We start from the raw sequence: 121,896 nt of genomic DNA, 5'->3' as shown, positions 1-121,896 counted from the left end.
CCGCGGTGCGATCGCCGCCCGCGGCAGCTCCTCATCCCCGCCGGGCGGGACTGGGCCGGGCCGGGCTGGGCTGGGCTGGGCCGGGCCGGGCTGTACCTGGGCCGGCCCCTCCCCGCCTCCGCCGCCGCTACAAAAGCGGCCGCCGGAGCTCCCGGCGCATCCCCCGCTCCTCCGCCGTGCCCGCCGCGGAGCCTCCGCGGGGAGCGGCAGCCGGAGCCTCGCCCGCCCCCGCGCATGGGGGCCGCCCCCGGACATGCCCTCCTCGCCGCTCGGCTTGGCGGTGCTGCTGCTGGCGGCCGCGGGAAGGTCGCTGCCGGTGAGGCGGGTGAGTGCCTGCGCTGCGCCGGGGCCCCGCGGTGCCCTGAGAGGAGCCCGTGGGGGCCGCGCTCGCTGCGGCGCTGGCGGAGCCGCGGCTCCGGGCGCGCCTCGAAGAGAAGTCAGAAGTTCCAAAGCCGCCACTTTTTGGGCTTCCCCGCCAGCACTTGCAGCAGGAGCGGCGGCGGCCGGGCACGGCGGGGCCGGAGCGCGGGGAGCTCTCCGTGCGGGGGTCCGGGGGCTTAGGGCGAACGGAGCGGGGAAAGAAGCGCAGACGCTGCTGCTGCGAGGGCATTGCCCTCGAGGTGATGCTCCCCGGCACCCACAGGAAATAACACGCGTGTCTGTAATGGCAAACGAGCGTAGTGCCGTGGGAAAGCCAGCGCAGGGTCCCGGCGGGGGATTGAGGCTGTGACACGGCGTGAGGATGGGAAAGCAAAATATAATCCGTGTGAAGAGCAGGAGGAGGCGATGGGGGAGAGAGGAGGGATGATGGATGGCGAAGGTTTGGTGAACTAGGGACAGAGAGGCAGGACAGTCCGATCGGGAAGGACGGGGGTTACAGCGCTGGGGTGGCAGCAGGAGGCTGCTGCTGTAGGGAGAGTAAGGACGGGCTCAGAGCTGGTGTGGTGGGCTGCAGAGGTCAAGGAAGGGACAGTGTATCTGATGATGGACCACATACACTGTCCGCTTTCTTTCCAGTTGCTGAAAGCTTTTGGGACTAGAGATTTCTACAATACAGCACTAAGAGGATCTGTTTAATACCAAACTGAGTCTAAGCCTGTAGGGTTGCCTAACACGTTGGGTTTTCTTGGTGGGTTCGCTTTACTTGCTATCTACCTCTGGCCCTTAAAGGTGCAACAGGCACAATTTGCCCTAAGGAAAGTTCCAATTAGGAAAATCACTTTGTTGTTAAGATTATCAAACACTGAAACAGGTGCCCACAGAGGCTGGGGAGCTTCCATCTGTGGAGGTATTTGGTATTTGACAGGCTAAATCCCTGAGCTGCTTGAGCTTCAACCACAGAGCAGTGGAGCTGCCAGTAGTAGAGAATCAAAGTGAAGTACTTTCTGAGCCAAGATGCTTCTTTACCTGGATGAAGAGCTGGGAGCTGGTGAGAAGAAAGAGGCTTCCATGCCCTCAACACTCTAACTTAAGTCATGCAGTAAAACAAGTACTTTTATAGCCTTTTCTGACACTAGAGGGTCTTATCTGACAACTTCTCTAGAGCAGTGATAGTGCTTATTGTACACCAAGAAACTGAATGAAGTACTCTGCTCAGTCCTAAGTGTACAAAGTATGAGACTTTGGCTGTCTGAATTCTTTTCTCAGGTTCCGTTTAGAATAGTGGTAAAGGTGATATTTAAAGGAAACTGACAACAGCACTGCACAGGCAATAGTGGAGAATAAAATCTGTGAAAGACAGGTGTGAGAGGAAGGCAGAATGATGTGATACAGGGTTGAGGGAAGATGAATTGTACTGGTGCTCTGACTAATGTTTTACTTTGACTTTCTCTCTCTCCTGTCACCTCCTCAAACAAGTGAGGAAGGGAAGAGGAAGAAGAGAAAGCTGGGAATGTACGTAGAAGGAGGAAAAACTTTAGTCCAGAGTTTTTATCTGAGGTGGTGCTGCTTACGTGCTGTCATCTTAAATGCAGATTGATAGGTAATTCCTAGGTCTAGATGTTCCTTACAGCACTGAGGGTAGTAAAGTGACCAAGAGTTAGTAGCACACGGCTGCATTGCAGAATCTCATTACTAATGACAAGCTTGTGTCCTTTCCCTGTTTGGCCTTGAGCAGTGATGCCCTGCTGCTGAGAGAGCTGACAGGCAGCTGGCCACTGGTTCACTGCCATCCCGCCCTCTCTTGGATGTGGATTTCAGATCCTGCTTTTCTGTGTAGTACCTTTGCTCAAAGGTTTGCTAAGATAATCTCAAGAAGTAGTTTAAATGTCAGTGAAGAGCAGAAAAGAGCTGTGCCACGGCTCTGATTTGGGGGGTCCTGTTTTTCACATTACCCCGCTTTTGTTTCTGAGGCTAAAGGGGAATAATTGAGGTGGTCTGGGTAGAAGTAGAAACAGATTAATTCAGTGGAAAGGCTATAGATATTTTGCTGTCCTCATCTCTTATTTCTGAAGTGCTCTGGTATGGGAATAGCAAAGCACAAAAGTAAATATCAACACTGAGTGTGGGTGTGTGTATGTTACTGGTGCTCTCAGTTACTGAGCCTTATTTAGATACAACAGCCAGCTATTCTCCCAAAAAAACAGCATGACTTTGTTAGGTTGCAGGTGTTGGGAGCACATGCAGTTAGTTACTGCTACTTGCTCACTCTTCTGAAGCCTGCCGTGGTTGCCTTCTAGCTCTGCATGCAGCATCTGCTTCTTTAACCATGGGTGTAAAGGACTGGGTGTTTTTCTCCAGGAGAGCTACATTTGCATCCTAGCTTTGTGGAAAAGATGCAGTGTGAGGGGGTGGTTTTAAATGCCTTCTTAGTCTGCTGTACTCTGCCCTTGAGGGCACGGAGGTGTTTGCATGCCCCAGCCCAAGCTTGCAGGACCATGCCTATTTTGACTTCTTGTCTTCTGTTACGTGGCCTCAGAAAACTGAGCTATGGTTCCTGGCTACCACTGTCCTGTAGATCTGTGTTCTTTAGAAGTCATTAGGGTGGGGAAACGACTGTAGATAGTGCTTGTCTGAAAAACAAAGAAAAGTGAACCTGTAAAGTAGTGACTCCTTGCAGAAGTGAAGATGGTGAGTTGGACTGCATCTTGGTTAGCTGGATCTTCACCTGGGTAAAAATCCCTCTGTTAGCAGGTTGGCTGGAGGTTCTGAGTTACTAATTTTCTCCATTTTCTGCTCCCAAAAGCTGTTGTTTGATCTCTTTTTGTTACCCACACTCTGAAAATCAAAATATGCTAGCCCAGTGTCAGCAGCCCATACTGGCAGAGGTGTAGAAAGCAGAGGAGGAAAGGGTGGACAAGGTCTGACACTGGGCCATCTTGCTGTAGTTATTATTCAAAGATACTTGGCTGGCTGCTACGTAATGGGCTGCTTTCCCAGGAATATGGCCAGGTTCTTAAAATCTTAGTATTTGTAGGCTATTTAAGTTCATTACTATATCATTATGGTGTAAGACTTGAATTAGATAATTGTATTATATAATTCAATGTGGATTAAATTGCTATGCCAAGTGACTAAAACCCTTTATATATTCATAAAATAATGTGGGGATTTTTTTGTTTGTTTTGTTTAGAAAAAACTCAATTTTTTTGGAAACTTTATAAAGCTATTGTGTGTGCTATAAAGCTAGATCGACGAACACAGCAAATCTGATTGTACAAATTAAAAAGATACTTGTTACAATATCCCAAATATAACTATATTGAGGAAGGGCATGGGGATAACACGGGCATTCTGTGTCTAAGGAGCCTAGGACAAGAACATGTAGTGACAGGACAAGGATGAATGACTTCAAGCTGAAAGACTTAGATTAGATAATGGGAAGAAATTCTTTACTGTGAGGGTACTGAGGCACTGGAACAGTCCCAGAGAAGTTGTGGATGCCCTATCCCTGTCAGTGCTCAAGGCCAAGCTGGATGGAGCAGCCTGGTCTGGTAGAAGGTGTCCCTGCCCATGGCAGAGGGGTTAGAACTAGGTGGTCCTTAAAATCTCTTCCAAACCAGGACCCAGGCCATTCCATGATTCAGAGCCAAATGAAAGGACTGTATTTCACACAACAGAACAATGACTTGGCCCTTGGCATTGTTTAAAAGCTCTGATGTCTGTTCCAGGAAAGTTTTAGTGAAACAGCTCTTAATTCTGTAGCTATGACTGTACCACCACCACTTCCACACCTCCCAAGGAGACAATCTCAGAGTTCTGACAGAAGTATTTGAGGAAAATTGTAGACAGATACAGCTGGGCATGTAAGGACAGATATTATGGCTGTACGAGCACATCCAGCTCTTGGTGAGAAGAGCTTGTATTCTCAAAGTGAGATGGAAGTGATGGAGCTTTGCAAAACTAAACCTCCTGCACTCTGAGAGTTGTTACTTTATAGCTGAGATAAAGTTCAGTGAAACTGGGCCTGATATACAGAACATAAACAGTTGTCTGTCTTCTGTCAGATTTTTAAAGGTATTGTATCATATCCTGTTTCTGTGAGCCTGTATAAATAGGGTTTTAATTTGCCACATTGATTGATTGCCAGTTACTTGAGAGGACACACCAGGAGGAGCTGTTATTTCGGAAATCACAGGGCCTTTGCTGGTTTTTAACTTAGAAATAGTCCTTTTCAAAACTGATTGTATCCTTCTGCAGGGAAATGAGAGCTGTTACCATCTTCTTCATGAACAGCTTTTGCGTTTCAGTGATAAACCAGTGTACGTGCTGCCACCAAGGCTGTCTGCTCAAGTTTCCTTGAGCAGTACATCAGTTCTATTAGTTTGTGTCTTAACAAAAGTAAGTGCACACAATAGCAGGTATGGCTCTGTTTTGAAAACAAACAAACAAACATTGTCAGCCAAGTAGATAAGAGACCTTTTGTTTAAGCTGTACAATGTTGTTTCCTTGTGAGCCTGAATTAAAACATCAGGCAGGAACTAATTTCATGAAGTAAAACTTCCTAACCTTGCTACTGAAAAAAGATTGAGTTTATTGCTTGCACCCAATGCTTCCCATTAGAAGAGGGATTGGGTAAGCAGTATCTAGGGATCTCTAGCTTGCCAAATAGAAGGTGACCCCTTCAAATGTCATCGTTTCATATGCAGGAAATTTGAACTTATGAAGGGTGAAGAAAGCTCGGTGCTGGTAGCTGAATACTGTTCTTTGATGCCTTGTTTCATTCAGTGTTGGAAACTGGTATTTATGAATTTCAACCACACTGGGCTATGATTGCTGCATTCCAGTGATCCCTTGCCTGGGTGTTGATGTGGAGGAGCTTAGGAAATACGTGTTGATCTCCACAGGCAGGAGGACAATGTCCAGAAAAAGTTGCAGCAGCATCATGACCTGTGGTTTGTAAGTATAAACGTGAAAAGCCCACCAGTTCCACTGCTGAAGGAATGTAGATAGTCTACTCTTACTGCCAGGGATACGGACCCATGCAAAGGGAAACTCTCTGCAGTTTTATTGGGACTTCAGTAAGCTTTAAAGACAGTGTTCCAGGGATACAGTGTGGCACATCTTTGTGGAGAAGAACCTGATTAGATTTCCAGTTGTCCTCCCCTTAACCTTGATGGTCTTGTCTTCCCAAAGAAACAGATCACTGCCACAGCCTCTGATGTATGTGAATGAATTGCTACAGGTTGGTTAAGTGTGGCCATGATTAACACAAACAGCTCTTTCTCAAAGGTTTACATGAAACCTTGTGAACAGCCCCTGCCCCAAGGTCAAATATGGCTTCTTAATAGTCTTGTAAATACTGCAGTTATTGTATAGAGAAGACAGAGGCTTAATTTACTTGAATGAACAATCAAAAACATAATAACTGTGTAGAGGAAATCATAGTTTAGACATGTGAAAAAGACTATTTCCTTCAGCTGGTCATTTTACTGACTACGTTTTATTGCTGTTTCACCATAATTGATTGTTAATAGATTGCTGTCTTAGTGTAGTCTGGTATTGACTGCTATTTTTCTTGCAATTGATTGCATTTCATTGTTAGTTCGCCTTCTCGCCATCTTTTTCCTCAATTGTTTTATGCTGACTTTTAGAATTACCATATTTTTGTCTTGTGCTCACCTGTTCATTGAGCTCATCTGCATTCCCTCATTCTGTTCTTGCCTTGTCTGTCCCACTTGTGCGCATGTCCTGCCATGTTCCCAGTGCCTTCTCTGAGAATTTCAGGACAATTTTTAGAACTTTCATTGTGTTACTGATTCTGTTTTGCCTGTGTGCTCTCTGCTGCACTGTAGGACAAGTTGTGGAAAAGGAACCTGCTCTCTCGTTGTGCCTTGGAAGCAGCTAAAGAGTTGGGACCTTTGTATAAGAACCTTTCTGCGTGTGTGAAATTATGAATCCTTTGAGCACAGCCTAGAAGCTTGTGATTCTTTTGGTGTCCTGCCTCTTTGCACTGCAGAAAGGGTTGGGTGTACAGAAACATTGAGAAGTATCAGGTGGCTTACTTTGTCTAATTGGAGGGGGAAAACCAGGAGACTCAGAAGGCTTGGTTTGTAGGTTAAAGAATGTTCTATTCAATATGTACTTTATGAAATTATTAATTTACTCATCCCAGTGTGATCTTTGTGTTGTTTCATCTCAGAGTAGCACCTTGAGAGCTGGGATAGCGTGGCAGAGCAAAGTACCTGTCATGTTTGCAAAGTTCAGAAACATTTTGCTTTTATAGCTGGCTGTGACTTCTCTGCAGAATGGTCATTCTGCTGAAGAGGTCTGTACACAGAAATCCACATTTTGAGCCTTTCAGAGAGAATGAGAAGATAAACATCAGTGCTTGAATTTGTCACCCTGCTTCAGTATGTGAAATTGAATGGAAAGCATGAAGTGTGAGGGGAACACCAATATCTAGGAGGGTGACAGCTTGTCTCTTATGCCCCAGGATCGTCAGAGGTGCTACTCCTGTTGTGGAAGCAGCCAGACCCTGCAAAGCACTTACACTTTTCCTAAGTCACCTCTGAAAGGATATTGGTAGAGCTGTGGATGGGTTACAAATAAGATCTACAGCTGTGTATCACTAGATCAGTGATAATCACTTAGGTCAATTTCCATCTTCCTCCTTCAGTCTTACTCTTCCCAAATAAAATTATTCTGCAGTACAAAACTTGTTATAAAGAATGAATTAAGTTTTTAGGTTTTATCCCTTGGGATGGAAAAATTAAGTGTAGTATTTGGTCTAAACTATTTGAAATATCAATTGGTCTTTGCTTTTGTCAGATGCTGTGATGCTCTCTAATGTACTGCCCTTTTCATTGCCATTTTTTAATGAAGACAAATTCATCAAGTGCCATTGAAATGCATCACTCTAAGAATAACAAAAAGATCCCCTTCCTTTTAAACTCAGTGACACTGGAGGCAGAGTACACTCTGGAGAAAAAAAGAGAAGACAGGATGCTATTATGTGCTGTTTACAGTGACACTGTTATAAATTGCACAGCATATAAATGAAGATGTGTTTGTAGTGGACTTCTTTCGAAAAGCCCTAAATCCTTAATATGTATGACCTCTCTAAATGAAATATAGAGCATCACAGATGGCATGGATGGCTTTCAGATATAAAGGTAGTCAGAGACATCCTGTTCAAACAGTATTTCAGAAAATGAAATTCCAACACATTTGTTGTTTTGATAGATGTGCTTTGAGCCTAGATCTTGGCACTCCTGTTTATTAGTTGAATTGAGTAAAAGTTGGCACCTGAAACTCGAAAAACCTGCATTCAGTTGTATGCAGCTTTGCTCCCTATGGGCTTCCAAGGGCCAATAATTTTGTCTTTTACTTAACTATAGTTAAGTAGAGGAGAAACTTGTACTAGAAAAAACTTGTTCTAGAAATAGAATAATGATTCTATAACTATTCAGTATGCTCTGTATTTGTTCATTGCTCTTTGGGGATTAAGACACCTGGTGGTAATGAATGAGGCTATTAAAGCTTGGTAAAATAAAACTGATTTTATTACTAATAAGATGTAATGGTAGAGGAATGTTAGCTTAATAGTTTGAACTCTTAACTTAATGGCCTTGCAATAGTAGAGATGGTTTTAAATTGCAAGAAACAAAGCTGGAGTTGGAAACTGCATTTCTTGATTTCTTACTTGTTTTGATACTTAGATGACATTGAAACCACAGAATGGCTGAGGTTGGAAGAAACCTCTGGAGTTAATCTGGTTCAACCTTCTTGCTCAAGCAGGGCCACTTATTTATTTGTGTAAGGTAGAATCAATGCCAATGGGTCATTGAGCTGTCAGAGATCTGTATTTCCTGATTTGTTTTCCTACTTGTTGCTTATACTAAATGAATGCTGGGACATCTTGTAATGTTTGAATGAAGCTTTTGCCTTGTTCCTTGTTCCTGCCTTCTCTTGCGCTCTGCCACCATTCATCCATCTTAATTTGCCATAAACTGAATTTACTGTGGTATTTCAACAATCTGAGGGTTTTTTTGAGGTGGAAAGGTCTAACAAAACTCTGTCCAGTAGACTTAAAATCACCTTGGATTGGACTCAAATAGACCTTTACAAAATCACACCAGCAATTAAACACTGAGTAAAGAAATAGGCAAATGAGTACATGGATTAATTGCTCCCCCTACATATGAATTCTAGGGGAAGCTCTTGTATTAGTAGACTGTTAAATTTCTGTAAAAGAAGCCTTGTGTTAGTGCAGCTTTGACTTCTGCTTGGTTTTTGTGAAAGGGTGTCACAGATTTTCCAAATGTGAACAGCAGTCTCATCTCTGGACCTTTTGTGATCTTCCAGGATACTCTTCCTCTTCCTAGAAGGATGATAGAGAGAAGTTTTGGGGTGGGGGGTTGTTTGTTTTGTCTGGAGGAGTGGTATAATGTATTGTAGGGAAACTTTGAAAACCCATTCAGAATAAAATGTTTTTCAACAGAAAATTAATTCCTGTGTCAGGATGGGTGGGAAGTTAGTGCTTTCGGCTGCAGAAAGTAGTTGGGATCCTCTCTGGGGATAGGACTCAAACTTCTTTACATGGGAAGAGGAGAATGGTGGGGATCAAGCTGTCCATCTTGTTGCTGCAGTAGTCATGGTTAGTCTGAGCAACCAAGGAAGAGGTGCCATCCAAGACAGTGGTTGTTGGTGCCAAGGAATCTGCCTAACTGCAACTTGTGGCTTTTTTTCTTTTTAGTTCATATGGTGTTTGTACTTTCAAATAAAGGCTTTTTTCCAGAACTAGAAAATTGAACAGTTCGGTAAGAAAAGAAGCAGAGGTGTCTCAAGATTTGTGTTAAATGTCTTTGCAGCCCTTCATCAGGTCTGTTGGACCATCTTGTAGCTGATGATAAGAAGTGTCCAGATTTAGGCCTAAACACTTAGGGAAAGTGTTTCCTTTTTTCTTTTACTATCTTGTGTGGAAAGATTTACAGTTGCTGATTTTTATTATCTAGCTCTCTTCATTTTAGTGAGATTGAGTCAGGTGGTTTGGTTAAAACTATTCCTGTGGTTTTACATATTAATTATTGAATAGGTAAATGGATTACAGTGTTGCCTTACATTTTGCATAGGAAGTAGGAGCTGTTGTCACTCTCGCTATTAGAAAAGTACGTGTGGAGATAATCCATTTGGTAAGATGACCCTTTCCAAATACCTGTTATGGGGAAGAAGTGGTAGTGCTTTCTTCTGTGTTCACTTAATTCACTAAGTCTGTGTTTGAATACTAATAGGATGAGTGCCTTGGAAGTATCTGTAATAGCTACAGAAAACAGTAGAGGACGAATTGCTTTTTATTTTGAGTCAAGGTTGAAGGACTGTGTTTGTCTGAAAGTGTTCTCAGTTCCTGTATAATTGATTACTAATGGAGAAGGGGTTACAGCTGCACAGAAGCTGCACATCTTCATCAATGAGACTATTTGTACTATTAAACACTGTATTCTTCAGAGCCAGGCACCTAGTAACAAACCAAGCTGTCAGTTGGTGCTACACATATTGCTGAGGGAACTTGGAGGCTGTAATGTTGGGAGAGCAAAGCTAATGTAAACATCATTTATAGTTCATGAGGTTAACTTTCTACTTGCTCAAGCTTTCAGTGATTAGTTTCTTTCATGTCTGTTTTGTATTGCCTGTTACATGTGGAGCTCTGATGCTGAGCAATTTAGTTCACAGCTTGGCTTTAAGCTTTGCTGTGTTGTCTTTCCTCTGTCTTTGAAAACTATAGTCCATAGTTTTTCTTCAACAGAAAGACTTACAGTTCTCGTTAATTGTGGCTTTGCCATTATGGCTGAGCTGCTTGGCATAATGCTTAAGTAAAGCCTTAAAGAAAATTCACATTTTTGAGTAATTAATTAATATGCCTGTGCTGTATGAGGAAGGAGAGAGAGCCATTGTACTGACAGATCAAGGAGAAACTAAATTTCCAGTTAGTGTGCTGGAAAGAACTTGGATTAAAAATCCTGAATTCTGAATATTTACTCTTCTCCCCAAATTACATCTGAGATGGTGTTCTTTATATTGATGCTACTTTATGGCCTCTGAAGTGTTTTGGTTGGTTTTAATTTATAGCTCTTCATATTCTTCCCTCTTTCTCCTATTTTTGTCATGCTGGAAATATTTGGAGCAAAACCAAATTGTGGAAAAAGCAGATTTATTATATTGTCCAAAGTATCTGTATCCTGCTCAATGGACAGCTGGGATCAGCACAGAGAAAAGTATTACGTGAAAGACAGCATGGGCAACAGACAATATCACTGGGAAATGAGAAGATAATTTCATAGCAAGTTTCCAGCAAGCTTGGAACACTGTCAAGTATGGGATGACAGGCAGCCGACATGGAAATATTCAGCTTCCACTACCATTGAAATCTAACTGCTTCGTGCTTATTTTGCAATGCTTATCTTTTATTTAGTTTTATGATCCAAACTGGAAAATAAACTATTTGAACAGTTGGGAAATGGAGAGTGTCAGCCTACTTTGGTCTTGACTAAATAATTTTCTCTTTAGCTGCCTTTTCCCTCTCATCTGTCTTTTCCTCCACCCCGGCGCCTTCTTAAGTTTTTGACCATTTCTGGTCCAAGTAATCTGACAAGAGAAATGTTCTGTGGGTTAGTGTCCTTTCCATTAAAAGTTCTGGTAGAAAGAAAGCAGACAAGCTGTCCTGTCTGCTGTGTATTTGTCTGCTTGCCCAAGCTGCTCATCTAGTAGGCCCCTCTAGGGAGCATGTCCCAGCTCTGGCCAGTGTTGTCTTCCTGTCCTCCATGTAGTGAGTTACTGCCTTTTTTGGCTGTGTTGTTTCCTCCCTTGAATTCCATGAAATGGATACTTCTGAACAACTCCAGTTAAGATGGAGATTTGTAGGAAGTTCCTGCCCCCACCCACTTTTTTATAGAGTGATTAGCCTACAGAGATTCTGGGCTCACCTGGAGCCTCACTATACTTTTGTGATGAGCATTTGTTCCTTTTGGTTTTGAAAAGCTGGTAAAAATGTCCTTTTTTTCTATTTTTCTCCCTTCTTTTTAGACACTCTATATAGCTGAATGATCTATCATTTTAGAGACAGGACTTGTAAAGGATTTAACTTCATTATTTTCTGACTTGCTAATTTCAATGATTGGGGACTGTTGTATAAAGGATGTTGCAGGAGGCTTGCATGCACAAGGACTTGGTGCATCTGAAGAAATCATGGTTGCCATAAAGGAGGAGGATGCATCTTAGTGACCTGAACAGAAGCTGTTCCTGCAGGTTGTTAGAACACAAGGGTTTTTATTTTTCTGCCATTTCCAGCCTGGTTTTGGAGCTGACCTTTCCTTTCCACTTGTACTTTTAATTCTACCTGGGTAATAAGTGTTTTTACTGATGTAGTGATGTTTGAGCAGAAATTTCACATACAGTGGCTTATTTACATATTTTAAATGTAAGTGTTTCAGTGAACTTTTGCCCTCGTAATCTACAATGCTAAAGCAAAAAAAAAAAAGATGCCTGAGGTGAAAAAGGGACTGTTGTCTGCAGTACAGCAGTGTGCTACTTTGGTAGCTGCAAGGAACAGATGTATTTTTTTGGGCAAGGTGTTCAGGCATGAAAGCTTTTACCAATCTCTAAAACCAGATGTGATCTACAGCCCTGATACTGCAGCACTTCCATCCAAAGATTTTGACTTGTTCGCCCAATTAATTCCTTCTAACTGGAAAAGTAGAAAAAAAGAATGTAAGCTACCATCTGCAGCTGCAAAGCTAAAAGAGTAAAAATTGCATGGAAGGAAAACATCAAAAAGCACAAGTATTTTTAAATTTGAGGAGATAGTGGTGCTGATATTGTCCCCAGTACCTCCAGCTCTGCAGATGTCTTCTCAGAACTTAAACCCTTCTGGTAAGAAATGGAAGTGGTGGCTAAAATAACTCCAGCAGTTATGAATAATGAAAAGGTAAGGAAGCTGATGGCAACAAGTAAAAAAGTTTCAAAAATGTTAGTGGAGATAAAACTGTCTAACAAGTCTACATAATCTGAGGCTGAAGGACAGCTGGCTCCTTTATCAGAAACCAACTTAGTGGCAGTGGGGTGGAGGAGCCTGGACTCTCCTTTGCAGGGCTCCAAAATGATGTGGTAATGGTAGCAATCTTTGAAAAATTCAATTTCTATTTGCTTTCACTAATAACTCTTAATTATTTAATCTGATATGCATCTACCACTTTTGTGAAAAGACTGAAAAGTTATATGACCTCATAAACATTAACCAATCTGTTATCTTGTGAAAATTGAGGCAGATACAAGTTTAATTAGGTCAGATCCATCTTATTATTAAAACTATTGTGACATACTTCATGTTTTGCCAGGTAGTTACTTTTAAGCAAAGTAATTTGTATGGTTAATTTAACTCAGACCAGAAATGAATAAAGAATTCAATACTGAGGTGATAAACCACAGTAGCAGCTAGCCTAAGCGTGCAGTGGGTTCTTGGTCACTTGGAGTCTTCCAAGTCAAGATTAGGTCTGTTTCTGAAGGGTATTTTCTGGTCAAGGTGGCATGTGTGAGTTGGATGCAGCAGTTGGTGTGAGGTTCTAGAAGGTGCTGTGTGGGAAATTGATGAGTTTATTACATGAGTCCTTTGGCCTCAAGGTCACCGTGGTCACGGTGAGCTTTGCTGCATTTGTCTCTGCTTCACAGCAACATTAAGCCTGTCAAATATTTTTCTTGTTTAATTTTACCTCTGAGAGTAAGGCTGTTTGGCTTGCAGTGCTGATGGTGTGAGTGCATCATAAGGCATAAGGAGACAAGGGGAGTGAGGCATGAGGGAGGAAATCACCACCTTTCTCTGGCCACAGAGAAACCACTGCTTTCAACAGTGGTGCTGGTCTGTACTGCTTTAAATACTAATAGTTATGCTAGAAGATGACCTAGTGCTTCTAAAGTACATTTTAAGGGTGAACTGAGGTAAAAACATAAGTCTTTTGCACAGCAGGTTCACTCAGAGAGAACTTTTCCTCTAAAAATACATATCAAGCCAGGCCTCTGCCATTTAAATTTTTAAGTTTTTTTCTCTAGCATCTTCTCTGTGAATGTATTCTGTTCCTACAAGTGCTCCTTGATTTAAGGTTAGTGTCAGATGGGGAAACATATAGCTGTGAAACTACTAACATGGAATGAGTTTAGTTCCTTTAAGTGACCTATCCATTTTCAGCTTTATTACTGCATGGTCACTGCTTCCCTCAGTGCTTTTAAAATTGGAGCTGAGTGGAGGGGAAGCTTTGTGCACAACTTCACCTTCCTCAAAATGAATTATCTGGACACCTGACTGGAAGAGTGGCTCTCTCTTTTGTTTCCATTTGTCTAACCTGGACAGTTTACTTGAAGCTCACTGCATGTTTTTCTTTGCTTGCCTTACCAAGCTGCTTTTCCCTTGGGCTTTATCCTGTTGGTTGCTTTCTGAAAACCATTGTGCTTACTGCTTCAACAGCAATCCTCCTCTGTTGCTCACTTTCCTCTTTATTTTGAAGGTGTCCCCAAGGAAAAGCGGCAAGTAAGTCCCGTCAGCTTTAACATCAACACAATTGCGTGTAGTTTAAACCACAATCCTCTTCAGCTGCATATACCTTGGGGAAAGTAAGGGAAGGAAAGAAGGAATGAGGTGGAGGAAGGCTGCCTTCTGTGGACAGTTATGACTGTCTTTCAAACTGGCTGTTGCCCACAGCAGACCTGCTGGACTGAAGGCTGGCTGCCTGACTGAAGTACAGAAGAAAGATCCAGCCCCGGGGCTGGTGAGCATTCTGAACGAAGAGAATACACTGATTTCCCATGTATTGAGAAAATGATGTCATGAGATCCCAACTGATGACAAGCAAAGCATGCTACATGTGGCCTGAAGGTGGGGTAGGGATAAACTTTAGAAAAAACAGAAGTTAGGTCTTGCCTCCAAGTTCCTCTCTTCTGCTACTGTTTGGGGATGGAAGCATTGTAGCTTGGGGGACAGCCTTGCAGAACTAATGCATAGATCCTTTGCTACTGATTCAGCTGTAGCCAGGGATTCTGGCACTGACGGCACAAGAGGGACTGCATATTAGTATTTGAGTATTTGGTATGCAGGGTTAATGCAGCAGATTGGAGGAATAACCTGAGCTGGTTGTTGTAGCAATAGGATGGTTCATAATTTGCTTTGCAGTCCTAGGGTAGGGAAAGTCTGTGATTCAACTTGACCTGTCTGTACTTCTGTAGTCAGCTTCCCTGGCTCAGACGGATTACAGGAAAACTGAGAAGTAAATCTTTTCTGGATGAATTTGTCAAGTGCTTTTACTTTTTAGGATTTGGAAGGCAAACAGATGATGTCTGGAGAATGAGCTTTGCTGGCGGAACTTCGGTATGCTCTGCTCTCAGATGTGTCCTAACTGTGGACGAAAACACTGGCAATTTGTAAAGGTGCTACATATAACTACCTTGGCAGGGACAAGCCATGCAGCCATACAGATAATGGGCAGTGAACCTTGAGCCACTGTGACAATGAGCTGCTGAGGGAGTTAATTTGCATTTGTTAAAACCAAAATAAACTGCTGCCCTCAACTAGGACCGGTAAAGGCAATACAGATTTGATTGCATTCTAGTCAGGCAATCTATAAATGATAGTAGATGCAGAACCCATGAAATTGTGAGCTGAAGTTTTTGTGTTTGTGTGTGGTGGTGTTTTTTGAATAGCTTTGTGGTGATTGTTTTTCTGTTGAGTAATTTTTTTTTAACTGGAGAACTCAGTTTGTTCACAAATGAAGTGTGGATGGGAATGCTTTCAGTGAGAAAAATGTTTGTGAAGGTTAAGGTGTCTGATTTATTTGGTTGTTCGTTTTTTTTTCGTGTTGTTAAGCTTATTGCAGGGATTGCAGTGATGGGATGACAAACTGGTGACCAGACTTAGAATGCTGTAGGATTTGTGATCTTGGAAAAACTAGCTACGCTTTGCACCGTGGCTCTTCAAGAAGGGTGACTGCTAAATAGTCGTTTGAAAAGCTGGGGGAGCTTAACTCTTTTGGGATGTTTTGGTATGGAAAGTGGAAAGATTTAGAGGTTTTCCTACCTAGTGAAAATACAGATTATTTGCAATGAAGTGATATTTATATGGGGTTTTTTGTGGTAATTTTTTTTTAACTTGGAAACTCAAATGTTGCAATTCCATGGCTCCGTGGAAGTGCCAGCTCATTCTGTCCCTCTGCTCAGCCAGCACTTGGCCTCTCCAGTTGCTGGCTGGTACAGAGAAACCAATCAGTTATAAGCACAAGATAAAGACCCTTTTAAATGTACTTGGTTCAGTATGTCCAAAAGAACCAGCTTAACTAATTGCATTTTAACCCTCAGCAAGAGAAGCCAGAAGTCCAGCTTTGACAGATATTCTTTATTTTGTTTTGCTTGAGCGGCTTAGAGATGAGTCAGTTGCCCAAATGAAGGCATCTAGAGCTGCTCAAAATTTTCACAGTATTCAAGATCCTGTATGGGACTAATGGATATGATGTAGCATATAGGGGAATCCTGTACCTCTCTGTGGGTGTGGCAGGAGACAAAATGAGGGACACATCTATGTTGAAGGGAACTATAAGTACCTATGATCAGGTGTCTGAATTCCATCCTAAACCTCCTCAGCTTTTTCAGCCGTATATATCCCTCCTTCACCTGAGGAAGAAAATCACCAGTGTCCATACAGTCTTGGTGAAAATGGATTGAGAGCAGCCTTACAGATAAGGACTTGAGGATGCTGGTGGATGAGAGGCTGGACATGAGCTGGCAGTATGCACTCAGAGCCCAGAAACCAAATTGTATCCTGGGCTACATCCAAAGCAGGGTGAGGGAAGGGGTGCTTTCCTTGCTGTTCTTGTGACGTCCCACCAGAGTGCTGCATCCAGCTGTGGGGTCCCTAACAAAGGAAAGAAGTAGACCTGTTAGACTGGGTCTGGAAGAGGGCTGTAGAAGTGATTTGAGACTGCTATAAAGACAGGTTGTGAGCACTCAGATAGTTCAGCCCAGAGGAGAGAAGGCTCTGAGGAGACATTGTGGTGGCCTTTCAGTATATAAATGGGACTTACAAGAAAAGTAGAGAGAGATTTTTTTTACCAGGGCTTGCAGGGTCATAGGACAAGGTTTTAAAGTAAAAGAGGGTAGAATGATTTTGGATAGAAAGAACAAATTACTTTGTATAAGAATTAGTATGGTGAACCATTGGAACAGGTTGCTCAAAGAAGCTGTGCCTGTCCCATCCCTGGAAGTGTTCAAGGCTAGGTTAGATTGAGTTCTGAGCAACCTGATCTATGCGAAAGATGTTCCTGACAACAGCAGGGATATTAGAACTAGATGACCTTTAAAGGTCTTTCAACCCAAATCATTCTATGATTCTGTGTTATTACACAGTTTTTAATGAAATGCTGAGTTGCTCTTCCAGTAGCCTAGGCTGAATTTTGTTTCTAAATCTGAGTGTAGATATAAAGTTCTGCTCTTATTTTCAGCTTTGTAGCTTGTCTTGCAGTGTTCTTCAACTCTGCCTTTGTTCATTCCTTGATGTTTCTAGAGCTATACCTTGTGTATCTGTCTAAAAATACATGTTAAACTATTATGCTTTGCTTGCTCTGTTGTACAACTGCATCAATAAAAGTCCTCTGCTAAAGAGCACTTCAGAAAGCATATGTCTAGATTTGCAATGCACAGTAAAATCTCATTGTATGATAATGTAATTCTCATGAGTGCTATATGCTGTCTCCCACTAAAATTGTTGGATTGCTTTCTTCTCTCCAAGAGTTTGTGAGCTATGGTTGCATTTGAATTTTGCATTTTTCTTCTGTCTCTCTGCATAGTTGCTCAGTAGTTTCCTTCTGGCATTTCTGAGTGGCTCATGTAATACATCCTTGATAGGAACACTTAACAGAACGGATGAAAGGCATTGTAATGAAAATAACATTTTCTGGTAGCAGCAGCTGACAATCTAAGTGTGTACCTGCCTCAACAGTGAGCATTTGGATTCATGGGTCCCACAGTCACCAAAGACAAACGTCTTTCCAGTCTTGTGAAGTTCTGCATGGGAGGAAAACTCTCTGCGGGTAACTGTTCTTGTGCCATGTCTGTCCATCACTGGAGACAGACACATTAGAAACTTAAACCCTATAAACACAGGTTTGCACCATCTTTTCAGACTATATTACTTGGCCTACAGGAGTTTGATTTTATTTATTTATTTAATTCTCTAGAAGGTGATGCTAAATTTTGTTGCTGAAATATTAGGCATTGCTTTATTCCCTTTATTTTGAAACTGTATAATATGCAAGTTGATTTAGGTGTTTAAAAGTTTGCTTTGACATCTATGTCTCTGAATGCCAAATACTTTGTCTTGATCCAGAAAATTATAGGGCCAAGAGATATTTTTCTCATTGAAATGCACCTTGTCAAAACAATATTTTAAGGGTTGGGAAAACTGGTTATTTTCAAAGCACAGATGAAAGATCTCAGGACAAACCTGGAGTATTTGGTTCTGGAATAGAAACCCTTGTGGTTAGGGCTGAACTCTCCTGCCTGCTCAGACTGTTCATGTATTTGGAATTATTTGTGGAACAATCAATCAGCTGAACTGGGAGCTCCCTGTGCAGAAGTACCAAGAAATAGCAGTATGCCTCAAATCAGTTTGGGTTTTGGTCTTTAAAATGCTTTATCTGAGGCTCTGTGCAGGAGCATTCTGCATTTCTAGACCTTTATGAGATGCCTGTGCTTATTCTTTTTTTCTTAACTTGGTAAGAACAGGTCTTAATAATGGAGGGAGTGGGAGGGGTGAATGGGGTGTTGGTGATAAGTGCCTTTATAGGTGCTATTATAGCACCTATATCCTGCTGTGGGATTGAGCCCAGCCAAACCTTCATTCTGAAGCTGTGGAGGTGTTTAAAAGCAAAAAACAAAAGGCATGAAGGCCAGGATGAGGTACAGTGTGGTGCAGTGGTCATTTTCATCTGAGAGAGAGAGGAGTGCTGAGATTCACCACTGGTTTAAAACAAAGAGAATGGCCGCAAAAAACACCAAAAGAAAAAGAAATCTGGGCTGAGCAGCTCTGAAGAGGCAGGCAGAGAAATGTCTTTTCTGTGTGTTGATCATATGTAACTGTCTGATGAGAGCTTCCTCTTGCAGCTTTGGGTTCAAAAGCTTGATGTCATGAAACTTGAAGTCAGTGACAGAAGACTTTCCACGCTTGGACAGATAGTGAAACACTGTTCTCAAGATTTGCGTTTATCGAAGTCCTAAGATGTTTTGTTTTTCTTGAAGGACTTAATAAGTACTCAGCTGTTGCAGCCTAAGGACAAGACCATCTGGCAGGTGTCACCAGGGAGTTTCTCCCTGAATTCAGTAGCTCCTTTTGAGGGAAATAATTTTTTGCTTTTCACTAGCAGGGAGGATGCTGAAAGGTTTCTTTTTCTGGCACTCCTGAGCTTCTGAAATAATTGGTTCATTAGTAACTAAGGAACAGAAGCATTTACAGGAAAAGCTCCTAGAAGCTGGCTTCTCTCTGAGAGATAAGTTGTTTTGATCCTGTTTGTTTTTTCTGAAGGGTGAGGAATTTGTACAGAGTGATCCATCCACTGACGAAGTAGCTTGTAAAATATGAGTTGGGAAGCATAATTAATATTATATCATCTGATCAGTCAAGCAGCCCTACAGAAGGGACTGAGAGTAATGACTTTATCTCAGAGGGTCACTTAGTGTTGCATAATGTCAAATGACTACATTAAACTTGATACTGGGAAACGTGATGTGGGAAGAGAATGTGATAAATACAGAAATCTAGGCAATGTCAGTCCTGAAGTATGATCTAATTTATGAGCTCTGTAAAAGGGTACTTTTAATGATACTTCCTTTGAACTATCTATAGTAGATACATCATTTTTTGATCTATCTTCTCCTCCTTTGGCATAACTTCAGTTCTTAAAGAAGGGGAGCTGGACTGTGAGAAGTTGTACATAATGGATTTAGATGAACTTATTACACAGAAGTTGAACCAAGTAGTTATAAAATTGGGTTGAATATCATCTCTTTGAGAGAGTGAGGGTTGAGCAATAAAGCCTTCTCCCACACTAACACACTTGCAGAATGTCTTTGGGTCTTCAAGAAGTATTGTACTTAAAGGACTGATCCTCAACAGGATTGTTTTATCATGGGGTGAACAGTGAGTCAAAGGACTCTGTTAATACCAAGTTCAGAACAGTACATTTCAGTAAAGCTTTGGATATTGTCTCTCATGGGATCCTTCTGGACAGAGTGTCCAGCACGCAACTGGATAAACACATCATGCAATGGGTGAGCAACTGGTTCACGAGTGGGGCACAAAGGGTAACAGGGAATGGGCTGACATCTGACTGGGAACCTGGCACTAGTGGGGTTCTGCAGGGCTCTATCTCAGGCCCCATGCTCTTCAACATCTGCAAAAACAACTTGGACACAGGACTGGAAGGGATACTAAGGAAGTTTGCAGACAGTACAAAACTGGGAGGAGCTGTTGACTCTCTTGAAGTTGGAGAGGCCTGCAGAGACACCTCGACACATCAGAGGGCTGGGCAATCACCAGCCATATGTAGTTCAGCAGGGGAAAGTGCTGGATTCTGCACCCGGAATGGGGCAACCCTGGATGTAGGGACAGACTGGGGAATGAGATGCTGGAAAGCAGTGCCATAGAAAAGCACTTGGGGTTCTGCTTGACAGAAAGTTGAACACAAGTCAGCAGTGCCCTGGCAGCCAGGAGGACCAAGCATGTCCTGGGAGCATCAGGCACAGCATTGGTGGCCAGGCAAGGGTGGGGATTGTCCAGCTCTGCTCTGCACTGGTGTATTGATGTATAAATCTAGCTTAAGTGATTATTTAATAAGATCTGTACCATATCAGAATGAGTGTTACAAATCAGAATGAGCATAAGGCTTGTAATGTGTAATATTCACCTATCTTGGACTTAGTTGCTGTGCTGATCCTGAGCAGAATAGCCTTGACATAATGTATTCCTTTGAGCTTTTCAAAAAGTAACTCAGTGTCCTTCTGAGTAAAAGGCAGTAAATATAATCTGAATCCTCCCCTCACAAAGCAGATATGCCGGCATTACTATCCAAGGAAAGAATACCTAGGCTGTTCCAAATTTGTTGTTCAATGCCAGGTTCCTTATTGTTTGCTTTTGAAGATTAAGATTAGCAGTTTGGCGGTCCCAGTGGTTGTAATGTTACGTGTGACCCTTTAGCGGCAAGGCAAAGTCTTGCTTCTTATCCTGAAATGTTGAAAACATGGAAAACTTGTAGCATAAGTGGTCTCATTTAAAAACAGACAAGAAAAGACAAAATAAATACAAATGTAAGGAGGAATTTCTCATTCTGACTTTATATATGGTGGTAGGAGGAGAGAGAAGATAATCCCGGGGATCACCAGTTGCCTCTGAAGCTCTGAGAACTCTCCTTTCCACTTTAATTCCATTTCATGATATGTTTTTTCTGGAGGCTTTATACCCTGTGTGCTCAGATTTCACTGTATTAGAATATTGCTTTTGTGGTATTGATCACCTTGGATCTGTATGGATGCTGGTTTTTGTTTCAGCAGGAATAGTTTCAAAGATGTTGAAAAGTGATTAAAATGCTTAATTTTACAGTAGAGCCCATGAAGACAAATGCTGAAAGGGGCTTTCCTGTGAAGGTGTTAAGGGATTTGTAAGGAATTCTGACTTCATACTGTTAAATGTGCTAATTTAGAGTGTTCTCACTAGAGATTATTTGCACTTAACTGTATGCATACACTGATAGGCTCCCGGTCTCTGTCCTCTTGACTGTCCTAATTTTTCTTCATTTGTTTCACGCTCCTTAGGCTGCACCATCACTCACCTCCTTAATGTCTTTCATCCATTCATGCCTTTTGACTTCTCCACCTTAACCAGTCAGCTGTGTTTCCATCTTCTCCTCTGCTATCCTTCTGTGATAGATTTTTACCACAGCCAAACTGCTGCTCTTTTTCCATCCATGGTTGAATATAACAGGAAAAAAATAACCTGAGTAATCCCACAACCACATGGTTGCAGCAATGAAAACGGTTCTGAGTTTAACAAAGAGACATTCTCCATTTACTCCAAATTTTAGGTACTGACCTGGGAAGCTTGGCCTTGTATATTTCATTTAGTGCTTTGTTGCAGAAGGATTTAAACAACTTCTCAGGAAAATACAGTATTGTTTCATCTCATTTTGCAAGGTTTCTTTAACATTTTAATGTTACAAAATTTCAGTTAAATATTTCTTTTTTTTCTGGATTCTTCTCTTCCACCCCACTCTTTCTTCTGCTAATGTGGTGTTCTTCTGCTTTTGTAGACTTATTTTACCAGTCTTTTGAGGAGTTTCCTCTCAAATTAAAGTCTTAAATTGCTAAATTATAATCAAAATAATAAATGTCTTGCTGACTACTACAGAACTGGGTACTTCTTTCACTCACTAGAAGCGGTTTTCTGAGGCTTTCCCCAGCTCCCTTGGTCTGTTCCCGGCCTCCTCAGACACGCACGATTCCACCTGCAGTTCTGGCTCTGCCAAACTCAGGGTCCTCTCTTCGTAGAGGACAACAGTCCTTTGGACTCTGGCATTCCAGAAGGCTGTGTCTGGCAAACACTCCCACTCACTGGCGTGGGAGCTCGGGCTGAGAAACCCCTCTTCGGTGCTCAGCCCCAGGTTTGGCACAAATTCTGGTTTTCTTTAATGATGAAAACACCCAGCACGGGCCCCAGTTAAAAAACACGAAAACCAAGGGAAAATTCTGGCCTGTGTAAGCTGAGGGCAAGCTTACAGAACCCCTAGGGCTCCTCTCAATCTGAGAGTCCCTGTTAGGGCACCATTTGATAAAATCTTTTGCACGTGGCCAGAATGGAATAAGCTATGTGAAGATTTATCAAGTCTCTGAGGGCATCCAGCACTTCTCAGAATGGCTTAAAACACTTGCGAAATGGTTCTTTAGGGGTGTTTTCTAAAGGCAAAGGTTTAATAAAGGCAAAATAAAAAACAACACAGAAACAAAAGAAAAAGCTGAGCACAGATGTTGGAGACACCTGACTCCTTGCTACAACACCCCTAAAAGCATTTGAGTTCCTTCATGCACCTTCATAAGTGCTCAATGGCTCAGGAGGGACAACTTGGCTTGCTGCCAATAGAAGCAGGTACAGATGTTGAGAGGCATTTCTAAAGCCCAGCCAGTGCCCCGGTGCTGGCACTGGACCAACTGCAGTGAGAGCATCACAGAAGATTCTAGTCCATTTTCCTTTTAAGTTCAAAGGTAAACCGAAACTCTTTTCCTTATGTAGAATAATTTGCTTGGGTGTGGAAATGCATTGCAACACAGTATCTTGTATTTTAATAGCTGGTCACATAGTAAATCTGCGGCAGTGTGTAACTTGTGATTCTTGTTTGTATGGGCCATAATCTCTGAGAAACAGAAAGTGACATATATTCAGATAACATTGAAGTCAATTTGTCTGATAACAAACCCCAGTATTTAGCTGAATCACAGTGAACTATTGCATAGAGAGAACAAATTATATAGTCTTAGAACTTAATTTGTCATGCTGCAACAAACTACAGATAATAGAAAACTGTCTACCAAATAGGTCATCTCCTCAGAAAGGCATATCTAATTATTCCACACTTATAGTTTGCTAATCTCCTTCTTAGAGTTGTCTTTTCACATTATGAAAAACCAGTATAAGTAGAATGGTTTTACTTTTTCATTGAATCATGGGATAGAGGCTTGCTTTTAAGCTGTAGTTAGAGCTGGTTGTTCCTGCGTTTATGAAGGCAATAGATGAAAGCTTGATTTAGAAAAGTTACTGTAAGGCTTCCTGTCTCCAAAAGAGCTACTTTACTTAGTGTAAGCAGTTTTAGGATACTGTCAGTATGTTTTAAAAGGTAGAGTCTAAATGAAACTCTGTATGTATCTGTATCTTGTAATTATTTCAAAAGCTAGGTTTGGATTAACTTGACGTAGTCATCAACATGCTTGATCAATAGTTTCTTTTGGGAAGATGTGTAATGTTTAGTAACTTCTGAAATTATACTGAATTATAGTTTAAGAATTTGTTGTGAAAATGTTCCTTTTAATTCCTTTAGTAGAGTGTTAACCTGGTTATGGGAGGATAGTGAAACAGTCTTGTGTAACTTCAATTAACCACCCTTGTAAAATGAAGACCTTGAAATGATTCTCTGATTCTAAAAGATATATAACCTAAAAGTCAATTTGTAAAGATGGCTTGAGAGAAACTTAAGTTTGAAAACTGATTCTCTGCCTGTATTCAGGTCATCTGTCATTACTCAGCCTACATGGATATGTAAATGGTGTTTTAGTTACTGATTATCTGTTTCTCTACACACACCTGTCGATCTAATTTAGGTGATGTTTTCTTTCCCCTTCAGGTATGTTGAACGTAGATCACTGTGCTACAGGTTTGTTTTTCCATTCAGTAGAATCCATTTGTTTTACAATAGGCAGACTTTGCAGCATTTATTGGCATAGATAAGGTGATTTAAATCAGGCAAACAGGGTCAGAGTTTCCAAGATCCATAGGCTTGTGCTTGTTTTGACTTCAGGGGGAGCTGACTAAATTTTTCTAAAATTATGGCTGTGAGACCCTAAGTACAAGTTAAGTTCTAGATACTTACTCTTGAAACACAACACAGGTATTTACTAAATGTTGTACTTTTTATCACATGTGCAAGACCGCATTTGTAATTAAATGTAGTGGGTTAATCCAGACAGAAGCATTATGCATATGGTGCTTGGTTTATTTCTTTTCAAATGGGTTTTTAATTGGAAGGATGTAAAAGACAAGGACTTGAGAGGTTTTTTCTGTTCCTTTATACCAAGATGATTGCATTGGTGTCTAAATTTTAGTAATATTGGTTGTAGTGGACAGGATTCAGTTTCAGGACTTTCCTGAAATACGGTAGAGTTTTAAAATTAATTCTTCATTTTAAAATAATTCTTTCCATACTCTAGTTTTATTCTAACCATCTGGAAAAGGTTTAGAAGCATAAGTGGAAAATAAAAATTAACACTTGAAGCTGGGAGGGTAAAACTGCAAGGATTATTTACCCTCATGCTTTACTACATAAACTGATTAACATCTGGGATTAAATGAACTTCCTTCCACTCAACAGCATTAGTGTATTGTACCATTAGGTTCGTGCTGTTGATTGTATGTATGAGATATCCATGAGGCTTTCCCTGGAAAAAGAAAGCTGAGTTACCTGCACTGGTGATTACTTACAGCCTCCTAATCTGGATATTTAAACTTGGTTTATACAAATATGGAGGGGAGGGAGAAGGAGTAATGTCACTACTCAAATGCAGTGAGTAAAGCTGGATCTCTGTCATCCAGGTAGGACATCTGCTAGGGTTGAGTGAGCAGCCAGCCCTGAGTTAGCTGCTCACTCTAATAACAGCTAATTTCCTTTGTCCTTAGATCAAGTTTGTACATACTTTTCCCTTGCCCCCTCGCTACTTGGGGTAGCTGATGGTCGAACTTGTAGCCTGTCAAAATATGCACAAAGAAGGCTCCACATCTTTCTGCAGTTGCAGAAAAATATACAGGATGCAGGGAAAAGCTGTTCATCAAAGAAAAAAAAGGCTGGAAAAGCTTTCGTCCACATTTTGGAAGAATTTTTGGGGAATATTCACTGAATACAATGAATTAACTTGTTTTCATTTATGGGAAAGCAGAAATACTCCTGTTAGAAAGAAAACCTCTACTAATCAAGGACTTGCTGCTGTCCCTGTCTTTTTATGAGATAATAAATCACACAACTGGGGCATGTTCAAGAGAGCAAGGTTAGCTCAATGTGAGTTTCAGGGAGGACACAGTATAGTTTGTGGGATTTTTGTTTGCTTGTGGTGCAAATAGAAGGGGGATTTTTTTGTTGTTGTTGTTGAAATTAGGCAAATACATAGCATCATCTTGTACCATTTCTGATAAGCAGAGCTGTTCTGGCTTTTTGTAGTCATTTTCACACTCCCCTACTCATTCTGTGTGAAAAACCCTGCACTTTAAATCTCTGCAATGTCTGAGATTCATGATTTCTCTTTTAGAGTTCAGATGGGTCTCTCTCGGAGGTTGTGCAGAAATGGAAGGAGTATCAGCTCCAGTGCCAGAAATACTTGTATGAGACACCCCCCATTGTGGCAGGTAAGCTGATTTGGTAGGGATAGGATGTGTTAATTTTTAAAATGCATGATAACAGTAGCAAGGGAGTGATTATGAACTTGAAAATACTTCTTTCTGGTCCATTGCTTCTTTATCCCATTTGCTCCTGCCTGCTCTCTGTGGGACTCTTCCCTCTGCTGGGGGAAGTGTTTTATGGAACAATTTTGTTGTAAAGATCTTTGTCCTTAGGCTCAGAGTGTTATGCAGTGGCAAGTGGTAGCTGTACCATATCAAACAGCCACTAATGTGATAGACCTGAAACTTCTGTAGGGGTCAAGGTGTTAGGAAATCTGGGACCATGCTGTTGACATTGAACTAGGAGTTTGTGGGTTGTAAAGTTGGCATAAATTATTCTGAGCCTTGTAAAATGGTGAAATGGCTTTGGAAAAAAAGGCAAGTGACTTAAGGAGAATGTAAGTTGCCTTAGTGTTTGAGCTGCTGTAATGTGCTGCAGGCATCTGTGGTACACCAACATTGTGGTGTTTAGAGGACAAGTGGTGACTTGTCAGTAATGCCCACACTTGGACACCATGCAGCCTCTCCTCTGCTGCAGTGCTTCTGTGACACATGGGAGATGTGTCTAAAGTTGTGCCTGTGAAGAATCACTTCAAAACTGTTAATATTCAATGTCTTAACTACATTATTATGTCAGAGTGAGAGCAGTAGCTGATGACAATGCTGGAGATACATTCATCTCCCTCTGCTGCATTATTCTGTTGAGCAATTGAGTCCTGCCCTCGAAGAATGACAGTTTAATGAATCTGAAGTTGAAGTATTCTCATGTTGATTAAGCTGTAATGCAAAGTTATGGTTGTGTGCAGGTATTTCAGTGATGGACCTATATACTAGGGTAACTTTTCAACTGCATGAATTTGAGCTATTCTGAGGAATTATTATCTTTAGTATTCACTGCAAAAATGATTTTAAATTAAACTGTGGCAAGTAAGGGTGTAAAAAAGATAGATAAATTAATAGTAATCCATGACTTTCTTGTCTGTTGATTCAGTGTAAGACCCTAATCTGTTCCTTAGTTCCTCCCTGAAACAACAGTTTCTTATGTGAGGATAAACTCACTCTTTTGGATAAATAACTGTCATATAATTCCACATCAGAGCTTAAGTGTATGTGTCTGTATTTCCTTTTATATTCTGCTCTTCTGTCTTTTCCTTCTTGCTGTATTAGTACAAGGCAGTGGCATGAACCTCCCTTCTCTCTCTCTGCAGAAGGCAAGTTTTGCAACAGAACATTTGACGATTATGCCTGCTGGCCAGATGGACTGCCTGGCACCTACGTGAATGTCAGCTGCCCCTGGTATCTTCCCTGGGCTAACACAGGTAAGAGCCTTTCCTTACAGGGACAGCTTTAAACCAATCCTAGTTTCCTTGCCCAGTCTTAGCAAGGACAAGGTTGGCTTAAATGTCTGTGAGTGCAGTAAGTTCTCTTTAACATAGAAGTAGGGATGGATATTAGTATGATACATTCTTTATCTCTGTTTAGCAGGAGATGAAAATGAGAGAATAGACTTCCTAAATGGTGCGTTTGGATATTTTTTGCTCTCATCTGGTTTTGGTGCTTGGACAGCGGTGACTATTAATAACTTAGCTCTGCATCCTTGCTGGAGGCTATCTAACAATGACAATGACTTAGTTGGAAAACAGATAAAAGTAACAAAGGTAACTGGTACACCATCCTGTAGAAGATACAGACAGAAAAGTCTAAAGTGAAAATGTTTTGTGCTCCTTCCTGAGATAAACTTATTTCTCAGAATACTGTGAGATGAAGGCATTTTTGATGATTGCAAAGACTTCTTCTGTCTTGGACTGAGTGGATTCAATCTGGAAGGATTGAATGCCACCTTTAGATTTTACACCCTTATGTGCATGTACACTTGAAGACAAGGTGTGTTAGATCACTTTGTCCAGCATTCTGTCTTTCAAACCAGTGACTTGTTCTTTGTGAAGACCTTTCTATGCTTGGAAGTCTAAATGAAACAGTTTATTAGCCAGCTACAGTGGTGTGGAGAATTGTCTTTGGCCTCTGTTAAAGGACAGAGGATATTAGTTAATGAGGGGTTTATAATTCTGATTGATGGGTGCAAAGTGTATGGTGTAAGTATGGAGAACATGTTGTGTTGGTTCAGAGGGATATCAGGAATGACAAAGAGAAGCGATGGGATAGTCAGAGATTACTTAAATGTATTGCGTAGTGTGGGACCTGGCCATGATACAAATAGCATGAAATAAGGGATGGAGATGATACTGGGTCTGGCTGGGTTGGAGGTGACTTTCTTCACCACAGCCCTTGCTCAGCATCAAAATGCTCACTCCAAGCCCTGCCTGAGGCCAGCAAGCCTGGGAGTCCGCATGAGGTTGAGAGGTGACATAACTGGGACAGCTAATGTGATCTGACTAAAGGGATATGATGTGGTTGGTAGTAAAGCTCAGGAGGGAAAGGGGAAAGAAGTGGGAGAAGTGAGTAGAGGCGTTCATGATGGTGTTTGTCTTCCCATGTAATAGTTATACGTGCTGAGGCCCTGCTTTCCAAGAAGTGTCTGGATGTCTCCCTCCTAATGGGAGGCAGTGAATAAATTCCTTATTTTGCTTTATTTGCATTCACAGCTTTTGCTCTACTTATTAAATTGTTATTATTTTGAAGGGTTGGTGGTGTGTGTGTGTAAATTTCCACACTTAAATCAAAATGTCACCACAACACTGACAAAAGTTAAAAATTTACACACACACACAGAACTTTACTACACCCCTTGGCCCTTCACCACTTTACAACCACAAAGGATTCCCTGTAGTTGTTCCCCTCTGTGGCAGTCCCAGTTTTTCCCATTACTTCTCCTGGTTACTTATTTATCTTGACCAACAAGATATTACATTTTATTTTTTTTCCCCCTGTCCTGTCGAGGTGGGAAAGCAGCTGGGGCTATGTTTGACAGCCCACTCGTCAGTTTACCTCATCCACCGTGGAAGCCCAGGCGCTGTGAAGAAGTCGCTGCCCTGGTGCCTGCAGCGTCTCCTCACCACTGTATTCTCTGGCCTTAGTGCACTGCACAGGGCTGTTTCTCACACTTCTTTTCTCACCCCTCACTGCCAAGCAGTGCTTGGTTCATCCTTGCATATGTTTTGCCTGCGGTGCCATGGTCTGGTTGATGAAGTGGTGTTAGGTCATAGGTTGGACTCGATGATCTCAAAGGGTTTTTTTTGAACCTAGCTGGTTCTGTAGTCTTGGCTGAGGGGCTCAGCTGTGCCCTGCAGGGGATCTTTGGAATGAGTCTTGTCCAGCATTGGACAGCTCCACCTCTCCTTGCAGAGGACTCCCTTGGTTATCTCTTCAGCCTTGCCTGCTTTCCAAAGTGACTTCAGAAGTTAAAATGCTCTATGCTAATCCTCCTCAGGTTATTAAAGTTGTTAAGCTTTTGGACTGGATAAACAAGCTTTTTCAAATGTATGAAAATGTATTTACCTCATATTTAACATAAAATGATTGGATACTGCGGAATTTTTTCCAATAATGTTTTTCTCTCTGGATACCTAAAACTCTTCACAGACTAACTTCTTTCCTCTAAACCTGTTTACTTTCAGTCTTTAAGACCCTGGACTTCCAACTGCTCTTGAAACCACTGCTGGAAAAAGCCATGGTTTAATGCAATATTGCAGGTTAATAAATTACTTGACTGTGCAATATCTTTCATACTTTTGGAAATAAGTTTTTTATAAAATTAATTATCCTGAAAATGGTGTTTGTTTCAGTGGGAAGCGGAGCAGCGTTCTGTAAACTCCTTGCTAGGGAGAATTACAAAATACTTCAGAAAACTATTAAACCTTTGGATGTGTTCCCTTGTTGAGCAAATTGTGCATATACCTCAACCTCTGTTTTATCAGCGAGGAATAAGAATGGAACAAAGAGGCCTTTCACTGTCCAGTATAAAACAAGAAGTTTGTATCAGTGCCAGGTATGCAATTTAGGAGCCTGAATTACCATGACCTGATAGCATTCCATGACATCTTGTGGAGTCATGTTCAAAGTGAATGCTAATTAGCTGCTGTGATGAAGAGGTAATGTCTTTGCTATAGAATATCTAGAACAATAGAAAATTGAACACCCTGTGATTTAGAGTGGTCACTAAAGCATGTTCATTACTTGTTATTGCTTCGCCCCCTACTTGGAACTTGAAATAGGTTCTAGCACTGCAGGACTTCCACCTCATCACCAGCTGGAAATGGAGAGGAGGAAAAGATGAGACATTGTTTGGAAAGTATCTTCAAAACATGTTTAGGGAAGGTCGTCATCAAGTACAAAGTGCTTCAGCCTAGCGTACTCAAATATTTAAGACTACTGCTCCCTTGACTAGGAGTCAGGTTTTCAAGTTTGTAGAAAGCTTGCTGGGGTATACCCCCAGAGATCCCCTGGGAATTGAATTGAGTCACTTGAAACCAAATGTTACTTATGATGAAATGGGGTTCTGAAATGGAGGAAGCATTGAGTTTGAGTCTCTTCATGACTTGACCACTTCTGTATAAAAAATGTAGGTGAGCTGGAAGCAGGGAAAGGGGATCCAGGAAGCATATGCTGGTCATTAAAGGATGGCATTGGGAAAGCCATAGCCCACCCAGATTCTTGTCAAGTGAGATGAAGAGCTACAAAAAGGGCTTCTAAACAGATACGAGAAAAAAAATTTGGATCCACTGCTGAGTGTGGCAGGAGAATCTTTGGCAAAGGATGGGGAAATGACTGAAGTATTCACTGCCTTCATCGTGGCCTTTACTGGTAAAACACCTTCGGCAGTCTGAGGCCACTGTAATCAGTGTTAAAATTGGAAGCAATGAAGACTCATTCTGACTGGATGAGGATCAGAATATGGAATGTTTTCATGTGCTATACCCAAGTCCACAACAATTGGTAGGATGTACTGACAAGTGGTGAATGAGCTGCTTAACACCACTGTGAGGTTGCTTTTGAGTATCTCTGAATGGTCATGGCAATTGAGGGAGATTCCTGCAGTTGTCACCACTATCTTCAAGAAGTGCAAGGAGCCAGATCTGGGGAATTACAGATGATTGGCCTTCTGTCAGTCCCCAGGCAAGTAACGGAACAAATGATCCTGGGGAATGGTTTCCAAGCACCTAAAGGACAAGAAGGTGATTAGGAGTAATCAGCATGGGTTTATGAAGGTGAAATCATGCATGATAAACCTGATAAGAGGACCAGACTCTGGTGGCTAAGGGAAGAGCAACGGAGGTGATCATCTTGATTTCTAGTAAGATTTTTGACACAGGTTTCCATAACATCCTCCTTGACAAACTGATGAAGTGATTAGACAAAAGGATGAAAAAACAGACTGACAGGAATCCTGTGAAGTTCTTCTCCTGGGGAGGAATAGTTGTGTGTATCAGTGCTGACAGGCTGGAAAGCAGCTTTGCAGAAAAGGCCATGGAGGTACTGGTGGACACCAAGCTCAGCATGAGCAGCAACGTGCTTGAGGCAAAGGACACCAGTGGCTTCCTGGGTTGTATCAGGAAAGCATTAATGGCAGCTCAAAAGGATGATCCTTCCCCTCTGCTCTGGGCAGGGGGGGGATGGGACACACATCTGGAGTGCTTTGTCCAGTTCTGGGCTCCCCAGTATGAGACGTAGACTTAGTTCAGCAGGTCCAGCAAATGATTGTGAAGTTTATTGAGGAGTGGGAATGTCTCTCTCACTTATGAGATGAGACTGAGAAAGCTGATGTTCTTCAGCCTGGAGAAGGCTTCAGGGGAGATGTTATCAATGTAAATGCTTACATATTGAAATACAGAAAATTTCCTTTAAATGTCATTATTTTGTGGCGTGGTTGGTCGAATACCTAGCACAGGTGACCCAGAGAGGTTTTGGAGTCTCTGTCCTTGAAGAAGATGATCATAGCCTGACTAGACATGAACCTGAGCAACTTGCCCTAGTTCCTTGCTGTATTAGGAAATATCCAGAGTCTCAATCCAATGTTGACTGTTTTGTGATTCTCTACTTCTGTTAATTTCTTTTATAGAAGTCTTGGTAACCACTTGTTGTCAGGTGTTACGAATTTCTGTTGGTGTCAGCCAGAATACAAGATGGGGAGAATTTGCATGGTAAATGCTTGAAATGCTGGAGTGTTCCTTGGGGAATTACAAGGTTTTGCATTAGGTTTTGCAAACTGTAATAGCTTTATATAGCTATTATAAAACACTTTAATAGCTTTTGCTGTTTGTGTACCACTCTTATCCTAGTGGCTGTCAGTCTTGAGCCTGCCCTTCTGCAAATCTCAACAGCAGATGTGGCCCAGCAGGTTGCCTAGCAGAGTGGCAAGCTGAAAATGGTATAAAGAATTTTTTATGTGCTCAGCAGGTGTGTGCTGTGTCACTAGTCCAACTGCACATGATGTCAGTCAGTTCTTGTCCCTGTGTGATGCCACAGAGCTGCTCACTGAGGTGTGACATTCTTCTTGCTCATTTAAAGTGGTGGCTTCTGAATCCCTGTCTGCATTGTGAGCATGGTTCAACAGTAGTGGTTTCTTCAGTTCTTTGGATTGCTCATTTGTCTCAGGGTACAAGAGCAACTGCAGGGAGATGGGAATCTGTTCATTGAGAAACTTGAGAGTTAATCTGGTGTTCAGTGCTGTGTGCCTATTCAGGTTTGTGTGCATACAGACCAGCCTTTTGCCAGACAAAGCCATGCATGATGAGCTTACAGGTCTTTTGTGCTAAGGAATATGTGCATTTGCAAGATTTTTCCTTACAAGATCACCTCCCTTGTGATTGCAATGTTTATCTTCAACCTTTTTTGAAAATGCAGAGGCAGCCTATAAACTACAGCAGAGACAATCAATACTGTCCCACTTGTGTCAGATCTCTTCAGAAATGCTGAGGCTGAGACTTCTTTTTGCTGTGTTACCTAGCAGGTGTGTCAGCATCCCTGAAAGAGTCACTATTGGCATGCTGTCTGCAAGGATGGACTCTGAGGGCTGGGAATATGTTCATGACAATTGAATAGAAAAAAGATCACAACATTAGACCGAGATGATATGCTTGAAACCATGTATGCCTATACTGCTACCAAGTTGTGGGTTTTTTTGTGACAGACAAGTAAATTAAACCTGGATTTTTAAAGGAATTTTTATTATGGGTTGCACTGAAATAGTGGGTATTCATTTGTGGGTGCGCTTTTGAGATGTGGTCTGAAGGTTGGGTCATTTTCTCTTTCTTCAGTGGCACTGCACTGCTCTAATTTATTTGTCTGTAGTTAAGAAGCAAACTAGATTGGAAATGGGGATTTCTCCTCGTTCCTCTGAGTCTGTCTGTCTTTTTTTTTCTTTTTTCTTCTTTCGTGTAGATCAGTTTCCTGGTTGGTGTGATTGCAGCTGTATTAGCATTCATCTGCTTCAACTATATTGGTCATTTTGTTATTTTCTTGAAATAAAAATATTATGGGTACCTGGGTAATCAGTATTCCACAAAAGCCAAAGGAGCTGAGGTTTAGAGTAGCCTCTGCTTCGATGGAGGTTAAATCACTGTCACTGGAATGAGAAATAGGTGGCTGATGTGTCTCACAGAACAGGGGTTGTTATCCTAGCAGATGAGGAGCCCAGACACTGCTGGGCTTCAGCTGCATCACAGGAGTTCATAAAGTCGTCTGTGTCCTGTGAGAGCCATATAAAATAGCTTTGTGTGTGTAGTGAGGGAGCTCTTCCTTGCTTCTTGACAGCAAGAAGCAGGATCATTGGGGTAAGTGGAATGTGGAAGAGAATCTAATTTGGGTCAAACAAAGTATTCTGTTCAGGGCTCTGTAGGGAAATTCTTAAATTTTCTCTTTGGGAAGATTTCTTGCTTTTTATTTTGAAATGCTTTGAAAATATGAAGTGAAATGTATAGACTGTGAAAACTAGCACATGCTTAACTTTTGCATGCCTTGCTTCCCTATCTCCCCCCCCTCCCTGCAAAAAAACCCAAACCAAAGCAATGAAGCAATGGGTTTTTTTTTTGTTTGTGGGTTTGTTTTTTTGTTTTTTTGTTTTTTTGTTTTTTTCTGTTTATACATCTTTGAAAGAGCAAACTACAGAAGCTTCTCAAATCTGTGCAAGCTATTTCACTCTAGCTGTGTTTGGCTTTTATTTGTTCTTATGCAACTCCCACAGAGGCCAGGTCTTTGTGGGGAGATGCTGAAGTAGCAGGAGGGAGGTTATTGTTAAATGATTTTGTTCTGCAAACTTGCCAGTACAGATCTTGGCATGCAGCCAGAGCTTGTTGAAGGCAAGTTTTCTATACTTGTGGCTGACTTTTGCTCCTTCATGCAAAGCCCGCTCAGGTTATGAGAGTGCTGAAGTTGCACCAGGTTAACTTTGCACACCTTGCTATCCAATTTGTAGTTGGAGAGATAAGAACAAGTTCTAGGGCCGCAGGTGTCTCAAAGCCCAGTCAGTGCAGAAGCTCTGAGGGGAGCAGTAGGGGCTCCTTTAAGGGACGACGGGCACCTTGCCTCACTGTCACTGGCTGTGTACTTTTTTTCTTGTTACCTTCTCATAATTGAAGGCCAGCTGCCAGTAACACCATGTGGATTTGGAAACTGTGGAGCTACACAATTCATCTTGCAATTATGCCTCCTCTGGGGTTCTGATATTTTATTGTTTAATAGCACTAAATCCTTTTTAATTAAAAAACCTTCCAGAGGTACTAGTTTCCAACAAGAATTGTGAGCAGTAGCCCCATCAGTGGCTCCTATATGCACTGGACTGCACCAAGGCTGGCTGTGGACTTGCATCAACATATATGTCCCTGTTTCTCAGATCCCCACTCAAAATCTGAAATGTTTAAATGCTTTTATTTGAGCTTAGAACCTGTCTCTAGTTTTGAGAGGTCTGAAACCTGAATTAGTTTGATGGTAGTGTGTATCTGTGTTGGTATGTTGCTATGGCACAGTAGTGAATTTTGAAGCAACTCCTCATTGTGCTTCTTGCCGAGACTGATTTAGTTTAAGCCGCTTTGGTGTCTGTTTCTTCAGAGGAAACTAAACTAGAGGCTGTGCCCCAGGAGTGCATTGGATTCTTTTCAGTCCTGGAGGGAGGCACAAGGCCTAACAATTTGGCTGTACTACCATGATGTCTTCCAGAAAAACCATACAGGAGCCTTTGGAGGACTTCTGCACTACCATGATCTCATTAAATTGTAATGTTTCTTGTGCCAGGTAAATGGCCAGATGGCTTGTATGCCTTAATTGACATTGTCCATGAGGTCTCAGTGCTTTGTAGTTCCCTATGCTCTCTAAATCTACTTTTCTCCTAGTTTACAATCGTTTACTTTGTTTACCTAACAACTTCCGTTGTCATTCACCTTTGCTTGAATCACTTGTCTACTATAATTCACTTTATTCTGTATTACCCTCTGTTTACTATGTTATGTGTTGCAATAGTGACACATGCTCCTTTGTTCTCCCAGATCATCAGGTAAAGTACAGCCTGGGGACCCCTGAAAACAACATTGGTTTCCAGCCTGTGATGTGAGAGACCTGAAAGTCTCTCTAGTGGTAGACCAACCCAGCAGTAATACCTGATGACCTCTAATAGTAACCTTGTGGCTGCCTCTGACTACTAGAGATGGAGTCAGTCTGATTAAATTGTGGAGGTACCTGGCACCACAGCTGTACTTCACACAATAAGTCACACACTCTGCCCAGCCACAGGGATTGTATGAGCTGAGCTTCACATGGGGGTGTGGAAATGCAGAGATCAGACTGGGTTGCTGCTCCAGACTGCAGTCAATTGCAAGGATATATCGAGGTCTGATCTTTCTCACGTCCTACTGTAAACTATGTTTGAGACCACCTTCCAGCACTCCCCATTTTCTCTCTGGTGGCAGAACTTCTTTTCCTTATGTGTCTTTAGATAGGGGCTCTGCATGAGGCTTTGGGTGGAAATGGGGTGTTGCCTTGAAACTCCCAAGTACGAGAGGCTAGCAGTTTGACCATGAGGATTTTATGCTTGTTTAAAGAAATTTCCCTAGGGTTATGAGATACAGACAAACCTTATTGCGGTGCAGCAGAGATCATGGAAATTGTCTGCACAGTCCCCACCCAGCATTACTGTCTAAGTTAGTCCTGCTGTTGCTTAAATCATGAACTAATACCTTCCTAATTGTGTGGTGACATTCTTTTCCCAAGAGCTGTAACTGTACTTACACAATTACACAATTGTAGTGGTATCATGTACAGCAATATTGCATATTCTATTCCCTGCTACATGAGCAGGAAAACCAAAAGCGTTGAAATGAATCCATCTGATCCCAAACTAATTCCATCTGTGATTGTTGTGCCCACCAAGGAGAAGGGCTGAGAAAGGAAACAGAACCTTATGTTTGTCAAGGTGTTGTCACAAGTGCTTTGAGTCTGTGGCATGCTGTACTGTGACCCAGGTGAGAATCACATCCAGCATTCTGTCTCAGCTGGATTTTGTGTCATTGCTGCTGGAGTGCCTGGACCATTGGAAAAGCTTCTGCAGCTGATCTTTTCTTAAACGTGATTCAGTATCCCCCTCAGCCCCTTGCTATCAAACATGGTCATTCAGGGCTGGTGTTCAAGCATCTGCACTACTGAGGCAACTTCTGTGCTGCAGGATTAAATCCAATGTCCTGCTCCTCTTTCTTTTCCCTGAGTTACCTGTTTTTGCACACTGTTTGAATTCAGAGGGGGAGGGAGTTTGGGGACAGAGTTGCCATAGTGCTGGTAAGAAGCAAAAAACATAAAAAAAGATGTTTGATTTTGTGAAACATCCTGTGGATAGCAGTGCTGTGGCTGTGAAGTTCTAATGTCGCCTGCGCAAAGCAGACCAAAAAAACTGTATTGCTGTCTACAGGGCTCTGTGGAAAACCCTACAGCTGAGGAGACAGGCATATGTATGAGAGTTTTCCTTCAGACAGTTTTTGAAGTTATATGCATGGCAGGAACATTTGGTTCAAGGGACTGAGTTAAACCTTGTCTGGTTTCATCTCTCTCACTTTGTTTAATCATCCAGCTTCGCAGTTTGAGATGGTCTTTTAAAACCAAGACAGCAGATGTCTCTGTGAGTGTATAGTTAAAGTACCTGCTTGTCTTCTTGTGTGCAAGAAAATAAATTTCACTTCAAATATTGGATGCTCTGAAGATGATTAGACATTTATTAAATTTCTTCCCTTCTTTGCTTTAATAAAACCAAGCTTCCAGAAAGTTCTCCATAATGCTGAAAAGGGGGGTGACCTTTTTTCAGTGAAAAATGTTTCTCTGCATTTGCTAACCCGTAAGCAATTCAAAATTTATATTTCCTTGCATCAGAAGTTGTCTCAAGCTAATTGGCAATTTCAGTTCGCTTAAAGTAATAATGGAAAAAAGAATCTTAGTCTTTCAAGTTCACCTCTGCCTCTGTTTGTCAGTGTCCATCTGGCAGTATACCAGAGAACTCTCAAATGTATGTTGCTCATCTCAAGGGTATATATGGGGGCTGTTGGCAGAAATAATTTTTAAAATCATTAACAGATAGATGTTATTAACATGAATTTATTTTGGGCCACATGGCAATGCCATTCTCCATTTTATCAATTTTGCTTAAGCAAAAGAAATAGCCTCTTAAATAAACTACTGCTTAACTTCACATTGAGGTACATATAATAGATCAGTGGTTTGTGACCTGCCAGCTGGGCTGAGATGTGACTTTCTGTAGTGACAATGAAAAGCTTCTGCTCTGATTCCTCTCCTGCTGCAACCAAAATACATCAAATGAGTTATAAGACAGGAAGCTTTGCATACGGCCAGATGTTGAAATGCACATGTGTGGTGGAAGCATGATACTCATATGTCAGGTATAGATCTGGTCACCTGAGACCTTCCAGGAAGAATTATGATTTTTGCACTGCTGGACAACCCCGCTGTAGGATATCAGCTTGCTGTGTCTGTGGGAGTTGGAGCAGTTGGCAAGACTGTATGTTTTCCAGAATTTTTTTAGTTATAACTGTATCATGGTTTTGTGTAAAGTAATTCCTTGAAATGCACTGTCAAGAATGTCAAGGCACACCTCAGAAAAGACATAGCTGAGCTTCATTTTATGAGTGCTTGAGACGTTTTGTACAGCTGATCTGACCATGAATAATGCCTTTGAGTGAGAAATGAACACCATTAGACCCAGCTGCAAGGAAGAGCTGGAGTGCCTCTGTGCCTTGCCCATGATAGTCTAGCAGATAGCTAGATTAGGTTTGAGCTCAACAATTACCTTAGACTTCATCTGTGCTCTCATTATATACTTGCATAACTGGAGTTGTTATCTACTTGCTTTCATTTGTTTTCTGTACCAGTGCATTCTTAAACAGAGGGACCTCAAACCTTTCTTCAGGTTACTTACACCTAAGTACTTACAGTTTTTAATTGCGATGGAAAAGGTGTAAACTGAACTAATTAAGGGTCTGAATAAACAGTAGTGTTTCTGTGTGCTACATAATTAAATGCCTTGCTGAAAACAGATTAACTTTCAGCTTACTTAAATGTTGTTTATTAGGAAATATTGATTGTTTTGGGTTTTTTCCCTCCCCAATCCGAAAAGATGTGGTAAGACACCAATGCCTGATCTTAAAGGAGCATAGATGGAGAGCAACTTGCCCATATGGCTCTCTTCCTTCTCTTTTGAGGCATTCCTGGCACTTCACCTTGGTGATAGGAAAGACTCACGTCCAACCTACGTGTGTCCTCTCACATTAGCAGATATGCTTCTGATGTGATAGTGATATTAAAGGTTATTTCTTTTTGCAATATCCTCAGTTAACTTTTGGTGAAGATACAACTCAATCTACATATATATGCGTGTGTATATATATATATATCTGAGTGAATGCTTTCTCTAAAGGCATCTGAGTCTGCCTCTTGAACTTAGTTGCTCTGTGGTTGAATTTTTTGTAATATTTTCATTTGACAGAGTAGCCCTGCAAAAAAATGTGGACTGACTTAAAATGTGTCTGAATGTAAGTCTAATTATAGAACATCCTCCCTTTCATGCCATTTCACATATGCAGCTTTAATTTGAAAATATGCTAACTTTTACAAGGATTACACTTTGTAATCATGCACACAGTTTTATTTGTTTAGCAGTATTATTCTTCTCTACTTGCATGTTTTATTGCTGACTTTCCCCTTGAGAGTTTTCTGTCATACACTAGATTTTCCCTGAGAGATTCAGGTCCCTGCTATGAATTTTGAAATTGTCTAGTCCTCTTCAAACATGCTCCAAATGTTAACTGTTAGGATTCCCATACATCAGTTTAATTTTAATTCGAATAAGAATAAAGCTTTTCTGTTTATGAGAGAAGTTGGGTACGTGACTTGTTTAATGACAAAAATAATGCTGGTTGATGCCTGGTCAGACTCCTATGACTTTCTGGTTCTAATTTACTTCTTGACTATTGGAATGAGCAGAAATTAATTAGGTAAGGAAAGGATCAAGTGCTCAGCATCGTATTTCCTCTGAAGGCAAAAAAGTGACTTACACAAAACTGCCTGGTAATGGTCCTGGAGCTTAATGAAGCAGAGCACCAACAATTCCTTTAAACAGAATGAAAGCATGGGTGAAATGTGGAAAATATTGTGTTGGTGTAACAATATTGTGTTGGTTGTGATGAACGACAGTGGGCCTCTCTAAGTTTTTTTAAATGTGATGTGTCATTGGCAGTGAATATTCAAGGGAAGGGATTGCTCCTTGGCAGGAAAAGAAAAGTTTGAGTCAAAGGGATTTTACGTGCATCCAAATATCTCTCAGGCAATGAAAATTCTATGGAAATGAAAATGGAATTGAGAACTTGGGGAAAATTACCCATATAAGGGTGTAAGAGATCCTAATTTTTAGATCAGGGATAGGTCCCGTATTTGGGTTGGAGGGTAAGAATCATTGAGATTGGTGTAAAGATTGACTTTGTAAAGGAAAGGTAAATCCAGACAAACCTACAGCTTTAGTGGCCACTAGTCAATACTGACAGAAGAGATGGTGGTTTCCATAATAAAATTGCTTGGTCCTTTTTTTCCCATTATTTGTAAGAGCTTGTATTTAGTATCTTACAGATTTGTAGGACTTGGCATGATAAGATTCAACAAATTAGAACTCTGTTTTAAGGTCTGATGTTTTCCAAGAACATTTTGTCAAAATCTTATTCTACATTTCAGCATGTGAATGAGAAAGAGGAGTGTGGCTCCTGTGATACTGGTGCTATGTCTCTTGCTGAAGACTGATGTGTCTCTTGTGGGGATGAATTCCTTATGTGTGCTTGTTTGCACCTACAGTCTCCAGAGGCCATATCAATGTGGAGTAGTGTTCCTTTCTCCTGAAATGTGTGTGACTGTTGAGTCCAGATGTGCTTTTGGTGCACGGCCTGAGCAGGGCTTCTTGTTGGCTGTAGTAGGTCCAGATCCAAGAGCAGATGTTCTTCTTTGATTTTGCCACTCTTCACTGCTTGGCTGGAGCAGGAGGAGCTTGGAGTGTGATGAGGAAGGCTGAGGAACAGACTTGGCAAGAAGGGAGATGTGAGAGGCTGGAGTTAGGTTCAAGTTTTAATTACAGCGGTTCTAGAAAATGGTAACCCCGAGTAGGAGCTGAGAGAGAAATAGGAAACTGTGGGAGGAAAGGAGGCAACAGTGTGAAGGTAGAGCAGCAGCATAGAACTAAATATTGCAGCAACAGGAAGGGTTGAAGGAATGAACCTGAAGAGGAGAACCAAGGAGAGGAATGCAGTTAGGGGAGAGAAGAGTGATATGTCTTCAGTCTTCAAAATGGATGAGATGCTTTGTTTTATTTGTGCTACTTTGAAGTATCCACATTCATTATTTTGTGTAGGGGCTAATTCTTGTGGAGTTATATTTATCTCTAAATGAAGTTTGATAGTCTGAGATAAAATTTATGATGTATTTTTCAGGTGTCTGTGCTGGAAAGCTTCCTATTGTTTAGGATTTTTTGGATGATCTTTATAACCGTCTTGTGAGAAATGATAAAATTAAGATTATTTAGTCAGTGGTTCTTTATACCATTGTTTTTGCCGATAACTGAATACCACCAATTTCCATGTGGCCAAAGACTGGCAGTTTGCTTGTAGCACCTGGCGTTTGTTTTAGCTCCTCCGGAGCTTTTTGTTTTGCGCAGAAGCTGCATCAACCAACCAGTGTTTATTTGCATGTGTAAATCCCTCTCCTGACTGTGCATTTTTACCATACTAGTTATCTATTGTCTTTTGTCAATTTTTTTTTCTTGCTTTAGCTCAGCAAGCATTATGCTAATGATATGTCTAATTTTTTCCATTCCTTTTTGGTTGTTTTGAGGGTTTTTTTGCTTATTTTTATAAGGCCTTGGAATATGGGCATAGTAAAATAGATCCCATCCTCTGCCCTGGGAGCACTTTAGTTGTGTGGTTTGCAGCCTTTTAAGAGAACTTTTTACCTCAGATTTTTTTCCATAATTTTAATATCCTCTAATAGCATGGCTTCTATTAATTACATTAACTGATCCAATAACTTAAAAACACAAAACCTTCTAACAGCTTTTTTACAAGCTTATTTTACAATAAACTTCCAATCATGTTTGTTGTTGCAATAAATGTATTCCAACCCACTTTTATATATTCTGAACAAAACTTTTAATGGTGCTTTTTGATATCTTACCAAGTGTTGACAAAGCTTTACCATTATCATAAATACTTGTTTTTCATAAGCTGCCTTCTTTTACTGCATTAATTCACATATCTTTTATAGTTCATAAACACTCTTTATTAAACCTGATGCCCACATGCATGCATGCATTTTTATGATTTTTTTAAGCTTATTTCAAGAAGTTATGTTAGGTGTCAGTGTTGTCTAGCATAGTTAATTCAGCCTTTTCTTAATACAAGTTGCTCAAATTAAATGCTTGAAGGGTATAACTCCTTTTAGAGTAATGCTTTGTTAAAAACAATATTCTTTTCCAAAAAGCTATTTTAATTTTCGAGATACTAACTCATACCCAGCGATGTATAAATTTGTGACTTAAGGAATACTTTGTGATTTGGTATGGTCTTCTTTGCTTCCATAACCTTTATTGGCCACTGTTATGCAAGTAGTTTTTAATTATGAAACTGTATTCTGTGATTATTTTCATTTTCACAGATCTTACTCCTTCAGTATGAAGAATGGATTTGCATGTGAGATGTAGTAAAGGGAGCTCTTCTCTGTAGGACCATTGCCTCATTAACTGAGGAAGTTTGTGTTGAGTGAGGCAAGATACTGCAGAGCTGGCAAGGATGATCTCTGCACTAGGAAAACTGAATATGTCCATGCAGAACAAATTTTGTGGCTGCATAATTTTCTTTTTGTATAAATGTGACTTTATTGTGCTACCAAAATATGGTCTTTATTTTTTGATCATCTCTTTATGCATATGAGTTAATAGCCTTTAGTGTTCATTGGGGAGCTGAATTGTTGGTGGTCTTTGAATGGACCATATAAATAAGAAAATGCTGTGTTTGGTATATACTTGATTCAGTCTGCTTAAATATGGCTTGTATCTCACAGTAGTAAGAATGAGTAATTTCACATTAAATTACCTCCCTCTGTTCTGTGTCCTGAGTAAAACCGTGGATTCTGTTAGGGGAAAAAAAAATGTGTGATTGTGTGTGTAGAAACAATGTTACTGGATGGAACTAGAGCTCATGTAAGTAGCTTTAGCTTAACACTTCCTATTTCTTGAACTTTTAGTGCTGTTGTGTTAATGTAATGTCAAAAGGATTGCTTTTAAATAAGAATTTATATGCAGGCAATATTCCTTGGGTGATGCCAAACAGCATCATCTCCATCTGCAGTGTGACTTTGTGCTTTTGGTAGCACAGCAGAGGATTCTGGCACTGAGGATTTCCAGGACGTGCAGGGGTGTCTGTGCAGTCTTGGGCATGGCCTGTGTTTGTTTGGATCTTGCCTTGCACCATGTAAAGGTATCTGTTAGGTCTGCACAAGGTCATGTCGGGTGGTCACTTCAAGTCCCTACTGCAGGAAGAGGATAATTTCCAGTAGTGTGTATGGTTTGGGTGAGAGGTGGAGAAACAGAAACAAACATCCCTATTGTGAATGTTCCTCATCACTAGCTCCTAGCTTGAAGGTTCCAAGAATCTCTCCAGCCTTTTCAAATTAAAAGAAACCAAAACACTGCAGGGAAGAAGAGTAAGAAGAGGAAAAAGAAAAATAAATGCATTCACACTCCTACCAAGAGGCAGACGTGAGTTTGCACCCACCTAACAGCCACCTTTACATAGTTCAAGGGAAGATCCAGGTAAGCAAGCACAGGCTTGTTTTTTTCTTTTTGTTCTTACAAAAGCAAAGGAGTTGAGGTGACTAATACATTATGAGGGAAGAGGAATGGTGGGAAAGAATACCAAACAAAGTACCTGTAGTTAAACTGCCTGTTGAGGTAATATAATTTCAGATGACGTGGTGGTAAGCCCTGCACAAAGGAGCACTTTAATAAAAGTGATTCTTGGACAGTGGTGCAGGCTGGGGCTCTTCCAGCTCCCTGGAGGCTTCAGGATCAGGTTGTTCCCTTATGTCATGTTTTTAGCTGCATGCTCCATGGCATGAGTCCTGGGTTTAGGATGCCTTTGTAGAAAGCAGCATCAGGGTTGGGGCTGAGTGACACTTAGCAGCAGCTTTTACAGCCAAGAGTGATTCCTTTCAGGAGAGCATTGCCCAAGTCACAGCAAGTGATAGCTGAACAGAGCTGCTGATGGGGGCACAACCTCCTAAATTCTAATAAGTTGTTGTCCCCATCAAAGGGCAGGTTGCTCATTTCAGGGACAAGCCAGTCTGTCCTGAAGACTGTAGTGATGCTCTCATACTGCAGAGTCCCTACTTTATGGAGGGTTACCTTTTCCAAAACAATTCCCCTGCTGGAAGTACAGAATGGTTGTTAACAGAGGACAGGTCTATAATACTTGACAGAGAGCAGACAGACAAAACTGCAGTCTCTTGTTCTTCTCATTCTCTCATCTCTCTGCTTGAATAGAATTGATTGGCTAGGACATGCTGTAATTTATTTTTACAATGAATAATGTTCCAGTTTATCCTCAGGGACAGTTGGGTGAGTAATGTCACACTGACCTTGACACCCTGAGGTTGTAAAATGTAGATGAGGTTGGCTGTTTCAAACAGAGAAGATACTCAATTTGTTTTTATTTCTAGTAAAAGTGGGGCTAATAAAGAAAAGTTTGAGAGCTTTTTGGCTATGGTCTCCTTATGTAAAAATATTCAGCTACTTCTGGGATTTGATTTGGTTTGATTTATAGGTTCACTAGATAAATGTTACTAGCTTCAGTGCTGACTCTCCACCTTTTATCAGCTTACAGAGACTGAGTTTTGGGCATAAATCCATGTTTTAACATGTATTGCTAATGAGGTGTGATTGACATTGTTCAAATAAACTTGTGCCATTAAGCTGCTGTTCCAAAGGTTTTGCAACTTTTTGCACTTAACTTTAAAAGTAAATAAAATCAGATTCCTTGTGCACTGGCTGTGGATGTGTTTGTTTATTTGTGGAGGGTGATAGCCAATTCTAGAATATAGTGGAATGATTTAAAACATTGACTATATGATAACAGAAAACAGGACAGGGAAAAGGTATTGCAGGATAGCAAAGAAGCAACTTTCACCCCAAATCTTTATGAAAAAATCTTGTTCGTCATGCTGATCTGTCACAACTGGTCATTGTATGCTTGGTGTTTTGACTGCATTAAAGGTAAGAGGGCATGGACGAATGTGAATTGCCTCTGAGTAAACCACCTGCAAGCAAGAAGTTGAAATTGTTCAGCAGTTGCCAGGGAAGCTGTGTGGGTGCCTTCTTTCTGTCATGGCATACAGGGCACCTCTGAGCATGTCGCTGTTAGTTTGCCTTAGTGTCTATTAATAACTGATTTTCTTGTCAGCAATGGCATAACATGAAAGTTGCCTCATTTCCTAGTGAGCTTTGGACCAGCAAAGACAGAATACGTACATAGACTATCCCTTCATCTGTTTTAGAAGATTGAAAATCTCTGCCATCTTAAGCCATGGCCACCTGTGCAGAGAGAGATTCATAAAAAGTACCTGTGGAAAAAAATGTTTTAAAACATTTTTAGGTAGCTTTATTGCAAATAACATGCTTTCCTCTGAGAAGTAAAAATAGTAAAACACTTGTAATTCTTGAGTCAAAACATTCCTGATTAAAAGCTAGTGGATTCCATGAACTTGGTTGGAACTGCTTTCTGTAAGCAAAGATGGGAATTTTATATATGAGAAAAAGATATAAAGTCTCCAAGGTTTTATCAGTTATTTTGGAGAAACACGAGAGCAGAGTTTCTGGTGTAGAAGCTCTATTCTGTCCCTCACTTCACTGAGGAAAAACTGGGGAAGAGCATTCAGCTCAGGTGAATACTCTAAGCTATCAGTCATTAACAGCCTTCTTTGTGTTTGGGCACTAGCAAGTGGCTGCCTGTGACTGAGCCTGCTGCCCAGAGGAGGGAGTAGATGGAGACTGTTTGCCTTCTGCTTCTGGGAGATGGAGGAAATAGGCATGGCTGTGGGCTGATGCAGTTTGGGAGGGTTCTGTTTCAAAGGCACGCCTTTCTGTGGTCGTGCTGTGTGAAGCTGGGCCCTGGGCAGCTCCTCGACCGATCACGCAGCGATGGAAGGTGTCCACGCTCCTGGGCTGGGTTTGCCTAGAAGATCCTGCGTGGGGCTGGAGTTGGGTGGGCCAAGCTGCAGGGCATGAAGGGTCTCATGTGAGACCCCTCAGGGTGTTTATCCATTTCTGAGCCCTTCACAGCTCCACAGAGTGATGCTGTGTGGGTAATGGGGAGTCTGACACATTACTGAAAGCATTCCATTTCCACAACAGTGAGACTTGTTTTCACATTTCTGAGAGTAACTGGCTGCCTGCAGTGCATCAGCCCTGTGTTGTTTTCATGTCTTGCATTCTGTGCTCTCTCAGCTCTTTCATGAGCATTCTTCCATGTATCTACTAGAATCTCAATGGTGCCTCAAAGTGGAAGTTTCCTTTTTTTAACATTTCTTATCTCATAAATAAATTATTTGATAGATCAGGTGTTTAGCTCTCACATTGTGATGTGAGGTTTCATCTATTTGGAATTTGTTTGATTTATTCTTTTACATTTTATGGCTCTTCCTGGGTACAGATAGCCCAGTTGGTCTTCAGTTGCCTCTGTGTCCTGCACTGATCATCACTGTTTGGGCAATCAGTGAGTCTATGACAACCTGACACAGCTGGCATGACACCTAGAAGTCTGTAAGAGCCATCCACTTTGAGTATTTGTGACTCCTAGATGTGGCAGGAATGTTCCTGTCCAGTGTAATAGCATCACTTTATTTTTTCTTCATATCTAAATGAATTGCCTTGTCCTTCTGTCTGATAGCAAATTCCATGTTTTGTTTAGAGTAACCTTTCAATTCTCTAATATATGCTAGGCTTCAGGATACACTAGATTTTTCTCTTCATTATTTAAAAATGTTGTCAATAAAAAGAAAATTAAAATGTGTCATGATGATTGGGAGAGAAAATAATATATTGAAGCTAAGCATTCATCTGAATTAGACCTTGTCTCTAAGAAGTACTGGCAGAGGGAGGGAATTCACAGTGAGTTTCAGAAAATATTTTGGGGGTTTTTTGCTTGCTTTTTTTCAAAATTAATTCTCCTTTAGCAGGGTGCGGTTGTGGTGGGTGTTTTTAGGTTTTTTTGTTTCGATGTTTGCATTTTTCAGGAATATAGTCAAATTTCTTGTTTCCTAAGATTATTGCTCATAATAACTTTGCCTTGTTATACTTGGTTATAGCTCATCTAATGGCAGTCAGACAAAATTTCTTAGTCGTATGACCCTCTGGACTTAAATCTCCTGGATTTCACATTGATTGACTGCAAATATACAATATTTACTGATTCCTAGGGCTGCTTTTGCATAGATGGTTTGAATGGCTTACTTCAAGTTGCTGACCACTAATCCTAAGGGTGGATGGGAGGAGGAATGATATGTGAGATCCTTAATATATTCATAGAATCATAGAATTGTTGGGGTGGGAGGGACCTGAAAGATGATCTAGTTCCAACCACCATGTCCTGGACTGGGATATCTTCCACTAGGCCAGGTCAATACCATCCTGGTATTGAACTTTTTTGGGGATGTGGCATCCTCAGCCTCTCAGCATAACCTGTTGCAGCCACTCACCAAACTTTACACTAAAGTATTTCTTTCTAATATCTAATCTAAATCTACTCTCCAGCTTTCTTGTAGCCCCCTTCAGGAACTGGAAGGCTGCTGTAGGGTTTTCCTGGACCCTTTTCTTCTCCAGGCTGAAGGAAAAAAGTCCTTGAGTACCTCACGGTCTTCTCCATGCAGCCAGATCACCTCTATCCTTCCTGAGTGGATCTGTGGTTTCCCTAGTCTTTCTTTTACTGCTGATGTTCCTATGATGCCTTAAGCTTTAGTTTCCATATTTTCAGATTCTCTGCTGCCTAGGGGTGTAGTTCTGAGCCTCATATTAAGTGTTAGTAAGCTCTCTTCACAGAGTAGGTAGACAAAACAAATCCTTTTCCTGCTGGAGACCAAGGACAACCCTTACAAGTCTTGAGACCCAAAAGCATAAACAATGGTGGACTGAAGAGAAAAGACAAGAGGGGTGGGACTTCATAACGTGAAGCTGTAACTGGATAATTAAACCCCAATATCCAAATGGACCAAAACTTACAAAAGCGTAAAACCTTGTGACCGGATCGTCCATTTTGTGACCATTTTCAGTCCACCTTGGGTGTAGCCCTGGCCAGGCTCTTGTATGGCCCAAGGTGTATCCTTAAAGACCTTTTAATAAATATGTACTTTATTCTGTTAGCACTGTCCAGTCTCTGTTCCAGGTCAGCCTTCCCAAGGCATCACCTAAATAAGCATTTTTATTACCCTTGAGCAACATCATAGCAATTCCCTGACCTAAGGAAGTGGTTGTCACTGGCAGCAGGTAATGAGAGCAGGTGCAATTAGTGGCTGTGACTGCGTGTGGTGCAGATGCTGTACCTAATATTTCCTTCTGTTTTCATGTGAACAGATACCCTTAATAGTAAGAAAAAACCTCCACAAGCACAACTTAATTTTTACATCATCTTTATATTATCTCTTACTGGAATATTCAGTATAGCAATTATAAAACCAAACAGGCTGTGCCTACCAGAACCATTATCAGCTACCATTTAGCATACTCATTAAAAATTACTTATTAGACTATTAATGTCTATATTGTTTTTTAAAACATTTATTACTTGGAGTACCTACTAGTTGTCTGCTGCTGACAATTATCAAACAGATTACCAGTTGTCAGCTAACGTGCAAATAACCTACTCGGTTGTTAGAATTTCAAATAAGTGTTAAAATTTTCTGATTGAACACAAATGCCAAATTCTAATGCTTCTAGTTTGCAGTAATGAGGGGGCTGACAAAAGGATGAAGTTGCAGCAGGCAAGGCTGGGTTGAGCAAAAGCTGTAATTGGGAGGTATTTTGATGCCCTTGTAGAACTGACTCCTCCTGACTCAGCTTCTTATACCTCAGAATATTGTAACTGTATTTTTCTAAACATTGTCTGGGTGGAGGCTAACCCTGGTTGAGGGATTGATCCAGCATTGTTTTTTGAGGGGTAGCTTTGTTATACAGAATAGGTCCGTTTACTAGGTAAAAAATGTGATTAGTGAAAAACTCCTTTGCAAAGTAGCTCATGCTAGAACACTGTCAGGTTGCTTATGTGTACAGCTGTCTAAGTCGTTAGATTTCCCCAGTACTCCAGACACTAGAGAGGGAGTTTCTTTTCATCCACTATGACTGAGTGCTGCTTTTCCTTTGCACTTTTTCTTTTGGTGCTTCAATCTGATATAATTTTATTAGGAATCATTCAATGTACTTGCTTTTACAAGATCAAGCAGCTAACTGCTCCAGAAAGATGTTTAATTTATTGCTAATTTTGTTATTCAAACATGTAGACAGAGGGAACAGAAAAGTACATGGGTAGTTTAGGAAAAGATTTATGGCTTCATTTTGTAGCACAGATGTTTGTATAAGCATTTACATTTTGAGAAGGTTGTGTTAGCTTACCTGTGCTGAGGTTTCTCTGGGTCTGCATGCTTTCAGAAAAGAAAAAGCACATTTAGTCTTCGTGCACCCTTTTTTCCATGTAAAATCTGTACCTGAAGCTTAAGTTTCTGGAATTTGTGTGTTTCAAAATCTAATATTTTAGTGAGCTGGAATTTATGCATGTTGTAAAATCCACACAAAGATGGCAGCAATTACTTCAGTCTCTTGTTACTGTGGAATGGTCAGCAACTGTCCTGGAACATGTTCTGGTGCCATCTGATACCTTGGCAGCTGCTCTGGGGCCCTGAGGACAAGCAGCAGAGGGTTGGGGGCAGGCAGGGAGTGGGTGCAGCACTTCCCCTGCCGTGCTGCAGCTTCCCCCTCCAGCCAGGAGAGCGGTAGGTGAGGAAGGAGAGGTGCATGGAGATGCTCTGTGAGCCTTGGTCCAGCAGGCTCTCCTCCCGCTGACCCCGTGGCTCATTTTGCTCCTGGCAGTGCTGCATGGGCAGGTGTACCGCTTCTGCACCTTGGAGGGGACCTGGCTGCTGAAGGAGAATTCCACCCTGCCCTGGAGGAACCTGTCTGAGTGTGAGCCCTCTGACCAGGTAAGAGTTTTTCCCATTTCCCCCCCCCCCCTCTTTCTGCTGTTGTTGAAGACAAAGCAGAAGAGAAGAAAAAAAAATAGTTGTTGATGCCCACATGTTTTTGTCCTGTCAGAGTAATCTTGAGTGACTCACCTCAGTGAGCCTAATGGTAAGGGACGTCAGGTCTCTCCCCTTCAACAAAGGGAGCATGGAGGGTAGACGAGAGCACATTTAAATGTACGTGAGAGCCAAGAGAAGTGACTCAGGTCATCCCAGCTGTGGTGCAGTGCAAGGAGCTCAACTGCAGGAGTGACCTACTGTTATTCCTTTGCGTTTTTCCATTGTCACGTCATTGTAATAGGGACCATTTGCTCTGTCTTGTTAGCAGCTATTAAGGTGATTAAGATGAACTGAACTGAAGGATATTTGCTTTTTCACCTTTGGGCATGGGGCAATCCCTGCCTTTTTTATTGTTTAAGGGTTTTTTTGTCTTTATAGCTTCATTTTCTGTGGGCGATGGAATTAGGCTTGTCAGTGTTATTTTCTTGCCCTCATACTTTTTACGCTGCAGGGAGCTGAGATGTCTGGCACTAAATGAAGGAGAGCACAGGGATTTTCAGAGGATTTTTGACAGCCACTGGCGTCAGCCAGTGCACTGTGTGCGTTCCCATGACACGTGATACCACTACTACTGTGAACCTCCAAGGGCGATGCTTTTCCTCACAGAAACTGAGTGCGCTTTCTCTATTCCAGGGTACTGGAACCAGTGCATTACCCAGTCAAAACAGTTCAAGTTTATGCAAGTCCCAAGAGCTGCAGAATCTATGCCCTCTGTAGTTTCCATTGCTCAGCGCCCCATTCTTCAGAAGGAATAAAAAAACTAGGAGATGGGAAAAGAGAGTTTTTGTTCTCCAAATATGTGAATTTTAACCTTTTCCTTTGACTTGCAGGCTTATTTCTTGTCCCTTTTGTGTTCTGTGCTATACCAGCAGAGCACATTGTCTTAACGCTATGTGTAAGCCTGGTTGTTTGACTTTTCCTTGTTGGCCATGATGATTTCTTCCAGAGCTATGTTGGGACATGCCAGTGAGTGAGATACATAATAGTAACACTTGTTCATTTGGCACCTGCCTCCAATTTTTCATGAGCTTAGCTGGATTCTAAAACCCTTTGTACATGGTGTCACTGCCTGAAATGTGAACAGCCGTGTTTGGTTTTCCAGCTAATGTATATAGAGCCCCATAGCAACTTTGATTTATGCATCTGGCATGCGGGAACAAGAAGGTTTTTTTGTAAGTTTTTCATGTGTTATTTTACAAATGTAACTAAAACAAATTCCAAAGTGTTAGTGAATCTTTATAATCTTAGGTGTGGAATGCAATTTTCATCTGTATACTTGTTCTAAATTGTCAGGCTTTAGTTGTTTGCTTAAGCTTTGATACTGAAGAGATTTTCCTTTTCATGAGGCAGCTTTTGTAGCATTCCCTTTAAAGCATTAAGCTAGTAAATCTGCGGTATAGCCTGTATGTTCACCTTAAATCCTCCTGGCTATGCAAAATACATCCAAGTAACTGTTCCTAATTTTTGGAGTACAAGGAATCTATTCTTTTGTATGGCACAGGTGTCAGGAATCAATCACAGAGTTAGCAGCTCGAACAAGGGAAATAAAATCCCTGAGTCTGTTTAAACAAAGATATGTGCATAGAGATGAACTGGAATAGTGAATATGAGTGTGCCTCAGAGGCTGAGCAATAAGACTGTGTTAACATCCAGAGCTGCCTGTACCTTTTCAAGTAATTCTCTTCTCTGTAAGGATTTTGGCCAGAATTTTCAAGCAAGGGTCTCAATAATCATATTTTCAATGAATCTGAAGAGAGTCCCCACTGCTGTGGTCTGCAGCAGGTTGCTCTCTCTCAAACTGTGTGGTAACACCCAGGTCATGAGATGCTGTTGGGCTGTGGTTTGCTACCACGAGGTTGCTTAGTTGAGGCAGAAGACAGATTATTTGGGGGCAGAAAAAAGTTCAGCTATGTGAATGCAAGGCATACTTTGCCTTCAGATCATCAAATAGCACCTGGTTTGTTGCACTTCAAAGTGTAGATATAGCACTTGGAAGTGTAGATGAGGAACCCCCTTGCTATCACAGTAAGGAGACTTGCTTGAAGTGCTCAAGTCTGAAAAGATTAGGTCTTCTGTTTTTACTGCAGGTCTGAGTTGTGTCTGTGCTTCCTGCCATCAGTTTTAAGACTTGCTTGTGTGGTAATTCATATCTCTCCAAATTTATTATGAAATAATGTCACATTATCTATTTTTCTAGCCAGGCTGTAAAACCCAGCTATTTGAGCGAACATCTGGGAGCAGCTGAGGAATTAAGATTAAATTTTTATTTCTTTAGAGCATACGGAAAGTGGAAGACTGATTTGACATGTGCATTTAAACTTGAAAGTAGGAGAATGATTTCTGGTTATCATTATGGAAGTTAGAAAGTAGCTGGGAGAAAAGAACTGAAGGCCATGAGCTCTCTCTTTTCCCCCTCCACTTTTTTGTTTTTCTTTTCTTCTTTATGTGCTCTCAGGATGCCCCAGAAGAACAGCTCCTGAATTTGTCCATCATATACACCATTGGATATGCTCTTTCCTTCTCTGCCCTTGTAATAGCAACTGCCATTCTTCTTGGATTCAGGTAACTGGTGAAGCTTTGAAGGGAGTGGACTAAAGGTTTTATGTTTCTCTATATGACACTATCAGACTTTGACAGAAACATTTGTTTATTTTTTCCCTCCTTCCATCATTTCATTATTTCTCTATCTTTTGTCACTTTGTGTTCCTTCCTAAAACAATTCATTCTCAAAATCCAAGTAAAATTGTCAAATTTTTGCAGTTACCCATATGAATGTATGAAACGGGTACTTTTTATCAATTGGAATATTTTGTTAGGCAAATTTTTATTTCAATGACCTTTCCACTTGAAGAGGTGGTAAAAGAGAAAGATGCAAGCATTCTTTCATGGTCTCACCTTGCAGATGAGGCACAAGTCTGAGAAGGGCAAGGACATTTAGGAAGAAAATTTTCATGTGGCTGTTCTTAGAGTTACCCAGAGCATAAATCTCACTCTGCCCTATATCCCAGCCCTCACATGCAAGATGTGCAGAAATGGATATTTGACAAAATTTTTATTTTTGGAGAACTTTCAGAAATTCTTATTTCTTTCACAATATGGAAGAGAGTCTAATTTGAAACTTTTGAAAAGCTTGTGAAACAAATTGTTGTCAGCTGGCCATGGTGGCATACTGAGTTCATCATCCAGGTTTGTACCTACAAATTCAGCAGAGCCTACAAAAACATAGACACTCTTTGTTGCACAAGCCAAAGATACACTGTGTGTGTTTGTTTAAAAAAATAAATAAAAGGCAAAACCTCCCACCAGACCAAAATACAACTTTGGATTCTAATAGGGATCTTTTTTTTTTTTTTTCTTTCCTCTCTGTAAATGCAAGACATGTTTTGATTCCAGCCAGACTTTCTTTCAGCTTGGGGGTGCTGAGCACAGGAGACAGATACAATGCACAAAGATGAGATTCTGTTCTGTTGTGGGATGGAAGTCCCTCTGGCATGAAGCTGATCTCTACAGCCAGGTCCCATCTCTCTTGTGTCCTGATGAGGCTGCCTCCTAAAAAAGTATGATGTTCCATGTCCTGGTACTCTTATCTGAAATCAAGTCAGGAGCCTTCAGTGTTCTGATGCTTAAGAAACTTCCTTCCCTGACTGAAGAATTATCAGTGCCAGTTATTTGCTCTGGTGCCTGCAGTACACTTTTAGCAAGGCAGTCCCTTTCCTTTCTTCCCTTATGTATTTAAAAAGGCAGTCATGTCTTTTAACTTCTAATTTCCAAAGCTAAAATGATGTAAGTCTTCTCACATTGAACCATACATGTTAGCACTGTATTATCCCTTCTCCTTCCAGTGGAGAAGCATAGGTGGGCACTATCAAGGAAGTTTTAAAATGACTGTGGAAATCTAGAGACATGCTCACCCTCTGTGAATGCCATGTGATAATAATGATTTGTATGTGTTGTACCTGTGCAACTTTGGGGCCTTTCTGAAAAAGCACCAGATGGTCTTGAAGTCTCCGGATGTCTCCCAGGATAACTGTTTTCTCCTCATTTCACCTATAAATGACACTTCTTGAGTAATCTTAGGAGCCCAAATGTGAAGGTCACAGAGAACAACCATGTACTTTTTGAAGGAAGGAGGAAAGGATGTTTTCTGGCAGGGAACTAAGAGCAATTTTCTAACCAAAGACTGGTAGGAGAGAGGAAATTTTGATGCCCTGACTTGTGTGGGGTGATGCTTTAGTGTTTTTTCCTTCAACTATGAAGGCAGGGACTGGAGAAGTATACACAAATGTGTGCTTTTCATTTTGAAAGTGAGGTTCCAGGGACATCAGAGGTACCAAGAGTCTTGTTAAAACTATGCTATCAATCCATTTTGTGTTCTTCTGTCTAAGTTGGTTACCAGGAGACAGTTTGGTCCTGGATCTCATAAATATGAGACCTACCCCTATGTGAATTGCAGTTTCTGGATTCTGACTGGAAACTCTGCTTGTCACCCCAGAGCTGCTCAGCTTCAGCAAATGGGGTTCAAAATCTATTTCAATGACATGCAAATACTGATGGCCTCTTACAGTTCTTAGACTACAGAATAACCTTTATATTTGTCTGTAAAGGTGATATAGCTGAGGAAAGAGTGTCTCTCTAGAGTACTATTTTGCATCCTCTGAAAAAAATGGAAGGAAAGTCTGGAATTTCAGTGGTGGAAGCTGAATTAGGCCCATAACTTCATGACTGAAACAATTTGAATAACCTGAACTGCCTGTAGCAAAAATACTCAGTAACTACTTGCAACCTAATTTCATCAATTGCCTAATTTACATAACTTTTTCAATCAGATTGAAATGTTGTAGCAGTTCTGAAGGGTAGCAACAAATGAATTTTGAGTTTAAGGAAAATAAATATTAATAATAGGTAAGTTTTGAAATAAATTAAAAGCGATACAAAAAAATCAATCTGACCTATGAAAAACAAGTTGTTGTTCTTCAGTACAAACCTCTGCCTTTCAGACTAAGTCAATTTTTTCTAACAAAATTTATGGGGCTGTAAAAACCAGACATTTAAAGTATAAGTTCATGGAAAGTTTTTCTGGAATAATTGCTGATTACCATATGTTACATCTGTCTTTTAGCATCTTAAAAAACATACCCAGTGTAACTTCATTCGAGGTAAAGTGTGTACCCTTGCAGAGCTGGGAGAAAAATGTTTGTGAATAAAGCTGGTAAAATATTGGCAGTACTCTGCAATTGGATGCCATTTACGTGACTGTAGTTTCTTTTGCTATCTCTTAACATGCTTTTTTTTTTGACAAGTAGCAATTTTATTGTCTTTGCAGCTGGCTACTGAAATTCAAGAGGATTTTTCCTTTGTCTTTTTGTTTTCAATTCTGAATGCAGAGGTGAAAAATCTGTTCCTTTTATTCTACAGAAAGTATTTACAAGTCTCACAGAAGGCAATTTGAATACAAATTTTTCTTTTGTTGTCAAAGGGTGATTTTCAGGTGGATGTTTTTTCATTGTGGGTTTGAGCACAGCCAGAAGCTGCACTGCACACCAGTCCTGAGCTTTGCCAAGGTAAACTTGCGTAGTGACATTGGGGTCAATTCAAAGCAATTAGCTTCACCATTATGTGGAACTTGACATTTTTAGTCCTTTCAGATAAGGCTTCTGAAAATGACTTTATTTTTCCACTTTAGAAGCTTTTGAAATATTTTTTTTCTTAACGCACTTATCTTCTTCCTTTCCCCAAACATTGGCTCTAAGGGCTGAAGTTTTGAATGTGTTTTCCTTGATAGTAGTTTCTTCCCAAAGACAGTTTGAAATCCTTACAGCCATTCTCAAGTTATGGGATTTCCTCTGATGCCTCCTGTTTTGTTACAGGGCTTGTTGTTCCCTTTCTCAGTCCTGTGTCTGATGTTGCATCTTTTATGTAGGCAGTGGATTGTGACTAGATTTTTCTTTTTACAGACACCTGCATTGCACGAGGAATTACATTCACCTGAACCTCTTCACCTCTTTTATCCTCCGAGCTATTTCTGTTTTCATTAAAGACTCAGTGGTGAAGTGGATGTACAGCACAGCCACACAGGAGTACCAGTGGGAAGGACTTATAGCCTTCCAGGTAAGGGCAGACACTGTGGTCATTCTCAGGATATTGGAGTCATCACTGTGGTGTGTCTGCATGACAGCAGGTAATTAAATGCTTTAGTTGTTGGCATGGCATGTTTCCCTGTGTGTGGGAAGTTTGCCCCCTCTAGACAAAGGAACAAGAAGCTGCTCTTTTTGCATACATATATATATGCATACACCAATGCCCATGTCGTCTTTCTATGCTGCAGTTTCATTTCTTTCTAGCAGTGACAAGAGGGCATTTATGTTCCTAAGCCAGCACTTTTGGTGATAAAACTGTCCATCTGGTCATTTGGTTGTCCACCAACTGTGTTGGTTGGTTTTGGGCATCTCTATATAATATCTTGACAGGAAAAAAAGGAAACATCTGATTAAAATGCAAATTTGAAAGCATTTAGAAAAGCTTTGGAGGAATAGGCTAATTAAATACTTCTAATTGATGAGAGAGGATATACAACTCCTTTGCAAATAATGTGGAAGTGTGCCCTTCCCCCTTTGGATTTGGAATGCAAAATGTACTTGAAACCTCAAGGAAAGGTATATATCTGTATAGCTCTTGTGACTCTAAAACATGGGTATGCCCTTTGCTGCTGCAGTACAGGGTTGGAGTGGCAAAGGAAACTCTCCTGATGCATCCTTAGTGCCCATCCTTTTAGACACTGCCTAAGGCAGAAGTGCTCAAATGACTTAGTGAATCTCATATGATGGTTGATTTTTTTTCTCATCTGCAATTTATCAGTTGCCAGAAAATAACATTGTAAAAACACATCTCAAATGGTTTGGAAATGTTCATATTGGATTGTCAATCATTTCCTCTTTCCAAAAAGTGTAGACTTGATGATTTTACACATGGTTTACTCAATAGCGGTTTCATCAGGTCTGATGGGTATATTAATCAGGTAATAAGGTTTCATACTTATCTAAAGCCCTACTCATCATCTCTGTAATTTACCAGCTATGACAGAATTTGTGCTTAAATGGGGTGCACTGGGCAACATTGCTATTCTGTGAAAATATCCTTTGGTTTGGCAAATAGTCAACCTTATGACTCTATCCACTCTTTTCTTTTTAATAGAGAAATTCTCAACTGCGAAATAGAGTATCCAGGAAAGTGAAAGATTCACTGACTGTGGTTGATATAGTACTTTTCACTTGTTCTTTTCATCTTTATTCATTTATTTCAAATTAAAATCCATTGCTTATTGAGGAGAAAATACACAACATGTACCATTTTTTAAGGAGTAATGTTGTTGAAAGCATCTGTCTTATGTGCGTAGCACCTATTACTGGCTTCTGTCCATTCAGTAATAAAATATGTGATTAGTTTAACAAGCTCTTTTTTTTGAGGAGCAAGAGTAGGAAAGAGAACCAGTCTTTTGAGTTAGTATCCTTTTATTCTCAGTGCCTGTTGTGCTACTTCGGGCTGTGCTTTTTTCCGTCGCAGGAGTCGCTCAGCTGCCGTTTGGTCTTTGTCATGATGCAGTACTGTGTGGCTGCAAACTACTACTGGCTGCTGGTGGAAGGCATGTACCTGTACACGCTGCTGGTGCTTTCGGTCTTCTCTGAGCAGAGGATTTTCCGCCTCTATCTCTGCATTGGCTGGGGTGAGTTGATTTTTCCATTTGTCCGCCTGTGGCTGCACTGGCAGTTGTGTAAGAGGAAAACTTGTGTGTCTGTCCTAGTGCTTCCCAGTTCAAGTCCTGCACTCTGCACCCCCTTTTTTGTTCCCAATACCTTACCTTGTTTGGGCTGGAGGATGTGTGGTCACAGCTTCTGGACACTCATGGCACAGAGGCTGTGGGACACTCCCCAAACCAGTGACAGGCACATGGGGCTTTTCCTGCAGAACATCAGCTTCCCCAAACAAATCACGTGTGAGTGATTCTAGCTGGGCGTGGACTTTTCTGGACTGTCCTGCTTCATCTCCTGGAAGTTTCCCATTGCATTAAAAGACATGTTAACTGCTTGTGGTGCAAAATAGCAATGATGGTTTGCATCTGGGGGAAGACAACAGTAGGGAAATGGTGGCAGCATGGGAGGGGTGATGCAGAGGGGCTGATGAACAAGAGACTGCTAGCAGGGAGGTGTCAGGTTGGCTAAGTGGGCAGAGCAGATCAAAGAGGGATCGTCTGGGAAAAAAGGGGCAGGTGCATGTACCATGGGCATGTGTGTGCTTGAAATCAAGGATTGTGATGCCTTGAAATTAGCTGGTTGAGCATAAGGCACCTTCTGTAGAGAGGCTAAAACTTTGATTCTTTCACTGGGTAGCTCATCTGAAAATGCATCACAGTTTGGTATTAATCCTATTTTTGGAGTGATCTTGCATGTACTTTTATTGCATTCTCTCCCTTCCTCTTCTCTACCCTCCCCTTTTGGTGGAATCAGACTACTCTTGGAAAGATGAAAGTAAATCCAAGTAAATACTACCAGTGCTTTCACAGATGCTAGTTTGAACATTTAAATTGCTTTAACTCTCCTCCTCTTTCTATGGATTTCAGTTGTGAATATTTTAGCAAATTGTTCACCGGAAAAATGCATATAAATGGCAAATTATTGTGAATTACCCAATTCTACAAAAACATGATACACAAGGAGAAAAGGCTTTCTGGCATATTGATAGGAATAAATAAATAAATGCAAATAACAGCAGTTTCCTGCTGGAGAGTTTTATTTAAAGTTCTCTATCTTCCATATTCTTTCATGTCAGGCATGCAAAAGCAGCACCATTTTGTTTAACATTTGAACTATATGTTTTAATTCGACCTTCAATTTAATTTTTTAAATAAAGTGGAGGGGGAGCTACCCTGAATCAGTGAGTGAGGTCATGAAAGGAAATGGAAAAGAAATTAGAACAAAATTATATCTAGTCAAATCCTGAGGGGATTGTGTTGTTTTATAAGAAAGGTTTAGGGTGCTTTTGGTCTGAATCAATTCTATTTAGAGTTTGTCTCCTGCAAATGCAGAAGTCTGAAACAGATGATGTTATTTTTGTTTTGTTCTTCCTTTACAAAGGTGGTTTTGCTATTTTATATTGAATTTCTAGATGAGTTTGTGGATATGAGCAGCAATGCAAGAACTTGGCACTAGATACATGGGTTTCATCCAAGCTTCCTAGAAAAGCTCTGTCTGTGCCATTCAATCATTATCTGTACAATTTCTTGATCTTCCATATGTGTCTGTGTGTGCAAACCTTGCCAATGATTCTCCACCTTCAAATGCAGAAGCATCTGCTATTTCAGTGCTCCCAGATTAGTTATACCAGTTAGAAATGAAAGTAACCAGTGGAAAGATATGAAGATTTTTCCCTTTCTTTCTGCTTCTTCATTAGTGATTCTGGTTTTTGGCTGCTCAAGTCCCTCACCAGATGACTTTTTACTGTATGCAATGCTCAGAATATTTTTATTTAATTTGATTTTGAGCTGTGTGATAGCCTCAGTGGAATGCCAAGGCTTCAGAGAGAGACAGTGGGTTCCTGTTTGAACTGTTGTCTTGCTCTTTGGAATAGTTAATCAACTGTAAAAATAAAGCTGGAACAAAAAATAAATATTTGTTTGATTGCCAGAGCTAATTTGATACTCTGACTCTTTGTTCCATTAATGAATTGTCTTCTTACAGGATAATTTTTTAACTTGTTCACTTCTCATCATTTGATGAATATTTATGTATAAAAATTTCACGTTTGTATTGCTCCAAAACATAGTCACTTCATGTTTTTATTTCTTACAATTATAACTGAAGATTGTGATCACTTTCAGACAGAGTCTGCTCTCCTGAAGCCCAGAATACTGAGCTTGATGTGCACCCTCCTCACTGCCCTAAGGTCCTTGAATTCCACCATTTCGTGGTCACTGCAGCCAAGGTTACACATTCCCACCAGCTCTTCCTTGTTGGTGAGAACAAGGTCCAGCATGGCACCTCTTCTCACTGGCTCTTCTGTCACTTGGAGAAAGAATTTATCATCAATGTGATCCAGGAAATTCCTGGACTGCTTATGCCCTGCTCTGTTATTCCTCCAGCAGATATCTGAGTGGTTGAAGTCCCCCAGGAGGACCAGGGTTTGTGGCTGTGAGGCTGCTCCTGTCTGTCTACAGAAGGGCTTCCTGGTCAGGCAGCCTACAGCAGACTCCCCTGGAATGTCACTCGTCCCTGTTCTCCCTTTAACCTGACCCGTAAGCTCCTAGGCATTCAGTTCCAACGCTTCAGTCAGGAACCATCCCACCATGTCTCTGTGATGCCAGTGAGATCATAGCCCCACAGGTACTGGCACTAGCATCCTGCTGGTAGGAGTGGGATGGATTAAGGATCCCATTCCCCAGTAACTTTAGTTTAAGCCCTCTTCCCAGGCTTGGCAAGCCTATGACTAAAGATTCTCTTTCCCTTCTCTGTCCGATTCAGCCCACAGTAGACCAGTTGTTCCAAAATATTCCAAGTATATTTTTGTTATATGATAATATCAAGTCAGTTCTAAAGTCAGTTATTAGACAGTAATTCATTTATTATCAGTTCAAATGACTAATTACTCTTGCTGTTGAAGTGTTTATAAAGGGAAAAGTCTGTCTTGCATTACTGTACTTTACAAAACCTAGAAAAGTCATAAAATCTTGATAGACCTATGAAAACTAATGTAGTTTCATAAATTGGGAGTCATTTATACCAACATCATGTATATTGATAGGATTCTGTAAACCTTTCCTATTACTCGTGAGGTAACTGTATTCCTAGTGGCCACTTCCTTGCTGAGATTTCATGCCATACTAGGCTTTGAGGTGGCAGTGTTAAATTTTTCCTGTTTCATTTAAGGTGGAATATGTCTTGCTTATGCCTTCTATTTCTTTGTCAAAGCAAACTTTCATACATTTGTGTCAACCCTGAGTTCCACATATCTTACTGCAAAAACAATTATGTATTCCACTTTCAACGCTGACGCAGAAAAACAAGGCAGAAATATTTAGCAGCATCAACACCCCAGAATTTTTAATAGGCTAATGGAGGAGAGCAGGCAGGTGAGAGGTTTCCTCCACTCTGGGGGTCAGTACAACAGCAGCTACAACGGCTGTGGAGTCACACAGTCAGTTGCACTTGCAGAAAAGAAAATCTGTTGCCCTACTCCTTGTACCTGGTGCTTTCTTGAGAAATCCTTGCCTATGGATTTACTTTCTAGAAAGAAGAAAAAACATTTATAAGAAAGGGGTGAAAAAAACCCAACCTAACTACAGAGATCAAGATCCTTACTTTTTTGTTTTGTTTGTTTCACTGCTCTGAATTCACAATGGTCTGAATCAGTGTCCAGGACACCAACCCAGTGTTCATCATGTCTGAGTCCACAGAAGGAGTTGCTGAGCCTGACACTGGCCTTCAGTTCTCAGTACTGTACTGGGTGGTCTCTGGAGAAGAGCAGTTTATACAGTACAGCTGCTGTATCAGCAGATTTTAGTGGAGAAGGGACCTGTTCACATTTAGGAGTAGATAGGAGGGCAGAAAGGGGAAACAACAGAAACATTCCACAGTCACAATGAGCGGCGTCCAGACAGGAGACCGTTTTCAGCACTAAAAGCTAAGAAGAAAAGGTTAATAAGCAGCTAAATATTCTCTGAGCTTCTGTGGTAATTTTACACCCAGTTGCACTTGCAGCAGGAAAATCACTATAAAAAAATAATCTGCTTCCTTCCAAGCCTTGGCAATCCAAACTTGCTCTAAGGAAGAATACTTTGAGGAACGAAGCTATTAAAAGCAGGAAGCCTGGCTAGGGCATCAAAATCTACATCCTGACTGCAAGGAAGATATGACTGAAACAGAGCCAGTAAGAAACCTTCCTTCAGAAGCCCAGTATGAACTCACTGTGCAACAGGATGCATTCATTGCACTGATCACTTCTTTTCTATTTTCAAATGAAAACTCTACTTCAGACAAGGATGTAAAAATAGATTTTGTGTCCAGACTGATCTTGGTAAGAAATGCATGTCAGGAGTTCCTCTTAATCCTCTTCACTCTATGACTTCTAAACTAAATTCTTTCATGTTTTTCCTTTTTTAGGAAGGAAAAAAAAGTTTCATCTTCTCACATTATTAGTGCTTTTACTCTTTGTACATGTAGTCATATTTATTTATCATTTCTTTCAGTTCCTCATGGCATCATTCTTGCTTTCCTTCATCAATCAGTTGATCATGTCAGAGGATCTTGAATACTTTCTGAGAGAAAGAATGGACTTGTTCTGACAGCAGTGTGTTCTGGTTTATGTGCCTGATTTTCTTGGTGGTTGAATTTATCACTCGTGAAAACAAGGGATATCAGGTTATGGCTAAAACACTGAAAACAGCCCTAAGATGCTGTCTTCAGAGTATGTTCTCCTGGAGGGTTTCAGCAGCACGGCAGTGCTCTGGTCCTTCCGATATAAATCTACTTCAGGAAGAATCTCTAATCAGCACATGAGGATGAGGGGAGCTTCTCTTGTTCCCCATATGTCTTTCTTGAAATTGCCTCCACGTAAAGTGAGGTACAGTACAAAGCTACAAATGTGGTGTGTCTATAAGAATGGAAATTTGCTTGCTCATGGAGGTAAGGGGAAGATGATGGCATGGAATAGCACCACCTGGTGACACCTCTCTTGGTAATAGCGACACTGTGGGCTCCAGAACAAACCCAAGCTTTTCTGTTCTGTTACCAAAATATCTCAGACCTGTTAAATGAAGAGACTGATTTTTGCATGCTGCTATCAGGGCATGGTAACTTCCATTGGCTGCTGCAGGAATTTCTTGCCCCTCTCTTTAGGGATAGTGGAGCATTCTGGAAATGTCAACCTGTGCAGATTTTCTCAACTTTTTGTTCTCTTACCTACACCATCCTTTTGCCATTCTGAAAAATGACTGTTTTTCCAACTATTTTTTTTTTCTTACTATGGAGGCACCTAGCCAGGTATAGAATATATAACCTAGACTGAAACTAAGGAGGCTGTGCTGCTTATTTATGCAGTGGGGTGTTAAGATGTTGATTTGGCAGTTCCATTACTTTCTCATCATCCATAATATATATTATTATTGCAGCCTATAATTCAGATGCCCAGTCACTTGAAGTTGAACTTTATTAGCTGAGCTGTCAGCAGGCTTATTTTCTAGTACACTTGACAGATTTCATAATCACCATGTAGTATTCAAAGCTTTTGGGTCAGCTATCAACCTGTAAGAATTAAGATTGAGTGTTTATCACGATCAGACTGTTGCACTTTCTGGCATCTTCAGCAGTGAAAAAGTAGACATTACCATTTCCAGAGTTCAGAGGCTTTTCTCTGGTCAGGTAATCTCAGAGAAGATCCATCTCAGAGCTTTCTGTATGACAAAAAAGCAAACTCAGAAAGAGTTCAGCCAATACCTTAAATAAACGTCTCCTATAAATGAATGCAGTTTTTTTTCTTGGATAACTGATATACTTTGAATAGCAGTAGCAGGAGAAAGAAGTGTGAGACTGAAACTCAAATGCATCAAAAGTGTTATGTTGGAAGCCCAGGAGTGGAATACACCACTGATTCTGTTAATGAAACATAGTCATCTGTGGTGTGTATTCAATGTTGTACTTGATTTACTTCCACTGCCCCCTCAAACTAGACAGAATTCTCTTGATTGAGTCAAGGAACCAGAATAATACATGTTTTTTGCCAGTTAATGCAGACTAATTAGATATCAAGATTGTTAATTAGTCTTTGGACAGTCTCAATGATCCTTGCAAACTGCAGCTGTTGCAGAGATGGTTCATATTTGCTCTTTTGCTGTGATGGAATGACTTCTACAGGCTTGAAGTGAACTGGGTAGTGTTCTTGGGGCAGTGTCCTCTTTAGATCTTCACTAGGGCTTTGGAAAACTGCATGTATTCCCATCTGCTGAGGCTATATCCCAGACAGTTTCCAGAGCAATCCATTTCTCAGAACAAGGTTTTGTGAATTTGGCAGATGTCAGGTAGTATCCATGCAGTAAGGTTTGAACATCAGTGCATATTCATGCATGTATTGCACTGTTAAGTCTTGGTGTCTCAGACTAAAATGTGCATTGCCGGCATGGAAGATAGTGTGACTGATGGTGCTGCAATACCAAGACACCAGCTGCATGCACCACAAGTGGCAGTGGGCAGAGAATGTTGAACAAGTTGCTTTATACTTGCTGCCTATTAATTTGTGTAATATTTGCATAGCTGATGCAATTCTATTATATCAGCCTCCCTCTAGTTAGGCACTTTTGAAATATTAGTATTAGTAATAGGTTCTCAATTCAAATGTCAAGTGATTTGATTAAACATGGAGAGATTTCTGATGTATCCAGAAGACTGAGATATCCACAAGTCATTATTGTTATCACTTGATCTATCAAATGATATATCCACTGACATACAGCCTTTGTGCTCTCTGTGTTTGTGTCTTATCCTGTAAGTTTCATATTAAGATGTCTTAATGCTCAGCAAAGTCAAGAAAGGAATAAGTCAAACTCTAATTTGTTTCTATGAATCAAAGTCTCATTTGGTTTGGAAGTGATGTGCAGTGAGCCTGTATTTAATCTCTTTATATGGCTGTCAAGGCAGCATAAAGTTTTTGGTAGCTTTGCTCCCAAAATACAGTGTATTCTCAGTATGAAGTAAATATACACAACATGGTAGCTATTTGCCCAAGCAATCTCTCTCAATTCATTATCTTTGCTATTATTCTAATTATTGGTATTTTTTCCTTACTGCTCTTTGTTCTTTTTTTTTTTTTTTAATTAACTGATTAAGGAGAATATCATTATTCTGTGCCTGTGGTATTTAGCTGTTCTGATAGCAGAGAAATTCTACAGTACAATGAAAGTGTGAAAGTGAAGGTTTTTTAGTGATAATACCCAATAAAGATACTGCTTTGAGGTATTCAGACTGTGGGAGATCACCAATTTCCTTGTGGCTTCTGATGCCCTGAACTGTGGATTTTCGCTGTGCAGAACTTTCTGCTGCAGCCTGCTGTTCTTATGGTCCCTGACTTTACTGGCTCTTAAGAATAAAGTAACAGAGTATGCAAAGTGTTGCTGTTTTTATACAATGTACATGCAGCATCAGATCCTGTCCAAGGAGGAATTAGACCATCTTGATCTATCCTTAAGCAGAAAGTCCTCATCCCGCCTTTTGAGTCACAACCTGCTTTCCCTTCCTTGAGTGCATTTTTATCATTCTCTGTACTGAGTATCGGTTGGTAGATGCACTTGAAAATTACTTTTAATGACCTAAGCTCTTCATAAATGAAAGAAGTTAATTAGAGAGCCTCTGACACTGTAAAGTAGGTAATGAGTGCCAGCTTACTTGCTTGTCTCGCTGCCCTTTGCACCCCAGATGAGCTGAGCAGCCGCAGCCCATGTGCTGACAGGTGAGGGCAGGGCCAAGCCTCTCCTCACTGCCAGCTTCATCTGCTCTCTTTGCTGCAGCCACTCAAGCCCACGCCAGTACCACAGCCAGAACTGGGGCTTCTCTGTGGGGGAGGACACTTGCTGTGTGCCCACACTCCCTCTGCCATGGGGGATGTGTGGGGTTGGACGTGCTCCAGCCTCCACACCAAGAGATAGCCTGGACTTGGTCCTGCTTGAATATGGTGTATGTGACCCCCAAGCAGAAATCTAGACACAAAGATTTTGGTCAGAACACACTGCACCCCTCTTGAGCATGAGTACAGAGGCTAGTACAGCTTCCAAAAATTTAATTCCCTTGGCCTCTCTGTGAAAATATCCACAGAAGAAGTAGTGAATGCCTGTTACAGACCACTTTCGTTGTTTATTTTTAATGCCTGTTTATTTTCATGTTGAGAACTAGATGGGAGTCTAGTTCGTGGCAGTCAGTATTGGATAGGAGCTGCAGCCCTGACACCAATTAATTATGTTGCTCATCGTTATGGGGAGTGGGGGGCAGAGGGAGTTCTCCCCTCTCTCTGCTTTTCCCAGTCTCAGTGTAAAGTCAGCCTTGTCTCCTCTCTTTTCAGGTGTGCCAATGCTGTTTGTTATCCTCTGGGGAACTGTCAAGTACCTTTATGAAGATGAGGGGTTGGTTTAGTTCTAATTTTTATAGCTATCTCATTTGTGCTGTATGTGTGCACCAGCAGGTCACTGTTTGCTTTCTGTTCAGTGTGGTTTGCTTTGGCAATGTGCTGAAACCTCACATAATTGCTTCTGTTTTGTCTGAAGGTCTTGCATAACATTTCAGAAAGGAGCATATGTTTGTTTTTTTTCTGATCAGAATTTTCTGCATGTCTGAATGAATCTGTTCTTTTGCAGGTCAAGAAAAGGTATGTTTTGTTTTTCTGTACTTACAGTATCAACAATAGCAGTCATCCTACCCAACCAAGACCACTCCTGATACTGTGCCTTTGGCAGTAACGTTTACAGTTGTTTCAGAGGAAGACAGCAACCTCCCACAGATTCTGCCAGGATTTGCAGTGATTAACCTATGCCTAGCAGCAGAGAAATGATTGCCTTTTCTTGTTTAAGCTCCCATTATTTAGATTTTCTTAAAATAAAGGCAGTTTCTGTCTGCTTACGTTAGTCCTACTGAAGTCAACTATGTCACGCACTAGACTGCTGTAAAACACAGAATACTTTTTGTCCATTTTTACCATGGTGGCTGTTCTGAAAAAAATTACCTTTGTATATGGTATATGTACCAAATAGCATTGTAGCTTGTTGTATTTGTTTGTTTGCTTGTTTTAAAGGGAGGAAAGTGGCTTCTTCTTTTTAGAGAGATAGTGGCTGCCTAGAAATATTTGGGTAGCTTTCTTTGTGAAATGAAATAAATCTATGCTCTTTCATTTTTATTTTAAATTTATTATTTAATGGATTTTCCCCTCTTACTTAATTTCCAAACTACCCAGCCAAAACTTTTGAAGAGGATCCTTTTTTTTTCTTTTTTTTTTTTTTTTTTTCCTTTTTTTTTTTTTTTTCTTTTTTTTTTTTCCTCCCAGACACAACTATTACTGGAGAGATGCTGCAATATGAAAATTCAGTTTAATCAGACCCACTTCCAAACTGTTTTCTGGTGTTTCTGGGTATTAAGAGCTAGCTTTTTCTTTTCTTTTCTTTTTTTCTTTTCTTTTCTTTTTTTCTTTTCTTCTTTTCTTTTCTTTTCTTTTCTTTTCTTTTCTTTTCTTTTCTTTTCTTTTCTTTTCTTTTCTTTTCTTTTCTTTTCTTTTCTTTTCTTTTCTTTTCTTTTCTTTTCTTTTCTTTTCTTTTCTTTTCTTTTCTTTTCTTTTCTTTTCTTTTCTTTTCTTTTCTTTTCTTTTCTTTTCTTTTCTTTTCTTTTCTTTTCTTTTCTTTTCTTTTCTTTTCTTTTCTTTTCTTTTCTTTTCTTTTCTTTTCTTTTCTTTTCTTTTCTTTTCTTTTCTTTTCTTTTCTTTTCTTTTCTTTTCTTTTCTTTTCTTTTCTTTTCTTTTCTTTTCTTTTCTTTTCTTTTCTTTTCTTTTCTTTTCTTTTCTTTTCTTTTCTTTTCTTTTCTTTTCTTTTCTTTTCTTTTCTTTTCTTTTCTTTTCTTTTCTTTTCTTTTCTTTTCTTTTCTTTTCTTTTCTTTTCTTTTCTTTTCTTTTCTTTTCTTTTCTTTTCTTTTCTTTTCTTTTCTTTTCTTTTCTTTTCTTTTCTTTTCTTTTCTTTTCTTTTCTTTTCTTTTCTTTTCTTTTCTTTTCTTTTCTTTTCTTTTCTTTTCTTTTCTTTTCTTTTCTTTTCTTTTCTTTTCTCTGTGTGTGTTTCTCATAGTACTGAACCAATTCAGTCAAAGCTGCCTTTTCCAGCTTAAGCAATGCTAGGATTTTTTGACTTTCCTTTTCAAGGTTGGCTTGATGATATTCTGTAACAAGGTTGAGGCTATACTGAGGTACTGCAAGTTTTGTTGAAATTATCAGCATAGGTGTAGAGACCGTGCAGCCTCTGAACAGGCGACGTTCCATGGGCATATCTTCCCATTGATGTAGAAAATGTATTCAAAGTGCTCGTGCTGAGCCTCCCACATTATGCGGTGCTCAGAGCTGATTTATATTTTCTATTAAAGAAAACTGTCACTCACTGCCTTTAGCAGACCTTAAAAGGGGCAATTTTGCACATTATTGAATTTTCTAAATCTTGTCTAAATATTTGTGAAATACAGCAATAAATAACCAAGTGCAGCAGCTGCTCTGAAAGGCAAGATTTCTGTGCCTTGGGCAGGCATTTGCTGGAGCAGCCATGGATATCTTTCATGCTGTTTGCCATAGCTCTGTCACCGTGCAGCGGGCTGTAAATTTCATTTGTGATTTAACTACTTCCCTGGCTATGAAGAATAACTGGAAATAAATGTGGTCAGGGCTAGGAATCTGAGGCAGTCCTGTGAACATAGTCATTTGAGTAAAGGACTGAAGCCTGCAAAACTTGGTTGCACACTGTCTTCTTCTCTTCTTACATGTGCAAGTATAAACTCCTCTAGAATGCAATTATTGCTTTTAAAAGTGAGCTATTAAAAATGTTTTGTCTAGATTACAAATACAATCAAAGGCAAGCTGGTTTTCTTAGTTACTAGACTGTGCCTAAAAAGCTGATACACATTTTTGCTTCTGTCTGCAATTAAATGCGGGAGCAAAACAGTCAGCCTTCAATCCTTTTTTTTTCCCATTCACAATTGCTACATTCCTTGTAGCAATTCAAGGTAAAAATTCAGTGTTTTCACTTTTAGAAGGAGAATACTGGATTGATAAGCAAAGGCAGAAACATCCCACTAGCATTTTTTTCACTGGACAAATTCTCCATTGATGGCTCTGAGGCTATTAGTTGCCAAGCATCTTCTGAGAGGTGCCTAGCAAACTGTAGGGATAGATCCCAAACACAATAGATACTGGTGTATTTATCAGTGTGGCAATCACAGAAAGCACAGATGGGCAAGAAATCATGTAGAGATCTGCCAGTTTTATTTTCTGGATGCTTCAATAGCCATGCCACCTTAATTGACCTGTAATGGTTTTTTTATTGCACATATTTGTATAAATTTAAAGGTAGCTAAAATTGATGTGTGCCACAGGAAGCAAATTAACACGGAAATGTAGCAGAGTTAATGTAAAGAATTGTTTTGCGGCCTCTGTTGTTATGAAGAATTTTGTTAATTGCTTCTGCATCTACTGCAGCTAGTGAGAAAATTAGAACTACACTTCCAGCTATACCTATTATCCCATCAGTCTGGAGGTGTTCAAATAAAATAAATTTCAAAGGCTCCCAGTCACCTGTACCAATTAAGAAGTTCTGTCCCTCAGATTCTGGCTCAGGTATGCCGAGTGCACATGGTCTGCACACCCTTTTTGTCCAATACTAAAATGCAATTGAATTGGAGGCTGTAGAGCTGCTGGTGGCAATAATATGCTTTTGCACACATTCAACTGAAATTGAGGGAGAAATGATATCCCAAGCTGTTCTTGGACTTGCAATCCCTGCAGGGGAATGTGGAATTGCCACAGCTGAGCTGCTGTGTTTTCCTCTGTAGTAAGTGAGCACGTGGGTGTGTGCTCGTGGCATGGATCCTTCCCTGGTGCTGCATGATTTCCTCTTTTCTCTTAGACTGTCCCACTACAAGGCTGCAGAGGGTTTCAGCTCCACCAGTGTCACCAAGCTGGACTTTCCTAGGTCTGTTAAGAAGCCTTAGGGAAAATTGTGCATATGTATGTCGTGACAGAACAGATTTGGAGATGAAGAGAAACCTTTTTTGGGGAGGAACCTATGTTTTATGTAGTGCTGTTTCTTAGTTTGTTTCCCAGCCTGTGTAGCTCAGAAACCTGCTGGCTTTACCGATGACTGTTGCTTTTGAGTAATGCTGAGCAGGAGGCTGACAAAGTTATTTCATAGAAATGTTAAGAATGCTGTCACTGCAGCAACAAGTGAAGTGGCACATGAGCACTGCCCTGACACCTGGGCCATCCTACACAGACATGGCCCATCGGACAGTGGTGGTGGCGGGCTGTGGCCAGAGGAAAGGCACTAGATGTATAAACCCTCAGTTGAACGTTCACTTCAGACCAGTGATCCCAACTGTGGCTGCCACGGTTTTTCTTATAATTTTTCTCCCTTATTGCTCAAGGAGACAGGAATTTTAAAAGCTAAAATGAGACTTATGTAGTAAATGAAGTATTATATTGCTGCAGCATGCTACTTCCTTGGCAGAGGGCTAGGTCAGCAAAAGTTGGGAACTGTTGCTCCCATTTTTGATTTTACTTGTTTATAATTTTTAAAACTCCCAGTTGGCCTGAAACCTTGAGAATACAAACTGAGGGAGCTGGAGTTTGCAGCTGCAGTTGCTTTCCCCTGGTTGAAATTAGTAACTCCTTTTTGAAAAGAAGGACAGATAAAATAGAGGACTGATCTCAATATTGATATAAGAATAATGATGGTAAGTAAGGGGATAAAGAACTAACAAGCAATTTAATACAATGATCTGACATTGGAGACTGAAGAATAACAAGAAATAGTGCAGGACAAGGAAGCTAAGAATGAAATAGGGAAGATTAGACTCAGATTCCCCCCCATTCTCCTTTCAGCCAAATGACAAATTTGACCTTGATTTTAATGGAGTAAATCTTCACAATTAATGGATGATAATTCATAGCAAATTGTGGAGGAGAGCTAGCCATTAGTGGGCAAGAAAGGCCAGTGAGTAGTATCCAGCTGGATTATGATAGCTGCAATAGTACAAAGCATTCGATGTTTCTAAGAAGCAGCTGCATCTGCTTCCATGTCAGCATGATGTGCTTTCCTAGTATCTAGTCCTTAATATTGTTTTCCATCTGCATTGCTGGAGCAGAATGAAAAGCAAGAGATTTTAGTAATGAACTGAAACTTTTCCTTCATCTCCCTTTTGTCCTCTTACTAGTTGCTGGACCAGAAACTATAACATGAATTACTGGCTGATCATCAGACTGCCCATTCTCATCGCCATCGGGGTGAGTCTGAGACGTGTGCTGTGAGATGGCCGATTTCCCTGAGAACAGCACAACATGGTACAAAGATGCACAAGTGGCCATTGTACATGTCCAAAGGCTAATAACCCTTGAGGCTGTTGACACTTTCACTGAGAAATGTGATTTTAGGAAGCCAAATTGGTTTCTGTCACTGAAATTCCAGACTAGCATTTTGTTTCTTTAATTTGGCCACAAGCTGTCATGTTGTAGTGGCAGGACATAACAGAACAGCATGCTGCAGCAGTCCCATCAGCTCCCTTGTGAGCAGGAAGGTAGTTTAGGGAGAGCAGATACTATTTCAGACATTGGGTTACAAAAGAGCTGCAAAATGTGTGGCATTGTGTAGAAATGTTCTGCAGGCACAGTACTGTGTCAGGCTCAGACCTCCAGACAAGGCAAATGGGCCAACCCACACCTTCACTGTGCCTCACTCCCCAGAGAGTAAGTAGGGTCCCCTGTTTTGTGTAATGAAGTACCTGTGTTTTCAAGGGTGGCTTGTGCATTCACATTTAGACCACAATTCCTTGGCAAGGAGTTGAGTTCCATGGTAAATTCTGCACCTGCTGCATTTCAGGATGCACACAGACCTACACATGTGTACACAAACCAGTGTTTTTGATTACTTATGCACATGTTTTTATTGATGGTGATATAAATTCTTCTTTCATTTCTCCAGGTGAATTTCCTCATCTTCATCAGAGTTATATGCATCATCATCTCCAAACTGCAGGCTAATTTGATGTGTAAAACTGACATAAAATGCAGGTATGTTTAAGGTAGCCTGACACTTTTCATGCTCATCAGAGTAAAAGTATACAAGGACATACATGAAAGGAGTGGGTTGACAAAGGTGGTTAAAGAGCACAGCCCTTGAGTCATGCATGAGTGTGGTGTCACACGTTAGTGACTTGGACAGTCAGTCCTTAGAAAAGTCTAGTGAAGCCAGGGCAGGTACTTTACCTGTGTTATAAACAGGAGGCTTGATGTCTTTCCCTTTACAGTCTTCCATTAGACTGAATGAGTATTAATTAACCAGATATTTTTAAAATACTTGCAGCATATGTTAGTACTGAATGTTAAGAGTCCTTGAAATCACCCATAGAAGGGCAGCAAACCTGGTGTAAGGGCTGGAAGGAATGTCCTGTGAGGAGTGGCTGAGGACTTCTGACTTGTTTCGTTTGGAGCACAGGGCTCTGAGAGATGACCTGATTTTAGGACTTTAGGGAGTAGAAGTGGAGAGGGAGGTGCTGAGCTCTTCTCCCTGATATCCACGGATGGGATGTGTAGGAATGGTTCAAAGCTGCACTGGGGGAGGTTCAGATTGGACCTTAGGAAGCATTTCTTTGCTGAGAGAATGGGCAAACCCTGGAACAGGTTTCCTAGAGAGGTGGTCAGTGCCCCCAGCCTGTCGGTGTTTGAGGCATTTGGATGGTGCCATTAAAAATGTGCTTTAAGTTTTGAACAGGTTTCCTAGAGAGGTGGTCAGTGCCCCCAGCCTGTCGGTGTTTGAGGCATTTGGATGGTGCCATTAAAAATGTGCTTTAAGTTTTGAACAGGTGGTTCCTCCCAGCTGAAATATCCTGTCTTACTCTGATTTAGTCAAAATAATACGAGTTGATAGAAATAAAAGCTTGAATGCATGAGTTGTTTCAGGAGAAATGTCAGGGCAATCACAGAAATGTTCAGTTTTTGGTTTGCAGGCTTCAGTCTATCCGTGTCTGTATTCTTCGTGTTATTTAATCACCTTGCTAAGATTCATGGTTGCATCCTTCATTTCTGTGTCTTGACTTTTTATATCACAGTCTGAAAAACAATGTAAGAATAACAAGTTAGCTCTTGAAGCGTGGAGCTGCATCCTGTGGTATCTGGTCTGCTTCTGGCACTGGACTTAGCTGCTTTGACATTGGGTATTTCGATGCTGTAGCCTTCTAAACGAGACACAGTTTATTATTACATATTTTGGTGCATTCTTATCAGGGTAGAGTTGCTGTGTATGTTACCTACCTTCTTTACCTCATGAAATTTTGGAAATGCTAGTGTGTTTTGAAAGTTCAAAGCAAAGATGAGGACTTGTCTGAGCTGGAGGCTTTGATTCCAAGCCCACTTGTACAGAAAACGGAGTCTTTTCAGAGGGTCACAGTGAAAGGACAAGGGCAGAGGTCACAAGTCATAGCAAGAGAAATTCCCCTTGCATGTCAGGTGAAAAATAAATTCATAGTCACAGGGGTCTGATGCTGGAAGAGAGGCCCAGAGGGGCATTGGAGGATCTTGGATGTACTCAAAACTTGGCTGGACACAGCCTTGAGTAACCTGCTGTGAACTGGAGTTGTGCTAGAGACTTCCAGAGGTGCCTTCCAACCTGAATGGTTACATGATTTGGAATAGCAGCCAATAGCCCTCAGGCACACAAGATCTACAAGGTCTGACAGCCCTGCTAATTGAGTGATTTTGCATCTGCTGACTTGTCTCAAGACAGGTTGTTGTGAGATGTTGGTAAGTTCTGTGGCCCAGGAAGTTCCCACATGATCCCCAGGGATCTTTCACTAACCTGTTGGGTGGCTGGCGTGTATGTCTGTCAAAAGAGAATTGAGGATCATTCTTGTGAATTTTTTCCTGCAGTTCTGTACCTTGAACTCTCTCACAGGTGAAGAATAATTTATTTCAGATTGGTTTGTCTTTCATCCTTTGCTAGCTGTGTCTTTGAACTTGCCATCACTCATTTCAGGACAGTTTGATTGCTTTGACAAAGTGTTCTGCAGTTACAGATAGTTACAATGTTTAGAAGATTTAACACACCACAGAGGTGGGAAGGAATACCAAGTACTCCTCCCTTTGCCAAGATGTTTTTAAAAGATTCCAGTTATTGATAGATTATGTCTTTCAGGTCATCCAGAAGGTAGGTTTTGGTTGTCTTTTGCAATTACAGGTGGAGAAAAAAATTCACAGGAAAGACATCACAGGTACAAGAAAGCACATGGCTTCTTAAAAAGTTTGTAAGATTTTCCAGGTGAAATATAGCCAGTAGCTGGATACAGGGGTTTGCTCTCACCAATAAATGGTCTGCAGTGAAGTGGTGGGGAAGGTTAAAACTTCCAGGAACTTGCTAAGATTATTTTGAGGAGGTTTTTATCCTGCAGCCTCTGGAGGAGGACCCTATGTCACAAAGTGATACAGCGACTTACCAAAGTTGAAACTGTCAGAAACAGAATATAGAAACGGTGACTCCAAGTGATCGTTTGGATCAACAATTCAGTGGCATTGTGGTTTTTTAATTTCTTTGTGATCTTAGGTTGGCCAAGTCTACACTGACTCTGATCCCACTGCTGGGGACCCATGAGGTCATCTTTGCCTTTATTACTGACGAGCATGCCAGAGGGATGCTGCGCTTTGTGAAGCTTTTCACTGAGCTCTCCTTTGCTTCATTCCAGGTAGTACTCACAGTGTGCCCATGGGCATAAGATATTTTTAGCTGCTATTTGGGGACCTGCTTTCTCTTTCATTCATTGCATTCTCCCCATTCTGTATATTTCTCAGTTTAATACTGGATATTACAGGATTATGACAGTGGAAGGGAAAGTGTAAGGACTAATTTTTAACAGCCGACTTTACTAAAATAAGCTGATATTCTTGTTCACATATTAATATTTACTTCCTATGGTTCCCCTCAGGGCAGTAACAAAATTATCTGTGATTTCCTGTAATTGTGCAGTGGCGTTGCTGAAAGCACATTTTGTGCTTTCTGCAGTGTTTCTGATACTCCCTGGAAAACCTGTGCTGGGAGAGGTAGCTGTCTCCAGCTGAAACTGCGTGTGAGGAGGGCATAGGCTTATTGTGATTTTTATTTAACTGTTGCCTTATTAGGAGCCATTTCAAAGGAGTCTCCCTGTGTAAAGAAATCATTAATCTGTTTCCCTGGACACTCACTCGTTCCCTGTTTATCAAGCTGTATTTAAGACTGCTGTGAATTACTCACAAAGTGCTTAAGACTTGAAACCTTTGCTTGGTAAGGAAGAAGGGGAAAGAAATCACTAGACAAAAATAACAGATAGAAGAAAACAACAATTCCTTTTTCCCAAGATCATGTGCTTTGAGACATAATTTGGTCAAACCTCTGCTCTGCCATCAGAGTGACAGGGACCAAGGATTCCCCACCTTTCCATCTTATCAGAGACATGTCAGTGTGGAGGCTCTAGCCCACTGCAACTGAGTTTGGGAAAGTGAGGAAACTGCTCTGCTCACTGTTCTGGTTTTTGTTGATTTCAGGGGCTGATGGTTGCAATTCTTTACTGTTTCATCAATAATGAGGTAAGAGAGATACTATTTGTTCCAATTTGCCTTTTCAGCATACACTATAGGAAAAGGAAATTGAAAATGGTCTTGAACTGCTAAATTGTCCTTGTTCAGGACTTTTTTTTTACAGATCCTTCCCTGCACAGCTCTGTGGGATAACTCATCAGACAAATGTGTTTGGAAGGAATTCAGGCAGTATAATTTACAGTCACTATTTGTAGATGTGGAATCTCACAAATAGTCTCACTTTCAATTGTGTAGTCTGCACTGGTGGATTCTTTAATTAAGAATTACAGCTGCTCTGCTTAATCTATCTTATAGTGCTTCTTATTTGCTTGTTTTTGTGAATGTGGGGGTGCAGCCCATTTTATTCTGTGAACTCAGCTCATCTTGCTGGTGAAGTTGGAGCATCCTCGTGGCTGTTGCTGTATAGTTTGGTTTCATTTGGTTTCCCTGTGGCCCAAGCTGCTTGAAGGCATCATCACTCTCTCATTAAAACTGAACTTCACAGAGTGGTAAATGCACAGGCTCAGAAGAGATGTACCTTTGGCTTTGAGTTAATTGATTGCAAGTACTATCTTCTGTGGCTTCTGCTGAATCCCAGCCCTGTTGTGGGAAAGGGTACTGTTCTGTTTCAGTATTGCAGGAATCTCTTGTGTTACCTTCTAAGTGATCATTATTCATTTGTTTGTTCAGCAGCCAGGTTTGTGAGGGAAGCAAACAGTACTCATTTAGTCACTACATTATTAAATTAAATGTACATCAATATGTTTTACACTCACAATAAGTCTAGTTTTGACAATGATATGGTAATTCAAGATCACTTATTGAGAGACTGGCCTCATCAAGGAATTGGAATTGGAAGAAAAATGTGCTACTTGTGTCGTTATGCCAGGCTGGAGTCAACACAAAAGCAGCAGGCATCCTGAATTAAGCCTTGCAGAAGTCTGCTCATTTATGCAGGTTGTGGGTAAGATTTTATTGAAGTGAATCTATTCATTGTACTGCTTACCAAAATCAGAGGTGAGCAGCAGCAGGCTTCGCTGTTGGGAATGAATGTCATTTGCTGGTGACATGAATTAGAGAATATTTGTTTCAAATTCCTTGTGTGGCTTTACAGGTGTGCTCCAATCCTGAGATGCAGCACCGTCTGCTGGTGGATCATGTATTTCTTTTGATTACTTTGGCATGTGCTCATTCATCCCTTGTGCAGCAGCAGCCAGGCTTCTTGTGTGTAATGCTCAATAACTTCCTTCACGTGAAATAAAGGCAAAGTTCCATCATAACCCAAACTTTATTACAAGCCCTCAAACAGGCAGGCTTGTTTCATTTGAGGGAGCTTACTGTGTAATAGCCTACCTGTGTTTCTAAGAAATGCTCCAAATCTCTTGTTAGTATTATTCTCTTGCCTTTGTAATGTAGTTCATAAAATCTAAACATGATAAGCTCAGTTTCACCGACAGTCTAGGATGAATTATTTTGCTTGTTCCAACTCTTGTTCAAAGAGGGGAGTAGGATTTTGTCAAGCTCGGTCATCAGTGTCCATAAAAAAAAAGACCTTTTGTAAAGAGTTTGATTAGGTAAAGTCTGTTCTAAACCATATAAGGATTCTTTTCCTAAGCTAAATGAGAAACTGTCTTCTGACACACTGTATGTGTCCAAAGACTATCCTTGTTTGCAATGTGGTCTACATTTTATTTTTGTCTGTCAGTCATTGATTCCTTTTCTTTTTTCTTAAGAAAATACAAAATGAAAGTTCTTTGCAAGTCCTGGTGCCCAGATGAATAGTAGAAATTAAGATAGAACTGATATTAATGTCCTTTTCTAATATCTACTTCTTAAAAAAAAAAAAAAAGAATTTGTTCGTATTTCAGTCTTATTTCATATTAGTTCATATTTCTTTGCCTGAAAGATTCTGGATGTTCTCTGAACTTGCTCTGAAGCCAACAGTAGGGCCTCATGAGATTGCCTGTTACCACCAATGTTCTTTGCAAAATGAGCTAGGCTTAATATGACCAATTTTTCTGCTTTTAGTGCTGCTTTCTATAAGAAATATTTTAAACCAGAGATGCTGCCTTTTCCCACCACTTAGTTGAAGATGGTTCAGACTTCATTCTCTGTAGCCTTGGTTCTCCTTTTTGCCTTCTTGTCACAATGGAAGTACAATTCAGTCTCTTCTACTTTAAAGAATCTGTCCTGATGCCAGGACTCATGAGTTCTTGAAATACTGCCCAATTCTCCCTTTTGCTGTTAATTTCTTTTCATTCTCTATACAGACTATTAATTAAACTCTTCCATCGGCTCAATTCCATCCCATTTTGGGCCTACTTTCCTTTAACTATCACTTGCTGAGACTTTTTTGCCAAAATCTAGCACTTTTTTATAATTAGATTCCAGATTCATTGCCGCACTGTCAACTTCCTTCCTCATTAACTGCATAAAGCTCAATCAAGAGCTCTCAGTGGAAATCTTCTCCACCTTTAACCCCACAACCATTTTCTCGAGTTCTCCCACCTCTTTCCATTCTCTTTTCAAAAACTGTACATAAAATTTTTTCTCACGTGTCATGGTTTAACCTCAGACAGCAACTACGCACTGCACAGCCACTCACTCACTCCACTTTGGTGAGATGGGAAAGAGAATTGAAGGAATAAAAGTAAGAAAAGTAAGAAAACTCTTGGGTTGATATAAAGACAATTTAATAGGTAAATCAAAGCAAAACATGGAATTCATTTACTACCTCTCACTGGCAGGCAGGTGTCCTCCCAACTTGCACAGCTCCTGCCTGCCTGCTCTCAGGGTAGGATGAGAAGCTGAAAAGGCCTTGGCACTGTTCAAGCCCTGCTCAGCAATAACAAAAGCGGCTCTATATTACCAACACTGTTTCCAGCGCAAATTCAAAACACAACCCCATAATTGCTGCTGTGAGGAAAATAAACTCTACTCCAGCCAAAATTAGCACATTCATGGGAGCTTTATTTTTGGTATCCTTTTTCCTGTATAGCTTATTTCTGGGGAATCTTACGAACACAGGGAAGTTACTGGGATAATTATTTTGCTGAAAGATCTGTAGATCTACTTCTGTGCTCAGGAACTGCCTCTGCAAAATAAATCTTAACCAATTCTCTTGCTTGTACATTCAAAGCCATCTAGACAAAAGCTCAATTCAGCACAGGCAGCAGAGCTTCTCCCTCCCCTCTTCCTAACCCCTGGAGAGAAAACTGATGTTATGCCAGTCATATCCATTCCTAAGATAGCCCCATTCCTACAATCTTTTGTTCAGGCCTTCCATTCACTTTATCTCAGTTTTGCAGGCTATTTGTATCATAGCTCAAGCCTGTCATGTCCAGCTGGAGTAAAGATTGATTTCCTCTCTTTGACTGACCTAAAGGTACCTATTTCCATTGTTCATTGACTTACTCCTCAGTCACTGCACTCATGCTTTCATTCAGGATTTGCCAGTAAATGCCTACAACAGCTTTTTCCCAGTGCTGCCTTACTGTTTTCCATGCCCACAAAAGGTGCCAGGTAATGGAGCGGTAATATGGTCAATTCTTTTCCTGCAGACACTATGGTTCCTGCATTTCTGCCTTCATCTGACCATTCTCCCTCATTCTCCTATGCCAAGCTGTCCCAGACACACTGTCTTTCTCTGGTGTCTTTGTGCACCTTTTGACACAGCAACCCCCCCTCGCAATGTTAAAATACGAGCATGTGTCTCAGCATCTTCCCTTCTGACCCATTTGGTTTTGATGGTGGAGGTCAGATTCTGGATTCCAGCAGATTGTCAGAAACACAGAGATACAGTTGGTTCCACCAGGTCATTCAATACAAGGGCTGTACCCAGAGCTGACAAGCACTGATAGAGGTACCCACCAGGGGAAGACAGTTTTGTAAGGCTTTGCTTCTTTTTTAGGACTACTAAATTCAGTATTTCACAATGTACAAGCAGAGAAAGCAGACATACAGCAGCTGGTTCCCTAGGAAGTTTCCCTCAGAATATGAAGGTTTCAACAGCCTGGACATGATGACAAACCTGTGCTGAAACTGCCATCATCCTACTTAGTCTCTTGATAGTCAGTATGAGATCCTAAAATAAAAGAAAAAGCATCTTTCCAGAGAAGGCTCCCTTAAGTGACCCACCTACAATGAACTTATTTCTAGGCTCAAGTACACACCATAATGAACTTATTACTGTGGTTGTACTCCTGCCTTTATCTAGAGTGACAAGTGTGAAATTTTATGTCCTTTACCTTATGTGTTAAAAGCTAATGGAGGTTCTTACTTAGTCAAGTGGCAAGAACTTTGCCCATGGAACAGGAAGATCTAATTCTGTTCTTGTTTAGCAGTTACAAAATCCTGGATAAACTTCCAAACCAGTGCAGATGTTACACGGTTTAACCCAGAACCTGTGACTAGATGAGCATACTTTGTAGCTTAAAGAAAAACTAGTATCTGGAATGAGATACTTTAATTGCTATTTAAATGGGAAACAAGTGCAGGCTGTAGCTTGCCTGATTGTTGTTTTCAGTTTTGAATAAACATTTGGTTATGTGTGAACTAAAAAAAACCCCAAAAAACAAAAAACAAAAAAACCCAAAAATCAAACAAACAAAAACAAACAAACAACTCCATGTAAATATTTAAAGAACAAAAATAATCCAGGACATAATATTGTTTAAATCAAACCAGAAGTTAGAACTCTTAAGAATACCTGTGGTGCAATATTTAGCAGAAAACCAATCTTTTCAGCTGTTTTGTGGCTGATAAGCAAAGTCAGCTTAATTGTTTGTACTGACAGGGCACAGAGTACAATCAGTATTGCAGGTGAATACAATTTAGAGCAAAATAATGAAGGTAAGATTTTCTGGTGCATAAAAGAGCTTTTTTTCTACAAGTAAAAATGAATGTCATCATTATTTTAAATGTGGAAGGGCCTAAAATGGATTAATGAGATGATTGGATAATTGGAAGTTATAATATTGCAGGTTTAAAGCACTTCTAGCTTTTCTCAGTAGTGTGGTATCCGTGATTTTTTTCTGATGGAGTAATTTAAAGAGCTGATTAGTTCTACATTCATTCCTTTTGTTTCCTTCGTTGCTTCTGTTAGGTTCAGATGGAGTTTCGGAAAAGCTGGGAGCGCTGGAGATTGGAACACTTGTATGTCCAGAGGGACAGCAGCATGAAACCTCTGAAGTGTCCGGCCAACAGCATCAGTAGTGGGGGCACAGTAGGCAGCAGTGTGTATGCTGCCACTTGTCAGGCCACGTTCAGCTGAGATCTCTGCAGGTGAATCAGACTGAGAGCAATGAACTGTATAATATACCTGAAAACCTTTAAACACCCAAGCAAGTGGCTTAAGTTTGCCATCTCCAGCAAGCAACTTAAGCATATGCTGCTCATCGCCTGCAGGCTGTTGGACAAAGGTTTCTAAGGAAAGCAATCTGCTAATGCAATCAACACATCAGAGGAAAAATTGGTCACGTCGAAAGTAAGTTAAAAGAATTTCTTCCTATTTGCACACAAGGCCTCCAGGGGTCCAGAACTTAAGCATAGCATTGATCCAGTCTGAAACCACAAGGTCAATGGCTTATTACTGTTGAGTGGGTGAGCCGAGTGATCGACTGATTAAATTACAAGGGTATAGAATATGATTATTGCCAAAAAATACATTTAGACTTTTCTGGGGATAGGGTAAGGTGCCATCACCATTTTTAGAAAAAAATGATTTAGTGGGACACAACTGGCATTTCAGGGAAGAATCAGTTTTGTAGCAGGGGTTTCCCAAAGTTAAAGTTGAAAATACACTAATCTGTGTTCTGAGTAGGTGAAGAACAGCGTCCTGAAGGTCTATCAATATACAGCAGCTAGTGTAATGAACACTTCTGAATGCTATCTTTAAGCTTTACTTAGAAAAATATGATTAAAAATCCCAAACAAAACAAAAATGCAGTATCTGTTAGGAACCGCCTCTTTCAGGAATAGGTGCACATTATCTCTGTTGACATGGATGGAAATGTCCCCTGCATGCACAGCCCGTCCATTGTCAGTGCTAGCGTGCCCGCCTGGTGGGCACACGGGCGTTCACAGAGATGGGGAGATGGCTTATATTTCAAGAGAGCATTTGCTGTCTGAGCTTTACTCTGCTTCGTGTGGGTGCAAACACACAGGAAGAAGTCAGCCTGCGGCCACTGCTGGTCTCAGCAGACCCCTCCTCATTGCAAAGATTCGGTGGTTGGCAGTGTGTACTCACTTTTGTTTCCCCTCCGGCCTTGGTCCTTCTCTCCTGTGACACCAGGTGACACGGGCGCGGAGCGGGAGGTGGCCCTGGCGCAGGGCGCGGGTTCGGGACCAAGGACAGCTCCCGCCCCCCTTCCCGGGGTGGGCTGCCATCCTCCAGAGCCTGCCAGCTTCCCATCAGCGGCATTCCAAAAAAACAAAACAACTCCAAATAAAAAAGTCCTGAACTCCATGAGCTTTTTTCCGTCTGTTTAAAATCACAAGGGCTCGTGCAGTGACTGTGTCTGCACTGTGTAGTGTGTTCCCTCTCTGATGGTGACAAGAGTTGCTGGGGACAAGCAGAAGTACATTTAGAAGCAGGATATTAACGTTGCATCACTTAATAACAAGCTTGGGACATCTTTACTCTGCTCTTACTTGGGCACTCTTTACAACAAAGAGGCAAAGTGCCAAAGACTAGCTCTGAGAATCTCGCTGCTCCCAGATTGCTTGTAATAAGCAGTTACAGCTCCTCAGCAGAAATATCCCTCCCTTATTTTCAAGTCTCTTTGCACCTGCATTCACAGCCCCTATTGCCAAGAAAGTGGACTGGATATTCTGGGATGTAACTCAGCATCTTTCCTGCCTGAAGCTAGATTGCTTTGCATGGGATTATTTAATCATTGTATTAGAATCCTAATTGCCAACGGCGTGGATTAGTTTTGCAATCATAAGGTTAGAATTGAATTAAAGAGGATGTGTTACCTTCTTCTGCTCTAATGCTTGTAATTGAGCTCCAGGGAGAATGACATGTTTGCAGAAATCCACCACAGTTTCAGGCTGGCTTGTGTGTCTCCAGCACGCTGGCTTCTCTGCAGGCTGCTTCCAGGCCTTCCCTCCCTCACATGGGTTGCAAAGCTGACTTGGGAATGAAGCACTCCAGGTTCTTCTGTATATTTAATAACTAGTTTCTGTGTTGTGTGACCATCAATGCAATACTTGTCTGCTACATGCAGGTGTTAACTGCTGTCCTACAAGTTAATTAATTTGCTTCCTCTACGTACAGAGTATGCTTGATGTTTCTATCCAATGTCTACCCTGAAGTGCTAAGAACAGGAAAAAAGTACTAAAGATTGTCACTGGCAGGAGAAAGGGCAGATGGTGACAGATGCAGTTTACAGCTGTGGCTTAATGCACACTGGTGGGAATAATTTCACTCATTAATATTCAAGAGTGGATGCTGGTCCTGCTTAGTTGTGTGCAAAACTGGGAAAAAAAATCTCTGCTGCTTGCACAGCTGTTGGCAAGATGATGGTTTTGCTGTGACAACAGGAAGTTACAGAAGTGTTTTAACTCACTGCTGTGCTGGACAAACAAGTGTGTGTAACAAATGAAAGAGGGCAGACATGGGAATAGAGAGCATTTCCATGCGTGGTAACAAACCTGTGCCTAGTTGCTGTCACCAGCAAGATTCAACAGCTTGACATGCTTTTGAATCAGTAAGCTGTTCTTGTCCCTCCTACTCACTTGTGAACTGAGGGCTTTGGGCCCACAGGAGTAACTCCAGTTAACTTATCCTGGGGACTTCTACTTTGCCAGAATACAAGAGAGAGGAGCAAGGTAACAAAGTGAGGTCTTAGCCAAGCAGAAGGCTGCAAAGGAAATTTTCTTCTAATTAAGCTCTCACTTGTTCAAACCTTTTAAAATCCCTTCTCAAAACAACTCAGTGGAAGTAATTACCACCAAGAAGAATTACAGTATTTGTGTATTTAGAGATTTAGCAAGACCTCAATGCCAATTTCTCCATCATACTTTATCTACTTCAGTAAAACCTTTTACAAGCCTTTATTATTCGTGCCATCTCTATTTCACAATGTGTAATGTACATTTATTTGAGTAGTATGAAATAAGCAGACCACCACAAAGCACTGGAACAGATGAACTGTGTCGATTTTTATTTCTTGTGCCTTTTGGCTTCATGCTCACTTATTGTGGTAACTTGTTTCATGAAGCATTAAATACAAGAGTCTATAAATCCACCTGGACATAATGCAGCTAGAGTTTATAAAGCAAGTGAAAACTTTATTTCCAGCATTGCTGCTATGAATTTTTATAATTTCATGGATCTTACCTTATATTTAATATTTATTTGCATGTATTTCCTTGTTTTAAAAAATACCCACAGAACTGAACTGTACAAGATGTCAGATTATCAACTCCCCATAAACACTATGCTGATGTTTATTTTTATTGTTGTGAATAAAGTTTCAACTCGCAAAATTCCATTGCTTACGGGTGTTTTGAGTATCATCTGACTACTTCCTACCCTGTAATTAGAATACTTTTTAAGAATGGAAAAATGCACAGTCTGTAGTTCTTCCAAGGAAACAGAGCTTTATATGTGCAACTGTGTGTCTGCTACCCAAGAGGCTTTTGACCCTGTTGAGCCTACATTAATCAAATCCAAAATGCATCACATTATAGAGTCAAAAGGAATCAGTGATAATGAAAACTCTGGGGGGATTTTACTAGATGATGACAGAATATGTGCACACAACTATATTTTTTGCCTTTAGCAGGACTTGGAATTGATACAACAGCCCAAGATAGAAACTGTGAGAGTGCTGTGGAAATACTGCAAGATGCCCAGCAGTGTTAACATATTACATGTGCTTTAATCTAGTACTCTCTTACTAGTCCAGTTAAATTCAAAGCACCACTTCATTTTGTTTCTACAACCAATGATGAAACTTGGATCGAGTCAAGCCTTAACAATGTGTTTAACTTAGAAAAGACATAATGGAACAGGATTTGAAAGACCAATTTGTGACTTTCCTTCTCAACTCTGTCCTCAGAGACACAGGTTCTAGCAGCTGCTCTTCAAAGTGATGACTTAATGAATCATAAAATTGTTACAGTTGGAAAAGACCTTTAAGATCACAAGTCCAACTCTCTGTGTAGCACCACCACCATGTTCAACACTAGAACATGTTCTCAAATGCCACATCCATGCATTTTTTACATGCTTTGAGCAGTGGTGACTACCACCTTGCTGAGCAGGTCTGCCTCAATGCATTGACCTACATCTTAAAAACAGCGGTGGATCATACAAATACACCTGCCAGGAATAAGTATTTTTTGGCTTACAATTAGTGAAAACTGTACTATGAAGCAAAAAGGGAATTATAATCTGGTGTTTGTGTTATATGAAAGACACCACTGCAAAACAAAGCAGCAGGCTATTTTAATTATTATGGCAATTGCTTCATGTAGTTTCTTTGGAATGAGGTTTCCAGCCGGTGCAGGGGAGAGCAGCAGCGGGCCCTTCTACTGCAGGTATCCTAGAACGCCAGCCTTTCTGTCACCTGGGCAAAGCTCTCGGGAGCTGAAGCCCTCCAGGTGACACGCTGGCAGCCGCCGCTGTGACAAGGCCGTGCCTCTCGGGGCCGCCCCACAGCGGCCGGAACAGCTGCCCGGCCCCAGGAAACGAGACCAGAGCGCAGGCTTTGCTACGGCTTTATTGGGGACCGGCCGGCGCCGGGGGACGCGGGGCCAGCAGTAAGGCTCAGGCGGATTTTTGCATAGGAACAAACGCCGTTCCATTGCCCCCTCGGGCCGGGCCGGGCGCTACCTGCCCGCGGCGGGCCGGTGGAGCAGCTCCCGCTCCAGCTGCTCGGCCCGCAGCGTCCCGGCGATGGCGGCGCAGCCGGGGTTGAAGACGGAGTAGGCGCTGAGCTCGCCGGGCCGCCGCTCCGCGGGGCCGCGGGTGCCGGCGTACATCCAGTAGAGCAGGGAGAGCACGAAGTAGGGCAGCCCGAGCTCCAGCTCCGCGAACAGCGCCAGCAGTACGGCCCACAGCAGCACCTTCAGCAGCAGCGGGCGCGCCCACACCGGAGCCGCCGCCGCCGCGCCGGGACGGACCTGCGAGGCGGCGGGGACGCGCGGCGTCAGGCACCGGCCGGCCGCCGCGCCCCCGCCCCGCCCGCCGCGGTGCTCACCTCAGCGCCGCCGCCCGGGCCCGCCGCGGCTGCCCGCGGTCCCTCGGCGGCCTCCGGAGCCGCGGCCTCTCCCGGCGCCTCGGCGGGGCGCGGAGCGGCGGCAGCGCTGCCGCGGGCGGCGCGGAACTGGGCGAGGCGGCGCTCCACGGCCGCCGCCATGGCCGAGCCGCGCCTGCGCCGCTGCCGTGCCGGGCGGAGGAGGAGGCGGGCCCGGGGAACGGCGGCTGCAGGAGGGGCGGGGTGCCGGCCTGGGGAGCCGCGGGCAGCCGGGCAGCCCCTCCGCGGCCTCCGCCATGGGCTGCAGAGCCGGCTGTTCCCTCTGGAGAAAAGCTGTAATTCACCAAAAGCCTCTCGTGCTTCGTTTTCACACACTTACTGTGTTGGAGAAGGCGTCTGAATTGTAGTCCGCCCTTGACCAAACACCAAGTCAAATAGATCATGGCATTAAATGCCATGTCCAGTCACTTCTTGAACACCTCTAGAGATGGTGACTCCACCACGTCCCCGGGCAGGCCATTCCAGTGTCTAATCAGACTTTTTGTGAAGAAATTCCTCCTACCATCCAACCTAAACCTCCTCCGGCGCAGCCTGAGGCTGTGTCTTGTCCCGTTGGTTGACTGGGAGAGGAGGCTGACCCTTACCTGCCTACACCTCCCCCAAGCCACCTCCTCTCTGGGCTAAAAACAACCTCCAGCGCTGTGACTAGTGCTGGCACCAAAAAGGAGCGGGGACGGAGAGAGGAAAGCATGGAGCGCCCACAGGCTGGGGAGGGGGAATGAGGTGTGCCCAGCCAGGCCGAGCGGCGCCATTGGGCGTTGGAGCTGTTAGAAATGAGACGCTTGACACGGCCAATAGATCAAGCAGCAATTCAATTTAATAATTAATTAGTTAGCATGGTAAAGTGTGAGCAAAGACAGCGCGCTGGGTACAGTGGAAGGATTTTCCCTTCCGACTGCACGCCGATTGCTGGACTTGCTGGGATTTTATTGGCTGTGTTCATACATATTCATAAGCTTTTCTCAGCAGTTTCTATTTCCAATATTTAATGTCATTATTCAATACCTTTTGTAGCCTGTTTCAAATTTCAATATTCCAGGATGTACATCCAGGATATGTATCCCAGCTGGTGGGGTCCAGCTTTCAGATGTGGGGTCCAGCTTCTATTTTCCAGGTCTACCAGTCTTTGATAGTGATGTTCACTTTTCCTTTTACAGGAACCACAAATCAGCAAGCTGAAATCTTTTCTTCCGTATCCAGGATGGTTTTTTTACCAGTCTGTGAGAAAGCCTTTTTACATTCTAAAACTACAGTTTAAAATTCTTTAATACAACACAAGCTTCTAAAGTTATAATTCAAAGACACTTATTACAGAATAGCTTGAGATTTATAATAGGTAATTGCAAGCAACGTTTGTTCAAAAACCTTCTTCCATGCTTTCCTCGGTTGTTTATTAGAAGTCGTCTTTATAACAGTGCCATGGCCGTGTTCTACAATTACAATTACACAGATTGTTTTTGTTTCCCTGACACGAAACACAACTTTGTGTTTCACAGAGCGGAGATCGGAGCAGAGCGCTGGGCGGCCGGGGCAGGGCGGTGAGAGGAGCAGGAGAGCTCCACACTGGGCTCGGCCATTCACGACACTGTGCCAGGAGCCAGGGCTCGCCCTGTGCCATCCTCTGCTAGCCCTGCACAAAAGCCTGTGGTGGGCTCCCTCCAACACAGGCCTGCAGGCCTTGCCAGCATCCCTCCCACACTCTCTTTAAATCAACGCTGGGAAAACCAGCTCTTATCACATCATGTTTCAGCTCTCGGCACTGCCGAGAAATAAAAATTTATTTACAGAATCTGTCTCTTAGCCTCAGGAGTAAAATATCCGTCACTCTCCAGCAGTAATAGTCAGCAATGAGCCATCATTTAATCCTGCAGTGCTTCTTTCCAGTTACTTATAGCCTTTTCAGAAGTGACCTTTGGGGCTGAATGTCTCATGCATGTGTCAGCTCAGAAGCGAATATGAGAAGTCTAATAAAAATCAAATTGGGTGTTCTTAAGTTATCTTAATGTGGAAAAAACTGTGGTTTTCCCAGCTAAATAATTTTTCAAATGCCTATTTTATGCTTGGTTACAAAATGACTTTCTTTTAACCTTCCGACTTTGCAGAGAGTGCTGCAATGAATAAAATTTTTCTCTTTATTTGTGGAAATTTGATTTTGAAATAACAGTCAAAAATGTTTTAAGATAGCCTGCACAGGACATTATTTTATTTTCATTTTTTTTTCTTCCTCTTGTTCTACCTCTCCTTTTTTTTTTCTTCCTCTCTGTTCATGGAAACAGCTCCTTGTTCTGTAGACTTTATTAGTCAAACTAATAGTTTTGTGTGAATAATATATAAAATACCACCTTTGCAAGCTGCACCCAGTTGTTCCTATGATGCTGATTTTACTCAAGATTTACCTGGTTTAGTATGTATTTGCTATTATGCATCCAAATAGCTGGTTTTTGGCTATTTTATAGGGCTACCTATATTACCATGTGTTGTTAGGAAACAGAAGAGTGCCGTGAATCATGCCTTTGAAGCTTAAGAGCACTCCAGTAACTTCATCTCTAAATGAGTGTTACTCTGCGGATAAATACGTAAACAAATTTGTATCCATAAAGTCTTCAATGACTTCAATATATCCTATTTTAAACAAACAGCTTAATTGTATAGACATTTCATTTTGTTTGTTTGTTTAACAAACCATATGAACAATTTGTTCCCTACTCCAGTGCCTACAGAAGTTCTTGGCAGTTCACCAAGCTTAATCTTTGGATCCTCAGCCTGTGGTTAGGAGGGCAGAGGGGACACGGAGAGGCTGAAGAACACTTCTTTGGGACTTGAATCATTTCATGCCCTGTTCTATTTGAAATGAATAGAAAAACATTCTGAAATGTTTTTCATTGAGAAAAACAGATTGAATATAGTGGGTTTGCAGGTGTGAGAGTATGAGTCAAGTATTTCTCCCCTTGTGCCACAGTCAATGACAAATCAAAAATGTTAGGTGCTATTGACAGATCTCTAAAGCTGCATTCTTTATAAAGGAAGTTCTAGAACTGCTCATCAACTTCAAGGAGGCAGCATTAAGATCACTTTCAAAACTTTTTTCTTTTTAAACTTGTTTCAGACTAAATCATAATACAAAGCAGTTCACATGCATATTTCTCTCTGCCAAGAGGAGAACCTTTGTTCTTTATAAATTTCCACTTCAGCGATTTTGAAACCTTTTCCTCTATCCCAGTAATCAACTTTTTGTTATATTTTAATATTTATGACAGAGAAGAATCTTTGCATTCTGTTCTCAGCCAAGTATCATCAGCTTAAGGAACTAAGATTCCAAGCCATTAGGAACTTTTTCTATGGCACTCTATCAGCAAGTGAACTAAAGGAAGTGAAAGAATTGACAGAACTAGAAAGGTGGCAAAGCCATGCCTGAAGTGCAGTTGATTTTACACTTTTGGGGTGGTGACTACAGAGTTTTTCCTAATTAATTTTCAAATGTGTTCACTCTTTCATGCCCCTTAAAGAAGAAGGTGAAAACTAATTAGATTAAGTATTTTTACATGACAGATGGCATTAGAACTAATTGTGGCAAAATACCAGCACGGCTGAGTTAACCTGAGCGTTGACAGCAATGCTGAGATGCTGTGGCACCCTTTGTACGTGCCACACCAGCAGCTGTCACCACATCTTGGTGTGGTGTCAGCCACCTCCTTGCTCAATAGTACAGGCTCGGGGCCTTGCCCAGTTGTTTGGAGTGTTGCTTGCTTCCTACAGCTGCAGATACCTGCTTGTGTATGCCAGCTTCTTCAGATAACAGTAATCAAGTCACATTAATTATCTTGATGGATTAATCTAATTCATTGTCAGGAGCTCTCTTTCATGAGATAAGTGTTCACACTCACACTGGCTTGCAAAGTGCCATAAATGCAGACAGAAGGGCAACCCATTATTAATATAATGACCTAGCTTAATTAGTTCAATGGAGCTGAGGGAGCATTAGCTCTAGTTGTTGAGGTCTTGCAGAACATGTATAAAATAGATTGAAGTGCACAGATTCATATTTGTCTAATTCCATAGAGAGGTTTCTGCATATCCATTTACTAATCAGTTCTAAACTACAGAGGAGAACTGCTTCCTTTGTAAAAAATGGTCTTTAATTTTCCTTCCTAAAATAGCAGCATTGGGGTACTTTGCCATTAGACATAAAGAAATTTTTCTGTCTTTTTACTGAGCTCGTTTAGTTTCTCAATTGCAAATTTTCATGTCTGTGTGGTTTTGAAATGTGTGCATTTGTATACTCAGCACTGCATGCTAAAGAGCTTGAGACACTAGCACTTATGTTCCTGCTTTATATGCTCAAGTGCTCTATATTCAAACATATTTAAAATGGGACAAAGCAGAGTTATTGATATTTCTGTCACAACTCTGAAATGTTCCCCATCATTTGATAAGAAACTTCCATTTGAGGGAAGACAGAGAAAAAACTAGTTCAATGTCAGATATTTAGTGAAATCATTGTAACACAAAAGGGAGATAAGATATTTTACTGCTTTTGGAAGATAACACCCAGTGAGCACTCTAGGCTAGGATTGTTTTGCCATGTTCATAACTTTGATCTGATTCCACAAAGTTCTGAAAACTGTTTTAAAACATGAGAAATTCAGAATACTGTCTTTTAATTTTTAGCATATAATTTGGGTAGGAAAAAAAGTCATTTGCCACTTGATATTCCTCATAACTTAAGTAAAAAGAAGCCTGTTTTGTCTGTCCTGTCTGCCAGTGTAATGCTGGTTTTAATCAGTACTTTTGTGCAGATGGATATACAGCTCTTTGGCCTTGGTGTGAATATTTTTTATACTAGATTTGTATAGCACTTAAACACAACAGTACTTAAATGTACTTAGATGCTGTAATAGCATTTCCCCAGACAGGAAAAATGAAGTGAAAAGAATGTCAGACAAGGTCTTAAAACCAATTGTAGATCTGAGTTCTCGTTCCACATCTATTTCCTTTAATCCATTGCAGTTTAAAATACAGAAAATTCTAGATGCTAGAAGGTGAATAAAGAGTGAGAAGACAGAAGTGAGCTACATTACCCCCTTATACACAAAATCTTCAGAAGCCTTTTATTGAGAGTGCACTGTAGACTTTAATGCTCATATTGGCTGCCAGTTTTACACGTCCACATCTACAAAAAAACAAGAGCCAGAAGAATACTGATGAATTTCATTTTTAGAGAAGAAGAATGCCCAGAAAGGTGTTGCAGCAACCTTTTCTCATGCCTTCAAGCCTCTGCCCTGTATAGCACAAATCATCATGCAGAAGAGCTGCTCTATATTGCAGTTATCAGTGTGCATTCCAGCCAGCTGGTTGGAACCTCAGGCTCTTGCTGATAAATATAATTTCCCTATAAATGGTTCAAGTAGGGGTGAGGCTTCAACTGTGCCCCTGCAATAGGTACACCAGGTGTAAGGGCTTGGAGCTATTTCTGAATTACCACAAATTATTCAGCAGACTACAAGATGAAGGAGGGAGATATTATGGCATTCCTCTTCCTCCTGGGCTCTAAATGAAAGAAATGAGCTTATCTAGAATAAAATAGTTGATTATGTATATCTCCACATAATCTACAGAACAAAAGTTCCATACTATTACTTCTGGCAGGCTGTTAGATTGTATGGAAATATTATCAGTTTTTCTCCTTTTGGCAATTTTTCCTCTTCATTATCTGCTTTTCGTCCCAACACCTACACTGGATTTTGGAATATTTATGATGTTTACCACCAGGAGTGATAGATGACAAACTTTAGGGATAAGGCCTTCCCTAGTTCTTTCAACAACAGGAATTAACTGGACAGTCCACCAAGAGAATGAGCCTTTCAGCATGACTGGGGAAAATGCTTTTCCAAATTGATATTTGAACATATGGTATATACCAAGTGCTTCTTTCCAAACTGATACAAAATAGTAAAAATAACTGATTGTCATTCGTAACAGAGGTTTTGAGCTCCAAGCTCTCTTCAGTAGTACAAAGAGGTTGTGCTGGGGCTCACCCCTGAAAATTGGTGGATGGCACACACAGATAAAAAGTGGGTACACTGGTAATGAACTTAATCCCTCAATTCATCTTCCAGTAATGGAAAGAGTTTTTATGGGTTTGAGAATCCTGAGAGTAAGGCAGGAGCAGTGAACTTTTTATCCCACCCACATAATAAGTCAAGGCTGGGGCATCATCAGAATGACCTGTGGAAAAGCTGGTGTTCATGGAGAAAATGGTCCTGTGGTGATGCATCACACAGTGTGGGCATCACTGCCAAGTACCAAGTCCCCCCAGCACCCAATCATTTTCTAATGGAAGTGGTGATTATTTTTAGGTGCTCTGTGCTGAATTCAGAGCGGTCTGATATCTCAGCCATGAACCAGAGCAATTTACCACCCCTAGGTACGAATGGTTTGAGAATCCCTAATTAATTTCATAGAAAATAGGACATGAGGATGCTCTGCTCAGTTAGTATGACAGCACTACTGTAGACACACAGAAGCACCCACGGACAAAGAGTGTCTAATCCCTAAAGCAAAGATTTTGTGTGTGCCTGTCTTGGATTGCATTCATGCAATCTAAATTCTGTCCCAGTCCCTCACCCTGTTTAGGTGACTGTACCTGCTCTATTTATGTCGCATCTAATAACTCTAATTATGAGTCAGGTCAGACTCCAGACTGCAACTGATCTGTGTGTGAGGGTCTAATTAAATTTCAGCTCTCCTCCAGGTGACTACGTGCTATTTTGGATCTTATCCCCAAATGATGACTTTTAATTTATTAAGAAAATACCAACAAATTTATCTTCATGATTGTAAAGAAAACACAGGAACACAAACAGGAACAACCAGTGTAAAAAAAGCAATAGTAGTTCAGAACTCTCTTGTAGTCAGAATTCCTTGGTTTTAAAGTTAAATTTATTAGGTGTGTAATTCACAGAGAGAGTATTTTTATGCCAGTATTTGTTCTAATAGATGGAATAAAGATCTGAAAGAAAAACCTATATAATACAAAATGCAAAGAGAAGAAAGATGTAAGAAAGTCTTGAATCCACAAAGGACCTGCAGAAATACAGCCTTAATAGCTGAAAGCTATTAAAAGGTAACTTGGCCTATTGGAACAAATTGATAAATCTTTGATTTAAACACACTGCCAGCCCCAATTTGCAAAAAAGTCACAAGTTCAATACTCCACAATCCAAGACATAATGCTGTCCTCTGACATCCTCAAAAAGTGGAAAATCCTTAGTCTTCCACTAGTTACCTCTTTGTCTTGGACTTTCCTGCCTTGGGTCTGGCTGTGAGACCTGAAAAAGCACATATCAAGCACCACGTCAAGCAGAGACTCAGCAACAGCCTCCCCTCATCAGAGACAGATACAAAACAGTGAGTGCAAAACCCCGTGGGTGGGACCAGAGGAATACGGGGAGGAGATAAGAACAAGGGAACTGCTGAGAACAGCACAGATGAGGCTGGAGATGCTCCGGTGGGTCTGAAAGAAACAGAGACACCAGACCAGATCTTCAGTTTTCCTGAAATGATGTGACCCTATGGGGTTAAAACCTGATCCCACTGAAGTCAGTGAGGACTTTGTCAGGACTAGACTGGGGTTGGGATTACATTCCTATGGACCAAACTGAGCTCATACCTTGCTATCTGCTTGATGAGACCTGTGATCCTCATACAAAAGATCTTCATCTTACTTCCCTTAAAAATAAATTGACACAACAATGAAAACTTTGCAACTTTTTTTTTTCAACTATGACAAGCCTAACCAATTTATTCTATTTATTATATTGTAAGCATGCCTCATAAATCTTGTACCTTATGCATTCTAAAGCAATATAAATTAGGAGGACAATTAATACCTAAGCAATATTAGTTTCTAATATATAAAAGACAACCTAGAATGGGGCTGTCTCTGAATTTATGGCAATTAAAGCTCAGATCTGGGTCTGGCTGCTCCAGCACAGTAAGAAATGTGGAGTGCTCATCCTGCCTCTGGTAGGTTTAGAAACCATAAACTGTGTTTGGGCATTTTTTGTGCTGACCCTGAGGGACACTCAGCATTGCAGCAAGTTCAGCATGTGATCTCCTGCCTGGGTTCTCTCTGCAGTCCAACTTGACCAGAGTTTCAGTATTTCTCTTGACTGTGGCCTCATAGGCCGTGACTTGAGCAACCAAGCCATGAAAGGAAGAAAAAAACCCTGATAAAACCATGCTTTGTATGTGATGGCTAAGGAGAAATTTCAGATGGCAGAAAAGACTGAGGACCATTTCTAGATCATTTATTTATCTCAGAGGGCAGGAAAGGATGCAGTACGTTCTTTTGTCAGCTCTTCCAAAGGGTGACTAAGTGGCTTTCATAGGCAGGACATTGCAAACATTTAACAATATTATCCTATAATTTCTGTTTGAGCAGTCCAGTAATGACAGCAATATGCAGCAGATAAGGCATGAAATCTGAGAGAGAAATATTTACAGATTAAAAGGTCTAACATTTATGTTTCTAAATTAAATATAAAACAGACAGCAGCAAAAAAATTCCACAGTGTTGTACAATCAAAATACTTGCAGGAGAAAATTCATATTTTGAAGTTGAATTCTGGCCTTAAATTCCTATCAGTGTGTATTTTCTCCCTCTATTCGTGGTCTCTAATTCCCTTCTGGAAAAATTCCACTGAATTTCAAAAATTACAGGGTTGTTAGGATTTTTTAAAGATTCTTTAGAGTAGCAACTCAGGGGCAAGAGAGCTGTGGAGTCACTCGACAACGTGAACCGAAGGAGAAATGACAGCACCCTCTGCTGTCATTTTAGATGATTACCTTAAAGATTTCTGTTAATCTCACTGATTTTATCTTTCCTGGGAAAAACCTGACAGAACCTTGGGTTTGTAATTTTTATTTCATTTTTGGAGGACTGTGACTGCCTTGTGTTTTATTTCTATTTTGTTGCTTTACAAATGACTGTTATATTCTTCAATTCAGACTAATTTGTCTTTTGGGATCTAAAAGAAACTGAAATTTTAAATCTATGACTTCTCCTTATGTGAGATAAGATTCACCTTTCAAAATATATGCTGTCTTTCAATAAACATGGTTTTTATCACACGCACACTGAATTTCAACATATGTTTTCTAAAACCCACTCTCTGGCTGATGAGCCAAAGAGCCAACAGGTTTAATCTTCACTTCTTTAATTCATACAGCTGACACTGGGGAGCTGCACAATTGGGATTATATCTCCCTTTTCCCTGCTGCAGACACAGGTAATTCTGACACTGAGCTTCCAAGGATGTAGCCATGGATTAACTATAGAGACTTGAAGGGATTTATTTCCATGCTTAGGGATTGAGGTAAAATCTGAATTATATTAAATGAATATATATTCCCTCTCTCTCTAATTCCCACTTCCTTTCTGTGATAGACATATGGTTTTGGTTCTGAGTTAAATAAGTTCTAAAAGAAATGTAAAATTGTAGAAACTTTATTTATGTACTTATGGAAGTCGACTTATTTGCTGCAGACCTGATCTGATAGTTGCTTTTAATTCTTTCATATGGATGAAGAGAGTGAAATATATTTGATTTATAATATTGTGATTTGCACAAAAGCATGTGTATCTCCAGCCTGTGGGATACTGAAGATGGAGCTCTGGACCAATTCCAAGAAAATTGTTTACTTTAAAACTTCATGTGAGGTATTAAGACAAAACCTGATTCTTTATATGTAAGGTCTATTTCATTAAATGGGCTTCAGAGTTCAGTTTCAGGTTTTCCAGCTACTGCTTCTTCTCTACAGAGGAAACTTAGTTAGTATTCTGTCCTCTTTCATTAAAAGAAACTGTTCTGCTGGCCATGGTCCATGGTTTTTACCATTGGGTATTAGTACTCATTCATGTTCTTGAATAAAAGCGATTTTCAGGAGAGAAATGCGATGTAAATATGGATAATGTACATGAAATACTAAGATTTTGTTTGGTAGATCAAACGCATAATTATCCTGGCATTACTTTTGCTTCATGTAATTTCCCAGATTTTGCAGCATGCAGTAAACCAACAAAACCCAATGGGGAATCAACAGGACAGAACTGATCAGGTTCTCAGAAGGCATCAGCTGCTACATAATAATCACTAGTGCTGCCTATGCATACAGGGGCAAGTATCTGGCCACGGATTCCTCATGGAAGGCACAGACCCACTGCTGAGTGTCATGTGGTCGGCTCAGTTCAGTGTCTGTGTCTATTTCTGGGAAACATTCCCAGGAGTTGATCAGAATGGCCTCTGCACTGAAGTTGTGTGTCCTGTGCATCACTGCCTGCAGGCTCTCCAGCAAACGGACCTGTGCCCTGTCTCCAGAGCTATCACAGTCGGGGGCTGTTCTGAGTTGCCATATTCCCATCTCAGCCTCACTTCACAAGGGAGTCGATTCCTTTTCCCACTGTCCTGTGTTCTCTTATTCTCCAGTCTTGGCTGTTTGAAGAAAAATGAAATCCACGTCCCCTGGCCACAGCCTTGGTGCTCCCATCCCTTCCTCAGCATCTAGCAGGGCCATGAGGCTTGCAGGGCCACTTCGTTATGTGCTTCATTGGAAGTGTCAATGAGGGCCCTGGAAGAGCAAATGGAAACCGGGAAATTTCCGTAGGCAGCTCTGGGCGCCCTTTGCGCGTTCCTGACACCCGGCTCTGTGCGGGTCTGTGCTCTCCTCATGCCCGCTAGGTGGTAGCAAAAAGGCGCGGCTGGGAGCGGAGGGGCTGCAGGGCTCCCTGTCCTTCTCCCGGGAATGCGCAGGGCGAGGCTGCTGCCGGGCAAGGGGGGGAAACCCTGAAAACCTTCACTTGTACAGATCCCAAACTACGCGCTTGATAGAGGGTAAATCCTTCTCGAACTTGAGGAGGATGTAAGGAAGGCAAGCTGCTTTGTCAAAACCACAAAATGGGTAGTAGGGGGGTCTTGGGGATTTTCTCCTCGAGAGCACTTCCAAAAGCTGCGAAGGAATGTTCCCTGCAGTGCTGTCCCCACACACGCTGTCAAATGTGTGGAGGTTTCCATGTTCAGCTCATTCTGTCAGGACATGCTACATACAGTAAAGGCATCCCTAGGGAAAGTGCCAGAGGTCAAAGAGGGCAGCAAGGTAAAGGCACTTCATGCTGGGCTGGTGACATTATTCCTTCATTTAAAAATACCTACATTTAATAAATTAACTGAGCTGTGTGTTGGGATTAAAATTCAGGTAGAAGCTAGAAGACCCAAACATGGATCTCCTTCTGGTCCACATCTGTAACATGACTAGCACTAAAACAGTAAAAAATTACGAAACTTCTGATCTCATAGTTTTCCTTTTCTGTATGGGGACAAACTCAGTAATTTTTTAAATGGAAGATGAGATTATTTTTGGTGAAGAAAAAAAAAGAAAAAAAGAAATGCCTTAAAATAATTGGAGCATTTACATAGGAAATGAAAGAAAACAAAGAAAAATCTCTCATTTAAATCACAGCTCTGCTTGATTGAAGGCAACCCTTGATTTCAATGGGCAGCTTTACCAGAGACTGGGGTCTCTATGTGAGATCTACTGGGCCACCTCAAGGGACACAGTGATGCCGTCTGTGCCTACCCAGCCTCTGCCTCTTTGCAGGTCTCTCTCAGCATGTTAATCAAAATTGCCACACTACAGGAAACATTGTTGCAATATTTTTGGCTAACAAAAAAAGCATCTTTTATTTGGAAAATTGCTCCAGGAACTCCTGACCATCTTTGTTCAGTGGAGCAGGAGGGCCATGATTTGGGAGTAAAAACAGCAACCTCAGCAAACTGCCTGACCCCTCGTGCACATACAACTTCCCAGCTGCTGAAGCCTAATAAAAAGAGTGGCAGAATTACTGTGGAGTTGTTTGGTACCAACCAAGTGGCACTGGGAAAGAGGCAGTTTGCTTCTCTTCTCCAGCTCCTCAGTGCTGAAGCTGCAACAGTTCAGATTTCTTTGGAGAAATCCTCACCAGAGTGCAATTTAGTTGAGTTCTTATTGTTCTGCATGAGAAAAGCAGAGCAAGGAAAGAAAAACAAACAGACAAACAGAACAACCCCAGTAACTATTAAAAGTGAAATGGTTCAAGAGCAAAAATTCAGAAAATGTCCCCCATCAAACAGGATCACCTATTAGCTTTTCATTCCCACATTCCTGCAGGTTTGATTCAGAGGCAAAGTAATCAATAATTCGCACATTTTCATCATCTCAACAACATCCCAGAGGAAATAATTTCATAGGGATAAATTGTTCAGCAATTTCTATGCTATATTAACCACAAGCAAGCCTTTCTTGAATGTCAGACCTTTAATTCTGCTCTTTTTGTCACTATCTTTTTTTTAAGCAATATTGAAAACAAAACAAAACAACAAAACAAAAGCCCTGCTTTATTTGACCATTACTTAACTTCATATCCTTTTCACAAGACAAGTTTGCCCTGGAACCCAATCCCCATGGCACTTCCATTTCCTCAAACAAATTATTTGTCACAGTTCCTGCATTTAAGTAACAACCCTATCTTGTTCCATTTTTAGATTTCACTGTAAAAAGAATGATTTAAATCAAGGTGAATACATTTCTGTTACTGTGGTGAACTTCACAAAGGCTTTTCCTGATGTCAGATCTTCTCTAGGCTCTTGACAAATACCATTGCTTTTGTAGATGATTTTCCCACTAACAGGATATGTAGCCTTTCACCTCTAAGATGCTGTTTTGAATCCTGCCCTTCTCAATTGCCAAACAAGTGTCAAAGAGCAGCAATTTAGATTGCAAGACTTGAAGAATCTTGATCTAATTTCCAGGGAAAAGATGTTCAGACAGCATAGAAGTCCCTTTCTTCTGAGATTGGCCTTGCTCACTGAAGGGTTAACAATCAGAAACTAAAGTTAGACCAGCTCAGTTATGAAATAAAGTGGACATTCTCAGTAAGTCATGCAATTAAGTATCTTACAGATTTAGCAGACTCCAGGGTCAGAGGGAGGGTATCCAGAGAGCAGCAGCTTGTGCTGTACATGCCATGGAAGCTTCAATGCCTTTACTTTACCTCCACCATCAAGAAGGGTCTGGTGACTGCAGCATCCCCAGCACACCTAATGACTGTTTGGTGCCTACCAGTGCTTCCCCCAAACCAGGGCTTGTGTACAAGCAGAAAAAATACAGATTTCCTTTTTGCATGCCTGAACCATACCCGGGGTTAAACAGAGTATTCTGTTATCATGTTTTTCACGGATGATGGTCCAGGAGAGGCAGTAGTAATAAACCCTCTTGCCCCGTGCAATTTCATTAACCTTTCTCATTTTGTGCCTATGAGCTTTGCAACCTCAAATGTCACGTTATTTTCTGCCATCGGATGCATGAGTTAGTCATGCACAGTTTTATTTATAAATATAATATCACCTTGTTTATTTGAGCCCTAGAGATTTTGGGTAAACACAGAGCCTGAACAAATGGGGATGCTGGGGCCGGGCATAAAGTTCAGCGTTTTCTGAGCACTCTGTGCTACCTCAGTAAGAGCAGGTAATCATCATAAACAAAGGAGAGACCATAAAGAGAGCAAGCAGAAGCAGGACTCAAATTAAATCCTCAGGTTTTACATACACACGCACAAAATTAAATTAAATTACATTAAAAAATACAAAACCAAAACCAAACCCCCAGAACTCATACACACTATGCATAATGCATGGAGACAAGGAAGAAGGAGCTGCTCTGACCCACACTGTGCTGGGACAATAAAGATATTGCAGTTGGCTCTTGCCAGGCCTCCTGTTGTTGCTTCTCATCTTTGCCTTTTTGGGGGAGTAAAGGGGGATTCCAGCTGCCCTGGCACTGCCCTAAGGGAGCCATTATATTTTTCTGTTAGCTGCTCTGGGTAGACACAGTGTTCAGGAATTTTCCATTTTTTGGCTACAAAAGAGTCCTTTTGGTTCTGGCAGGTCTCTTCTTCCTGGTGCCTGCTGAGGTGAAGAAACTGCAGTGTTTCCCAGCACTATCTAGGGCATCCATGAACAACTTCCCCTTGGCTAAAGCAGTCTCTGACAGACCTTTTGACCCTGACATAATTATAAATGTCCTACTTTGACTTCACAATCTTCAACCCTTTTTTTCTCACACCTTTTGTTGCCCTTCTGACGTTTCTGGGTTTGTTGACTTTTTTAAATAGCATTTTTGCTATTTCTTTGGCTGTGTGATGATGTGTTGATGCTACTGATTTATATCTTTACTGTGTCTTTATTTATTCCACACCCCATCCTTGAGATAACTCATCATTTTTTGCTCATCAGGTGCTTCTTGCTTGGTAACAAATCTCTTGAAGTCCCTCACAATTACTTACCATTCCTACTCCAAGCCTGTGCAATTCTCTTGTATATTCAGTGAAGTCCATAGCCCTCCCTCAAAAGATCAACGAAAGTCATGTTTGTGCATATCAGGACAGAATTTGGCATCAAAAGTTTCCGTTTTTCCATGAAAAAAACCCCTTAAAAATAGAAATATAAAAAGAAGTGAAGGTTTTTCCCAATCTGCATTTTCTCACTAGAACAGAGTTATTTATTACCTTAGTGATTCAGGTTTTCACTTGTACCCACTATTCCAAAAGATCCACAAAGGTGTTTCTCAGGAGCTTAGGAATGTGATGTCATGTAGTGTTTTTCTGGGGCTCTCAGGATCCCTACTTTGAGTATTCACCTACCTGCAAACCTTTCCCACTTGCCTCAGATCACCAAATCTGCTGTGCCTTTTTAGTTCTACCTGCTCTGCTTTGGTGATATTCCCATCTGCTGTATTCCTTCCCTGTAGCTGGGGGATCAGCCAAAGTCTTCCCTATTCTTGGCTGTCCTTGCAGGATAAAAGGAAAGAATCAGAGCTCCTCTTGTATCCAGGATCTCAAAAGTTCAATCTGCACTTACCAGATGTCAACAAAAAAAAGTGTTGTCAAAAGAAAATACCAAGATGAGGAATAGTATGTAGGATAGCCGTGTTTATCCATAGAAGTCTCTGCAGTCCAGGTATCTGTCTCTAATTCATCATAGGAGAAGAGTGGAGAAGGGAATTTGCCTAGAGGAAAAAATAGGGCAGAAAACTTTAGCCAGGTCAGCATTCCCCTCTGCAAATCTCTGGAAATGTAGAAGGGTCAGAGCAGTACATCTCCCTCAGCTCTGCACTGCACTTCTGTTCTCCAGTGTATCTGGAAAAACACAGAACAAGCTGCCCTACGTGCATCACATTTGAGTTCTACCTCTGAACAGAAGGAAATGGGGCCCTAGAGCCCCCAGAGCCCTTGGAAACAGAATGAGGCAAGCCATTGGGGACCTCACTGAACCAAAAGGGGAAATTTCTGGTTTGGATTTTGAGAAGTTTGCAACACAGGCCATAAAAATTTCCCCAGAGGTAAGTATGAGCAACTGCACTGCAGCAGCCTAGTGCTTCTTGAAGGACATTATAATGGCAACTGGAGAATTCCTTTATGTATATTGTTGCAAAATGGTACTGAGCAATATTTATGAGTATATTCTTGAACACTTTTTCCCCCTGGAAGTGACTAATCCTGGGCAGATTTACCAAAAGTTTATCAAAATGTCAGGCAGTGCCAAGGAGCAAAGCAACCGGACCATTGCATGTACTGCAGTGAAGCTGTTAGCAAGGACACCTGGCACAGGAAAAAAAGTTAAAAACCCCCAGTTCCCTTCTGCTTGAGGAGAATTTCTTGGCAAAATAAAATTCTTTTCTTAGAGAATTAAGAGCTTTTTCATTGAAGAAGGGTCATTTCTATTGACAATAGGCTTCCAAATTCTGAATAAGAAACAAAATAGCCAAATATATTATAAATTATGTATTATATATATTTACATATATAAAAATATATTTTGTATATTTAACTGCATAAATATATTTACAATGTATTGTAAAGAGCATTAGACTATCAAACTTACAATTTTACTGCAAATGGGACATATTGGAACACTCCAGATTCTTTCTCATAGATGTCACTAGCACAGACACTACCCTCCTCATTATTGTACATGAGGTTTGTAAATTCTTCTGCTGGAACTACTGAAATATTCATATTAAAACAACAAACAATATTTCCTCACATGCCAAAGAAAAGGGGAATTTTAACATCTTAAGCCTTCCCTGGAGATGGCAGGATTCCCTTGGTTTGTGTGTTACTCCACAGAGTTGCATGTTATGCCAGTGGGAGGGAGGGAGGAAGGGAGGGGTGTCTCCTCTGGTTTTTTCCACTAACTTCACAGTGAGGAGCTCTTTTTCTCCAGACTCCTATGACAAGCCTTCTTATTTCCTGACTTTGCTCATCATTCATTTTGAATCACCAGATAGGACAGCTTTGTACAGGGTGGGGAACAAAAAGTAATTACATTTGCCCAGACTCCTGTGGCAAGCAGCAGATTTAAAAGGAAGAATCACGACAGGTTAAGGCTGGTTGGGTCTCCTTCAATTCTGGTCCTTCTTCAGAAAACCTATTGCTTCCTGCCAGTCAAAATTTCTGATCTGCTCTCCTCTCCATTTAGTGCCTGGTTTCCCTCTGCCACCAGGATCTGTGTGTGGGCTGCTTCTCATGAAGGACAAAGGTTCAGCTCAGCCACCAGCCCTCTGCACTGAGGGCACTGCTCCCCTGCCTGAGTGACTCAGAAACAGCTGGGCCCTTCTGCCCTCGGTGCCTGGCTCCTCTTGCCCCAGGTTCATCTCCTATCACACAGTGCCACGCTGGGCTGCCAACTATTCCACTTAGGTAACACTTGGCATTTCCAGCCCCAGGGCCTCAGCACTGACGCAATTTCCAAAATTATTTTTTAAAAAGCCACAAATATTTTGAATTCCTAGCAACTGAAAAACCCCAAAAGCAAGAAAGCAGCATTCTTCTGCCAGGAAGGGAAGAGGAAAGGCTGCAGTGGGGAGCAGAATGGTGGACTGAACTCTGCTTCATCTTTCTATTCCCTCCTCTTCTTTTAAAACTTGCTGGTAATTCAAGGTAATGGGAAAGGGAAGAAAGAAAGAGACAAAAACTGGGGTGGGGGAAATAAATTTTGGAATCCTTTCTCCATGAGTAGAAGTGGAAAAGGTCACATAAAGCAATGGTGGCACCTTTCTGTTTCTCTTCTCTAGCTTCCCACCTTGTTAAAAGCCATGTATCAATACAGGTGAGAGACAGATGCTATTACTTTTTCCACTTCTTCCTCCATTAAAAATAAACAGGGGCATAGTTAATGGTTAATGCTGCTGAGCTCATGGAACAAACAGTTCTCTTTTCCCATCTTGCCTGCAGTTCAATTATGAACTTAGGCTGCCTTCAGGCTACAAAGGGCAAGAAAGCAGGAAATACATATATCCAGAAATGCAGCCAGTGTTTGATGTCTCTGAGCTGAAATTAAATGAAATTGAAGAGGAGAATAAAAGCAATATGCAAACCACGGAGCTTGGAGTCAAATGGAGAAAAAGGAAAAAAACAGGTCTGAGATAGCTGAGCAACATGGAGGACTTCCAAATTCAGCAGCAATGCTAGAAACCGTTTCTGTGAAGGTTATTAGTAAATGATCTTCGAAATTGTCACAGATTAAAAAATAAATGAACAAACTTTGGCTTATATAAGTGTGCCCTCTGAGTAGCACTTTGCCAGCACTGAACAAGCAAGGTAGGGGGAGAAAAACCAAGACCCCAGGGTCTGGAGCCAGAACAGTGACTGAGAAACTCAAAAACTCTGTAGAGATACAGAGGAGCCAGAGAATGGGATTCATCTTCACACTGCTCCAGAACACATGGGAAACTTCAGAATTGCCTTGGAGTATGTGGTGCTCTGAAGAGCCAAGGTCAGAACGTATCTGTTAGGGAGGTGAAGGCAGAGGTGAGGTACCCTGTTGGATAAGGATGCTCATGCAAATCTGACACTGAGCAGTGCCATAAGCAGGCACTGGACAATGTCACAGACAAAGGCAGCAGGCTTCAACTCCTGATGCTGCAGGAAGGAGAAGGGAGCTTTCTGTCTGGGTTAGTCCATGGTGAAAGGGGACAGTGTGCACAGAAGCCTGCCAGAAGGGGAAGAAGGATTTGGAGCTCTAGCACAAACCAAAACTAGACCCCCAAATATTTCCTTTAGGCATGACCCGCATTTTTCTGCAGCTCAAAGCGAATCAGACTCCAAGTCTCAGCACTGCAGCAAAACATGTGAGATCAAGGAATCGATCCAAAGTTCACTAAGCATCAGAGAAATGAACCTGGCTTGCCTGTGGATAAACTAAAATACAGGTGTTGTATTTAAAGGATTAAGAACCATACATAAACTAGCTGACTTCACAGAACATCCAAGGTAACTGTTATCTGAAAAAACCATGAAACATGATGGCATATGTAGGCATAGGTATTCTCAAAATCATTATGAATGCAAATTAATTGTTATGAAAATTAATAAGTACCTGATAACACATGCAAATCTAGCTTTTCAAAAGTCAGGTAGGTAGGTAGGCCAATTTCAAGTAGAAACTCCAGGGAATGTCTAAAAGAACACTGCATATTGAAACAACAGTGCACCCCAACCTCACACACTTCAAGAGATGTGCAGGATGGAGATTCTGCAGACAAAGCACCTGCATACTGCAGACTCTGAAAATATCTAGCTAAGGCAGAGTAAAAAGATACTGTAATTTTAACCACTGTAGAGATCTCAGAGAGCTCTCTTCCCAACTGGTGCCTTTCCCTGGATCATCTACCGAAATCATCTTGTTAATCAGCACACTCAATTGTTTATAAAACAATGGAGGGCTAGGTGAACACTATAGGAAGGACCCAGTTTTGAAAGGGGAAAAAAAGCCCAGGTAAACAACCACCCCAAAAAGCTAAAAGAAATGAAAATTCCAAATAGCTGCTTTACATTTTTATGTCTTTAATATATAAATATGATAATTAAATTTACATATTGGCATCCAGATTACAGCCAGTAATATTTACATATGTATCCCAAAACCTAGTTATCTTGATGCAAAAGGAGTTCTTAAGAAACAACAAAAAATAAAGAGCAATTTGTGGCAAAGCACCTCATCAACATTGGTATGTTGATATACACTTAAACTTAAGACTGAAGAAGAGAAAGAGAAAAGCCTTTAGTAATGTTGGAAAATTATCCCTTGTTATTAGAATAACCATGGACTTTCAAACAGAAGCCAGAGTGGGTTATTCAAGCCCAAATGCACATTTATGTTTTAGAAAAGAACCCATATACTATTGTGAAACAGAGATAATACATATTCCTTTCTTTGGTTTTGGTGTCATTAGCACAGGTGATCAGATTATGAGTGAGATGAATTACTTTTGAAAAAAAGAAAAGTGTAACAGTGTATTAATGCATTGTCCAAGGACAGCATGTCATTAACCTACTGATACACTCGTTATGTTACTAATTGAAATGTTCTATTAAACAAAAATCAATAGTTACAGTCTTTTCCTTAGCTGAGTAGTACGATTGTCACAAAAGCTGTTGTGATTTACATACATTTTTACTACTTTTTTCTTCGCTAGAATACCAAATCTCTTCTTAATGAGCGATCTGACCACTAGTTGGCATTGTTACTTCACTCAAATACATAGCCTTTAAACGAGGTGTTGAGCTACAAAGCCCAGCTTCTACATTTTTGAGCTCTAAGTTTCATTTTGCAACATCTGGACATGGTGATGAGGGAAAAGGGAAGGAACAAGTAATATGTGATTGGAAAATTATTTCCCCTTCCCCACCCTGTGTATCTCTTTCAGCGAATTTTGAGTTCTACCTTAAATTCTGAAAGAATAAAGCATTATAAAGTGTATCTGTGGAGGGAAAAAAAAACCCCAAACCAAACCACAGCCGTAGTCATGCACACTTAACTGGTACAGCCCAGGCTGTGAGTGTAGACCCAGTAGTATTCCCGGGTCAGTAAGCTTAAATAACAGAAACACAGCTGTTGAATGCAAACATGAAATAAAAGAACTTTATACCCCATGAGCTGCTTTTTCTGCTTCACCAGAGTTTTTAGTGGTGCCTTGTGCTCTGAGCTGCTGGTAACACAGCAAGTGCCAGCTTTTCTGCATGGCAATTCTGTCAGTCGTGGAACAAAACAAGGGTGTTTTTCTCACCTTCCCAGAAAAATTGGGATGATATCTTTGTGAGTGAGAGTGCAAAGAGTCCCTTAGGGCAGAATCTGCCTGTGCTGCTCAGCCCCTGGTCCATTCACTCTCAGGCTGCTCTGTCACCCACAGGATGGGCTGTGGGGCTCCTCCTGGCTGTGGTAGCTCTGCTGGTGGGACTGGGGAGCCCTGGGGGCTCAGCAGCACAAGTTGGTTCTGGAGCACCCTGCAGACAGGGAAGGGAAAAGGGAACAGGTGTCCCATCAGGGGGAGAAGGAGAGGGGGTTTTCACCTCGTGGAGCCTAACTTCTAGGACAGATATTGAAAGAGTTAATGGTTTGCTTTAGCTGCAAATCAAACTTCCTTTCAATTAAACCTAACATTTCTGTGATACAGAAGCAAGATCTCAAAAATAGCCACTTCTCAAAGGAAAGTGAACACAACCTGAAAGAGCTGCTTTAGAACAATAAGAAAGATGTAATCTCTGTAATACTGCAAATCCTGGCTCATACACAAACCCACAGACTGACACTGCTTGCACATTAACTACAGTGAGTCACAGTAATGTTCTCAAATTAAATCCTCATCTACACTACTGACACATTTTAAGGCCTTAGGTATGTCTCATCAACACTCTTGAGCTCTAAAATACACATAACACTTACCCAGCATTACAGAGATTCATTCATTAGTGACTGCAAAGTGCTAGGTAAATGTTTACAACAGTTGACCAGCAGGATGTTTTCCAAACATCCTCGTCACCAAAACAGAAAGAAATATAAAATGCAAGCAGCACCAACGTGAATCGTGGAAAATAAAAGCAAAAACTTCCTTCCATTCTAATGAGTGTTTCAAAGCCAAAACAACAAAGAACAACCAGCCAGACAGTGGTTTCAAGTAACCTAGGTAACTTGACATCAAGTCTTTCAGAAAGTAGGCTGATATATAAGAAAATTTAAGCAGATTTTGCAACTGCTTTGCCTATAAGACTTTCTAAAATCTCATGATGGTAAGCAGCTGATTCCACAATATCCAAGATAATCCCTTGCTGATCTAGATTTAATTAAATGAAGCCACTCACAAAATTATGCTATGCCACAAGGCAATCCATGAATGATCACAGAAGCGATAGCAAGCCATCCCCAAATTCTCCACTACTGAATGTCTTAGCAACTGTTTTCTTTTGAAGGAGCTGTACATTAGAAATTCTCAATGGGTTGGAGTGAGCAGATGTAATGCTGCTTCAGACACCCATGCCTGCAGTCTAATCTCCCTCCTCTCAGGGAGAAGCAACTGAAGAATGCGTGATGGCTCCTGGTCTCTAACACAGATCCAATTGTACTCATTATCAAAATCTATATAAATGCTATCCACTTCATTTGGCATTAAAAGCTTCCATCCTTTGAAGATAAACAGGTTAACAAGCTTTAAAATCATTAATGAAGTAAGGCTTGAGGAATATCTTTCTGAGCAGCATAAACATTGGCTCAGCTAACATCTCATGCCATCAGCGAGGAGAGATCACTAGCAGACCCAGGCCAAGATGCTGTGGGAAATAAGTGGAAGGCAATAACAGCTGGAAATATTTGGCACATACAATAAAGTTTTGAAACCCTTTGGATACTGGGTTTCCAAGCTCTTTTTTCCTTTTTTTTTTTTTTTAAGAAACCACAAAATATTTCATTAACACTTGTGTGAGAAACAAAGTCAGAAACACCCAGGTGTGGTATGAATGACATGGTTACCTGCCATGAAATGATACAAACATCCCTCTCCTTCCTCCCTCTCCCCCTTCAATTATCTACTTGCAGAATGCATGTAAGAGCACATCTGCAGAGCTAATGTTCTGTGAGCTGGGTAGGAATACATATCTGGCTGTATACATTACAACTGGAAATCCAGTCTTAGGCTACTTTGCTAATTAAATGGGCTTTATACAATTGTCCAGCTTTGCATTTCCTAGTTGTTTCCGAACACAACAAGCAGTTTCAGCCACATTTGGCAGATGGATTGAGATTCAGAATTCCTACAGTGCAAGATTTGCAGGATGACAGAAGACACCAGCAAATCTCCCTGTGAAGGGAAAGGCTGAGACAGGGAATCAGCAGCTCCTTGCTGAGTCGGGTCTAGAAGGACACACTGCTCAGCACTGGGCATCCCACACAACGCCTTTTGCCCATGCACAAGTTTGCAGGAAGATGACAGTGTGTGCAGGGAGAAGAAAGGCTGGAAACAGCAAAAGGGGAAAAAACCTGCTGGTGGAGGCCTCAGAAAAGACACATGATAAAACCTGTTAAATCTGAAGAGGTTTTTTAAATTCATTTTCTGGCAGAAAGCTGGTATCTAGGATGCCAGATGTGAGTTAGCTAGATTTCTCCAGCTGAGAAGAATATTTTTTTCTATTTTTTCTAGACTATTTTTCTAAATTTTTACTAACTATTTAGATATCTCACGCAATCAGATCGAGCCTGTTTATCCACTGATCCGCTGGTCAATTAGATGTGGGATGAGAAAAGTAAGGACACAAATAGTCATGTACTGTGGCACAGGAGTCCCAGTCACTGCATGGACCTGGCTGTATTTACTCCAAAAATGTACACAGAAAGGATTATTCCTGTCCTAAAAAAATAAAACTCACCAAAACAACCCCCAACTAAAAAAACCCACCATAAATATTTTTCCCGTCTGCCCTAAAATAGTGAAGCCCAAAGTAAACATAAACCAACCGCCCTCTTTAATGGTGATTATAGCCTTGCTGGATTCTGTGCACAATAACAATGGTTTGAATTTGTTAAAGGTCACAAGGAAAAGTACAGCAACAAGACCTTGTAGCTGGCAGCATGTTTTTATTCCTCAGCTTAAAGCACACACAGTAGCTGCCTACACAGTGAGTGCTTTTAAACAGCAATCTACAGGAAAAGAAAAGAATTAACTATGCACTGTTGAGCAAGGTAAACTGATAGATAAAGATATGAATGCTACCCTCTGAAACTTCATTGCTATTTTACCTGTGCCAAAGCTGTCAGGGAAAAAAAAAGTAAATAGCAGTTCTTGTGTGTGCAGCCTAAGCAGGAGGATCTCTCCTGCTGTCATGCCTCTTGCATACAGAGCTCTGCCATTACACAGCAGCACAAGGAATAGTCAAGGAATCCAGAAAGTGCTTCTCTCCCATGATGTTTTTTTATGCACCAGAAAGGAGGAATGACAGAGACAAAACAAGCTTGGATTCAATCAGTACAGCATGACAAGTACTCAGTTGTACTCCAGGCCTTTGCTTGAGTAAACAGCAGCGTGCCTGTGAAATGTTCAAGACAAACAACAACAACAACAAAAAATAGCCTTTAAAGACACAAAGTGTCTGTATAAACAGAGGATGGGGGAACATTTCTTGATTATCAATACCTTTTGATGGAAAAAGAAATTTGGCAGGAATGGAGAACTGGGATACAGATCCTGCAGCAAGGCTTCCTGCAGTCCCAGGAAATCACACAACAGATGCCCAGGTGCCCACTTTCCACACAGTACCCAATATTGATAACCACATAAGGAGCTGAGAAACAGCTGTAGACAAAACAGCCTTAGACAGAAGGCAGCAAAACAGAGACTGAAGGCACTGCTGCTGTCCTAGATCCCTGCAATAAGGAGGAAAACTTTTAAACAAAGTTTGTTACATAGTTTACGGGGACAAATCTCTGCTGATCCCTACAAGAAAGGGGCAGAAGTCTTAGCACAGGATTACTAAAAAATAAATACAGTGCAAGCAGTGATCTGGTTTCCTTTTGAACATAGCAGTTACACATGGATTCTTATCTTAAGGAATTCTCCAAATTAGTTACACAATCCCTTCCATTGGATTTATCATGCTCAATCTCCCACAATTTAAACTCCTCCCTCCTTCCAGTCCTGTTTCGAGCTTCATTCTATGAGTGTTCAGGAATCTTCCAGTTTCTGCCCTAATTAACTAGATAAAAACCACTCAATCTGGGATTAATATTATCTTTTTATATAATTTTTTTTTTCTTCCTGATACATAACCTTCCAATACATTTACAAATAGTTGTCCTATCCCCTTATGAGCATCAGCCAACCAGGCTATAGAAATCAAGATATTTTTATCTCTTTGTAAGGAATTACAGGGAAATGTTTAATCCATCCCATTCTTCTAGCCAACCTACTAATCCTTGTGGCTACCTGCCTAAATTCAAATTAGGCTTTGTTAAAGCTGGGTGATCTCAGCTGTACAAAAAAATTTATCATGGTCACTTACAATGGCTTGGGTATCTCTACAAAACCTCCTTGCTCAGCAAGCCCAAAAAGTACATTATGCTTTTTATTTCTGCTTCACACTGGTTGCTCAGAGACACCCACAAATTTGATCAACCATCATATTCTACTGGGCTTTTTTCTTCTACATTTCTATTTGTTTCAAAGACCCAGCAGCGAGTACAAGCAAGGCAGTTCACTTCAGAGATGGCTGCTGTGCTGCTTCTGCCCTGCCACAGGGCTTGTGGAATGTTGTATTCTGGGCCACTTTCTAAAACCAGTGGCAGGATTAGCACACAAGGCAAATGGATTATTTTGCAAGATTTAGGTATTGCAGAAATACAGTTCTCCTCTGCAATAAGGAATTAACTTTCTCAATATTCCCACATCAACAGACACTTGTGGTTACACGTGGATTGAGAAGGGAAAAATCACGTAGTTTTTCATGCAAAGAACCCAACAGGGTGTAACTTTTGCATGCAGATAAGTAAGAGCCCCCACCTGGAGTACTGCGTCCAGCTCTGGCGCTCTCGGCATGGCAAAGATGTGTTGGACTGAGTCCAGAGGAGGGCCACAAAGATGCTCAGAGGGATGGAGCACCTGAAAAGCAGGAGAATCAGTAACACCAAGTGTCACAGAAGTTTACAGAAATGTGAATGCAAAACTCTAGGGACACTTTCCGAAAAGATGTTTACAAGTGCCAAACACAACACAAGTGAATGAGCAAGAAAGAGCAAAGCACTCGTACTGCAAACTGGCCTTCCAGCTGCACTGTCCATTTGTGGCTGCTGAATGCCACCAGAAAGCTCACAGCCATGATCAACACTACAGATGGAAGAACAAGACCAATTGCATCATTTTTTTTAAAGTTTTGTATACAGGAGATCAAAATGACATGTTTCCTGTAAAACATTTTAATTAGTGAAGTAGCTTCAAACATGCTCATGCTCACAGTAGTCTCAGGGAAAAGTACAGGTTTCTGGCTTTCAGCAGATCAAGGACATAAAGAATTATTAAATAATATAAACTTAAAGTTGTGAAGAGCCCGAGCTAAGATTCTAGCATCTCCTTAAATTTGAATTATGGTCTGCTTCTCTATTGCATGGCATCACAGTGAAAAGAAGTAAAATATTACCTGAAAAAATTGCTGTTGAGTGACCTCAGACACACAGGTCTTTGTGACCCACAGCCATGTGGCTGTGAGTTGTGCTCTGCTGTAGCTTTGCCACAAGATGGTTTGGTCATGGCACAGACTGTAACACTAAGAATCCAGGAACCTAGGAAAGCAGGACGTCATCCTGCACACCTGGCTCGTGAGAGGAGTGTACTGCAAAAGCACCCTACTACCTGTCCTGTTAACTACCCAAGAACAAGGCCTGGGTAATTGCTACCCTGCCACTACACAAATTTTATATGAACTACTGATTTCCTCTCTGTCTGCATTTATTTACAAAATACATAAGCAAAGTGCTACCGAGCATGCAAGGAAGCACTTCCTTTACTCATGATGCCAAGTCTCCCTTGAGCCAGTAGCTGAGCCCTGAGAGCTCCTTCTCCCTCTTGGCTTCATGCTTCAAATAAATCTGTGTGATGTTTCTGCAAACTTCCCCTGGTTGCTGCTCTCCCAGACCCACACTTCCATAGGAAGATCATCACGATCTTTGGGTTTTGTTTGGCCGCTCATAAATTCTGCCTACACAGCTCACAACATCACTGAGATTTCTGTAAGACTTGCACTTTGAGCGGGAAGATTATTGTTTTATCTGTGCCAGAAGAGAGCCAAATAACTTTCTTACACTTGTGAAAGTTTCACCAAACTCTTCTACCACTGCTTTTTCCACAGACTGAACATTTCCTTCCCCAGTCATTGAGCATTTCTGATGAAATGAGGATTTCTGAAAGAAAAGGCAGAGGACCATCCCTTTTGCGCTTTTGCTCACTGCTATGTTAATTTTTGCACAGGAGTCAAAGGGACAGTCATGGTCTTGAGCCTGAATCTAGAGCTAAGGCAAGCTGTGTGTTCCTTTTGAAAAGGGAACATCTGGCCATGCACCAGGCACCAGAAATACTGAGAGCAATGGAATTAGGCAAAGCTGAATTAATCCTCTCCCAGGCTTCCCACCCCCTCACTAAAAACCTTGGGAAAGCTCAAATCAAAGCTTGATCTTTAGGTACAATATGTGTCAAGGCCACAAAGTGCAAGATTGCAACTAAAGGTGCTTTGAATACACAACAGATTTCCCAGATGGGAATTTCCTCCATTATTATTTTTAATTTTCCATTTCCTAACATTCAAATACCAAAGAATACATCCAAGCATACTCAGCTTTGAAGAAAGCAGTTAAGCAAGGACTAAACTAGGAAAGAACACTTGGCCTTCTACAACACAGCCATTACATTAACTCCTCTGAGAGCTGGTCTTTTGAATCCAAACATAGTTTGTTTTTATAAAGTCACTAGTGATTACCAGGGGAAGAAAATAATTGTTGGGAAAAGCTTGGTTAATTCAGTGACCAACATAACATTTAACTCCATCCCAAGCTTTCTGTGGAATAATACATTGCGAGATGATGGCATGCTGTACTCCAAGAGTCAGCCTCAGAAAAAACCCAGTCACCCCTAAATTCAGATCAAATGAAAAGCACAGTTATTTTTTGGAATAGAATGACTGGTGGTCACACAGAATTAGGTTTGAACTCTGCCAATGTAAAAAGACTACATTTTATGTATAAACAAATTCTATGTAAAAGTTTAAATAAGAAGTATCACTTCAGAAGGTTCTGAGGGTTTCAGGACCAAAGAAACCCAACCCAGTTTTTTAGAGAGAAATTTTAAAAAATTAAATCTATTCAAGAAACCCTAAAAATATGCAGCTAAAACCCTAGACTATCATAGCATCTTGTAGTCTTACTTTCATTACCAGTAAACACCACAAAAGAAGAAAATGAAAAAAAAAGAAAATCTGTCTTAGGACCCTTCCAGACCAAGTTGTATGAATCAGCTGTGGACTCACAGCTCTTCTTCTTTTAAGCCAAGCTTGCTCCAGCTGAAAGCTTTTTACAGTCTGCAGTTAGTTCAGAAAGGTATAGCAAAGGGCAATGGCCAAGATAAGGAGAGCCTAAATGTAATTTGAGGTTTTGATGGTGCAAGCTGGTATTTTCTGGAAGAACAAACACATCAACATCACCCACTTCAGCTATAATCCTTCTTCACTCAGAACAAGGTATAAGTAATGAGACTGATTGTAAACCTTGGCAGTACTGCCAAGTACCAGGAGAAGAGGCCAGGCTCTTCCAAACCCACAAATCCAGAAAGAAGCCCCATAACCTTTGACAAAGGCAAAAATGTTACATGGAAATAAAAACTCAGCTGTTTGTCTGAACAAATCACCACAGTAAAATGTGCTTACAGGCAGAAAACTTGATCTGCAGTCAGGAGATGTTATAATATTTTCAGTAACTGGATGCTTCTGCAATTCCAGTGCTACTTTTAATCGGATTTACTGACTGTGTTTTACAAAATGGTCATGGAGAGCCAAAAGGGGCTCTCATCCACCCTGTGTGCCTCTGCCAACACAACAGCCATTGCTGCCTCTTTTGGAATTACAAAACTCAATGATTGGAAGAAGCCTTTTCACTCTACATGAAAGCAAGGGAGAAAAATACAGGTGAATTTGACCTGAAATAGCATTAGGGAGGAAAAAGCATTTCCTTCTCTTTTCAGAGTGTTACTAGTTGTTGTATTTTTATTATAGTACATTTTGTTATAAATATCAGAAAATGTCATTCCCAGGGTGAAGAGAAACTGAAATACGGAAAAGTTCTCTGATCTTGGCCCATCAGTGAAAGCAGTTTGAAATGTCTGCTTCTACTAAATGTTTTGTTTGGGTAACTTCCACTAGGGATTAAGCTTTATTTCCATTAGAATGTCCTTTGAACTGGACTTTATAAAAGCTTAAATGAAATAAGAAAACACTTGGGTCAGAACTTGTTCATAGCAGTGTTTCTTCAGACTTGATTAGCCTGGGATTGAATGAACTGCATTCTGTCAGCTGACAATCAGTAAATAGAAGTCTGGGCAATTATGTTTTTTTCAGTTCAGTGACCCTTTCACAGCAACTCCAGCAAAGGAGCTTTGTAAGCAAGAATGTGAAGCCATTCACTGAGAGACATTCACTTTCTGTGAAAAGAACACATTTGCTTGCTGATACATCTGCAGGCATGCACACATGGTACCTCAGAATACAGGCAGCTGAAAATAAATGTAGCAGATTTTGCAGTTTATGGGCCAGGTTTTGTTCACACTGAGAAAGGTCTCTACCTGGATCCTATCTATAATTTCACTGAATTTAAAAACAAAAGTAAACCTCAAACTGGATCAACAAAAGCATTGTCTGAATCTCTGAACACAGCAGAGAATCAAAAGGCATTTAAAAGTGTTTGAAAAGAAGATCACCCTCCTTTGGGACTTAATTTCATGGATTAATAAATTAAAAAAACAATAATAAAACTGACAGTACACAAGCATGAGAGAACTTCACCTCTTATCACATATACTTTAAATCATAATCCAATCTCTGGCATCTAGGGATTGGTATAAATCCTGCAGTATGAAGTGTATTACCTCTCCAAACTTAGGTTCATATTATTTATTATTTATCATAGATAAATCATTTATTTATGATTATTTATGATGTCTCTTCTGGTATCACTTTTTCTTTCCAATGAGCTGTAAAGAAGTGAAGTACACAAATATTTCTGTGGTCACAATAGGCTTTAAAAAAACCCTAAGACAGAACATTTCCCTGCAGGATGCTCCAGCTGGTTTTCAGCATATGAATGTGACAGGGAACCACAGCAGTAATCCCTCAAAGAGGGAAGAGTATCGGGAGAAATGTGTTGCCAGCGTACAATGTGCTTTCTGACAGCAGTGAAAATTTTAATCATGACAGCACCAGAGCATGTGACTCCATGATTAGCCCTGGAAATTTGTCCTACAATAAAAACGTCTCTATATTTCTTCTTACATTTTTAGCAGGGGGAAAAAAAGCTACTTCGCTGATTTGCAGTAAATTACAGCTCCAGGCAAGAACTGCAGCAGAAGAGAAACATTTCTGACCATCCACCTCTATCTGTACACAAGATACAATCAGTTTCTGTTGCAGAAAGTCTCCAGCACATTCAGTTATAATTTCATCCAAGGTTAACTAACATCCCTCACCCCTCCTCACCCCAAACCTGGTCTTGCTCTGGAACACGCTGGTGATTTTCCACTCTCTGTACAACACAGTCTCTGATGTTTGTCAGGTGTCTTGGCTACATGGATAAGGATTTTCTAACCAGACAATCCAATTCTCCATGATGCACCACGCTTATAACTCTGCCCTCCTCAGACAAAGGCACATCTGAAAATAAACCCTACCTGTTTGTTTCATTTGTTTCAAGGAAACTAGTTATTAATAAGTTAATAAAATAGCACCCTTTCCCCCACTGGTTTTTCTTTCATATTCAGCTGAAGTCTTCTCAAAAATCACTGCTTTTTGATTGCATGCAGGGAGTAAAAAGAAAAATATTTCATAGAACATGGTGAAATAAGTAAGGGGCAATTGTTGTTAAGCAGAGGCTCTCACCATGCAGCCTTCTCCTCCCCATCCTTGCCTTTCTCTTCCCCCACCAGCCTTTAGCATGCTCCAGAAATTCAACTTGCTCTTAGGAAAGCAAACCAACCCCACCCCATTTCATGTCTTTCTTCCCATCCAGTCCTTACACCACTATCTCCTTCCAGCCCCATTTCCTTCTCTCCTTCAGCACAGCTTCTCTGCTGGATCATGAAATTTTACTAGCAGCTGCACCATTTCTTCCTGATCATAGGCAGGGGTGGAAGAAACAAACTTAGAACACACCTAAATATTGTCCTAACAACAAGACTTGCAGGTACACAGATGTCCCTGGGTGTCATTGCCATCTGCCTGTACTGTTCACATTAGTTCCCAACAACTGCAAAACAACAGCAGCTCCTGAGGGAGCACTGATGGCATTGACTGGACCCTGTGCAGAGACACAGCAGCCTGAGTTTCCTAGGAATCCCTCCACCTTCCAAAAAGCACCATGTGACATCTCCTCTGGACAAGGAAGAGCTGTACAAAAAGCTTATTTCAACCTCAAATCCTCTCCATTTTCTGCTTTATTTATCTTCATCAAGCACAACCAGATTCAAAGGGAGACTTGTTTCTGCAACTCCTATGCAGGGAAAGTGTTTGCCAAAAGCAGAACTTAAAAGTTCTCTTGGAATCTGTCTGGCAAGATTTTCTCCTCATCTTTGCAAAGGCCTTGTATCCTCCAACACATTTTTCCCTCTGATGTTCCCAAATCTGCTTCAACTACTAAACTTCAGTGGTTTGTTTGAACACCCTCATGTGTCTTCTCTAACCATCTGGTAAGGCACACAGGAGCTGGTGAGGAAGATACCTGAGCAGCATCCTCATGTTTTCTCAGATTTGACTGAGGGGCTCACAGAACCAGAGTTTATCAGGATATGTACACAGTTAAAATAATTTTAACTGTTCTCAGTTCAGAGCCCAAATCTTAAGACATAGTTTATTTGTTTATTAAACAGCATAATGATGTCCTGGGAAACTTTTAAGTTGCTTATATCCTATGAAGTGACATCACTAAAATGAAACAGTGGGTCACAGTGTCACAGCTGGAAACCTTGAATCCATCATAACAAGACCTTCAAGCTTCCAATTCAAAAGCTCTGGAGTGCTCAAGTATTTTTCCCCCTAAGGGTATTAGCTGAGGATTCTGCTTTCCATGGTTCATTGAGAATAGGACTTGGTACTGGGCTATTGCTAGGGTTTCTCTGGAAACTCTGGCTGTGGGAGCACAGTGCCAGAAGCTGAGGTACGGTCCTTCCAGCCCTGGAGGCAGGGTTACATTGCTCTGAGGTGCCTACAAGCTTCAGAACTGTATGAAATACAGGTAAACAGTCCAAGCTGGATGACAGCTACATCCAGGCCTAAGGAAGGGAATAGATACAGGCAGTCCTTGTGCATGCATGGCAGAACAAAAGAAGAGGATCTATGTGAAAAAAGATGTCCATCAAGGCAGAGGACACAGCCATACACACAAATGCATGGAAGAGGTCCCTTATAAAGGGATATCCTATGTTCAGCTTTTTCCCGTTTGACCAATGGAATTCAACGTTCTTACATCTTTATGATGTTACAGACAACAAGAGTGGTAGAAGAATAGTACTGAAGTAATTTGGACAGACCTAGGGACTCAAATTTCAAGCCTTCCAATTTATGTGGCAGTAATCTTGAACCACGACGCAGACAATTTTTGCGAATGCTTCCGTGTGAAGTCCTCCACAGGGAAGGAAGTTTCTACTGTCATGCATCTGTTGTCTAAATAGTCTTGTACCTACTGAGGCTGCTAATGGGGAAATCTAGTAATTTCAATTACTAGATTTACTACAAAACCAGCATCTAGCTCATGTGGAAACCCAAATTCAGCAGGATTTTTATGACCGCTCTTTGAATGTGCAAATTTCCGCATTTTCTCATCAGTTACAGAATGGTTCAGTTTTTCCCCCCAAGACCTTTCAGCGACTATAGTTCATTTCTAAAATTAATATTTTCTTGAAACTCACTAAGAAGCATCTGCAGAGGGGAAAAAAATTAAGTTACTAACTTTAATAAATAAACAAACAAAACCATTTAGAAAAATCTTCCAAAGAAAACAGAATTTCCTGTATGGCTTACTGGCCCAGCTAGGATTAACCAGCCCAATAAGAAAGATTATTAAGCTTTTTTAAATGACAAAAAAGGCCTGAGAAATTTCAACATGATCCCGAGGAAGAAAAGTTATGAGTGTTCTTGCCCCCATATATGAAACACAAAGGATTATTTCTTAAAGATAAAACCCACAAGAGTAACTATTTTAGTGCCAATTTTAGTTGCCCGGAGAACACGGAGTAACCTTATACAATCTCAAGTAAGTCTGATAGAGTCAGCTATCCATTAGCTGTAGCCTCTTGTTATTTTTTTAGCACTACAGGTCATGCCCCAGTGAAACAAAAAGAGGGAGATGGTGGAAATTGAAGGAGTCCTTCAAAGAAGGAAAAGGAGCATGAAGCAGTGAGGTGGCTCACCCAAGAAACTTTGAATGAAAGGGAAGAATGAAGTACAGTAACAACTGAGGCAGAAAACAGTGATTTCTCCTCTCATCTGTCTGTATCTGAAATACCAGCACCCAGAGCACTATGGACCAGCCGGAACTTTTGCCTATGGAAAACTCCAGAAGGAAAACCAGGTAAACACTCCATTTCTCTTTACATAAGGGTAAAATGAATGGAGAAATATTAATGTAATTCTGGAAAAATGGGGAAGATATCTCTGTCCAATACAGTACTGCATTGGAAAACAAAAAAGAAAAAAACAGAAAGAAATGTTTTTCAAGAAATGCACAGCTTTCTGCTAAAAAAGCTATTGAGGGAATATAAAATAAAATCTCTTCACAGCGTTTCATGCTCTTTCACATAACACATTTAAAGAGAAACAAATAAGTTGTATGGGACAGTGACGAGCCTCTGAACAATCCCTCTTTTCATCAGGATCCAAGCTGGGTTTCAAAAGCTGCTAGAGACATGCCTAGCTATTTCTGTTCCACAGCAATACAGTCATGGAAAGTTTTCCATGTACCACAGCAAGGCCACAGAGCAAACAGTTTATCACTGGAGTGTCTGAGCTTGCACGATAAAAAACAAACAGGGAGTAATATATGACAAAACCTTGAAAGCGGAATTTTAGACTCTAATTACCTGGTCAGAAGCTCTTTTGAATGGGCTGTGTGAGATAATAAATTTCTTGTTAGAAAACAAGAACAAGTCTACTTTGTCTGGACTCTAATCTTGGATTTGTAGCAGATTGTTATCAGAGCTTTCCCCCTGGAATTCAGTTTCTCTGCACAGATTTAAAAGAATAAGTCTTTTTCTCTTCCTTCAAGGCAATAGCATGTAATATAGCTGCTCCTACTTTTTGCCCATATTTGGAGTGAACAGCAAGTGGCTTAATTTTCACTTATGCATTGGTTTCCTTTGGCTCTCCAGCAAGAAGATTCTGCAGAATTCCTACAGAAGGCCTCCCACTAAGTATTTTTTCTTTTCTTGATCTTCTGTGCAGATTTTAGTGGGGAGCCATTAGATGCATGCCCTGTATCTTTGGGAGCTGCTGGAAGGGAGCTCAGGGTAGTTCACAGGCAGAAGGTGATGGGGTTTCCTGGTGGGTCTTGAAGAGCTGTGTTCAAGAGCCAATGGGCAAATTCAAGCCCAGTGGCTCTTGCTATGCCCTACCTCACAGCTGAGGAGCTGTGGAGCCTCGAGCCCTCTGGCACTCCTTGGCTGGTCAGATGGCAGAGCAGCAACGTGGGGAAAACACCAGCATTACTAAAGAGCTGTGGCTTGGCTGCTCCAAATTAGGATCAGGGCTTGAGATTTCTCTATTTTTATACAAATCCAGAGGAAATCACAGAAAGCAAGAATGACTTGACCCACTTTAGGGTGGGGTGAGTCTAGACAACTATAGGGTTTGACGGGACATCTTGTCCAGCCTCCCTGCAGTGACCAGGGACATCTTCAAGGCCTGGCCTTGAATGTTTCCAGGGATGGGACATCCACCACCTCTCTGGGCAACCTGTTCCAGTGTTTTACCACTCTTACTGTAAAAAACTTGTTTAAAAATAATTTTTTAAAGCTTCTATTAAATAACAATGGCCTCTTGTCTTCATGTGTTTCGTTACAGTCTCCCCATGCCTTCCCCTTGTTTTGTTAGCTAAACCAATCTCACTGAAATGCTAAGGGAGGGTCCCCTTGACCCTTCTGTGATCATGTTATCACAAATGTAAGACTTCTCCAAAAGAGCAGATGTGCCAAACCAGCCCAAGGATGTTGAGCTGAATGGAAAGTACACACTGACCAAATATTTGCTATTGCTGATGGAGAGGGCGCCGAGAGGTGGCATTTCCATGACATTTTGTTCTTGTAAAGCTAAGAACTGCTCTATAACCTTTGAATGTGCCTTGAAATTGTTAATCTCACACCAGAAGTAACTGGAGAGATTTGGAAAAGATACAATTATTTATTCTCAATCCAGAGTATCACACATAAATAACTCCTATTAGGAAATATCATTAATAAATAAGTCCTCATGATAACTGGGAGAAATAGCTGATCATATCAAAAGAATTTACAGCTTAAGAGCAGGGTGACATAGCAAGTCCATGCAAGGTTATCTTGCTCTGTCCTGTTGTAATAGGCACGTGTGCTTAGCTGAAAGTTTATTTTAAAAACCATACTCATATTCCAAAAGTCAGCTAAGAATAGTAGTCTACAAATACGAGGTGTTTCCATACCATCCATTACCCAGAGCTCCAGCAATAGCACTGTATAAGAATCAGGGAATTAAAACATTTTTACCACTTCTACCCTGCACTGGGTCATTTCTCATGAAATGTGAGTTCTCATGAAGGTTGTTAATACAGATGTGGCCTGGAGTATAGATTGGTTGGACTTGAACAGAAAGAAAGCAGGAACAAAAAATGCCGTGTTCAAGAAGGAAGCAGTGAAAAGACTCAAAATACAGCTGAAAAGTTAAGGACAAGAGACGAAAATAAGTTCAGCTGCTGATTTTTCTGGCAGAAGAGAAGTCCAATTTGTCTCTTTTAAAAATGCATGCATACCCTTTCTGAAGCAGCTGCCTTCTGCCTCCTTTTTGCTCCTTTGCAACCCTACTGGGATTCACTGTCACGTGTACACACCACTTTTATCAAGCATCACAAAGTACCTCAATTCTGTCTAGTTCTTTTCTTTTGGAAAAGTGCAAGAGCACTTTGTCCTAAATTTTGCCAAATATATTGTCTGATCTAGTTTGAGAATCCAAGTGATTTAAAACAATAACAAGAGTTGTCATGAGGAAAAATCAGTGCATTTAGTAAACAGTCTTGTTTCTTCTGTTAAGGAAGAAGAGCTACTATGGGGGAGGGGATAGAGGCCAAAACCCTCCCCCAAACTGGAACAACAGCAACAACAAGCAACACCAAAGCCTCTCTAAAAAGTAGAGAAACCCCAGAAGACCATAAAAATAAAATCAAAAAATTCATTCACCACTCACCCTAAGATATTTCACCTGCAGCCTGTGGGATCTACTGGCTGCTTAAAATATGGTTAGGTTTGTGACATAGCTCACTTATCCTTTTTAGCTTGTTTTATTATCAACCTGTGCTTTATTGTCACAGTTATTGCATAATTGTTACCACACAGAAAAGGAAGCCAGGCTTGTTGGGGTGAGTTTATACAGCTGTTTCATTCCACACTCCTGTGTCTTCATATCTCTGCAGAGACACATAATTTATAACAGTGGACAAAGCAATTTTAAAATTGCTGCTAAGGAAAAACAAGCCTATGTGGTGATTTCCCTGAATCAATGTCCCTCACAAAATGGGGAATTATATAAAATTGCTTTCATTTTGCAGAATGGGAGAATGACAAGACAGCCATAAGAGAAAGATTTTAGATCACAACTTAATTGCAGATGCTGCATAATTCTCACAGCATCCCAGCCTGCCTCCATCAGGTGAACATCTGAGTTTTTTAGAACAGCTTGTAGCAGTCCATGCACCTCTCACTTGAGCATTACAAAATTCCAATAAAAGTAAAAAACAAACAAACAAATAACCTGTCATTTGATAAACACATTGAAGTAATTCTCCTGTATTAACCCAACCTCACACCACAGAGCATCCATTTTTATTCAACAGTTTCCAAACAAGTCTATACATCCATCTAAGCTCATGCATACAATATTTAGTCATTTCCAATAACATTAGATTTAAATGCGACCATTAACTTCTGGAGACTTCTTTAAAGTGCAGACTAAAAAATCCCTTCTTCTTGTCATTTTGTGGTTGCTGTGTTTAAAGAATCTTCCCTCTGGGAATTTGCTGTGGTCAGAAAGCTTCATCACAAACACACTGTACTACATTTGCTGTAAAAACAAGAAGTGAGTGCCTTTTCCATTTCCTTTTCAAGAACCATGGTTTATGATTTAATTAATGTGTCTTGGCTTGACAATTCAAGAATTTAAGAAGTAATTTGAACATGCTTTATTACCACAATTTAAAGCTGTAGTCATTGGTGCAGAGGTGTGTCCACACATTGGTGTGCTCATTGCATACCCCTAGGTGGGTTCGTGTCTGACTGTGTCACGTACCAGCTTCTTTTTCTTCCCCACAATGGTCCCATAAGACACGGATATTTCAAGTTTTAAAACACCATGAAGAGACCAGAGACTGCATTACTCTCATCCTAAGATGCTGGAGGTCTAAG

The 121,896-nt window shown here is 41.0% G+C and overlaps 2 protein-coding genes across 2 annotated transcripts; one reads left to right on the top strand and one right to left on the bottom strand.

Moving 5' to 3' along the window:
- Window positions 1–201: 201 nt before the first annotated feature.
- Window positions 202–84,396, top strand: GLP1R (glucagon like peptide 1 receptor). The gene is made up of 13 exons (XM_063390864.1): window positions 202–325; window positions 25,522–25,618; window positions 26,860–26,970; window positions 49,260–49,369; window positions 51,924–52,030; window positions 55,423–55,576; window positions 57,029–57,188; window positions 65,561–65,621; window positions 70,447–70,516; window positions 71,211–71,299; window positions 73,824–73,962; window positions 74,798–74,839; window positions 79,935–84,396. Exons 1-13 carry the CDS (start codon window positions 254–256, stop codon window positions 80,100–80,102), a joined length of 1,380 nt encoding a protein of 459 aa, XP_063246934.1. The 5' UTR covers window positions 202–253; the 3' UTR covers window positions 80,103–84,396.
- Window positions 84,397–84,542: 146 nt separating this feature from the next.
- Window positions 84,543–85,238, bottom strand: SAYSD1 (SAYSVFN motif domain containing 1). Its single transcript, XM_063390865.1, has 2 exons — window positions 85,042–85,238; window positions 84,543–84,964 (listed from the first exon to the last, which is right to left on the bottom strand). The coding sequence occupies exons 1-2, from the start codon at window positions 85,198–85,200 to the stop codon at window positions 84,671–84,673; spliced, it is 453 nt and encodes a 150-aa protein (XP_063246935.1). The 5' UTR covers window positions 85,201–85,238; the 3' UTR covers window positions 84,543–84,670.
- Between the last annotated feature and the right edge of the window lie 36,658 nt (window positions 85,239–121,896).

This window comes from Prinia subflava, chromosome 2 (genome assembly GCF_021018805.1).
Source record: "Prinia subflava isolate CZ2003 ecotype Zambia chromosome 2, Cam_Psub_1.2, whole genome shotgun sequence".
In the NCBI taxonomy this organism is placed as follows: Eukaryota; Metazoa; Chordata; class Aves; order Passeriformes; family Cisticolidae; genus Prinia; species Prinia subflava.
Note: the sequence above shows the minus strand (reverse complement) of the source record. Positions and strands in the feature narration are given on the sequence as shown.

What these genes read in the sequence shown, in the direction of transcription:
- GLP1R (XM_063390864.1), top strand. Translation starts at nt 254, where the DNA reads ATGCCCTCCTCGCCGCTCGGCTTGGCGGTGCTGCTGCTGGCGGCCGCG. An exon ending in AGTGTGAGCCCTCTGACCAG is followed by an intron (nt 49,370 to 51,923) that starts GTAAGAGTTTTT and finishes ATGTGCTCTCAG; the next exon opens with GATGCCCCAGAAGAACAGCT. An exon ending in CCATTCTCATCGCCATCGGG is followed by an intron (nt 70,517 to 71,210) that starts GTGAGTCTGAGA and finishes TCATTTCTCCAG; the next exon opens with GTGAATTTCCTCATCTTCAT.
- SAYSD1 (XM_063390865.1), bottom strand. Translation starts at nt 85,200, where the DNA reads ATGGCGGCGGCCGTGGAGCGCCGCCTCGCCCAGTTCCGCGCCGCCCGC. An exon ending in GCCCGGGCGGCGGCGCTGAG is followed by an intron (nt 84,965 to 85,041) that starts GTGAGCACCGCG and finishes GCCGCCTCGCAG; the next exon opens with GTCCGTCCCGGCGCGGCGGC.